Source organism: Chanodichthys erythropterus, chromosome 15 (assembly GCF_024489055.1).
Source record: "Chanodichthys erythropterus isolate Z2021 chromosome 15, ASM2448905v1, whole genome shotgun sequence".
NCBI classification, from domain to species: Eukaryota; Metazoa; Chordata; class Actinopteri; order Cypriniformes; family Xenocyprididae; genus Chanodichthys; species Chanodichthys erythropterus.
In genome coordinates, this window is record NC_090235.1 from 5,481,684 (window position 1) to 5,625,862 (window position 144,179).

General features: G+C 38.3%; 1 protein-coding gene across 1 annotated transcript; it reads right to left on the reverse strand.

The window, feature by feature from the left end:
- Positions 1-9,634: 9,634 nt before the first annotated feature.
- On the reverse strand, positions 9,635-113,228 carry efna3a (ephrin-A3a). The gene is made up of 5 exons (XM_067361441.1): positions 113,119-113,228; positions 19,743-20,044; positions 15,021-15,086; positions 13,800-13,871; positions 9,635-9,753 (listed from the first exon to the last, which is right to left on the reverse strand). Exons 1-5 carry the CDS (start codon positions 113,226-113,228, stop codon positions 9,635-9,637), a joined length of 669 nt encoding a protein of 222 aa, XP_067217542.1.
- Between the last annotated feature and the right edge of the window lie 30,951 nt (positions 113,229-144,179).

A 144,179-nucleotide genomic window follows, 5' to 3' on the forward strand; every position in this document is an offset into this window, starting at 1 on the left:
ACTGGACCTTATTCCAATGTCTAAATGAACAACAGGATCCCTGTTAGTGGCCATTGGTAGTTGCACCATCTGTTTGAGTAATACAGTCTGGACCAAGCGATACAATAGTGACATCGTGTCAGACATAATTAGTATTATTGTTGTTAATGGTACAAGATAATTGGGAGTGGGAGCCCACAGATGAACCTGACACCCTCCGGTGGTGCACCACAGGCTAATGAACCTCTCCGTGCCCGGGAAAAATGCCAGGGCAAAGACTGAGATCATCAGCTCATTCACGGCCGCTGATTACACAACCAGACCTTTAGTTTCACGAGTGAAGTTTTCAAGGGCTTTGAAATGCATTATTGAAAGTTAATGGAAAACCAACTGAATGGGTCAACATAATGAAAATTCTGACTCACCATCATCCAAAACCCACATGCACTGACACAGTTCTTTTCCAATCATGTCGGCCAAGCTCCAAAAAGTGGACTACAAAAATGGTGTGCTGACAAATTTTGATGCCAAATGCCTTGCTTCTCTCATATCTCCATGTGCATCTAATGGCAGCAATACTTGATTCGATGGCTACAGCAGATGCAATTATTTTCCATGGATGCCGACTTAAAGGAACACTCCACTTTTTTTGAAAATAGGCTCATTTTCCAACTCCCCTAGAGTTAAACAGTTGAGTTTTACCGTTTTCGAATCCATTCAGCCGATCTCCGGTTCTGGCGGTACCACTTTTAGCATAGCTTAGCATAGTTCATTGAATCTGATTAGACCGTTAGCATCGCGCTTAAAAATGACCAAAGAGTTTTGATATTTTTCCTATTTAAAACTTGACTCTTCTGTAGTTAAATCGTGTACTAAGACCGACGGAAAATAAAAAGTTGTGATTTTCTAGGCTGATATGGCTAGGAACTATACTCTCATTCCGGCGTAATAATCAAGGAACTTTGCTGCCGTATCATGGCTGCAGCAGGCGCAATGATATTACGCAGCGTCTCTCACAAATGTCTCCATGGTTGCAAGGCACGTTCCCTGTGAAAGCAGGGGCTCACGGGCGCTGCGTAATATCATTGCACTGCTGCAGCCATGGAACGGCAGCAAAGTTCCTTGATTATTACGCCTGAATGAGAGTATAGTTCCTAGCCATATCAGCCTAGAAAATCACAACTTTTTATTTTCCGTCGGTCTTAGTACACGATTTAACCACAGAAGAGTCAAGTTTTAAATAGGAAAAATATCAAAACTCTTTGGTCATTTTTAAGCGCGATGCTAACGGTCTAATCAGATTCAATGAACTATGCTAAGCTATGCTAAAAGTGGTACCGCCAGAACCGGAGAAAACTCAACTGTTTAACTCTAGGGGAGTTGGAAAATGAGCCTATTTTCAAAAAAAGTGGAGTGTTCCTTTAAATTCTAACCTGTTCCTCACATATACATATCATATGACTTCAGAAAACTTTGAATACAAAGTATGGAAGTTTTATAATGGTCCATTTTAGAGGTCAACATTTCCAAATCTTATTCACTTTCATTAAATCTGGTCAGGATATGCTACAAAATTAATTCTGATCACTGAAAATATTTCCCTGCAATTTATAACTCAGACAAAGATCTCTCAATGACCGAGATGCCACCACAATCTGGGAGGTCGAGGAGCAGCATATTTGTCGCCTGGAGGAAGTCAGCTGTGAGCTCCTTCACACAAGTTGCTTAAAGGCAGATCCACACTGATTGCGAATACTCGACGTTCTACATCCCTTCCTTTTGTGTTTTTCAGTTAAAAGTTACTTTGACTTATAAATAATAATACCATACTATTTGCTTCGTTTAACCCATTTTACCACAATTTCCCCTCAGCATCAGCAAAGAATAATGCTATTACACAGATTCTGTCTGGTCTGGTTTATTGCCATTAGAATAGCCAACTCATCACCATTAGAACAGTTGCTGTGATGGACAAATGCACAGCCAATAATGGTTTTTGAGATGTGTAATGATATTAGTTAGAATGGCTAATTACTCAATAGTATGCAGCTGAGTTGGATCAAAATGGTATGTTTGATCTGACATTTAATCTTGCTTCCCCTTGATCACCCTTGAATCCCAAATGTCTTGATTATCTTCACTTGTACGTGGAGTGTCCTTGGAATTGAAAAACATTTAATAGCAGAGATGGAGAAAGAATGGGGAAAAAAGACAGTGACAGATGTGCACAAACATGTTTTGCTTGAAGGCATTTTCTCCTTAAATGGAAGGGCCGAAATTGAGAAGAACAACTGCATCTTCCCAGGACTGTCAGTGCGGGGTGTTTTATGTTGTGTTTGTGAGTGTGTGTGTTCTCTAATGATGGGCACCTTGAAGGTTTTGATTTGTGTAGTAAGAGAAGCGGCATATAGGTGCAAGAGTTTCTGAGTTCAGATTCTCATCACTGCAGGAACCTTTTACCTGAGGAGACAGACGTGTGTTTGGTCTAGCTGAATGTGAATGAGTATGTCTGGGTATGAAACAGAGCAGATAAAATAACAGACAGGGACAAAGTGCAGAACACAGATGGAGAGATAAATAATGAGACAGATGTACCTTCAAGAAACATACTCCGTTGTGAAGACTAAATTCTAATTAAACTAAAAGCTTTTACAAGAAACATTACATAACTGCCATACCAATGGGTTACATTGTCTCTTTTAGAAGAGCTTTTTTAACCCTGGAAATACTTTAGAAAAACATGCATGCAATAATTCTGTCATCTGACATTGTCAAAATTGAGTTATGACTATAATTGTTGATGTAACATGGTTTTGGGTTTTGTTTCTTGTTTATAATTTCATGTATTTATTTTGTAGTTTGATTCATGCTGCTTGTTTGTTATGTGGTTCCCTTGCCCTCATGTTTCATGCCATGTGTTCCCTTTGTGAATGTGTCATGTTCTGATTGGTTCATTGTCTTGTCATGTGGTTATGACTTCTGGTTGTTCATTGGTTGTCTTAGGATAGGAACGGATTAAAACAGATGCCAAATAACCAGCTCTGATAAAAGCAACTGTGTTGTCGCCTCGCGGCGCTTGCACGTGAACACACCAAGAGAACTACGGCCGACTGTCAGCCAGCACACGCGTTCTGCACCTGCATGTAAGGAGACCACTGTCTATTTTTTTCATATATATTCGTCTATATTTGTAATTTTAGAAAGGGAGACCGGCACTGCAGGCTGCAAATACACAACTTGTAAACAAAGCAGTGTGTGCTTAACATTTTTAATATCATTCGTGCTGATCACTTTCTATATTCCACTTGGCTCACGCTAATATTAAACATTTGCCTAGGAACACTCAGGTACATGCTCATGGTCAAGTCTGCTCCTGTTTGAGTCAAGTCTATGTTTTGTATTTATTCACGTTGGATTTAATAAACTGCACATGGGTTCTTAACTCTCTCGCCTACAGTGGACTTAGTCACAGAATACATGACCGTAACAATTAACACAATCATGCCATAGAGAATTATGTAGAAGATTTTTGTGGACTTACTTGGTGGACTTTATTGTGACGCTCAAAGACATTTTTCGAGTGGGTTTGAATGGTTCCCAGATGCTTGGAGGGAAAACACATTTTTTCCTAGCGGGATATATTGACATTGTATTATTACTGAGTGGATCCTCTTTTACTGTGGGGACAATGGAAGAGGAACCCTGCAATTCCCAAGTATCTACCAAGCCAGAGCCCTCAGCCATCATGTCTGCCATGCTAAAGACTTGTCACATCAGATGCCTGTTCACGTCATGCCTGCCAAGCCAGAGCCTGTTCACCTCATGTCTGCTAAACCCGAGCCTGTTCACATCATACCTGCCAAGCCAGAGCCTGTTCACGTCAAGCCTGTCATGCCAGGGCCTGTTCACATCATGCTTGCCATCGCCCAGATGGCCGCTGAGCCAGAGTCGTCGGCCAAGATGGCCACCACCGCCTTGTCATGCCAAGATAGCCACCATGCTGGACCCTCATCACGCCACAGCGTCGACGCCAGAGCCTCGTCATGTCGGAGCCCCTTCACATCGGCCACCACTTCAGAGACTCTTCACATCATGCCTGCCACACCAAAGTCTCCAGCAATTATTATCGCCTTACCAGAGCCCCTTCACATCATGTCTGCCCAAGTTTCCCCTGGAGTTTTTTTTTTTTGGGGGGGGGGGGGGGGGTATAGGTACCAAGCTCCAGTCCACCACCCAGGTCCACCACCGCACCACGGCTCAGGTCCTCCAGTGGCCCATGACTTTATGCTTCACAGACTAGGTCCACCACTGCTCCACGTCCCAGGTCTGCCAGTGTACCAGGACCCTCTGCTCCATGGCCCAGGTCCTCCAGGCCCACCATTGCTTCACTGCCAGGTCTGCTATTGCTCCATGGCCCTGGTCCGCCAATGCACCATGACTCACTGCTCCATGGTCTAGGCCCGTCACTGCTAGAAGCTCCAGGCCCGTCACTGTTCCACGGCCTAGGTCTGCCATGCTATTGCCCTGGTCCAGTTCCCCTTCATGGGCCTGGCCCTCCATCCTGCCCCCTGAACCTCCTCCACTGCACCACCCTCCTGGACTTTTTGTTGTTTTGGGGTTGTTGTTTTTTTTAGGTGGATTGTTGGGGCGTCAGGAGCTGCCCTTTTGAGGGAGGGTTATGTCACGTGGTTTTGTTTCATGTTCATAATTTCATGTCTTTTATTTTGTAGTTTGATTCATGCTGGTGGTTTGTTATGTGCTTCCCTTGCCCTCATGTGTCATGCTACATGTTCCCTTTGTGAATGTGTCATGTTAAGATTGGTTCATTTTCTTGTCATGTGGTTCTGAGTTCTGGTTGTTCATTGGTTGTCTTAGTCATGTGTTCCCTTAGTTCAGTTTATTTAAAGCCTCTTGTTTTCCATGTTATTTTGTTGTGTAACCCTGCTGTCGGTGAGTGGTTTGGTCAAGTCCGTTCATCCTCATGGACAAGTCTGCTCCTGTTAGAGTTAAGTCTTTGTTTTGTATTTGTTCATGTTGGATTCAATAAACTGCACATGGGTTCTTAACTCGCCTACAGTGGAATTAGTCAATACACTTTAACTGATTTGTTTATTTATGTGAAATCGTTAAAAATGCATTAAAAAATTCTGTTTCAGTAATGGCATAGTTACTATGTTTTGCCTTTGCAAGAAAGATTGGATTGCATGTTCTCACAAGACGGCCAAATACTGTCAGTAAATATTTGGAAACAGCACAGCGATTACATAAAATGTAAAGGCATTGTTCTATCTCAGTGGTCTCAAACTCAACTCCTGGAGGGCCACAGCTCTGCACAGTTTAGCTCCAACCAGCTCCAACTCACACCTGCTTGGAAGTTTCTAGTAATCCTGAAGACCTTGATTAGCTGGATCAGGTGTGCTTTATTAGGGTTGGAGCAAAACTGTGCAGAGCTGTGGCCCTCCAGGAATTGAGTTTGAGACCAATGTTCTATCTCATTGGATATATATATATACAGCTATGGAAAAAATTAAGAGACCACTTAACATTGATTTCTAAATTTGGAGTGGTCTCTTAATTTTTTCCATAGCTGTATATACACACTGCTCCAAAAAATTAAAGGAACACTTTGAAAACATCTGATCTCAATAGGGAAAAATATCATGCTGGATATCTATACTGATATGGACTGGGTAATGTGTTAGGAACGAAAGGATGCCACATCGTTTGATGGAAATGAAAATTATCAACCTACAGAGGACTGAATTCAAAGACACCCTGAAAATCAAAATGAAAAAATGATGCAGCAGGCTAGTCCATTTTGCTGAAATTTCATTGCAGCAACTCAAAATGGTATTCAGTAGTTCATATGGCCCCCACGTGCTTGTATGCATGCCTGACAATGTCAGGGCACGCTCCTAATGAGACAATGAATGGTGTCCTGGGGTATTTCCTCCCAGATCCGGTCCAGGGCATCACTGAGCTCCTGGACAGTCTGAGGTGCAACCTGGCGGGGTCAGATGGACTGAAACATATGTCCCAGAGGTGTTCTATTGGATTTAGGTCAGGTGAGCGTGGGGGCCATTCAATGGTATCAATTCCTTTATCCTCCAGGAACTGCCTGCATACTCTCACCACATGAGGCCGGGCATTGTCGTGCACAAGGAGGAACCAAGGACCTGCTGCACCAGTGTAGGGTCTGACAATGGGTCCAAGGATTTCATCCCGATAGCTAAAGGCAGTCTAGCCTGTAGAGGTCTGTGCGTTCCTCCATGGATATGCCTCCCCAGACCATCAATGACAAACCACCAAACCGGTTATGCTGAAGGATGTTACAGACAGCATAACATTCTCCACAGCTTCTCCAGACCCTTTTAGATCTGTTGCGTGCTCAGGGTGAACCTGCTCTCATCTGTGAAAAGCACAGGGCGACAGTGGTGGACATGCCAATTCTGGTTTTCAATGGCAAATGCCAATCGAGCTCCACGGGCAGTGAGCAAAGGGCCCACTAGAGGACATCAGGCCCTCAGGCCACCCTCATGAAGTCTGTTTCTGATAGTTTGGTCAGAGACATTCACACCAGTGGCCTGCTGGAGGTCATTTTGTGGGGCTCTGACAGTGCTCATCCTGTTCCTCCTTTTTCCAATTTGAAAACATTACAATTTTTTTTTAAGTTTTTGAAAGAAGTCTTTTATACTCACCAAGGCTGCGTTTATTTAATCAAAAATACAGTAAAAACACTAATATTGTGAACCATAATTACAATTTAAAATAACCATTTTTGCTGTTTAACATTTTTGTAGAAACAATGATACCATTCAAATATTTGTGTTAAGATTAAAAAAGAGAGAAATTGATACTTTATTCATCAAGGATGCATTAAATTGATCAAAAGTGACAGTCAATACATTTATAATGTACAAAAGTTTTCTATGAAATGAAGACTTTAAGTTGAATAAATAAATGTAAGAAATGCAAATAAATGCTGTTCTTTTAACTTTTTATTCATCAAAGAATCTTGAAAGTTTTCAAGATTAATAATAATAATGAGAAGAAATGTTACCTGAGCAGAAGATGGCATATTAGAATGATTTCTGAAGGATCACGTGGCACTGAAGACTGGAGTAATGATGCTGAAAATTCAGCTTTGCCATCACAGGAATATTACATTTGAAAATATAATCAAGTAGAAAACATTATTGAAAAAGTTCTTTAATTAATATTACAATATTTTCACATTATTACTGTATATTACTGTATTTTTTATTAAATAAAGCCTTGGTGAGCATAAGAGAATTCTTTCAAAAACATTAAAAAAAAACAATGTTTCCAAACTTTTGACAGGTACTGTAAAAATACATATATTAAAGAAATTGGTGTAGAATCAACTCAAAAATTTCATGTTCCCTTCAATGTGTTACTTGTCATTTCTTTGTAATTGTGAAATTTACTAGCAATTTTTAAGTACAAAGACAGCAATTTTACTTGTATTTTATTTACTTGTAAAAACTACTCCATTAACTTTTATTTACAACTTAATTTTTTATTATTTTTTTTAACAGTGTATACAGTCCCAGTGTATTTCAGTCTTGTTTATGATTAAAAGTCCCGGCATTTTGCATAACATTTTTTTTTAAAAACTCTTGTAGTTTTTGTCTGGGCTGCCCCATACTTTTAGTATTCTAATAAATTAAATAATTTTGCTTGTAAATGTCTCCTTGCATCCCTTTACCACATGAATCAGTACATTTTTATTGGACCCCTAAAGTTTTTGTGCTCCTTGGGGAAAAAAGGGCGCTGATACAAGGATGAGTCTGAGCAAACTCATTTACGCAAAACATTCTGAGAATCATGTCGTGCCGATTACGATGCTCTGAAGGCAACCTGCAGACAACAAAAATAACAGTGAGAGTGTTAAAATAAGAATGGTTTATTAATTAAGTATCATTCTGGTAATTGTCATTCATGATTCATTTACATGTTTGTAATCTTTCTACGGTAAACACGATTGGTACTGTTGTTGTCAACAATGATAAATGCTTTCGTTCTCACCTGTCTCATTCCCACCAACCAAAACTCTCACACAAGCTTGAGTATTTAAAACCTACAAATGTGTATCTAAATGCATATGAAAATGCCAAAATGCGCACACTATCACGCAACCCCCTGTAAAGTGCACACTCATAAGACACATACGCAGACACATTAACATACATTCACTCTTAACATTGTCTGCAGCATTCCGAAGAATGATTTATTTATTAAGCTCATTCCATTACTGCACTGAAGCCACGCCCTTTCAAGAAGCCCCTCCCTAATCGCCCTCCCAGCCCCACCCACCAATATAGACTACAACAATCTCACACTGTCCTGTAATAATGACTCTCCTTAGGGAGATAATGTACCTATTTCAACCGAGTGCAATGGATGAGATGAATTAGAGATGTAATTCTGTAACTAAGACTCAATTTGCTGGCACATGAACAGAAAAAAAAGTAAATAAACAAAATAATTTGGCATTAGCAAAGATGAGGAAGGATCCCTCAAGAAAGCAGACAAAACTCACAAAGTTTCAAAAAAAGGATCAAATGATCAATAAATAACTCAATAAATTAAGTATATAAAGTAATATACTCAAAGAGCAGTTAAATATGTATCATACGGTAAAAACTAAATCTGCATCGCAATTCTTCGATATAAAACAGCGAATTGCAGTTTACGACTTGACCACTCTTACAAAAATGGCCACTATGCTAATCAGTGGCGCTGGCCAGTCCAGTACCTTTCCATGATGACACGTACATACTATAGGAAATAAAAGTTTATCTATCCATCTACCGTTAGTTCGATCCATCTCGATTCCCTTTCAATATGTGCGCTGCTATGATGACCAAACTTTTTCAGTCACACACTGTACAAAAGTGATGGTCTCTGACCGATAATGTGCCTCTAGTTTCCAAGTTCAGCAATGGAACTAGGAAACTAGATGGAAAGCGCTCCCATTACAGCTCACAGATGAGTCTCCAGCTCGGCAACTAGCAGAAACAGGAGCTGTGCCTTTCTGTGACCGATTCATAAGCCTAACACCTGAACTTAGTGACTGGCAAATGAGTTTTATTGATCTCTGCTGCAGCACTATCAATGACTGACACATATTGCAGTCACACAGGTATGGGTTGTGACAGAATGTTAAGACGGGATCAAAGGTCTCCAGCACTCCTCGAGTCTCTCAGCTGAGATCCACTGACCACTATGATGCTTGTCATATCCATTTGAGTTCATGTCAATCTTAAAATGTCCATCTCAAGATTTGCCCCGGTCTGGATAGGTTCATTAGAGATGAGAACGGACGTAGCTAGAGGTACAGAGACCTCACTGTCTAACCAGATTCGTTTTCCTCCGCGGTTATGTTTGAGGAGAGTGGACGTTCCATCACAAAGGCAAATTCTGAAATTGATGCACGTCATCCTTATTCCTAAGGTCCAAAATTGTGGAGACAAAGGCCACTATTTGGGTGCGGTAGATCTACAATTAGCTCCAGTGTTTAGGGCTCAACTATTGGTTAATCTGACTGGATAATCTCCCGCACAGGTTGAATGAAAGGCGATCTTTTTTTTTTCGGAGCGCTCGGAACTGCTGGCTCAGAAATGTCAGGTTGCTAAGACACAAGGAGAGCAGCGAGGAGAAGCGTCGCCACAGTGATTAACAGTCGGTCTCCAGACGGACTGCTGCCGCTGACGCTCTTCTCCAGTTTGGGGATCTCAGGGTTAAACTCGTCTGAGAGGAAAGAAAGAAAGAAAGAAAGAAAGAGAGAAAGAGAGAAAGAAAAAGAAAGGTTAGTGAGCACGTAAAGACTTTTTATACTGATAAAAAGCCTACAAAACTATGTACACCGCCTCAGAGTATAGCACTTAAAAAAGATACATAGTTTTTAGAAAGAAATGAATGCTTTTATTCAGCAAGGACACAATAAATTGATTAAAAGTAACAGTAAAGACATTAAAAATGTTACAAAAGATTTCCATTTCAAAATAAATGCTGAAAATGCTTTTGAACTTTCGATTAAATCCAGAAAAAAAGCATCACGTTTTTACAAAAATATTAAGCAGCACAACTGTTTTCAACATAATAAGAAATCAGTCAGCATATGGCTTGTAATGGCTATTATTTCATAATATTACTGTTTTTACTGTATTTTTGATATATTTGGTGAGCATAAGAGACTTCTTTTAAAAACATTAAAAATAAAAACTTACTGTACAGTACTGTACTAAACTTCTGAATGGTACAGTATACAATGAGATTTTATCAGTTATATTATGATTTTTTATGTTTTACTGTTAGGTGGAAACCGATTCCAGATCTATTCTCTTGAAATGTGATTATTAGCAAAGCTGGATGCCCAACAATCCATCCTGTTTGATAAGACTACAGAAATATACATGACATCATCACAATATGTCCAAAAATTTTGTGATATCATTCAGATTAAAAAAATCTATCAGTTAACTGTCAATCTCTCACTGAGTAATGCTAACTTTAGCTCTTTATTTCTCTTATCAGCAGAGTATTCAAGAGACAGGGAGAAAATTATTGAAAACAGAGAGAGAGAGGGAATGAGATTGGAACATTCATTGTTGGCTGGAATCAAACCTGCATCGAGAAATGAAGGCAGCAGAGAGGAGGAGAGAAAGCAAGAAAGAATTCTTATCTATTAAATCAGAAGATATATAGAGAGAAGAATGGGAAGGATATCAGAAAGAAAAAAAAAAACAAAGAATATGTGACATTTCTTATCAGCAGCAGCCACGTTGTATGTTGATAAAGGACGCTCGGGCAGTTAGAGGTTAAACCCGCTGCTGTGATAGCAGATGTGAGTGAACAAAGACACAAGCTCAATGGACATATCAGTGGAGCGGTGTCGACACATCATGGAAATGTCTGGAATTTGTTATTGTTGACGCACGTAGGTAAAAATCCAACTGAACTAGTTCTGCTTTGCTCTTCTTTGTGTGACAAAGTAAGATGTGTTCCTGGATCAGCATCTTCAGTTGGGCCTGGAACAACATTCCTGCCAAACAAAAATAATCTTATACCCTAGTGGTTCTCAAATGGTTTTGCTTAAAGTCCCAGATTTGACGTTGGACAAGTGCTGATCCAACACCGTACCAGAATTGTTTAATGTGCAAAAGTAAAAAAGAAATAAATAAATGTAAAAAGTTCTATATTCAAAAAATGCTATATCCAAGCTGTGAATTTCATGTGAAAAATTGTAATATTGCAAAATAAATTGTTCTTTGCTTAGAGGTAAAAAGAAGTTCAAAATACTAGAGCTTCCCCTAATAGTCGACTAACTGTTAGTCGACAAGAAGATGGCTTAGTCGACCAAAATGTTATTACTCACTTAGTCACAGAAAAATAAATCCACAGGAGGTGGCAAAATCACGTAGTCTATGACGGACACACATCCAAATGCTCCCCTATCATTCATCAACCTCAAATATGGCTTATTTCAAACGTGTAAGTAGTAGCAACTTTACACGGACGTTCACTTTAAAGTTAACTTAGAAAAATGTCGGCAATTCAAGTGTTTGTATGGATTGTGAAAGCTGAATAGTAGCACGCTTACCGCATGACAGCTAACATGGAGGTGCCGGTGCGATCACTTGCATTTAAAATACTTAAAATAATTTAAGTCTCTGGTGTCCCCAGAATGTGTCTGTGAATTTTCAGCTCAAAATACCCCACAGATCATTTAATATAGCATGTCCAGTTTGCTCCTATTTGGGTGTGAGCAAAAACATGCTATTTTTGTGTGTATACCTGTTGCTCCCCGCCCCATTTTCAGAAGACGGAGCCTTTACAGCTTGCACTTCAGATACTCCCGCAACAACAAAACTGGAGAATCTCATGCAGCCAAAATATCAGAAATCGTCAATAGCGGTGTTCAGCCTTATGTTTGAACCAGAGTTGGACAAATTTTAGAATGTAACAGGACCTTTTCTGAATGGTTAGTTGATGAATTGATGTTATGATGTTAGTTGTTGTGGAGTTAACTTTATTCGACATATCGATTAGCATGTTCCATCTTGATCATCTATAAATTATTGTACAGGTGCTCATGTAGAAACTGTAGTAGGATGTTGGTATCTTTCAAAATCAACTTTTGTGCAAATCCAGCATTGAACTGACCCTCATTTGCGAAGCAGTTTGGCGTAAAATCATTTGCACAAACATATAAGACTTTACCTAATCTCTTTCACTCTACCACTTTTCCTTCATAAATGAAATTCACCCACTGTGTCCTCAGATGCCGGGAGCCTATGGAGACTCATTGGTACATTAAAAACAGAATATTTGTAATGTTTATGCGGCGCAGACAGACATCAATAGGTGCTATAGCGAGGATATAAACATGGCGGACTATGTGCAGTTCACTCAGGGACGAGATCTATGCTAATGGGCGGGGCTTGCCCCAACTGTGACATGACAGTAGAGGGAAATCTTGAACAGCGTATTTTCAGACACTGCTTCTTGATTTATGGGGATTATAAAAAAAAGGAGTAGGTGGATTTTTATCATTACAAGGTGGTTGTGTCTACACACACTGTGGACACACATCAGTGTTCAAACACCACGTAAAAGTGAATTATGCATAATAGGTTCCCTTTAACAACATAAAGATGTAATCTAATACCCTAATGTACATACATAAGTGATAAGAAAAAAATAAATAAGAAAAAACACTTATTTCAACAGCCTATCAGTCAAATAAAGAGAAAAAAAGTACAAAATATAATGTAATTTCAGCTGTAATAAGAAACATCAGGTCTCCTGGGTTTTTGGAAGTCTTTTCAGAATAGTGAATATGCATTGCTTTTTTGACATCCGTAACGCTATCTTTTCATATCTGTTTCATCGAGTATAATCCCTGACTGGAACACACTACAAAATGTGTCATATACGCACAGAACTTAAGCAGAATGAATGTTTTAATGCAGCGTCAGCACAAATCATGGTATTATGGAGCTGTTGACTGCTACACATAAGATTTTTTTTTTTCCCTATAATAGGGTGGTTGACCTGTCAGCAATGTGTTTTTTATTAGATATGGTTTGGGAACGCTAACAAGATGTTGACAGTTTTAGAAGTAGGAGGATCTGCGTACAAACAGAAGGTCATTTGGTTCATATGGTGTATTATGTGTCATTAATAGATACAAGAATCAGTTTCCATTTTAATGGCATGTGCATTAACACACATGTGCCCACACACACATATAAACACACACACAGAGAGAGAGAGAGAGAGATGTCCTACTGCTAGAGTGCTTTTAGATGCCTACGGTGGTGTAGAGTGCCAGCTATTTGTTTTGTTATGTGCTTTAGCAAGGGCATGTGGGCGTTGAGCCAAGCTGTGCATCCTGCGGTGTGTCTGGATGATCCTTACTGTGATCCTGACGCGAACTTGGGTTTCTGAGTATTCGCTGGACATTCATTTCAGATGTGCAGTCATAATGCGTCTCACTGCACATTTACAGCTCGATTTCTCAGAATAAAACCAGTAGTTAAGTAAGGGTGAGAGAGGAAAAATAGAGAGAATGAATAAATGCATTCATTTGTTTGTTTTTGGAAATCGCCTGGTCAGTGGACGTTATGGTCATCCAGAATTTTATGAGGAATTTCTGATGCTCATGAGGCAGATTAAATGGGAAATAAATAGCCATATTTGTGAGAACAGATGAACATTTGTGTGTTACTTACTTTTATAAAGCCGACGTGTGTACAGGCTCTATGTGTGTGTGTGTGTGTGTGTTCACTCACCGATGTCATGCAGTTTGGGTCTGACAGTGTAGTCAGGTGGACTCTGGTTTGAGTCGTCATCTGCATTAGAGACTGTAGCAAAGAAAAACATGATCTCAGTGTATACAGTGGCCCCAAACATCTGAGCATTAGAGAGGGAGAAAATTAAAATTCAGAGCAAAAAGTTTGCTGAAATATCTATTGTTGGACTTTAAATTCCAGACTAGAGAATGTGCGTGTTCCTGCAGAACATTTCTCTTATCTGTCAACACTGAGTTTGTGTTTTTCTTTATTATCTTTATTACTATCTTCATTTTTAATGTAGGGATTTAAATGTAGGGATTTAAAAAAGACTAAAAAGTCTTTTTGCTTTATAGCTCTTTTGCATATAACATAGATATTGATATATTCACTATATATATTTTTTTTAATGTCATTTGTTTATTTGAAGGATAGCATTGGGCAGGATGTGGAATATTGATTTTGTCAATAAAAAAATAAAAAAATAGTCTTTTTATCAGTTTAATCAATTAATCAAAGAAATAATCGGCCAACAAATCAATTATCAAAATAACCATTAGTTGCAGCCCTAAAATAAATGCTTTTTTCATAATATGGAGGACATTTTATACTATGAAACTAGGATGTTTTGATGGTACAAAGACCTATTATATGTCAAAAACATACTTAATTTATTCATGTGCTTGTATTAGTAAGCATAAATAAATATTTGTGAAATTCATATAAGGAGAATTAAGAGTTTTTCCACTTTTGTCCTGTGTAATTTATCAATATATGGTCTTAAAAATTGGCAATCTATTTATTAATTTAATATAGAGTTTACATTTTAAAATTTAAAACGCTTATACACGTCATTTGCTCAAACTTTTTTAGACAATTCCAGTATATGCAAACACAAATCCATTTCAACAAATACACACACACACACATATTACTGAGAAATATTAGTGATTAATGCAACTTGTGTTCAAGAGCTGCATGAGTTATGCTATCAAAGAAAGAAAGAGCACAAGGATGACAAGAGAAACAGAAAGAGAGAGCAGGGGATGAGAGGACCTCTCCACACATGGCTCTGATCAAAGAGGCCACGGAACGTGTTTGAGCATTAAGTTCTGAAAATAGTTTGCTCACACACAAACACACATTAAAACCACCATCGTGACCTCCACTTGCAGTTTACGTGCTGTTTTGTTTCTGTGTGTGTGTGATTATGATGCTCACCTGTAGAACAGCAGACAAACACCCGCAGTCTTAAACAGCTGTGTCCGTGGTGATGGATTGGTGTAGCTGCAACACATGACAGCACAAACATTAACCTACTGCCACCTACTGGACAATGACATGCATTGAAATCACTTCTAGGTTCAGAATGTTAAAGCTTACTATTTAATCAACAGTATGCCGCTTACTACTTTTTAAAATTATTATAAGTGAAACAGTAAATAGTAAAATAGCAAGTATTATTATGCAATAATATGCATTTCAAATATTAGTATTCTATGTTGCAGTCACATGACCTCTTCATGCAACACGTGAATGGAGTCTTGTTATCATTTTGGAAATAAATGAAATTTTTGCTTTATTATTTATTTTGTAAAAACTTATGGATGTTTATCAGTCCAATCAAATAATGAGTCAAAATATAGATGCATTATTTCCAGTTCATTAGTCACATGGAAATGTATTATCAAGCACATTGCATTGTGGCATTCTATAATGTTTTATACACAGTTAGTAAAGAGTATAGTATAGGAAGTAAACTAGTATTCTATGCATGCTAAAAATCAGCATACTTCACACAGTATCTATACGATAAACTGCTATACTGAAATGTAATGAGGTCATGTGACGTGACACTTTGGATAAAAGTGTCTGATAAATAAATAAATGTAAATATGTAAATATATCAACAAAGTAAAACACAACAGATTTAAATTTACCACTGCATTTCACACATACACACAAAAAAAACAACAACAGTATGTTACTACGCCATATCTCACATATTCATACTAGTTTTAACCTGTTACCCAAATCCTCTTCTTTAAAGTCCACTTATAATAAATTACCACTTATAGTCAATTTCTCACATCAAAAATCGCTGCAATTTAGTTTCTTGTTACCATTTTCCATCCTTACTCTGACCATTAAAGGTAGGGTAAGCAATTTTTTTATTAACACTTCTTGTTATACTGATTGAAACTCTCTTCACATCCTGATAGCAATGAATAATAGAAGTGGTCTAAATATTAAAAAATGTACATATATCTTCTGTGGAAGTCTATAGAGTGGAAGTGGAAGTACTATGGCTGTTAAAAGAGGATGAGATTTTGAAGCCCAAAAAGTGCAACCATCATAAAAGATATCCACAAGGCTCCGGGGGGTTAATAAAGGCCTTCTGAAGCGAATCAATGCATTTGTGTGAGAAAAATATCCATATTTAAAACTTTAAAAACTAAAATAACTTTCAGCTTTCAGCAGACGGCCATACGCAAGTCAACTTATGGCAAAAGAGTAACCCCTGATGCGATGTAGGAGTAGCGTAAGCTTCGATGCTTCTTGTTTATTAAACAAATACTGCTGGGCAACAAACTCAAGTTTTTCTTCTATTATATCGAAATCCTCCAACATTTCTCTTTAAAAATTCTTGTTTTAGGCTTCTAATTCATGACCGGTGGTTTGTTTTGCTCTCTCTGCGCTTCTGCGTTTGTCATTACATCATGCGTCGGGTCAGAGTTCACTCTTTCGCTATAAAGATGCGTATTGTGGATATCTTTTATGATGGATGGTTGCACTTTTTTGGGCTTCAAAATCTCATCCTCTATTTACTGTCAGAAGAGCCAGTACATTATTTAATACATCTGAGATTGTATTCATCTGAAAGAAGAAAGTCATATAGGATGGCTTGAGGGTGAGTAAATCATGGGGTAGTTTTCATTTTTGGGTGAACTATCCCTTTAACCCTGTCTCTCGTCTCGTGACACTTTGCAGACTCTGCTCTGGCCGTGCGTTTTGAAGGAGGCGTGTCTATAGAGGGCGCTCTGAAGGGAGGGTGGGATCTTATGTTTTCAAAACTAGCTTGCTATTGCTAGCCTCTCCAAAATCGCATACCCTACCTTTAAGTTAAAAAGGTTGTTTTTGCTACTGTACCTTTAAGTCTTCCATATGTAAATGCTCACAGAATAACTAACTTCTTCACATGATGAACTTTAATGAGCAGCAACCTGCTGAGAGTGCTTTAGAGTGTGTCTATGTAGTACACTGAAGTCTTTATTTCAAAAGAGCAAAGCAAATGTTATGGCCATTTTAAGGTATCTAAAGCAAAGCTCCTTCTGCTGAGATAAAACGAACACTAAATAAATAACACCGATCAAAACAGATACAGTGTACGTTTATTAAATTATCCATTTCCACAAGCTGCAGATACCATCTGTGATTGATGAATTGGCCCAAAATGAACTCCCCTGAGCTAAGACAAAGATAACGTTTCTTGTTTTCAGGTTGATAAACATATGGGCCACATTATCATAGAAATGTCTGAGTGTGGTACCATTTTTCAATACCAATGGTTGTCATACTCCTGCTAATAACCTGCCTACAGACCTTACTAATGAAGACGACTATTAGCATTAGGTGAGACATGCATCAGAAAATCATCATTAGCAATGCTCTATTAACACTCGGCTTATAGCCTGCTTGAAAAAGTTTTCAATCAAAAATGGGTGCGCTCTAATTGGTAGTGACTGACCCAAATGCCAGAAAGACTGATGACTGGTGGCCTCTCGTAACGTCCGTATCCCAATAACAAGCTCCTTTGCATGGCAAAGCTGTCACCATTTCACCAACAAGGCAGTTTTGAAAGCAAATGGACTGCTGGGAGAGATGCATTTGAGCTTGTCCTTAGCAGCTTTCTTTTATTCTCAGTTGTGATTTGGAAAAATGAATGAAACATAGTTGTTTGAAATAACCGCCTTTTTTCAAACTACTGCTTCATAGCAATAAAGCCCTTTAAAGACGATCACTGGGGTTGCAAATTGATTTCTTAACGAGTTTCTCTTGTTATCCGCATCTGTATGACTTATCTGCAACCCTGCACATAATGGTGCTCACGCAGAAAGTTCTCCCTTCTTTTATTCCCAACTCAAAAAACTCCATGACAGGAAGGGCCATGATTGGCTCAGCGGTACAATCGCCACACTATGAAAAGGAGGATCCTGCCAAGGCACTTCTGCAAACAATGTCCCCTTGAACAAAGCATTAAACCTCCATCTGCTCCCCAGTATGCCTTTCCCTGTGTAATAACCTTCTCTGTCAGTGGAGTTGAGATAAAGTATGCCTACTGCAACCTGGAACTCACCAGCAAAAGAACACTTTTAAGGATTATTATGTTAAATAAAAGTTTTATGGACAGCCTCTGTGGCACGTTGTCAATAACCACAGAAAGTCATTTCGACTCGCACCTGAGTTTGTTGACAGAAATCCACTTATAATTGTGCAACGTTTGCCCCAGATACTTCCATTGTAAGCTTGTTTTCATAAACTGAGGAACAAGTCTGAAGCATTTTCTGTGGCAACGTGCCATTAGCTTTCCATCTGCATATTCCTATGCAAATATTAGATTACAAATACTAATTTCCAGAATGTGCACATAAAACGTATACACTCGCTTGAGATGTAAAAACTTAAATTTTTATTTAGTAAGATGACAATGCTAAACTATGGCTGAAAAGCATTTACTGATTTTCCTGGATTGATGTCAAAAACAAAAATTTGACTTTGATTCAAGTCATGTTACTGAATAATTCACTCAGATTGGCAAGTAGCACCTTTTGGATTTTTTTCTGAGCTTTGGCAGGCTGTTGTTCAATACATAAATATGGAAGATTGTTTCCACCACTAAATAAAAAAGGTAATTGTGACTTTTTATCTAACAATTCTTACATTTTTTTCCTCACAATTGTGAGTTTACATTTCACAATTCTGACTTTTCTCAGAATTGCGAGATATAAACTTGCAGTTGCGAGTTAAAATTTTAGAATTGAGGAATAAACCCTCACAATTGCGAGTGGGATATAAACTAAAGTCCAATTCTAAGGGGAATAAAATACTTTTTTCAACTGCATGTTAAAAAGTCAGAATTGCGAGATATAAACAATTCTGAGAAAAATAGTCAGAATTGCGAGTTTATAGCGAGTTTAGATATAAACAATTCTGAGAAGTCAGATTTGAGAGTTTATATCAAGCAATTTTGACTTTCTAACCTGCAATTCTTTATATAACAACCCTGTCTTTGTAACTCGCAATTGCAAGTTTATATCATGCAATTCTGAGAAAAAAAGTCAGAATTGTGAGATAAAAAGTCGCAATTACCTTTTTTATTTTTTATTCAGTGGCGGAAACAAGCTTCCATACATAAAGCATCTGCAGCAGATTGCTAACAAAAATGTTATTCTTCAAAGCATGCTTTATTATATTTAATAAAAGTGGCTTGCACATTGGCTCAAACTGCCATTTACATTTCTATTCTGGGACAATTTCGCCAAAAGTAACCTTTTTTTTCTCTTGAAGACATGGAATGGAAATGCTGCAAATGATTTATATTTTAATATTTCACTTATTTGCATAAATTACTTTTTTTACTTGGATGGAAACATTTGTACCAATACTATCCATTGAGCTTAATTAGTATTTAAAGATTCACTTTCATAGACATTTTTTAGTTGGTCTTGTGATCTGGTTATATGAACATACCAGCCCCCATGTTCCATGTAAAATAAAATAGCTCATCTCACTATGATTGAAAAAAAATATTATTAAAAACTACTATTTATTTTTTTGAATTAATAAAACATAAATAAGTGCACATTAAAATTTTAGGCTTGTAACTAATGAAGCTCTGTAAATAAAACGTAACAAATTTTTACGATTACATCAAATACTCACATATATAGTAGTACTCATGACCCACGTTGAATTCATAGCCTAGTGAGAAGGCGCTGTAACGCTGGAATTTCTCAGAGAACTTAATTGGTGCATGGGGGGCGTGCGGCCGGTTGCACTCCCAGCGTTTGAAGCCCATCTGTGGGTCGCAGGTGCGGTAGCCACGGTAACTGACCATGTAGAGAACATACTGCTCGGCCACGCCGCGCTCTAGCGCCCCCCGCTGGCTCTGGTTGTAGTGTGGACAGTAGATGTCCAGGTAGTCATTAACGCTGACTTGCACGGTGTAGCCTTCTCTCCGCAAGCTGAGAGAAAGAACAAAACATTATTATATGATTACAGTATTTTTGCTATTTGAATGTCATCAATCATATATACTTTCTTATGGGCAGATAGAAAAAAGGAAGAGAAGGAGAAGATTTATCTCATTGACCTTTCTAAAATCTGTAAGTCCTGCTTGAATGAAAAAGCAGTTATGTTTCAATGCTCTGCCACAGCACATTAAATCGGATAATTTTTCATGCTTAATGTGTGCGAGGCCCTGAACAAACAACAGGGGGCAGTGTTTCATTTCACAGCGGCCCCTCTCATTTGACTCTCTTTGTCCCGCACAAGCTCGCACAGAAAAAAGCATGCTAATACACACACTTGCGCGCTTCTAGGTCAGGTCCCGCAGGAGATTATTATTCAATTACAAAACGAGGATCAGAAATGTCACCCACTCCTTCTCCGTTCCTCTTCCGCTAACCCCTTTCTCCTCGGTTTCAGTGTCTTTCTTCACACTTCCTTTTTCTTTTTTTACACACTTTCTGTACTACTACATGCAGTGCTGCATTTTTTTTTTTTTTTTGCTTTCTAAAATGCGCATTATTCACGTATCCTCTTTGTAGCTCCGTTCCTCCTCCTTTACTCACAGTTTCTGCAGTTTTCTTTCTTTTTTCCACAGCTTTTTCCCCCTCTTTTTTAATCAGTGTCTTTCTTAGCCTTTTATCAATACACAACAGATGGCAATCACATCCTTGATTAGGGCTTTCTCTCTCTCTCTCGCTCACACACACGCAGACTGAATGAAAGATTTTTGTCATGCAGTGTGTTTTGGGGAGGGATGCTTCAAAGCTGCTATATTTAGGGAGAGAGAGAGCAGGCAAGGAGAAGAAGAGAGAAAGATAAAGGGAGAAGATGAAAGAGTGAGGAAAGATGAAATGAGAGTGCAGGAAAACAAAGAATGAGATGGGTACAGAGAGGCGCAGAATTGGGACACTGATGTACTTGACACTGCTGAAGTTGATGATGTTGAGGTGTGTGTGTGTGTGTTGCTCAGATTTACCTACGATGCAGGGACCAAATTCTCCCCAAAAGGAGAGTAAAATCTAAAATGTCACATTGTGAGCACCAGCCAATTGCTCCCATGAGGAATATGGCTCAATAAACATAATAAAATCCATCTCATGAATTTAAGTGACTGAATGTTCATCATGTGCAGAGCTGAATTTTAGACAAAGAAGCAGCTCAAATACAATCGAACTTTGATTTGCTGAACTGTTTTGATCACTCCTTAAAGGATTAGTTCACTTTCAAAAAAATTGTTCCTGATAATTTACTCACCCCCATGTCATCCAAGATGTCCATGTCTTTCTTTCTTCAGTCGAAATTAAGAAATTAAGGTTTTTGATGAAAACATTCCAGGATTATTTTCTTTATAGTGAACTTCAATGGACCCCAAACGGTTGAAGGTCAAAATTACAGTTTCAATGCAGCTTCAAAAGGCTTTAAACGATACCAGCCGAGAAATAAGGGTCTTATCAAGTGAAACGATCGGTCATTTTCGAAAAGAAAAAAAATGTAAATGTATATGCTTTATAAACACAAATGATTGCCTTGCATGTGCTTCTGCAAAAACCGCACTTCTTCAAAAAGCTTATGCTTTATGTCCTACGCCTTTGCTATTCTACTTACAAAACGAACGCAGTGCCAGTTCTGTTTTTTCCATAAGTAGAATAGGGAAGGCATAGGTCATACAGCGTAAGCTTTTTGAAGACTACGAAAATGCGGTTTTGGCAGAAGCACATGCAAGGCGATCATTTGTGTTTGTGATTTTTTTTTTTTGTTGAAAATGACCGATCGTTTCGCTAGATAAGACCCTTATTCCTTGTCAGGTATCGTTTAAAGCTCTTTGAAGCTGTAATGAAACTGTAATTTTGACCTTCAACCGTTTGGAGGCCATTGAAGTCCACTATAAGGAGAATAATCCTTGAATGTTTTCATCAAAAACCTTCATTTCATTTCGACTGAAGAAAGAAAGACATGAAGATCTTGGATGACATGGGGGTGAGTAAATTATCAGGAAAATTTTATTTGAAAGTGAACTAATCCCTTAATTCCTTAATTTGTTATTTCATAGTATTGATTACTTTATTATCAGTCTAAGGTCATGATAAAGAATAAAAGTAGGTGTGCTCATACTTCGAGGACACAATGTAAGGTAGCTAAATCTGACCTAAATTAAACGTTCAATTTCAGCTCACTGAATGAGACCTCTCTCTAAAACTCCACTCTCTAAAGACAAGCCATCAAACTCAGACATATAAAAGGCAAAGTGTGTTTCTGATTGAGTAGATCTCTGACTGGCTACAAATGTTGGGCATTTCCCTCAACTCTGCCATTTCCAGAGTCTAGAACTGTTACAGAAACAAGTGTGATTTGTCAAGGACACCTGTTTATCGGATTTATGTCAGGTAATATGGACATTTATGTGTGGTACATTTAAAGATACATATAAATTGATTCATATAATAAAAATATAAAAATCAAAATGTGTATATAGAAATTATAATTTACTTTATACAAATCCAATAAGTGTGTATAGCATTTCCCCATTTAGATTAAAAGAGGTTAAAGAAATAGAACACCCAAAAACGTAAATGTAATTATTTACTTGCTTTCATGTCACATTCCAAACCTATATGACTTTCAAAACCTGTATAGTGTTCTGTATAGGGGGCTGAAGCTTTCAAAAAGACATCTAAAACAATCCATATGACTCAGTCCAGTGAGATGTTAACAGTTGTGCCCGAAGTGCTGAGTGAGAATTCACAAACTGGACCAACCAATTCATTGAAAAGAATGAATTAGAGTCACTACTTCTCTTAAAACTCACATGAACACTTACAAGAGTGCTAAGAAAGACATCAAGAGAAAGATTTCAAGAGAATAACTTAAATCTCAGTCTGTTCTTCACACAAAGCTATCATATCACTTTTATATTACTTTTGCATCCATTGACAGCTTCAGTTCCCTGTAATTACATGAGGAGCGACCAGCACAATTCCTCAATTTCTTTTGCTGCATGTGTTCCTGATCATGAACAATATGCTACAGTAGCATTGTGTCCCACATAAGAGTGTGTTTATGTTCTTCAGTGTACATGCTCTATAGGTAAAGTGTTATGCAACTATATGTCTGCCCCATGACACCCACAGACAAGAGAGAGAGAGAGAGAGAGAGATGGAGCACTCCCCAGGGATGTGCACATGTATTGAAGTGTGAAAACAGAGTAATGGTTTTCCCTCTTCCTCTCTTTTCTCACTTTCCCATTCTGCTGTCTCATCATCATTCTCTTTTCAGTGGGCAGGAAAACCTTGTTAGTTAGAAGGCAAAGCGGAAGGGAGGGAGAGAGAGAAAGCTGGTAGATGAGGAATAAAAGTGATAGATAGAAGCAACGTATCCAGCTAATAATTGTCTGAGGATACAATAAACAGCCGTCAGCATAAAACGCTTCAGGGCCAAAGTCTCCACACTATCTGCTAAAGAAAATCTTCAGTTTACATAGTTTATCCATCGAGACACATTACAGATATATTCCAGTGGTATGACTTTCTTTTTCTTTTTTTTACTTATTGTGGATTTCTTACATTTTGGTTGATGGCCTTTACTTTTCATCCATTTTTATCCTTTTTAAAACAATTTTACTTTTCTTTTATTGAGCTATTACTTCACCATCTGGTTTGTCATTGTTTACCTATATTCCTTTTCAAAACAAAACAATAAAATAAAATCTTTGGCAGACTTTTTGTCTTTTTACTGAAAAGAAAATAGGCCCTGTCCACATGAAGACGCGTTTTTGTGAATACGCACATATTTTGTATCGGATAGGCGTTTCGTCCACACGAATCCAGGCGTTTTCGGAAGGTGAAACCGCTATTTTTTGAAACCGGGTCCCATCTGAAAACGCCGCCTGCTGTCATCACCCCACGTGTCGAGCCTAGTCAGACGCCGCTTACAGCACAAAACCGCAACAACAACAACAATAGCAGACTCTAGATGCTTGTGTTCGTGCTGCAGAAGCTACTGAGCCAAAATAAAGTGTTATTTCTAAGCTTTACTATAGTTTATAAACAGCGCACAAGGTTTATGCGCATGCTCCAAGACTTATTTGCTGTTTTAGGTGCATCTCTGTGGCAGAATTACAGTGCCACATACTGGTCTGGCATGTATACTACATCGTTTTGAGTCATTTCAGTGGTTTCGTGTGGACGCAGATATTTCTTGAGATGAGGAAAAAAAAAAGATCGGATAGGGTAAGCTCCGGCTTCGTGTGGACGTAGCCTTAGAATGACAAAAAAATATTGTTGGCTGAACTCGGAACTGTGTAATCTGCATTAGCATCATGGTTTAACATGATAACCTTTGAGGACACAGAAGCATTCTTTGTTTAAATTAGCTCATACGTACCGTTAGATGTAATGTAATTACCTTGACAAACTATACATCATTAAAAAGATTTAAGACTCAAGCTTCAAAATTATAATTTTTTTTTACCTCTGTTTTACTCTCAAAATCCTACAGTGACCGTAATTTGTTAATATGTGTCAGGAGTTATGAATGTGAAAAACGGAGTTGATACTTTTGATTGAAATATGAGCGTCAGCCACATTCATTGAGATAAACACTCCTGTATAATCATCATGAAAACGCTTGACAAAACAACATCCCTCAGGGCTTTAGTTCAAAAGCATGCACATTTGGAGACATATTGATGGATTCTGCATGTTTATGTCTTATTTCTATACATAGGAGTAATATTTATTTAAATTTTTCTCCAAAAATTGCAGATCTAAGCATTATGAGCACTGGATACTCTGATGTACTGTGTTTTCAATTCATATTGGCAGCCTGAATGGCACTACTGATGAACAAGCATATCATGTGGCATTCCAGGAAATACCAGAGGCTTCCAGAAATTGCTATAACATGCAGATAGAAACTTTTATAAGGCAATCAATTTGTGTTTATCTGTGTTCTTCATGCCAGGTTGGCTATTTTCATAATAACAGATTATATTTATAATGCAATGCTAATCGACATAGCTTTTATCATTGTGTAGAATACTGTAAAGTAATATAATCTGTCTGATTTTTTGATCCAAAGCCACATAAGATCACAGAAGGGTATTTAAAACACTTGACTAGTGATATAGTAAGTTTGGAGCAAAAACATGATTTTAATTTCATAAATTGTTGTGTTTTGGTTGTGTGCTAAGCTAACATGCTAGCTAGCCCTAAGATGCACCTGCCATCTAGCTGAGCAAATGTTATTTTTTATGAATATTTTTGAATGGTAAACTCACTGAATTTTTTTTTTTTTTTTTTTTTTTTTCAAGAAGGGCAATTGATACAGTTTTAATGAAGGTGAAGTGAGAAGTTTGATCAAAGAAATTATGGATTAAACCTTGAATAGAAAGCCATCAGTAATTATAATGAAGACAAAATAAAAGAATAATTAGAGCCATAACACGCCCGGAGAGGCGTGAATGTGTGCAGGGGAGATTGAAACTGAATGGGGTAGTTTGCGCCACAAAACAATAGAAACAATACACTGAATGAATGCTTAGAAAATGGGAATAAACATCAGTTAGACTATAGAGTCTTCTCAAAATAAAATCACATGACATGATCTTGAAAAGCATTTAATAAAACTCAGAGTTTTCGACTTGTCATCTTCAGATTTGAAATATAACATGGTCAGGCATGTGGCTTTAGCTGGAGTGCATTTCTAGATTGCAACTTTAGTTTTATTTTCATAAATATATTTCATTAAAATACATTTCTAATAACTTTACAAAACTTTGAAGCTATTTATAACTTTTTTTTTTCATTATGACAAATAATAATTGACTTTGCAATAACTGTAAAATGTATGCTTTCAAATGAGACCAAACTTATGCTTTTAGTGGAAAGGCTTCATGAACTGTATCTGTTTTAGTTTGGGCATTGACATTTCTTGGGATTTTTTTCAAAAGCGGGGGTTCAGGCTAACAAGTTAAAGTAGTTTTCTGCTAACGGCTGTGCCACTGTTGATATTTATTACTCTGCTGTCTATGTCAGCTAAATTACACTGCAGTACACTTGCCTGACAAACAAGTAACACATAATATTAAATGCTATACAACTACCAATTACATACATACTTCATACAGCTGAATGATTAACACCTTGCCATGCCTTCAAATGCATTCACCACATCTAACAATCTTTCAGCTCTATAAAACTTGATAACATGCATCCCAAACTAACGATATTTCAGCTCTATAAAATTCAATAACATGCATCCCAAACTATTTCGTTTAGTCCACGCCAGGCTTCACACATCATTATATGTTTTTTTATCACACAACTGCAGCTCTGTGCACAGTTTGCTTCTGAGCTTTAAACATAGCAAAAATGGTATCTGACGCAGTCTTGGCTGGCTATTACTGTGATGGATTCCCTGTAAAAGGTTAAAGCTATAACACAGAAAATTCACTCCCGGGGGCAATCCGTGAATGATTCACATGGGTGGATAGAGAGAGCGCATGAGAGAGACAGTGAGATACAGAGAGAGACAGGAAGATTCTCAAAGTCTACCGTACATAATCTAAAGAATCCAAAAAAGACACATCTTCAATGGTAATAGAAACCTGAGAACCAGCATCTTTCTGCTAAAACACTTTGGGTATAAAGCCACACATACTGTCGAAATTGGATTTTAACCGCAGCTAAATGTGATTCTAAGTGTCAGCATTCACACTTACAGCAATTTACAGCAACAAAGTGCCCATAAGTCATTCATTTTCAATGAGGGCTGATAATTTGAGTGACAGCAGACATTGCCAATTCTGTCTGGTTGAGCAGAATCGAGCATTGTTTAACTATATGAAAAAGAAAGTTACGTTTAAATGTAACATGTTACAATATTGTATTACTCCCTTAACACACCAAAAGTGAAAGGAATTAGCAAAGTACAAGTAACAAACTAACTTGCATTACTTATTGAAAAAGTAACTCATATTTTGTTGTAAATTTAAAAGTAATGTTACTTTAATAGTTACTTGAAAAAGTATTCTGATTACATAAGTTGCATTACTTGTAATGCGTTACTGCCAACACTGCAACAACCAATGGGAGAGCAGAAGTGCTCATGTGATCATCCTCAGTAGTTGAGTATAGACAAATTGGAGGAATTAATAGTAATTCTGAGCAATTATGCTCTGATCATTGGTTTAACTGATATTTTTTCACCAGTATTTACACTTTACTATTAAATCATATCTTTAGAATCAGGTCTACCAATTAATGGCTTCTAAAGAACAGCACTCAACAATGCCATAACAGGAAATATTGATGTTCACAGGTAGTTTTGTTTGTACAATTACTAAATGTTTTAAATAGGGATTCACTCTCAATTGAGAACTGGATAACATTGCAAGCTAAACAGTAAGACAAAGCACTAAATAAATATGAAAATACATTTACGCTCGTTTAAATCACAAAACAACTTTGCATTAATAATAATAGTAATAATAAACAATTAATGGTAAAAAAAAATATCGGTCACAATCAAATGTTTAAAACATCAGTTTCAAAACTAGCATAATATATTATTAATAGTAACAATCTTTATTATAATTACTTTTTTTAGGAAAACAACAACAACAACAACCAACAACAACAACAACAACAAAAGACCATATTGATTTAACTCTGAGAAATGTCCCTGTTCAAATATGTTTTTGCACACATACAGTGAAAAGATGCCTTGAGGCATTCCGCTTGAGACTGATTCATGTTTATTTTGTTTATGATATGATACATTATGCACCATGCAAATATGTAAATAATATAGAAGTTGTGCCCTCTGAAATGTTAATTTTCAGAATTAAGACTTGTTGCCCAATAGGAAAAACATCTTGACATCTGCAAAAAGATGTAAATAAAACAAACAAACAAATAAATAATGGCAATACATCCTATTTGTGAGGACAACCAACCATTCAAATGATCAGCCCAGAACACTGTCAGGTTAAAGGACATTTCATTCTTGAATCCTTCAACATTAACAATAAGGGCTAAAGAACATCTGTGGCCACTTCATCTAAACTGTACATTATTCACACATTATTCAGAAGACCAGGCTATAGAAAACTGAAATAAAGGCTCATGCCAGTGCTCATATTGGCCACTCAACTAATAAGTGAATAAGTATAGTTCCGGATACTACCATCACCCACTCAACAGACTGAAAGTGTATGAGAGTATGTGACCTTTCATGTTTGTTTGTGTGGACGACAGCTCAGGCTTCTGATCTCAACGCGATTCATTCTAAAGAAACAGTGGCAGAGCTTTTCATAGAGGTCATGGATGGAAATAGACATCTCCACTTTTTTTCCTCTTGTCGAGATTGAAAAGATCTGTTTTCTCGAAGACTGCATTTTAATTAGATTCATTTCACTTTATATTCAGCTGATTTTGTATTCATTTTGAAATAAACATCTTATGCTAAGTGTTGATTTCTATGATCAACTGGGGAAAAAAAATCAATTAACAAGCAAAACATTTTCAAGCGCCTAATGCACACACAAATCAATATAATACCAATTCTTGTAGACTAGAGATGTCATTATGGGAACAATTACATGCTAATCAATTGTATCAAACATTTATAAGTTTCTAAATTATTGATGCTTGAGAGATGTCTCATCCCCAGCTGAGCTCTTACAGTAGCGCATTCAGACACATACACTCGTCGCTCTCCAAGAGCTTTATTTGGCAGACAAATTACAGTAGACCCACTTGTGTCTGTTCAAAGAGCATAGAGTGAGCAGCGCTGTCTTTGAAGTGAACAATGCGATGGGGAGCCGCCACTCTCTTCAGGAAGTCTGACACACGGAGGTGCTAGCTCTCACTCTCCTCCTTTAAAGTGAGACAGGAGGGGATAGAGAGAGACAAAGAGAGACTAACTGATTCAGATGTTAAAATCGAGGCGATATAATGATGCTGACCTCTGAACCCTGAACACTGTGATTGCTAGTAGGGATGCACAAATAATAAATCTTTCCCCGCCATAGACAGTAGACATAGACATAGACATAGACAATTTTTCGGCAATCCATGTTTTCACTGTTATACGGTAGGAGACACTATTACGCATATTATGAAATAGCACAGAATCTCCGGCTCAAAACACAGGCAAAGAAGCAGCAGAAACAAGCAACAGAAGCATTGTTTAAGCTAATGTAGTCATCGGACATTAAACAGCATTTAAATCAAAACTGCCAAATGTTAGAAAGAAATGTCGACCCAGGAAAAGGAATAGGAATGTGCAAGCTTTTGGGTTGTTGGTGGACGCAAACTACTCAATCTAGGTTTTGATCATCATTTTGAATCCAATCTAGACATAGTCTTGAGATCTTCTCAGCTTTTTGTTCAAAATGTTTTTTTTTTTTTAAAGAAACTTGCCCACATTCAAGTGAAAAACAAACAAACAAACAAACAAACAAAAAAAAACATAAAACAACTTTGTTGTTGTTTTTTTTAAAAGCAGAGGCTTTGTTCTTTCTTTTTATATATTGTATGTTCAGATATTCATACAACAGAATATCCTTGGGGCCATGAAAGTTTTTTGAAAATGATCAAAAACGCTGGCACTAGCTGGCAAATTAAAAACAAACAAACAAACAAAATACTTTTCATGCTATGGCCAATAACCATTAAATGGCCCATATTAAAATTATATAATATTTTGCAGAAATAAATTAAAAATAAAACACTAAAAATGACAAAATATAAAAAATATATATATATATTTTAAATGCTACATAACATTTTAATAACTATAAAAATTGGATAATAATTTCGACATTTATGTGCATTAGATGAAGGCAAAAATAATCTTAATGTAAAAACAGGAAAAATTAGCATGCATAATTAAATTAAAAATCCAGTATTGGCTGATATCCAACATACTTTTTTTTTTTTTTTTTGCCTATTTGACACACAAACAACGCGCACCAGTATCGAGTTCTCTACCGTGCTTGAACGAAACATATCACACACAAATGATGTCAAAATGTCCATTTTGTTGAGTGTCCTCATAAGACCAGTCTTAAATTAGTTAAATGAAGTCTTAAATGAACGTAAAGATTTGTGAGAAAATGGGACGGGTGTCAGATCTCTGTTATGTGTAGCAGCGGCAGATCTTAAAGTGTCATTAATGTTAATCAAAGGTAAGAGAGAGGATTACTCACTGCTCTTGACTAAAGAACTTAAACTTTCTGTTCCTTATTTATTTGGTTCCACGGTTTGATTTTCAGTTTTTTATATGAATGTGTGAATTAGCCAGTTTGTTATTTTATATTGTATTCTTATTCGTTAATAAACGTTCTAATATAAGCGAGTTTGTCATTGTACTTTTTTGTTGTTGTTTTTTTCATGGGGTGGAGGCCCCGCCCCCTGGTGACATCAGTATTACCAGTGTTGTCACATGTCGATTAACTGGTGAAAAATTTCTCACCATCATATCCCTCAAACTCTGTCAATTTTTTTTTTTTTTGCAAAGGTCCCTTTAGGGGCTCCGTAGCATTGTCATTTTTACCCCAAAAGAAAAAGAATGACAATTCCCATTTAAATAAGTAAACAAACAAACAAACAAACAAACAAACAAACAAGGGGAGGAAATGTGCTTAAATATCATTAAAATTAACTATACAATCTCTTTTTTCACCTGGATGTATTTTTGTGAGATCCACCTGTGAACAAATTGTTGCATTTCATTACAAGACCTAGTGGTCGACACCTCCTTCTGAAGTTTTAGGTCTTTGTGGTCACATGGGAGATTCAGATTCGAACCTGACCTGAATTGTGATCTGATTCTTTAACAGTCACTAAGTGGGGAAAAAGCCCAAAAAACTGCTTGAAAATTCAGCTTAATGGCGCTAGCTGTACAAAAAAATTACACACTTGACCTTTTAAGAGAGTGTTCTAAAAGTACAGATTAACATGATTTAAACTAATGCGCAGTAATTCACACATATCTAATGTGCTTATTCTTCATAAATGTCTTTGTTCATGCGCACACACACACACACACACACACACACACACACACACACACACACACACACACACACACACACACACACACACACACACACACACACACACACACACACACACACACACACACACACACACACACACACACACACACACAAACCCACTCTTCCACAAATGGGTGCGTCATTGGAAGGCGTCTATCCTCCATGAATATTTGATTGTATCATAAAAATAACCAACCTTTAAAAAAAAAAACTGTTCAAACACCCCTGAGCTAGAGCAGCCAACCAGAAAGCTTGAGTAATTATTTACACTTTGTACACAATAACACAGACGCATGCGTACATGCGCACACACGGGGTCTGATGATTCTCCGGAGCGAGTCAGACGGAGACTGAGGGTGAGTGCATCAGGGCAGGACACAGCGGCTGCCGCTGCACCAAATAAATTAAAAATTTACAACCATCTCCGACTCCCTCTCTCTCGTCACCTCCCTCTCTCTCAGCTCTGTACATCTAACTTATATAACTCCCATTACATCAAACTGTCTCCCAAAGGCATTCTGGGAATAGAGGTGGGATCTGTCTGCTGAAAAGATGGTGCTATCAGGTTCACATCAAATAAGGCCCCCATCAGAAGGTCAATGTCCTTCATCAAGTGAGTGAAGGGGGGGAGAGGCTATTTGTCTTAATGGCTCTTGAGAGGTAAGAAATGTCAGAGGGTGCAACTGTTCCTCTTAGGTTCCAGCTAAACTGGTCATGGTGCTGTAATTTAACCTAGGTTTGAAAGCTAGACACCCACAACTTGGAAATTATGGGGTGTGTTTGGCTACCTTGCAACTAGGATGGCTCAAGATGCAAGGCTTCTGAAGACAAAGTGAAATCAAATGTGAGTTTCGTAGCTTGATCTCAATGTGCAGTTAAATGTGAATCCTGCCCTATTATCACAGATTTATTTGAAGGTATTGGAAGCCATTCAGGGATACTTTATTTTACATATCCCTGAGGATTCATTTGCTCTCTCTGCATGCTAACAAAGCCCTGGCATAACTAGGTTTCATGCCAAAAGTTAACTGGTTTAGAAAACACGATGGAGAGAAAAATGTGGTACAGTATGTATGCTTTAGATTGAGCCTTGAGGATCACTTTATTTCTTGTAATTACAATAATATCTCACTCTTGCAGTTTTATATCTCATAATTCCTATAATTTCAAGTTTATATCTCACAATGTGACTATATAGAATTATATATACACTACTTTTCAAAAGTTTGGGGTCAGTAAGAGTTTTCTAAGTCTCTTCTGCTCACCAAGGCTGCTAAAATACTGTAAAAACAGTAACATTGTGAATATTATTACAATTCAAAATAAAAATGTTTTATATATTGATATATTTCAAAATGTAATGTATTCCTGTGTTGTCACAGCAGAATTGTCAGCATCATTACTCCAGTCTTCAAGATCCTTCAGAAATCATTCTAATATGCAGATTTGCTGCACAAAAAAAAAAAAAAAAAAATCTAATTATTTATGTTAAAAAGAGTTGTGCTGCTTAATATTTGTATGGAAACAATTATATATTTTTAGGGCTGCTCCCGAATAAAGATTTTTCTAGTCAAATAGTAGTCGTAAGTTTAAGCCATTAGTTGACTAATCACACGTTTATATTAATTCAATCACTTCACACACACACACACACACACACACACACACACACACACACACACACACACACACACACACACACACACACACACACACACACACACACACACACACACACACACACACACACACACACACACACACACACACACACTGCACAGGTGTCCAGCAGACAGTTGACTATAAAAGGGTGTTAAAACCCCTTCCCATTTCATGCTGTCAGCAATGGCACCACATGGAAGAGAAATGCCACAAGACCTGAGAAAGAAAATAATTTCTTTACACCAGAAAGGTGAAAACTACAAGAAGATCAGCAAAGCTTTACTACTTCAGTCAGAATACTGTAGCTGAAGTGGTACAAACATTTAAAAAAGATGGAACTGCAACCATCTCACAGAGATGTCCAGGGGTGCGTTTCCCGAACAACGATGTAACTCGCTGCTTACCTACCATATTACGATGTATCGTTGAACAAATCAACTAGCTAGTCACGACTGTTTCCCGAAACCGTATAGTTGCATACTTGTCGTTCAACCACGTTGGTGAATGATGTCACGCAGGCAGTGGAGTAATAACTTTTTAAATGAATCCGTTTGAGATTGAATTAATGCTAGAATTTCTGCTATAAATTATGGACATGGCATTAGAGGACTAATTCTCATTTTCCTCAGATATTTTGCTTTATTTCCAGATTAAATGAAATGCTTGTTCTGATGTACTAGAGCAAGTACGCACATGCGCACTCTTCAAAAATGGTGCTTTAAATATCTTGACAAACTAAAATATATAAATGATATTTGTATCTATTCGAAATAAAAGATATACATTGTACTTAATGTCAGCTTGCTTATTTTGCTCAAGATAAGGATTTATTAAGTCCACATGTCATAAAAACAGGAAACTATACTTCTAACCACAGCTCGAGAGCTGTCGTTCCAACCACACAAGTTTGCGATGCAGTTTGTTGTTTGTTTGAACTATGGTTTTGGGAAACACCAAATTGTTGAACTATGTAAGTAACGACGGAACTTGCGATGTTAGTTAACAATGCTTTTGGGAAACGCACCCCAGGTCTTCCACGGAAGTTACCACCTTGACAGGAGCATCTTCTGATGAGAAGGGTTGAAGAAAATCAGCATGCAAGTTCACTGCAGTTATCTAAAGAAGTAGAAAGCCAAATTGGGATGACTATTTCCCGTGACATAATACGACGTACACTGCAGAGGAAAGGCATGCATGGGTGCTGTCCACGAAAGAAGCCTCTCCTAAAGCCCAGGCACAAAAAAAGCCCGCCTTGAGTTTGCCAGGGCCCATGCTGACAAAAATTAAGACTACTGGGACTCTATACTTTGGAGTGATGAGACCATGAAGATAAATGTTTTTGGAACTGATGGCTTCAAAACTGTATGGCGTCGTAAAGGTGAGGAATACAAAGAAAAATGCATGGTGCCTGCAGTGAAACATGGTGGTGTAAGTGTCCTTATGTGTGGCTGCATGAGTGCTGCTGGTGTCGGGGAGCTGCATTTCATTGATGGCATCATGAATTCACAGATGTACTGCTCTATACTGGAAGAGAAGATGCTACCATCACTCTGTGCCCTCGGTCGTCGTGCACTTTTCTAACATGACAATAATCCTAAACACACATCTAAGGCCACAGTTGGATTTCTGAAGAAGAACAGGGTGAAAGTGATTCAGTGGCTCCTGATTTGAACCCTTTTGAACACCTATGGGGAATTCTGAAGAGACTGAAGAGACCGAAAAGACACTCTCCATCCAGCAACCAGTCTCTAAAAGAGGTCATTCTTGAAGAATGGAAAAGATGTTGCAAAATGTCGCCAACTTGTTAATTCCATGCCTAGAAGACTTGGTGCTGTCATTAAAAATCATGGAGGCCATACAAAGTACTAGATGTAGTAGTTTTTGTTGTGGGGTGTACTCATTTTTGCATCACCCTAATTTGAGTAAAACTGAAAAATATGTAATCTAAGTTATAACATGAAAGTAAGGTTAATAATATAAGTTAAACAGATGTTATATTAAACTTAGTTTTGTCAACATTTTGGAAATTGTTTTTGTGTTCATTGAGATATTGTTTAAAATTTTACTTTTCAAAGAGGGTGTACTCATTTATGCTGAGCACTGTGTATATACTGAGGAGAATACTAAACTAATGAGATTTTAACATATAGGTGTAATATATCTTATTTCACACACTGCAAAGCACCAGCAAATGTGCAAGAAGACATTTTAATTATTTATTACTAAACTAGTGTTTTCTGAGTCAGTGTTGGCTGCAGAGATGAAGTTGACAATACTGCCTCGCCATCTCCACAGTATAATGAACGCACCTATAGAGAGAAATGCACCTTTCATACGGATTACAAATAAAGAGATTATTTTAATTGGTTTAAAAGTAGACATTTCAAGCTTTCCATAGATAATATTTCTCATGTCTGTGAGACAAGTAGTCTAGTTTGGATTAATTTTTGTGACATGTTCCAGTTCAGCGAGATGGCATCCTGTGGGTTTTCTTTATTTTACAATAAAGTTTATACAAATAAAAGTAGTTATTAGTTGAGGTATTACTCTTTTCTGTGTGACCAAAAATGATTTGGATATGAAAAAATATGAAATATTTTAAGGTGTTTCTGCTATTATCAGGGAAAAATGCAAGCGATTGTGCCGGCGCCTCCATGTCATGCAGTAAGAGCGTTAATACTTTAGCTTCCGCACTCACTCACTCACTCACAAACACTTGGATATGCGCCTAATAATAGCGCACATTTATCTCTGTAAACATTTGTGCGAGTGGCCAAGTAAAGTTGCTACTACATGTTTCATATGATAAGCCATATTTGAGGTTGATGGATGATAGATGAATATTTGGATTTCCTGCCTGATATACTGTAATTACCACAAGGACCTGCCATTAATGATCTGTCCCTCACGGACAGTGTGACTTCCCCACTTTTTTTTTTTTTTCTGCGACTAACCAACTAATACAATTTTGGTCAACTAAGCATTTAGTCGACTATTAGGGGGCATCCCTATTTTCTTTTTTTTTTTTTGTATTCTTTGATGAATAGAAAGTTTAAAGAGATAGTTCACCCAAAAATGAAAATATAATGTTTATCTGCTTAAACCCAGGGCATCCAAGATGTAGGTGACTTTGTTTCTTCAGTAGAACACAAATGATGAGTTTTAACTCCAACCAGTCTTATAATACATGTCAATGGTAACAAAATCTATGAGAGTAAAAAAAAAAAAACATGCACAGACAAATCCAAATTAAACCCTGTGGCTCGTGACGACACATTGATGTCCTAAGACACGAAATGATCAGTTTGTGCGAGAAACCGGACAGTAACCGAACACCAATATGTCATCACGAGCCGCAGGGTTTCATTTGGATTTGTCTATACAAGTTTTTTTGACTCTTATAGACTAAGTTCCCAATGACTTGCATTATACCACTGACAGACGGCAACGGTTGGAGTTAAAAATCATCATTTGTGTTCTACTGAAGAAACAAAGTCACCTAGATCTTGGATGCCCTGGGGGTAAGCAGATAGACATCAAATTTTCATTTTTGGGTGAACTATCCCTTTAAAAGAACAGCAATTATTTGAAATATATATATTTTTTGTAACAAAGCAAAAGGTTTTACTTTCAAATTTAATCAATTTAATATGTGCTTACTGAATAAAAGTATTAATTTCATTTTAAAAAGTAGGATCTTACTGACCCCAAACTTTTGAACAGAAGAATTGAGATGTTATACCTCACAGTTGCAACTATTCCTTTTAACTGCAATTTAAACTCTAAATTTCGACTTCGTGTCTAAACAGCATGACTGCATATCTCAAAATTGAGACATCTCTTAACTTAAACTATCATAACTGTGACTTTCTCACAACTGCAACTTTACAACCACACTGTATTTCCCACTATTTAAATTTAAAAACTTACATTCAGTTGCTGCTTTATATATTTAAGTTAAATCAAATTGGATGAACAAATAATTTCAACTTAAATATATTAAACTGACTTTACAAAATCAAATTGAATCTCATAACTTTTCTTACAGTGCAATAACTTTTATCTAAATTGTGACTACATGTTTATATCTCACACAATGTGACTTTATTTCATATTTTAAACTTTATCTAAAAATTACTTCTCTCCATTTACTCTGGATGTGGAAATTGCCTTCTATAGTTACCTTTCTATTCTTTTCTTTCTTTGGCCAATAAAAAGTGGCAAGAATTTGGAATAAAATACTGATGCAAGAATTTGCATTGGATACGCAAGAATCATTTCTGCAAGAACAGAACAGAAGAAACAAAAGCAAACAGAAAACTAGCGGCATCCCTTCGAATCACATTTGGGATGATTAATGTTACATACTGCTTTCCAGTGTCAATGTGTGTGTGAGTGGGAGTTGATAGTGAATCCTTGTCTGGCGTGCTGTCATCCGCCCACACCCTAAGGGGAATCTCAGAGGCCGGAGCGTTACTTGCCAGGAGCATTAACGCTAGGATTTCGCAATGAATCAAGCTACTAAACCATAAATGGACCATAAATTCAGTGACTACCGAAAGTAAACTGTGCAGCTCGCATGGGCCGTTATATACGAGCTGCTGCTGCAATGCGCAATATGTTTGTTTGCTCGTGGCAAATGACTGCCGCCCCCTGAGCATATACGTTCACATCAAACAGCAGCCTTGACACACGCTGGCCATTTGGGCTATATTTTGATGACAATTACAGTTTGAAAAAGCATGCGTACACCTGTGTGTAAAGACATTTATATATACACACACACCCTAGAACCCTGCAAATGGGTTATTAGCTCAGGAGCCAATAGAAACCCCACAGCAATTCGAGTTCAGTTTCTGCTCAAGGGCTAATCAGCACGTAACACCAGTAGCAAAAGCCTTGTTAGAGACCCTCGAGAAGCACATGAGCGCTTCCTGCCTGTTTGTGTGAAGAACCGTGAGCCATAGCGTTATAATCACAACCCTGAACGGGTGACACTCCACACAGAAACACATGTAATCTGTTTGCTTTGTGTTTGTGTAGCTTCTTTTAAAGCACTGTATCGGACAGGAAGACATAAATCAAGGTGCTTGTGGGTTGTTCAGTTAGTGTTGTGCTGGGCTTGGTGCACTCATAAAAAAAAACCCTTCATCTGTCTGCTCAGCTTCACTGTCGGGATGTTGCTTTTTGTGTTTGTGTGAATCTAACATCATCTTCTGCTGAATTTAATAGGATATTTCACCCAAAACTGAACATTCTGTCATCATTTATTTAACATTTACCCATCTTTTACACTTACGACATTCAAAACCTGTATGACTTTTGTTAAAAATCAAAGGCAGCAGATAGGGAACAAAAACATTGCATATAAAATTGTGTGTTCTAAGAAATAAAGTCTTACTGGTTTGAAATGACAGGAAGGTAAGTAAATGATGAGAGAATATTCACTTTTGGATGAAGTATTCCTTTAAGAAATGCAGGTACATTAGGACTGTTAAATATTTAATGCTACAGCATAAACTATAAACGCACAAATAAATTGTTGGAAGATTGTTACGGATATTCAGATACATTTCACAAAACAAAAACACACAAAATTACTTCCTCTGTGTTTCTTTGTTTTCTCTGCAACAGCTGTTTCTTACACCCTTTTCACTTTCACACAAAAGAACAACTGATAATCCTCACATGTGCTACAAAAACACACACACTCACACAATGTGTGAAAGCATCGTTAGCTCATCTAATCAGTGTTAATTACTCTACTTACTGACAGTCCCACCTGTCATATGATAGTCTTGTTCTAAAATCTAATAAGCTGCCTACCTAGACAGCATCATAGTGCTCCTGACATAAAGGCTGTTCCAAATGCTTTTAAATGGCACTAAGACAATGGTACTCATCTGGTTTTAAAGTCAAGCGCTGATCTAAACAAAGTACTACTATTATTATACATAAACAAAAATGTCCTATCTGCATATTAACTGCATATGCAAGATGAATAGAGGTGTAATGATACTCAAACCTAACTGAAAAACTGAGATATACTGCCCATAGTACTTACTCTCATGGCGTACCGAACGCGCCCTGCCCCCCTGCTGCCCCGCCCAGCCCTGGCCCATTGGATCTACATGACAAATACAGTGGTGTAGCCTAACAACTAATATTCGCATTAATATTCGCTCCGTATTTTGTTACTTTCAATAACAAAAAATTCTGTCCATTTTATCTTGAAATTCGAACAAAAAAACGCAGTTTTCATGCTCTTTAATGTGGCGTGACAGATCACTGTACAGGCACCTAATTTCAAGCGGCAGCGTGGAGTGTGAGTGAACGCGATCATCCCTTCTTTTTTTAATACTAGTTACAGAATAAACATGAATGAACATCTGAAGGTATGTTGAAAGATACAGTACAACTTACTGAAAAGTATTTCATCTCATGTAATCGCTCAGTCAGTGTTTCAATGGCAGAAAGACGTCAATCAAACAGCTTGTCAACACTATGTCATGTAGCATTTACCTCAGACGAGTCCACAGCTTGTTATTTCGCCAGAGAAATTAACTCTTTCGCTAAATATATGCACAGTATTAGCCTATATATTCATTATATTTTACTTGAATTGTTAGTGATGTCTTGATTATTTTAAATAAATCTGTTATGAAAATGACAGCCACTGAAAATGATTATATTTCAACACTAACTGGAGTAAAAACATAATTTTATAATTAGATTTAGAAGTTAATGCAAAAACTGTCTTATGTGCAGTTTACAAGTTTTCATGGAATTTGTTATTTGAGTGTTGATTATTATATCTAAAAATAAATAGCAAATGAATTTAGGCTAATACTTTGGGCTCTGAACCTTTAATATTAAAGTAATGTTCAAGTAAGGGCTCCCTATATAGTTTACAGCATTAGCAGAGATCATTTTATTCTTAAGAAACTTTTAATTATAATTGAATTCATTAAAAGACAAGAGACACAATTTGATCAGTAAATTATTGTTTATTAAAAAAAAAAAAAAGAAGCAATTTTGCTTAGTTTTCTGCTGTACCGAACCAAACCGAGACTTCAAAACCGAGGTACATACCGAACTGTCAGTTTTGTGTATCATTACAGCCCTAAAGATTAACATCAAGATATAGGCTAAATAGTTGCTTTCAGGTTCAGTTAATATCCTGATCCAGTTACCCTCACTGATCACAGTTACCCAAACACATATACAATGCACTGCAATGAGTTTAATGGAAAAAAATAATTCACTAAATAATACTAAATTTCATTAAATATAAAAAACACAGCTCAGTTTAATCAAAAATAGACTATATGACTCCATATGGCTGTGTGCCATGTATTTTTATGCTTATTAGAGAATCAAGTTGTTAGCTACAGCTACTGTATAGCAGCATTTAACTAACATCAGACAATTAGGATCAGCGAAGCTTCAGATGAGAAGCGCTATTTGTGTGGTGTGCTGACTTGCTGCCTATGTAGAGCGTTCCAATTCAGTCACTTATGTATGAACAGGCCCTTATGGAATCTAAGAACACAGTACTCAGCAGAAATGGAACAGCCATTGTTTATGGAATGGAATATTTTGTATAATTATGTTATGCTTTCATGTACCAATAAGAGTGAGGCACAACTGGCTCCATTTAAAACATTTTACAATGTTAATATCCCATTATTTCCTCAAAAACAATACATAAAATGAGAAGGAAAAGTCAGATTCAATCAGGGTATGTAGTAGACAGCAAGGTAGCTCACTAGGTTTTGGAACAGAGCTAATGAGACCATAGCTAAAGAAAGAATCCTTCAGCAAGTGGTGTTGTGTTTGCCTCAGGCTATACTGATATATATATATACAGGTGTTTGTGGCAGCCAAAGCAAGTTGTGTTTTTTTCTTCCCTGAGTGTTTGTATATTTCTGTGAGTTGGCATGCAGGTTAACCTTTCCCGCTCCCTCACTTTATGTGTGTGTGCCTGCAGTTGATACTCAATCTGTGGGACCAGCAGAATGGGAAATAGTCATCTAAAAATACCCAGACTGCCCAGTGTGTACTGAGGCTACTATGGTTTGATGTGCCTAATCTCCCTTTCCTAACTCTGCTATACTGTTTCTCAAAGAGAGAGATAGAGAGAGAGGCTCTGACCCGGCCCAACACAGCCATCTCATTACACCGGGGAATACGGGACACAGCGAAGGGACAGGGTGAGAGAGAGTGACAAGCAGAGGACGAGAGAGATACAGGAACACAGGAAAACAGCAACTGGGAAAAGACAGAAGGGGGAAGATGAAGGGATTCAGGGATAAGCCCAGGGATGGATGGAAATGAGGTAAAAAAGAGCAGTGTGTGTCCAGATATGGACAAGACGAAAGGAAAGGTAAAGAAAACTGGATGAAGGGAAAAGAAGGAAAGTGAAAGATAATGGTCCTATTTAGACATGAAGACACAGCAGAGGTGCAGAAACAGGAAAGAGATTTCAGAAAAGGTTCATCCAAAAGCTTTGCAAGTCCAAAAAAAGTAAAAATGTTAAATTATTAAAATAAGAATAAGATATCAGAATAAGAAGTTATACATAATATTATGAGTAACATTGCATCACTGAAAACATTTTATAAGTATGTCTGTATAATATATTACTTACGGCTTACAGCTGTCTCATATCTTTATGGCTTTATCATATTAATATATTATATTTACTATACATTGCAGATATTACTACAAATGCTCTTTGTAAACAGCACTTACAGGATAGAATAAAACCGGATAATAAATTCAATAATGACAAATAATAAATGTTAAAATGTATTTTTTGTAAAATGTATATTTTTATTTTATCATTCAAAAGTCTAGGGTTGTAAAGTTTCATTTTAAAGGGGACATATCATGAAAATCTGACTTTTTCCATGTTTAAGGGCTATAATCGTGTCCCCGGTGCATATATCAACCCAGAAACTGTGAAAAAGGACAACCCAGAAACTTTGATTTTTGTTTCAGATTGAGCTCCCCTTGTGACGTCGGAAGGTGATCTTATTATAATATTACCGCCCCTTAATCTGTATGTTTCCACCCATGGTGGAGCCATTTTTGTTTTTGGTGTCCTGCACAGTTTAGCTACAACCATGATCAAACACATATGAATGTCTTCAGAATTACTAAAGCTACATGAAGGAAGGTGAGTTGGGTCGGAGCCTTGCACACGAGGGTCAGTAAAACAGGATTTGCACAGAAGTTGATTCTCAAAGATGGATCAATACTAATTGTTCAAGAACCAATTTCATGCATATTTCGTGATGTTTGCAAATTGTCTTTCTGGATGTGTTTCGTTAGCACGTTGCTAATGTACTAATAAAGTTACCATTGTTTCTTACTGTATCCACGAAGACCAGAGCCATTTCGTTATTTTAATTTTTAACCCGAAAAATGTTTGCAGTCTGTATAATACATAAACACCTCTTCATTCTTATTGAATCTCTCCAACAGTGTGTAGCTTTAGCCACATTAGCCGTGCAGCATGCTGTCAAACTCATTGTGAATTGAATTTTAGCAAACATCCACAAAATAAATGCCATACCTACATGATCTGATATGCTGCATCACAAACAGCTTGTAATGATCCATTTTGAGAGTTATATTTGCTGTGTGAGCTTCTCCTGTATTGTTTATGCCTCAGTGTATTGGAATCGCAAGCTTGGGGTCAGGGAGCACAAGCTCATTTGCATTTAAAGGTACACACACCAAATCAGCGCATTTTTTTCTCCCACCCAAAATAAGGCCGTTAAAACATGGTACAATAAAAAAAATGTTTTGAGCTGAAACTTCACAGACACATTGTGGGGACACCTGAGACTTATATTACATCTTATAAAAAAGGGCATAATAATGTTTAATGTTTTTGAAAGATATCTCATGCTCACAAAGACTGTATTTATATGTAAAGAAATACAGTGAAACAGTAATATTGTGAAATATTAATTTAATATAACTGTTTTCAACTTGAATATATTTTAAAATGTAATTTATTGCTGTGATGACAAAGCTGAATTTCCAGCATCATTACTCCAGTCTTCAGTGTCACATGATCCTTCAGAAATATTTTTTAATAAGCTGATTTGCTGCTCAAGTATCATTTATTATTTATTCAAGAATCTTATTTTTGTGGAAACCATCATAGTTTTTTTTTTTTTTAAATAAAAGATGATGCCCTGATTCTTTAATGAATAAAAAGTTCAAAAGAACATCATTTATTTGAAATAAAAATCTTTTATAATAATGTAAGACTTTATGGTCACTTTTGATCAGTTTAATGCATCTTAGCTGAATAAAAGTAATTTCTTAAATAATAAAAAAAATCTTACTGACACCAAACTTTTGATCGGTAGTGTATAAAACCTGGGAAAAAGTCACATGAGGGGTGGCAATGCTGCTTTCAATGGGCCAGTGCTCAATGATGTTTGGAACTGGTTCACAATGTAGCTTGGTCTAACAGATGAAATTGATCAGACTAAAAATTTAAGAGCTGAGAACCTCACTGCTTTCAACCACGAGTCAATATAAACCAAAAGCCTGTGAGGGCCAGTTTTAAGGGTGAACGACGACCACTTTGCTCATATAAAAGCTGCATCGGTACGTCAATGGTCTGACAGACTTGGTGGCATGGCAAAAAGAGAAAAGCTGAGGGTGGTTTTAAGCTAGCAGGGACAAAAAAGGCGACAAAGACTGTGCAGAAGAGTGAGGCAAGAAACGGAAAAAAAATACAAAAAGACGAAGACTGAGAGCGAGAAGGAGAATGTTAATAATGAACGTGTGTGCCATGTAATGGCCATGACCTTCAACGAGATGAGAGTCTGAGAGATCCTACCAGCACGGTGAGATCTCCACCGCTGGTGTATGGAGTGATTAGTATTACAGGGAGAGAGAAAGAAAGGAGATGGAAGGAGCGAGTCGCAAAGAAACCAGCTCTACTCCTGTATGCAGGAGGGTAAATGAAGTCTAAAGGAGACTGTCTGGGCACTGATGCATGCAGAGTCACCCCCTGTTTGAGGTTACGTGTCTTCCGTTAGATAACACCCATCCATTTTAATGCATGTATGTGAGGGAGGAAGAGTTCTGAGCTTGTAAATTGAAACATTAAAACTAAAACGCAGTGAAATGTAACACTAAATGTTGCGAGCCTGACAGCATGTAATTTCTTTCCCGTGCCACGCTGCTTTCCTGCTTACAGACTTAATTGGTCAAGATCAGCCTTATGACACTTCATATTTCAAAGTGACAAAAGTCACACTTGATGAGCCCCAAATATGAATGGAAATTGACTTTGGCAAAAAAGTAATTTCTAGGCAGTTGGAGTAACAAAATAATGGTTTAAATCTTTTTTTTTTTTCAATCGGACATTAATTTGGGCAAATGAAATAAAACGGTCTAATAAAGAAAACCTGAGGTGACTGACATTGAGTTATTGGGGCACTGTCACAAAAGGTCATCGTGTTTAAAGGTCGATACCTTCGATACCAAGTCGGTACTGAAATTTTAAAAATGTGACGCTTTGAGCGGATTCGTAAATACCTCTGAATGGCCATTGTGTTCAACAGATGCGTCTGTGATTGGCTACAATAATCAACACATAGGAGCGTTGGAATTTGAAAGCGTTTTGAAAGTGGGAGCATTTGAAAGCAGACGTCTATCAGTGGACCAGTCCTTTCAAACACTCTTGTGTGTATCTGTGTAAGCGCTCAGTGAAGAGTCTCACTAATATCAATTTAACTCAACTCAACTTTACTTATATAGCACCAATAAAAACAACAATTGTTTACCAGGGTGCTGTACAGTATAACAAACTATGACCATGTACACCATAAATTACAGCACAAAACAAAACAGACACAGCACACATCAACGACAATTAAAAGCCAGCGAAAAAAGAGTTTTGTGTTTTGTTTTAAACTCATCACGTGTAGAGACAGTTCTAATAAAAACAAGTAAACTATTTCAGAGTTTTGGTGCAACAACAGCAAAGGCCCGGTCTCCTCTTGATTTCAGTCTAGCCCGAGGAACGTTTAACTGTCTCTGGATGGAAGACCTAAGAGACCTTCCAGAATTATGAACAGATAGTAAATCAGTAATATATACTGGAGCTAGACCATTCAGAGCTTTAAAAACCAGCAACAAAACTTTAAAATCAATTCTGTAACGAATTGGGAGCCAATGCAAAGATCAGCACCGGGGTAATATAATTTACAATTTACAATATGTTTTTGAAGCATTGATTATTGTAGCCATCACAGGCATATCTGATGAGCGCGTGAACAACGGCCAATCAGAGGTGTTTACGAATCCGCTCAACAGTGCTCACATTTTCAAAATTTCAAAAGTTTTCAAAGGTTTATCGAAGTTGTCTAAATATTTATAAAAATGTACATAGGATGTCTATCATTGTATGTATTTGCATACCTGCATGCAGACATCACACATCATACATTCTGTAACGAAGTGGGACTCAGGCAGAGATCCAATTGCAAAGCTTTATTAAATGTTGAGCGTGGTCGTACAGGCAGGGTCTAAGCAGGGGCAAACAGGAACAGCAAGGGCTAAGCAGAATCGTAGTCAGATAACAGGCAGAAGTCAAAAGGCAGGCAGCGATCAATCACAGAACAGTAGAACCAGACGGGGATCAGTAACGGGAACCGGAACAAACAGAGAGACAGGAGAAACGCTTGGAAGTGTAACACAAGTGAAAACAAGACCTAGCGGTGAGGTGATGTGTGTATGAGTCCTTTATAGTCCGTGTAATGAGCTGCAGCTGGGTGTGGTGATTAACGAGGAGAGAACATGTGACTGGCAGAGAGGATCATGGGAGATGTAGTCCAGGGTGTGACAGGGCAGATGGTGATCGTGACACATTCCATGAGTCTATGTAGAGTTGTAGACAGACAGTCACAGAGCACCACAAACAGCAGCAACCACCTTTTACAGTTCCTCCTGAACCAAAATAACGAGCTTATTCTGCGTTCATGCCTTTTTGTAATAACCATAATTAAGCTCAAACATACTCAAACATCCTCTCTGCGCTTGGTTACTAGGCATTTAAACTCCTTGTTGGTTGTTTGAAATATCTGATGGATGAACTCATTTGATTTGGATTGGACTTGTTTATTTACACGCTGTCAGTTGTGACAAAACTTCCCAATGTTACGGACATTGCCATTGTTGCTGAATGCAGTTTTGAGTCCTGAAAATGTGCAGGCTCGATTTAAGCGGCACTGCCATTATTAGCCATTGGCATCTGCTCTAGAGATTTGTTTTGTTTGAAACATGACAGCCCTAATAATGATGGCTGAAATGAAACACATTTCTACCTCAAAAATGCAAATAATAAATGTGTTTATTTGAACTTTTCTCATAATTGTAACTTATTTGTATGTAAAATGCATATCTGACAATTGCAATATGTCACAATGTGACTTATTTTGAATTTTCTAACAATTACCTTTTTTCCCGCTCTAAGGTAAAAACCAGCTTCCATAGTTCAGTATCTTTTTTGTAGCCATAAAATTAAATCTGTCCTGTGTGTGACAACTTGCCCCAGTTTCCTGTACAAAGGACAATTTGAGGTTAAATGGTTCAAAAACACTTTTATATAATCAGAAAAGGCGTGATTTGGATGGATATGGTGGCGATCTGGAGTCCATGCTGAGCTGCACACATTCTTGGCCGACCTTGTTCAAACCCAGTTTTCACTTCCAAGATAGTCAGTGGAATGAGAGGATTAAAAAAAGCACTCAATCCATGAAGGGAGGTGATGGCGATTTGCATTTTCCAGGTGTGCGGACACGATTGGAAATGATTGTTTGCTAATTTAGATGAGGAAAGCAATGGTTTAACGTCTGGGGCTGTTTCTGATGGGCTGAGCGAATGGGAGCAGCTGCCCGGGCGAGCATACGACATCTGTGCCAGAGGACATGCTAACGCCAGGTTTTTAAAGAGCTTCATGACTGTGTGACTGTGAGGACAGAACATTGAAAGCTACTACAAATTTTTTTTTTACACCTTTTCAAGTGCTTTTATCCCTTTATGTCCCAAACTGGCATTCTAAGCGTTTTATATGAATAGTCCCCGACCCCAAAATGTTTTGTTGATTGGTTTGAATAGGCCTTATCAGTACCTCGTCTTCCAAACTTTCAATATATTTACTCATAAAGCAGTAGAATAGTGCACTAACACTGAAATATGCTTTCCATTTCCTAATGTACCATAATACATGTCACACATGGTGTATATTTGTTATTATTTTTCATCAACTGTGAATGGCTTTTTAATACAACAGTTTTTTTTTACACTCCAAGCCTTATTACTGAGTATTACCTCTACAGAAAAACAGGCATCACATAATTTATTAAGGTGAGTGCCCCTCTTTTCTGAAACAAATTGAGAGTAATGTAAACCAGCGCTTTATTTAATTGCTTTGTGCTGGGCGGCGGTATCTGTATCTGAGCTCCATCGACTGCAAGAAAATTACTAGAACGTTTCTATATTATTTTATTTAAAGCAATAGTTCATCTTGAAATGAAAATTCTGCCATTATTTACTCAGCCTCATGCAGAGCCATCACCAGAACATATAGAATATAGAATATAGTTTTCATAGGTGGGCACACATTTTTTATGATCTGAGAAACAAAACAATAACATCCCGTAATTAATATTACTAAACTAGACCAAGTTCTATATTAACACTAAAACAGATATAGTCCAATCTAAAACCCTTTTCTATTATGCCCATATACTTAGTAAACATGAGGCACAAAAGCTTTTGATTTCATCAAACAACACAATAATAAAATCAATACATACCAAATAACAATGAAAATATGTACGTCTGTAGCATATTGATGTGTAACAAAGACTTTCAGTGTACTCACCATTAAATCACTTCAAGGAAGCGTGTCTCAGAGTGATAGTCAGTGATTTTGTTTCAAGTTCTGTTTTGTGTAACAATGCGTTAAATATGAATTTTCTGATCATAGACGAAGGGTGCACCAACTCCAGGGAAATGGAGATGCTTCCCATTTAAAAACACATTTTATAGATTTCGTAACACTTCAGTATGGGGAACAATTTTCACTTTTAACTAGTTGCTTATTAGCTTGCATTTTGGCTGTTTATTAGTAATTATAAAGCACATATTAATGTCTTATTCTGCATGATCATATTCTACATCCCTTAATCCTACCTAAACTCAAACACTACAACAACTACCTTACTAACTATTAATAAGCAGGGTAACATTTTACAATACTAGTGCACTAATATGCATTAATTCATACTTAACTAATGTACAGATAACCATGTGTTAATGTATGACTCATGAAGAACTAAACCGTTAATTAATGATTACTGCATCAGCAACTAGTAAAGAGTCTATGGGCCCTATAATACACCTGGTGCAATGCGACACAAGGCGCAGCGCAAGTGTGTTTGCTAGTTTGTGTCCGGCGCCGTTCGCGTTTTCCCGTTCAGCGACAAGTCCTTAAATTAGTAAATGCATTTGCGCCAGTTAGTGCGCCCATGGGCGTGCTGGTCTAAAAAAGAGGTGTGTTCAGGCGCATTGCCGGCGCATTGCTATTTTAAGGAGCTGAAAAAAGACTGTGCAATAGACCAACTCAAACCTGGTCTAAAGTCTAAAGTCAATGGCGCAATATTTTTTTGTTAGAGCGCGTTGGTAGAAACTGCGCCTCTGGGCGCGTCCACAGTGCGCGTTGACTTTGCTTATTACACACAGGGATGCGCATCACACAAACATGCCAAATATTAAAAACAAAAGGATTACAGTGTAAAAGAATATTATTGTGTAGGCTACATAAATATAAAAATGTAATGATGAATAGTCATTGCGTGTATTAGAATTAGGCTACCTATTTTCAATTCAGCCTATTACTACTTATAATGATAAACAAAATTAATTGAACAATCGTGCCAATACACACACATATATATTAACTGACTCATCGCGCGGAGCTATTTGAAAGCCTGCATTTGCAAGCCCGCTTTAACTTCGTAAAGGGCAGATCAGTTTCTTCGCTTGAAAAGCGTTCAGCTTTTCCGCCAAGAAATTCCGCCATCTAAATAGCAATCTGCCATGGCGCGAGCGCATCTCGCTCTTAAAGGGAATGGGAGGTGACACTCTGATTGGTTTATTGAACGTTACGCCCATTACTCATTAAGAGAATAGGGACAACCCATTTCAAAAATGCGCCCTGGCGCACGGACCGCTTAGATAGTTAAAATAGGGCCCTATATGATTAATAGATTAAGTAATATATGAATTTTTATTAATTAAATATGTCATAAAATATGTCATAATTTTATATTAATTATAAATATAAATATTAATCTCTCCCACCCCCACTTTTGGAAAAGAGGTTCATAAAAGCTTCTCATGTTTGGAGAGATGTTTGACGCATGTTGCTTTTTTAAATGTACATTATAAGTGACTCAGACTCGCATTGCTTTCAGATGGAGCAGCATTTACTACTGATCACAGAGCCGTGCTTCATTGACAAGCTGCGCATAATAAAAATGTTCAAATTCAAATCGATTTCAAATCAGTTTAAGCGTGATTTCATGTTAATTGTGATTCATCATGCAGCCCTAGTTTGGAATGACGTGAGCAAATAATCACTAAATCTTCATTTTGGGGTGAACAATCCCTTTACACATGACACTTAAAAGACAGCAACACTCTCTCTTGCCACCTAATTCACGGGTCATTGCTGGCTCAGTGTTTGACAGCTGTCACCCTTCCCTTCAGGTGCATCATAACGCACCAGAGGACGAGAGAAAGAAAGAATGACAGGGATATGGGAAAAAGATGGATGCAGAGAGGTGTCCATGGGCAGCTGGAGGGATGAAGATAGAGGAGGAAGAGGTGGGGAGAGAGGAGAGATCCCAGGCCTCTCTGTCACTCCGTGCGGTCGTCTTTCCGCCCTCTTGTTTTCTTCATCCTTCCATCCTGTGCCAGTAACCTTCACCGGGAGGCCACAGCAGAGATGATGAATGGAATCAGAGACAGGGGAGAGGACAAAGATTAGGGTGAGAGAGACAGATGAAAAATGACAATGACTCAAGGGAGGAAAACAGAAAGAGAAAGAGCGGGAAAGAGCAGGATAAAGTTAAACATAGGGTTCAAAATGAAACAAAATTAATTATAGAATATTATTAAATATGAAAATATAAAATGTGTATATATATATATATATATATATATACATAAATATAAAATATATATATATATATATATATATATATATATACATAAATATAAAATATATGTATATAATAACTTTTATTTTAACATTTCTAGGCATATACATCATATTCTAGGCCACGTTACATCTATAAATACATTTCATTATGTATTCAATTACATTGTTATATATTGATTTGTTTTATGATTTCTTTATTGTATTTCAAAAAATATACAGTATAGTTTTCCCATTTATTTAGGTATAGGTTTTTACAGAGTTTGGTGACCGTGTGACAGAACACTGAAAGTTGCTGAAAGTGCTTACCTAGTTTATCAAACAAAATATAATAGAAATAATGTAAATTATATTTTTATAATTATACTCGCCATTGGGCAATGTGGAGAAAAAAAAGCCAATTTTGGACCCTTTCTGAACAATAAGAGAGCAGGCAAAGTTGAGAGAGCATCAGAAATAGAAAAAGGGAGACAAGAGAAGGATAGTAAAAGAGCTCAAGGTGTAATGAGAATGGAAGACAGGGTGAGAGGGCAGAGGGTGAAAGAGAAGATATATAGAGAGAGTGTGAAGGTGACTGTGAGACAGTGAAGGGTGATTCTCCATGAGTCTGGTGGACAGTGATGATGACCAACATGAGATAATAACACTCACACACACAGCATGCCCTCTGTCCTGCTTTCTCACACAGAGAGAACAATTTTGTTTTTAAAGGAATAGTTCACCTAAAAATGAAATCTCGATCCAAACCCGCATGACTTTCTTTCTTCTGTGGAACACAAAAGGAGATGTTAAGGAGAATATTCATGCAGCTTTCTTTTTGTATAATGAAAGTGAGCAGAGAGAGACAGGTACTGTCAAGCACACAAAGTGACAAAGTGACAGGAGTCCATATGACTTGTCCACTATAGTCCAAGACTTTTTTTTTTTTTTTTAAATGTGAAGAATTGTTTTTTTCACATACAGTGCATTTTTGACCCAGTTTTATGGTGCCAAACATTACGGAAGAGGATTAGGGCCAAGCAATAATAAAAAAAATAAAACCGTCTCGAGATTAAAGTTGTTAAATTTTGAGAAAAAACTTGTTAAATTTTGAGAAAAAAGTCGAAATAAAATGTTGAGAATAAAGTCATTAAATTACGAGAAAAAAGTTGTTAAATTATGAGAACAAATTTGTAATTTAACAAATTTGTTCTGGTTATTTAACAACTTTTTTTCTCATAATTTAATGAGTTTAGTCTCAACATTTTATCTCGACTTTTTTCTCGAAATGTAACGACATTTTTCTCATAATTTAACGAATTTGTTCTCGTAATTTAACAACTTTTTTCTCATAATTTAATGAGTTTATTCTCAACATTTTATCTCGACTTTTTTCTCGAAATTTAACGAGTTTTTTTCTCGTAATTTAACGAGTTTATTCTCAACATTTTATCTCAACTTTTTTCTCAAAATTGAACGAGTTTTTTCTTGAAATTTAACAACTTTAATCTCGAGATGGTTTTATCTTTTTATTATTGCTTGGCCCTAATCTTCTTCCGTAAAACATACATTTTGCCAGTCAGGATATCATTGATGTTAAACATGTCATGGTATGTTTAAAGGATTATCTCTCTTCAGAATTAAAATTTCTTGATAATTTACTCACCTCTATGTCATCCAAGAAGTTTATGTCTTTCTTTCAAAAATAAATTAATGTTTTTTTTAGGAAAACATTCCAGGATTTTCCTCCATATAGTGGACTTCAAGTGTTACTAACAGTTTGATGATCCAAACTGCAGTTTTAATGCAGCTTCAAAGGACGATCCCAGATGAGGAATAAAGGTCCCGATATACTTCAAACGAAGTTCTTTTTCGCTCTTCGTTTAGGGGTAAAACGAAGTTCGAAATACGTGACCAGCGATATACTGCAATCGAACATCTGACGCCGCCCACACTGCTGAGAGTGACGGTTAGATGAATATGTAAATATGTGCCGTGCACTTTCTTCTCAGTAACAAAATAAACACAACAAAAATGAGAAAACAGCAAGTATTTTTATAGAAAGCATAAGAAAAGCGTCTGATCATAACAACATGGGTATGTTAGCATGAGCTCTGTAAATTAGCACTCCAGTCACGTTTATTTATATAGCACTTTATTCAATAGATTGCTTAAAATCAAGCAGCTTTACAGTATCAAACATGAAAAACAGTGTCAGTGCCTCATTTCATCAGAAGCACAACTTCTTTTTGTATTATAAAGCGGCTATCCGGTGTGTTCATGTTTTCACCCGCGGAGATCTTACCTCAACATACTCACACGAAATGAGTCAGAGACTGAAGGCGGAGCCTCGGCACACACCTCCTATTACGTTATCAACAAGGACCAATGGTAGTACGATGGTGTTTTGCAGCTGGAGCGAACTTTTCCTGAAAGTGTGCTTTGGCAAACCGTTTCGAACTTCCAAAAAGAACACAAAACAAACTTCGTTTTGGCCTGATTGATCGTTTAAAAAAAAAAAACTGCTCTGCGATGCTCCATGCATGACGTAGATGTTTTCCTCAAAAATCATAATTTCTTTTCAACTGAAGAAAGAAAGACAAAAACATCTTGGATGACATGGGGGTGAGTAAATTATCAGGAAATTTTAATTCTGAAGTGAACTAATCCTTTAAGGTGCTCATTTGTGGTGCCATTTTGACAGCCTTTTTATGGTTAAAAGAGCATCTGGAAAAATAACTCCTGTGTTGCACTGAAGAAAGAAAAACATAGTCTTTAAATAATAATAATTAAAAAAAACAAAAAAACATTCATATTTAGGTTGAGCTATACTCAATACTTCACCCTTTTGTTCCACTTAATTCTTCCCTCAAGTTGACTTGTAGTGTCAGTCAAATAAAGTTCTTGAGCTAAAGTTAACAGTTTTTCATGACTATTTTCCACATTCCATTCTATTTAATCATAAACCTCTCTCTCTGTAACTCTCTCTTTACTTCTATATGTAAATGAGTCCTGTTATGATTGGATAAACTGCATGTTCTGGCATAGTTCCGATTGTTGTTCATCAGGGTCAGCCAAGTGGTTGAATACTGAATAAGTGTTGATGTGTAAATGTGGGCAGTATGTTAATGTGTTTACAGTTCTGATGCCAATACCTTGACAAATTTCTGAATGAGCTGTTTCTTTAGTCATTCATCTAGCTTATGTACGAACCCTATACACGAAAGCACATATTAAAGTGTTGTTTTGCCAGCTTTAGCTCATTATAAAGACCTTTATGCATGAGTTCTTCACAGTGCTGTCAACTTTAATCTCACACTGCACACATTTAACTTTTGTATAGTTCTTTCGCATAGTTTTATAGTAGATCTCTTGAAATTAGACAGACTGCATGCCAAAGTGGTAAAATGCATATTCCCAAATGAAATGCAAACACAAGCACAATGGCGGTTGCCAAATTCCCTCCAACATTTCCAGAAAATTGCAAGTCTAAATAATTCTGAAACCAAAGGCCCGTGCCTTCAGTTGTCCGTCCCCCTCCCTCACTCAGCACAGACGAGTGGAATGACAGACAGAGAAAGGCAGTAGGTCTCCTCCCCAGAGAGAGAGAACGCATTCATCCGTACTGATCTTAAAACAACAGCCTCCTCCTCTTTTCCCTCTCCTTTTCACCCCTCGCTCTCTTCCTCCTTCCCTTGACAACACACCCTCACCCTCTCTCTTCCATGATTGGCTCGCCCTCCATGCATTCCCTTTTTCTCCCCATCAGCCCGTGTATCACCGTGTCTTTCACCTTGTGTTCCACTCCTCGTTTCATTCTTTCTCTCCATCCATGCTGACTTGTATTCCATGTCATTTCCTCCCTCCACCAATCCTTTCCAGCTGCTTCTCTCTTTCTGCTAAGCTCTTCCTGCTGTCCTCTCACCTGTTACTTTAGTTGTTGAATTTCATGAATTCTATTAAATCATATTGCATAAATCACAATCGGGCAGCACATAACTTTACATACTACATTTTACACACAATACGGGGTCAAAACGAACTTCTTGTGATACAGTACCTTGCAAATGCTGGTGAACTGACAACACTTTCTAGCTATAAATATTTCATATTGGCCATAAAACTGTATTTGCATGCAGCACCATCTCTTTTAAACATTTTTTGTCTCAATGTCAATAAAATTGCTCAGTGAATCTTAGAAAACCTGTCGAGAACTTGTCAGGGTCATATTTCACCTCAAAGTGGTTAAAAAAAAGCCTGTTTTAGGGCCATTCAGATTCGATTTTTTTATGGAAACAGTCACTACTGCAATGCAATGCAATAAAATGCAAAAAAAAAAAAAAAAAAGGCCTGATGAAAATCACTCTTACATAAGTTATTTAAATATTGGGGAAAATATGCATACATAGCAGTTCTATATGACACTTTAAAAAAAATGACTCATTAAAAATATTTAGATAATTGTAGTCTAATTACAATCATTACTGACATTCTAATATAGTAACATCACATTTTTTATGGTGGATATGAAAATCTAACAATGCAAATCAAGCATCATAATAGAATGAAGAATTTTTAAAATGACCATTTATGCTAAACATAATTTCTTACTTGTTGACCTTGGCATGTTCTTGACAGGTTTCGTGAGATTCACCCAACAAACAGCGCACGTCATTGTCATTCAAGGCAGCATGCACTAGCTAGTCTCTCGCACCACCTGTTACAGAACATTGAAAATCATTGTTATTTTGTTCATTATGTTAGAAATGTGTCTCCAAATGGAGCTCTGGAGTTATGACATTTAAAAATGCATTTCCTAGCTACATTTATGATGGGTAAATTTTCCACTGAGGTAAAAGTCACTGCGCTTCAGTTCTTTCGTTGGAATATAAAACCTACATTATGCTGGAACCTTGTATTACTGCCAGTCAACTGGCCAGTGGCTCCATTTAATTAATTTTATAAGCAAAAAATTAATTAACATTCACCAAAAATTGGCTTTAGTAAGTGTTAATTTTGGAACCTGTTTATATATTCCACATTTCGAGTAAAATGTGAACGAGTTTCATGAACGAATGTTTTGGCTACATGAAACACAGTGTGGATTCCTATTTGATATGGTATATTCATGTACGGCAAGAGAGAAGACTTAAGTTTGCCAAGTTGTATTAAAAGTTTATAATAAACTTCTCTTTTATACCATGTCCCCTTTGTGGATTGTCTTAAAGCTTTCTCCCCTTATCTGTCTTTATAATTCATTTGAAAAAAAAAAAAAAAAAATCATGTCTATTTTTAGTGTACAAAAAAAAGGAACTAGATTAAGTGGGGCTCTTAGTAGTCTATTTTAGTAAGTCCAAAAAAAAATATTCCTGGTTTAATCACAATTTCATACATAAAAATGTGCTGATGAATATGGTGGACAGTGACATCCATGCTGAAGGCTACAAAAATGAGCCCAGATAAACTCTCAGATTCCTACAAAAAGCAATCAGTAGATAAAGAGATTGCGCCGGAGGAGGTGATGGAGGAAGCGCACATCTGCATGCTTCGGGTCTGCTGAAAATGAACAAAAGATTAGCTAATTTACATGAGCAACCCCGTGGCTTTAGAAACCACTGCGTTTGAGGTTTTCAGAACAAGTGCGCAAATTGAGCAGCTGTGAGGTTTTGCAGCCACTGTCTACATGAGAATCTGGAGGTGACACAGGCAAGACATGATTGATGTGAAAGCAGGCAGGGTTTGCACCGTTGCTCTCTCTGAATATTTAATTAAAACCCCACATACAAAAGCAGAGATGATGTCAAAGGTGTGCTTCTGTTTTCTGCCTCCTTTGAACCCCGCTTGGTTTGGCAGTTCTCTTTTTTCCTCCTTTGCTTCACTCCATAGCCTTCCCTTCTTTCTTTTGCTTTTTTCTCTACCGCTTTCCCTCCGATCAAACTCAATCAGCGGCCTGCATGCTCCTCGCCGGCTGTTATTGTAGCTCGCAGGTGCGATGGAACCCCTGCTCAGCGGGCCTGACCTCCTCCGCGTTCTCCTTCACTCTTTTAGAGCCAAATAAAGACATTTTCTTTCCTTCTCTCCTCGTCCGCTCTCATGCTTTCACTCTCTCTCTGGCCCTTCCAACACCAGACAACCATGTCACGCCACTACCATACTGCGGACAAGACCCCGGAATGATTTTGTGCCGCATTGCAAGTGTGCCATACATAAGCAGAAACTAAAATACCTCAGAAACTTGTGTCATGAATAGATGCCTCCAGCTGGGGTAAAAACAGAAATGTGAAAGCCAAAAAGAATACAGCATACAGCTGTAGCTTTTGTTCAACACAGTAAATATACAGAGAAATTCCCACAGAATTAAATGCAGCGGGGAAACAAAAAAATAAAATAATAATAAATATAGCTCTGAGCAGCAATTATCGTTGTTCAAGCATTTAAAGGCCTTTAAGCATATGCGTAAATAGGTGCAATGTTTTAATTAGCAAGCCTGTAACCATCTCGAGATGGAAAAGACCATTTACAGCCAAGACAGGCAATTTGCTATAGGAAATGCATGGTTTATAAAGCTTTTAACAGTTTAACAGTTTGAGCCAAAAACCAATGACTAGTTTGGCAAAGTTGGTTTTTGAAATAATATCCAATATTTAACTAATGATTTGACGGACAGCAGTGGTCCTATAGAGCAGTGGTTCCCAAACCTGTCCTGGAGGACCCCCTGCCGTGCACATTTTGTATGTCTCCCTATTTCTGACACACCCATTTCAGGCCTTGCTGTCTCTACGAATGAGCACATGAGTTGAATCAGGTGTGATAGATGAGGGAGACATACAAAATGTGCAGGGCTGGGGGTCCTCCAGGACAGGTTTGGGAACCACTGCTATAGAGGCAGAGTTGCTCAGAATGAGGAGTTCTACCATGTGGTATGAATGTCATGGGCGTGTGTGAAAAATCAAGTGATCCGCAATCCTTTACGCATTGAAAAACGTGAAGGCGCACCTGGTGGCCGATTTCTTTCGAATTTCTCTCAGGTCTCGAGAGTCGTATGTCAAACAGGCACAGTGGGATTTGTTCCGATCGGCCTCTGTTAACCTTGTCTGAGAGGTGCTCAAACTTCATTGGCTGATGCTGGACATGTTTTTTGGTATGCGTCAGCGTCCTCATAGACAATCATGGCACCTTGGACAAAGACACTGAATGCCAATTGTCAAGTCAATTGGACTAACAGTGAAGTAGTTCTTGCCATTTTCATATTTTTTTCATGTTTGTTATAGTGCCACCAAGTGGCCAGTCGCCATGTCCTTTTTCACGTTTCCACAGAATGAGTTCTTACATAGGTATGCTGAGTTTGGTGAAAATATCTATTTCCGCTAGTTTGCAAACGTAAGTTTTTCAAAAAATCCAAAATACTCGAAAATGTCCTCGATATAAGACACTTGAGCCTACACCTAACGGTTAAGGAGTTTTCACTGCTGTAGCACCCCCGTTAGGCTAATCAGGGCAAGCCTTGGTGACGTTGTAGGCGGTGTGAGTACTACCAGCCCTCAAAGTTTCAAGTCTCAAGTCAGTTTTGTCTGCTCGATCACTTTTTAGGGGATAGTGCTGATCGTTGGAAATTTGAACCCCTATAATAATAAAATACTATAGTGTATTCTCATGATATAATTTGCTGCTGTTATTTGTTTTCACCTCATTTTGGGGAAAACATGACTTAAATGTTGGTAAAACAAACTGTAGCATGAGGTAAATTTCCATTCAACCAAAATCAAAAACCCACCAAAAAGTCCAATGCAATACAACAAATGAGAGACATATTGCAATATTTAGTTTAAATTAAGTATTGTACTACTAAACATAAAGAACCAAAGTATTGTATCATAACCCCTTTTTCCGTATAATGTCTGATCACCAAGTCAGTTTCATCAGTTTTTTTTGTTTTGACTGCCTGTTTATTACTGTGATACAGTATATCTTGCACAACTCCACCCCTAAATGGCACATAAAAACAAAACCATAGTTAGTCGCTTTACATGTCTGTTCCTGAAGACCAGATTTTGTGTCAGTGGTCAATTGTCTTATCCATAGCACTTTCACTTCAAAGGTTTGCTCCTAATCAATTTCCAACCTTTTCCATCCATAATGCTCCATGATTTGTAAAATCTCTGCCTGATCCCTTCCAATTTTTCTACTAACAAATTTGACGCCCCATCGGCATCATTCTTTGGTGTAATACTAATATTCACATTCTTCCCTGAAGACACCGCTTCTCCAGATGCACATTGACCCTGCTGCTCTGGGGCTGGTAGGAGGGCTTGTTCCTCAGAGTCGCTCCACTGAACATGACTGACATAAACCACAAAGACTGTAGGAAGGAGACGAGTGGGAGAGAGAGAGAGAAAGAGAACAAGTGAGACCTGAGATATTAAACTCTAGTTGTGAGAGAGAGCTAGAGCGGGTGTAATTTATGATCAATAGCGTTCCTCAGATTCCATTCTAATTAGGGCTCCATTTACAGTGCTGGTGATCCTTACAGCTGTGAAATATGCCATCAACAACACGCAGGACATTAAAAGTGCACACAAATAGACATACACACACACACAGATACTAGATACCCATACAAACACTACAGACACTGAGCAAGATATATATAGAGAGAGTGAGGAAGAGAGAGACAGAACGATGAAGAAAAAATGTCAGATTGACCGATCAACTGACAGATACGACTGAACGATAGATAGAACGATAGACAGACAAACAGCTAGATAGATAGAATGCACAAGTGATAGAAAAAAAACGATAGAAAGAGCAATGGATAGATAAAAGACCAATAGACTGATATTTCAATCAACAGATACAATAGAACGATGCATGTGAGAGAGAGAGAGAGAGAGAGAGATGACGAAATCCACCTTGTCAATGCAGCAGTGTAAGTTTATTACAGTAAGATTAACGGTGGTTCAGGAGGCTAATGCCTGCTAATACATCAGAGCTGTTTTAGCACAGCCCAACACTCTCCCAGTCAATACAGAGCCTGAGAAATGGAGAGAGGGCAGCCAACCACAACCACAGACACAGGCAAAGGAAAAAGAAAAAGAAAAGGTGTGAGAGTGCTTGGTAAAAAATAATTATATAATAATAATAATAAAAAAACATATATGGCATGAAACAGCATAGCATAGATGCTGATTGTCAAGTTCCAAAAACCACAAAAAAATCATAAAAGTATGATGTGTTTCATGCTCCATCTACAGTCATATGATAGCTTTATGCATGGAGCAGACAACAGTTGACCACAATATATCTTCTGCTCCGCCATTCAAATCTAGCGCATTAATTATACATGCCAGAGCATCTTTGTTTACATAACCGAAGCACATTGATCGCGCTAAACACTATATCAGGATAGAAAGAAATTGCACACTTAAAGTACTTAAATGTTTGAATGTGAAGAAATTAAAGATTTAATAATTGGGGTAATCTCACACACATATTAATTTGATACGAACCTATATGTTAAATGATTGTGTAGTATACTATAGTATATTCAAAAGTAGCCAATTTCATTCATTCATTCCTTCAAAGTGTGTCAAAAACCAAATTGTGCTCATAAAATTGCTACAAATAAAATTTCAAGGTGAAGTTTTAAACACGGCCGTGAATCAAGTACACATTGTTGCATACTAATAAGACATTAATGGAGTTTGTTCATTTCCACAGTGCAAAGCCCGTAGAGCCCGAGCGGTGTATTGAATCCGGATAGGAAATGGGAGCCAGTTCCAGCTGGCTGGACACAGTTGAGTTCTGTATCGATTTTCAGGGGGAGTTTGAAGCCCTCAGACACCCTGCACAGTAATCCTGGCTCAGGAAAGCATCTACCATCAGTGGGCCACTGAAGTGTGTGTGTGAGTGTGTGTGCGTACGTGTGCGCACAGGGCCCGTGGGATCTCTGACCACAAACATGGGGAGCTCACTCACCATCTGCATGGGTTACTGGGAAGATTTCTCAGCTTTCTGTCAAAAATGTTCCGCACAAATTGAATAGTCCAGTTACAACATTTCCCGCTCAGCTCCCTGGATACTGGAAAGCAAGCATCAAGATTCATTCAGCCAAAAGTCCTATTGGGATGGGATTAGTTTTCCGGACACATGTCTGTGAAGTATTAACCGTGTGTGGACATCTGAAAAGTTGAATGTCATTTCAAACAGGATAAGTGTAGAAATCACAAAGATGAGTGAAACGTATATACATCACACAACGTATTTAGTTGTGCCAAGTAGTTATGCAGGAAATTCCAAATAGGAGTATACTGTATATCAAGAGGTATTGATTAGAATTTTAAGGCAAAAAGTAACTACTATTGGCATTATATCACTATATGTCACTTTAAAAGATGGAAAATCAGTTTATGTTTCGCCAGTTGCCCTATAATTTTTTTTTTAATTGCTTATTCGTTTATTGTTTCTTTTTCTTTTCTGAAAAATCTGTTCTCATTCAAAAAGGCATAAGCCGCTTTTCCACCATCAGGCCGAACAGTTCTTAGAATGGTAAGGAATGGTTTTAGTTGTGTTTCCACTTGAGCCCGGTACAGCATGACTTGATTAAAAACGGTTCTCGGCCCGGAATTCTCGGCACAGGTGTCTAACCGTACTGAATCGTGCTGGTAGAATCTGTGAAGTCACGTCGCCACTCAGGAGGATTGGTAACTTGTCTGTATCTTTACATTGCTCAAATTGAGCGCTTAGAGTTTCTCTGCAGCTGGCTAAGCACTCTATTTGAGTGACTCAAATTAATAATCAAATTAAATTAGATATTTAATCATCCTCCATAACACGGACATCGTACATCTCATATCATAAGAAAACCTTTGCGTTTCCAAGGCAACAACTGATGCTTTTGTATTACATTCCAAAGAGCAGCCGTTATCAGCCCCACAGTGGAAAAATGAAACCGTAACCACACCAGCTGGCCCGGACCAGCATGGAATGGAACGGTTGTGCAATGAGGAATGTTCGGCCCGATGGAGGAAAAGCGGCAATACTTATTTAGCTAAAACCCTTATGCCAAAGTATTTTCTGAATCTTTCACTCTGGCCCTGTTTACACCTGGTATTATGGGTTTTGCATGTTGGTTGATCCCCTTACACCTGGTGTTTTAATCCACTTTCAACCACTTCTGTCCTGATTTCTTTGAGGAAAGGGGCTATGGGTGTTTAAATGTACAGGCTCAAATCTTTTAATCTAATGGGCGAAATAAGTTCACACAATTTACATATGAATGCAAGCAGAGATGACGGACACAAATACGGAGAGAAGCAGCTTGCATTTTTGTTCTGTTCTTCATCCAATGGACCAAAATGCATCTTAATACCAGGTGTAAACAAGACCTCATTGATCTGCTATTGGTCATATGCACTAAAATCAATACAAAATCTAAATTATTTTATTTTCCTTAGTTCAACAGCTAATAAATAAACTGAAGGTCATATACCATGCATTATCTTTTCTCAAAGTGCACAAAAACATTTCTTACATGCTTACAGAAAATATGCTTCATTTCAATTCTGTCATCATTTACTCCATATCAAGTCAAAAGATATTTTGAACTGTTCTGGACCAACAATGAACAACACATTTTTTTTTGAAAATATCTTCTTTTGTGTTCCAATGACATGTTTGTAATGACGTGAGGAAAATTAAATAGTTGGGTGTACTGTCCTTTTAAGTCCATATGCAAAAGCAAGCACTATCTTTTCATTTTCTGGTGTCAATTCACATGAGACTACTATTACCTTTTACAAAGGGCCAAAAAGTCTTAAAAATCACTGACATGGTCGATCTGGACAGAAAAGCTCAGATAATTACATTACCCCACGTTCCCATATAAAACTAATCTGGTCCGAATAAGACAGACCATTTTTTTCTGCTTAAATTTAGCTTTTAGCTTAAGCTTCAAAGTGATCAATAACTGCCTGAGATGATTACAGACATGACCTGTTAAAGGATTGAGAAGAAATGAAAGAACAAATCGTAGACTTTTCTTAGCCATGATCATTCATTGCATCACTGAGTTAGCAAACAGACAGAAATGGGTCATTGTAATGTACTTTATCAAGAGGCTATGCTGCTCCAGGCAGCTCCATCTTTCCCTCTCTATTTTCTGCAGCTGATTTTAGTCCATCGGGTTTTATTTGAAAGCACAACTATTTAATAGACAATGATCATTAAGCTAAAGCAATGAGCAGCTTTAAGTGTTGCTAATATGGAGCAGCGTGGAAAGAAAAGGCCTTTTCCTCAGACAGAGTGCAGCCTAATACAATCTTGGTTTTATCTTGATGTAAAGATACGCTGTAGACCCAAAGAGCACCAAATATAATCCTTCCAAGAGGAGCCCTGTGGGGATACTTTCTCAGCATATAGTTCAAACCCATTCTTTTTTTCCCCACCCTCTCAGCGTCATAACTACACACTGCACTATTCCTGCACTAGTTTGGCTTTACTTCCCACACATAAACTTAATTTGTTTCAGGAGTCAGAGAAAAGCATTTGCAAAAATGTTGGCGTGAGTGGTGATCACACTGCACTTTTCATTCCATTGACTTCCATTCAAACATATGCGAATGCATCAGACCGGAAACGCAAGCTCACGGGAAAAGTTTCCCATTTTACTGCATTCCAAAGTCCAAGTATGGTACACTCTGACCTGCGAATTCGTATCACGTGAAGACGTGTGACCAGTACAACATCGATACGTCAAGGTGTGACCTCTTGGTTGAATTAAAAGAATGATATTTTTGCAGTAAATTCAAGTAGATTGTATATTTTGTACATTTTGAGTGTATTACTATTTTTTATATGTTGAATTCATGTTTATATATTATTTATGCTGCAGAGGATGAAATCATATCACCACCGTTGCAGTGTCCGAAGAAATTTTGCATGCTCAAAGTCTAGTATGACTGCGGGTTTAAATGTGAATGCTCCAAACAAACTTGGTGTTAGCTTCCTGCTTCATACCTGGTTAAACTGCCTCAAAGCAAAGCAAAGCAAAAACAAAACAAAACAAAACAAAACAAAACAAAACAAAACAAAACAAAACAAAACAAAACAAAACAAAACAAAACAAAACAAAACAAAACAAAACAAAACAAAACACAGGTTAAATTAAGATCAATGAATTGTACCGTTTGTCTAAAGGCATGACTCTGACCATAAGCACTCATGTGATCAGGTAAAAAAAAAAAAAAAAAAGGTCAAAAGGACAAAATGTACACACAAATAAACTAAAAATTGTGATTGATTTGATTGACATCCGCTGCTAGGCGCATTTTATGTTACTATTTATTTCTCCTTTTGCCTTCTACCTGATGAGAAAAAAATGAAGATACAACATCTAGCAGAAAGACAATTCATGTTCATGTCATCACTGCTTGCCGACTAAATAAAGAAAAACAAATCATTGCCATTATCTTTACTACTTCAAAAAACCACAAGTCTATTGTTTTTATTATTTGCATTATGATGAATTTTTGAATTATTTAAAATAATACATATGGACTAAGGCTATCTCTTCTTCACAGCATTTAGGTGTTTCTTTGTACTCTGTCTTCATTCACCCGTTGTTTCAATTTTCCACCTCTTTAGTTTAAGATCACCCCCTACACTCTAAATTAAATCTATTTCGTTTGAATCCAAATTGTTTTATTTGGCATGACAATGAATTTCTTTCTTTTCATCGGCAAGCCGTGAACGCAAACAAACAAATTGAGCAAGGAAACAACGAGTGAGAACAATAAGTGGTAATTATGAGGAATAATTACGCAGCTAATCCGATGAATAAGTGTTTGACAATTAGCGTGGGGAGATGAATGGCTGCGTTGAGTTAGCGTTGGTACGGCCCCGCTGCGAGGCAGGTCATGACAGGTGGCTGGTGAAACAGGCCTGTCATTACAGCACACCTCCATACCTCTCTCGGGAGGGGGCAGATTACTGGTAAAATCACACGACATTTGTTCACAGTGTTAAAACAGCTAGAAGGGAACAGGTTAGCTGAGCTTTGGTCTGGGAATGTGTAAAAAGCAGGTTTCCTTGCATGTTAATGACGAGGATATCCACTTTCAGCCAATAGAGCTCCACATCAATATGGATGATCCATATGGTTCCAACTATATCAACATCAACATGACATAACTTAATTTCTGGAAATAACTACTGACAACAAGGCTTATTTGATTAAAATATCAGTGTCTGTGTTTTTACTCTACAACCATGAGCCACGAAAACAAACTATTGAGGTGTGATATTCAGGAAAATATCAACATAACTACGACACAAAAGACATAAAATCTCACCGAACGCCCACTGTGTCCTGTAAACAAATGAGTGATTTTATTGCACACTCTGCCAAAGGCAAATTAAACGAAAACAAAGCTCACCATGGGAAAAGACAGTTAACTTTAGCAGACTGCTAAAATAAGCAAAACATCACAAAACAAAGGAGGCGAGCAGATGGGCAGTTTGAGTGCTACGTAATACATCAAGCTAGTTCACAGAGCAGCACTAAAATACACAATAAAAACACTCACATACTGTTCTTACCCTCAACAACCCAGTGAACTTACTAGCCTCAAGAGCCTCCAATGCAGTTTAACCACTGTTAAGCATGCTAGCACATACACGATTCTCTTAGAAATTCATTTTTGTTGTAAATGTTAAGACTGTATGGTTCCTCTTGTGTCCTGTAGGTGTTGGCCAACTGCAACCAAGAAGATAAAATGTTGTGGGCTCCCCTGCCATCCCGAGCACAAATGGCTCTATGCTTCCTTTAGTGCCTCTAAAAAGACAAGAGGCTGCGCTCCAGGTGGTTGGCAGACCTTTCTGTTGTGTCAGCCAATGAGGGTGAGATACAAAATGCTATAGGTGACAATATTTTTGCCAAAGCTAGAGGTTGCCAATTGCATGCAGACAATGATGGTGCCAACAGGGAAAACCCTGTGCCCCCTGTTGTCAGATCAATGTCGAAATTGCAGAGGAAAATATATCTAGTTAGCATTAGATTAATGTTGCCTCTTTGGAAGTTCAGAAGTGGTTTACAATATTCAAAAGACTATTAACTATCGACAATATGGCTTATTTCAAAAAAGGATTAGTTCATTTCATTAGTTGAGAATTAAAATTTCCTGATAATTTACTCACCCCATGTCATCCAAGATGTTTATGTCTTTCTTTCTTCAATCAAAAAGAAATTAAGGTTTTTGAGGAAAACATTCCAGGATTTTTCTCCATACAGTGGACTTCATAGGGGTACAATGGGTTGAAGGTCCAAATTGCAGTTTCAGTGCAGCTTCTAAGACCTCTACACGATCACAGACAAGGAATAAGGGTCTTATCTATCCAAATGATCTGTCATTTTCTAAAAAAAATAAAATAAATAAATAATAACTTACTTTTTAACCACAAATGCTCGTCTTGCACTAGCTCTGTGATGCACTATGCATTACGTAGTGGAATGTCACACGGGCTGTAGGCGAAAGTACCGATCCAGTGTCTAAAAAAGCGAACGTGCAAAGACTAATTCAAACGGCCTTTACAAAAAGGGTAAAACAACGATGTCGGACGATTTTGACAAATTTTTCGCCCTTCCACGGTACTTCCGCCTATGTCACGTATATATATATATATATATTAGGGATGTGACAGTGAGAAAATTTTCCTACCAGTTAATCGACATGTGACAACATTATGGGGCCGTTCACATATTGCGTCACTTTCTCCTTGTTTCCAAAGCGCTTGCGCTCCCGTGGCATCTGTCATTGCTATGCAACCATGAACTGCGCTCTCTGCGACGAGGAATGTTTGTGACATGAAAAATAAAAAACCCGCCCTGTAGCTACAGCTATGATCAGCTGTTCAGCTGAGCTTTCGATGTTTTCTTACGGAAAGGCCGACTTTCACTTTCAAATTGACGGCAATTGCTTGAATGGTGGGTTATTCTTACTGAAAAACACTAGACAAAACATAAAATGTTTAAAATGATCAATTGTTTCACTAAGTAAAACCCTTATTCTCGGCTGGGATCATGTACAGCCCTTTGAAGCTGCATTGAAACTGTAATTTGGACCTTTAACCCTTGGTGAAGTCCACTATATGGAGAAAAATCCTGGAATGTTTTCCTCAAAAACCTTATTTATTTTCGACTGAAGAAAGACAGACATAAACATTTTGGATGACAATTTTAATTCTGAAGTGAACTAATCCTTAAAACAACTGTATCATTATCTTTACACTTATTTATTAACTAAACCGTAGGCTATAATGCAAACAAAGTAAATTGTAGAGACAACAATCACTTATTTTGTACAATACATTATATATTCAGTTTTTAACATCAATATCAGTTAGATTCAGCCATGGTTCTTTAATTGAAAATGTAACTGTATTTCCACTGGCATTCACAGTTCTGATATGACCTGAAGAAATCCCTTTCATCCATACAAGCACATGTTCATTGGATTCTAGATCATTTCATCCTTTCCAGAGCATACACTGTGCATTAATGAGTGTAAGTAATAGTAGCAGTTAGTTTCAGTTTCCCAGGTCACCTCTAGATGGGATTAAACTTTCAAAGTTTTTGTTGGCAGTACAGATTTTTGATGGATTAATTATAAAACCTGCCTGAATTTCTTGCTTCAGTGGAAAACAAAAGACATTTTAATGAAATGTACTGACCATAAGTCTTTACAGCTTAAATTTAAGTCCATAGACATGTATTATGTTGATTATGTTGTAGAAGAAAATCAATCAAATGGGTTTGGAGTAAACAATGATAGATTTGAATATTTGAAAAATTATATATAATAAATGATCATAATGACAGACTACATACTTCATCTGTCAGTCAAAATTCTGGTTGGCTTTTGGTTAATGGCTACCGTTCTTGAGGTGAAACTGGTTTAACGTCATCCTGTCATCTTGAATATTAAGTTTTGGCCGCACAGTGCCAAAATACAATGAGCAGTAGACCCATCACTTTAACACAAACTAGCTACTTTCATGGCCGTCAATTAGATACTGTTAAAGATGCAGAGATTGCGTGGACTATTACCAGCCCATGCTTTTCAAATGTGCTATGCTATGCTCTACCAGAGAGTGTAATTAGAGGAAGCGCTTCAGTCCACAGATTTTTCTTTCCTAGATGCACAGTGAGTGGCTCAGCATGTTGTCGGTTTATTCATACAGGAATTAAGCAAGGCTGTCTTTTATACTACCCCTTGCTTTGCCTTGTTCTCTGCATGGACATGCATTACAATTCTTGCTTCTTACCTCCTCCTTCCTCTGCCGTTATGGCAGTATTTCTTTGATCATCGAATAGCACCGTGATGGGTAAATTTCACAGCTGGCCTGATTCTTAATTCTACCATAATTCTTTCAGTAATATTGTTGTTTTGGTTGTTCAACCGTCTCTGGAGTTTCTCTAATAAGCAGTCAATAGTCTGTCTTGAAATACAGATTATCTTAAACTAGCATGAAAAAGAAACTGTTCGATATGCTTAATTCAAATACCATCACGGCACAATGGCACACATTAGGTCTCATTCATGAAATGTGTGTATGCACATACTTGGGTGCAAAACGTGTGTGCAAAGTCATGATTCGTCAGTTCTGCTTAAAATATGTAGTTCAAAATGTAGGATCAAATTAAGAGCCAATTCAAACCACATGAATGCAAAAATCAGAGACATCTCGTGACATATACATTAAATAATATATTGTATATCCATTTTTTATTATTTATATATACAGTCTTGTGAAAAAGAAAGTACACCCTTTTGAATTTTATGGTTTTACATATTAGGACATAATAATAATAATAATAATAATAATAATAATAATAATAATAATAATAATAAACAAAAATCATCTCCAGGTCTTAAAATTAGGTAAATACAACCTCAGATGAACAACAACATGACACATTACATAAATAAATAAAGCTAAAATGGAGAAGCCATGTGTGACAAACTAAGTACACCCAATGATTTAATTGCTTGTAGAACCACCTTTAGCAGCAATAACTTGAAGTAATCATTTTCTGTATGACTTTATCAGTCTCTCACATTGTTGTGGAGGAATTTTGGCTTGGGTTTTCTGCAGGTTCTCTGAGCAGAGCACAGGCTAACCTAGGGGAGAATTAGCTGGGTTGTCCACTCCTGGGAAGATTTGCAACAGTTTTGAATGTTTTCCACTTGTGAATAATCTTCCTCACTGTAGAATGACGGACTTCAAATGTTTGGAAATGGCCTTGCATTTGTTCCCAGTTTGATGGCAGCAACAATTGCTTCTCTAAGGCTATGCAGCCTTAGAGAAGCAATTGTTGCTGCCATTTGCCATTTACACTGGCACAAAAAATAAAAAATTTTTCTCACATCTGACACAGATCGGAATTTATTGCACACGTGTAAACACAAAAATCCACACGCATCCGATCTGAGCCACTTCCAAATGTTTTAAATCAGATACATGTCCAATATCCTGATATGCGACCTACGTCTAAACATGCATATCCAATTATATCCAATTTCCATTGGAATTCCAAGTCACCACAAGGTGAGGGCGACACATTTGCTTACTAAAAGGGAGCTTTAATGTTGTATTATGAAGCAGATGTGCCTGTATGCACTCAATTATTGAGGTAGAAACTTTATATGTCTATCTATTTTTTCTTGCGCACACACAAACACACACACACACACACACGCAGCAGCTGAATTTCAACCTCTGCCCGGTTCATTTAAAAGAGACCACCGTGTGTTTTTTTTATTTTTTATTTTAATAAACCAAAAGCTTGTGCGCTCTCTCCTTCACTCACTCTCTTGTTATCATTCATTCAGATAGATCTAATCTTACCTGCTACTTTATTTCCCTTCAGAATTCTAGATTTAACGACTGTAGATAAAATAACAAAAGCAAATTACCTTTATTTTCAAGTCTATATTCGTTCAGTCAGAAGTCACACTGCAAAACATCCATGACACTGACAGCTGACAGAATTATAAATAATTTTAATAGCACGGCCATTCAAACCCCCAGGGTCTACCATATGTATGCAAAGCTATCAATGTCGCGTTTCAAGTGAATGTAAACACACTGGCCAAAAAAATCAGATGTGGTCAAAAGATCGGATCTGTGCATTAAGACTTGCAGTGTAAATGCAGCCTAAGATCATTGTTGATGTGTTTCCCCCTTGGCATCGTGTTAACAGACCAGCAAATTGCCAAAACTTCTGCTTTTGTAGAGTTGGTCACGCTGGCTGATGACCAGTTAATCAAAGGCATTTGATTAGCAGAACCTGACTGCTACTTGCCCTCTTAATTTCTTTTGGAAGCAGTAAGGGTGTTTGTCACACATGGCTTCTCCATTTTGGTCTAGCAACAAAGGATTCTATTTACAACATGCTTTTGTAGTGATTTCGAAGCCAATCAGACATGTTTCTTGAGCGAACAAACACAATGCCTAATCAGAGGCATTTAAACACAGTTTAGACAGTAAGAACAATTTTATGAACAGATGTATGTACACACCTCCTGCAAATGTGTCTGAATTTGGCCTGAGAACAAAAGAGTATGTATAACGGAGGCCAACTAGTAAGAGTTGTGCGAGTAAATCTCACTCCCCTGGCCTCAAGAGCCGCACTAGTGACTGACGCTAGAGGCTGTGGGTCCTTGTAAATGCACTTGCCTCCAATGCCAGAAATAGTGGTTCAAATCCCGCTCAGAGCAGTGCGAGTAGAACCGAAGGGGTTACACATGCACCCACTCATTAGTGAATGAGTGACCCAGTGGCTTTATGATTTCTTAATTTCCTCTCAAGTTTCCACTTGCAAGCAATGGAAGGTGGTATAGTATAACAATCTGGTTAAAGTTCAGCGATCAAAGGGACTGCAATAAGTGTACAGTAAGCCAATGAGTGAAATCAGACACACTGTATATAACTCTGTTTGCTATAACGAAAGAAAGTCGACCACTGTTTTTATTAAGGAAGTGAAAAGTACAGGTACATTTATAGTACAGGTATCAAGTGTGTAATGTATATATTTTGCAGTTATATCAAGACTCAAAGAAATGTGTGCAATTTCACGATTATTGGTGGCTACTGTACTATTCATGTTGTGACAACCCTAGCTACAACTAAGCATCTGGCAGCAGCTTTTACGCAAACAGTGTGCAGTTAGAAGATAAATTCTGCATACAAATTAAACCCATGACCTTGCCATCCTATGCATTTATAGGACAACTTTTATACACTTTAACATGAACTTGTAACACAGTTATAATGGTGAATATGGATGATGATATGCTCAACTGCAAATAGTTTAGATCCCCTCGGCGCACATTTCCTTTCTCTTTGAGTGCAGTCTTGGCATTTTGCATGAGCTGGAGTTGGGAAAATGAATGTAATTACAGTTAAACTGCGGCGCCCCACTATTCCAAAAGCGCCGCAAGCAGCTAAAATTATTCTAGGCGGCCTGAAGCGTCGCGGACGCTGCAGCGCGAGTTATTGTTGCCGTGTCACTCAGGCCCGCGGAACGCCGATGGGATCGCAGGGGTGAGCGTTCTTATTCAAGCGAGCTCCGTCTGCTCTCTGCTCATGTCCGCCTTTGAGTCATGAAGAAAGACCCCCGCCCCCACCTGACGTCCTCCCATCAGCAATTCCGGCCACTTTTCCTCACACAGTAAGAGCATGAGCTTTATTAGCATGGTGATGGTGCCCCTGGGCCCTGGTGCTTTTAGAGAAACGGTGGGCAGCGCTAATTCAATTCAGCTCCATTCAGCACTAATAGCTGCCACCGTTTGGAAGGAGTTGAAGAGAAAGAGAGGGATATGAGGGAGGGAGAGAGGTTATTATAGCATGGCAGATAATGCGCCTTGTACTTTCATGGCCACAGTCTCACCTTTTTGTCTGCCCTGCTTGACTGTGTCACTATTGGAAACTTTCAGCCATCACTCGCAAAACTGTAACTTTTGCCTACAGTATATACAATTAAGTGCAAAGGAGAGAAAAAAGATGGAAAAATGTCTGAATACCAATAAAACTTAATAAAACTTTCAGGCAATGAAAAAAAATAGTTATACAAGCAAACCAAGAAAATGGCCTTCTAAACTTATTTTTACATCTCACCTATCACAAGTTTATTGCTTTTCGATACTTTTCAAGTGAGCTGCTTGCTTTAGAGATAATGATCAATTTTAATAAAACCAGTCATTATCTAGTTAAGTGCAGAGTCCCTTCTACAGTGTATTTTCTGGAGGTGGATTTAGCTTTATTGTGCAAAGGCGGTGAGGCATATTACAATGTATAATATAGTGCATTTGTTATGCTAGATGCAATGTTCTTCCCTTTGTTACGAAAGAGCTCTCAAATGGCTTTCTTGTGGGCAGGGAGGCTTTTAAAACATTAATCAAAAAGCATCAAGCATAAGGTTAGGGTAAAGTCACACTGGAAGGCAGAGCAGAGTATTTCAAGTGTTACGATTAGCTTTGCAAATGTCTCGTCTGTTCCATTGAGTCCTTTAGCTCTCCTTCTCTTCCACAATCATATCTGAGTTGGGAATGGTCAATCACCAAAATGTTCCCACTCTCAATCACTAACCCTTAGCCTCTCTTTCCTAACCGTTACCCTTCTCCTTACTTCATTGTCTCTAAATGTTCTTAACCCTGTAGAGCCTGATATGAAATAATAGTTAGAAAAATCTTGTTTTTTTTAGAAAAAAAAATTTGTTTATTGAACCTTTAGACAAAATTAAATCTAGAAATAGTTAGCTTTTATATGATAATTGATGCATCAGGCTTTAATGGATAACAACTTATAATATATGAGAATATAGAGCTCATACTTGAGGAGAAAACACCTCAATTTTATTCAGAGGACCAAACTAAGCAAAAATAAGCAATTTTGTGCAGTTACTGATATTTACATGGCCAAAAAATTAAGATAAATTTGTAATGTAAATCATTATAACAGTATACTTTAACTGACTACTTAAAATGCATGTTAATATCTGTTTTCACTCTATATCTGCCAATAGTATGTCCTAGTAAGATGATATTTAAATGCTTAGCTTTATGATCAAAGCTCTGTAGTTTTAATTGTGGGAGGCAAAACATATAATGAAATGCAATTCGATAATGATTGAGAGATGTACAAAGAAATGTTCCTCAATGCATCACATTTTTCGAATTACACTAAAAGCCCCTTTACTTAATAAAAAAAGTATAGACAATTTCAACGGCTATTCGGCAAGGCTCTGTGTTAGGCCCTCTGCTATTTTCAATATATATGCTGCCACTTGGTAATATAAGAAAACATGGAGTTGGTTTCCACTGTTATGCAGATGATACTGTCACGGATGGCACAGAGACAAGAAGGTAAGATCCAAATGCAGCTTTAATAGGGCAATCCAAAGTCGTAATCCAGACAGGCAAGGGTCAAAATCCACAGAACAGTCCATACGAAACAAGGAAAAACAAAACAGAAGCCAGTGACCATAAATGAAACCTCAATAACAAAAGCAGAAACAAACAGGGTATAAATAAACAGACACTAATGATCAAACACAAAACAGCTGAGTGCAGTGATGGGATAATGAGTCCGGGAAGTGGGTTATGGGAATAGAAGTCCAAGTGAGGTGAGACAATAGTCCGTGTTGGTGTGCCCTATAGTAGCTAACTAGGGCACTCCAACTGGTGATCATGACAGATACTCAGTTATATATTTCATCACGACCAGATGAAATCTCTAACTTATCCAAGTTGACAGAGTATGTTAAATATATAAAATATTGGATGACCTGTTGGATGACCTGAGGTATTACTTTTTGGACCAAAAACCTGTACACAGAATCTCTTAGTTCAAGTTTTTCTCATTACAAGGTCTTGTCACATAAGAATGTTTTTTTTTTTCATGATGAGTGTATGAGTTTGGTCATCTTGCTGTCTGTCCTCAGACTTGTGAAAGTGTCATTGGTGGCAGCTAGCATGCGGTGTTGTTATTGCTTTCTCTTCCATCACTGTCCCCATCAACCCTCATTACCACACTACCATGATTTCTAGGACAGATGCCATGTTTACTGGAGGTTGCCAGGTGTACTCTACGTGTCATCTTTTCTCTCCTCTCCTCTCGCTGCACCTTTTTATTCTTCCTCTTTTTTGACATATCTCAAGTGTAATAAGTATAGATTATAGTTAGTTTTTAGCAGTTTAGTTCTTTAAGCTTGTTAAAGACTACAAAGGTACTAGCATATTTATGTTTCTGCAGTTAAGAAGCTTTTATTCAAGGCAGCTTACGACCTATATACAGAGTAAATGAATTATGCAATAATGCTGTTAAGATTATTTTTACCTCTCATTTGCAGCAGAAAACTCCCAGATAGGCACTGCAACTGCACAGACCAGAGAAAGTCTTTCAAGATGCAAGTGCTCTTTCTTTACATGACCTGTGCTGAGGCAAACAGCAAATGTCTAATCCAATCAATTAATTAACTAATCCTCTTAATCTTAATATTCTTATTTATGCTCTCACAGCCCATTGACTTTCCAGCAGATAAATACATGCTGCACAATTCAGCTGGGATTTAATTTACTTATTCCTCTGTTTATCAAGGAAAGTCGATCTGGCTAGTCTACAGTATAGAGTGAATCTCACAAAAAAATATGTCCAGGTCACATTTATTTTAATTAAAACAATTAAGCACATTCTTCCACCAAAAGTGCTGATGATCTGACAACACCAACAAACATTGCTGTTGGAGTTTAGCGAGGTTCAGTGTGAAGTTCTGCTTGAATGAAAGTGTTATACTGCCAGTCTGTGCTCCTTCACGGGGCCACATGTCCGATTTGATGCTACTAAATCTGCGAGCAAACCCTCCCTGTGTTGAACTGTAATAAATCTAGGACCGCCCCTAATAGTCAACTAACCATTAGTCGACGAGAAGAGGCTTGGTCAACCAAAATTGGTAGTCAGTTAGCTGCAGAAAATAAACCTCCACAGGAAGTGGTGAAATCACGCAGTCTGTGACAGACAGATCGTTAACGGCAGGAAATCAAACATTAGCCTATCTCTCAACGACGTCAAATATGACTTATCACTTTAAACATGTAAGTAGTAGCAACTTTTTAAGTCAGCTCACTCGTTAACCTAGCTATTATTTGGCGCATATCCAAGCGTTTGTATGGAGAGCGGTTACCGCATGACATGGAGGCGCCGGTGCGATCCCTTGCATTTAACTTAAAATACTGGTCATACAGATAAGAGTAATCCAACATTTGAAACAGTAAATGCTTTGCTTTTATTTCTGTAAACTCACAATAAAAACAAAAGGTTTGCTTTTGTAAAATAATAAATACTGCTGCTGCAAACTTTATGTGTGCATTTATGCGCTGATTAGGCTATGTATTATATATAGCCGATTAAAAGCTCATTATTATGATTTATATGGATTATTTTTATAAACATGCGATTAGTCGACTAATCACTTAAACAAACGACCACTAGATGACTAGAAAAATCTTTAGTCGAGGGCAGCCCTAAATAAATTGAAACATTATTCTTGACCATATTGTTTGCGATCATGGTTGGTGAATAAATGCAGTCTGTGCAACCTCTTGGAACAACTTGGAATTATTGTAATTATGGGGAATGTCATTATTACTGTAATTATTAGGAATTTCACTTTTTTAGGTTTTTACCAGTTTTCATAATATAAAGCAGTTGAAAACTACATAGCTGGCATATATATATATATATATATATATATATATATATATATATATACACACACACACACAGACTGATGCTGCATTAACTAAATTAAATATTTTTAATGTGTTTATCAGAGGAAAAAAAAATTACACCCTCTGGTTCTTGCATCATGTTTCCTTCTGTAGTATCAGTGAATGTTTGAACCTTCTGTAATACTTCTGTACTGTATGAGTCCCTCAGTTGTCCTCAGTGTGAAAAGATGGATCTCAAAATCATACAGCCACTGCAGGAAAGGGTTCAAATACACAAAAGATGCTGGAAAACAATAAGAACTTGCAGGACCTGGAGGATTGCTCCTGAAGAACATTGGGTAGTTTAACTGCTCAGGAGAAACAAGGGACTTATGAACAACCATCACAAAAAAAAATAAAAAAAAATAAAAAATGGACCATCCAGGTAACGACACACATAAGAATCAAGGGTATGTAAACTTTTGAACGGGTCATTTTTATAATTTATAATTTAGCATTGTTATTTTTTTTTTTTTGTCTTGTGGATACATAAACATCTTTTATGTAAAAAAATATCTTATTCACACAAAAAAATATGTATTTTGTATGATCCCTTTTATTGTTAAAATAATTAACATTTTGCAGATTCTGCAAGGGGTATGTAAACTTTTGAGCACAACTATATGTAAACACAGACACAAACACACACACCTACACACACACACACACACACAGATACACACACACATACACACACACAATGTGAATTGTGGGGACTTTCCATAGGCCGCAATGCATTTTATACTGTACAAACCGTACTTTCTATCCCCCTACCCTACCCCTAGCCCTAAACCTAACCATCACAGGAAACTGTGCACACCTTTATTTTCTCACAAAAACATCATTTAGTATTTTTATTAATTAATTAGCATTGTGGGGACCGGTGGCTGGTCCCCACGATGTAGGTGAACTCAGGTTTATATTACATCGTGGGGACATTCCCCAAATGTAATATAAACAAAAGCACACACACACACACACACACACACAGAGCGAAATATGATCTGGACATATATTCTTGATGTTTTTTGTGACATTCACCCATATATTTAGGAAATATTCACTGGAATTTACTCAATCTGTGTCCTTCACTTTATTATTGATGTTTAAGCAGAACCAGTTTTCCCATGTGCCTGTACTGGTGCAGGTAAGCGAAAAATAAAGAGCTCATACATTCTGAATGCCTTCTACATATATGCAAATAAATCAATAATGACAATACACCCTCTCCAAAGAGATTGAGCGATGGCCTTCACCACTCTTTGTCTACTTAACAACCTGTCCATCAAATCTCCAGCAAGGTCTCTGCTCACCCGTCCTCGAGAATATTGAGGAATATCAATCACGCTGGATCAGTACATACTCCTCTCTGGATAGTTTGCATGAAGACCAGGACAGAGCACAACCAATCAATCTGGGGACCACTGGATTGGGCCAAAATGTGACGTCCTGTGCAGATGGCACACTAAAGCGTCCTAGCCAGATGTGGCTGATTTGGGATGAGGGCCCTCCTTTGCTGCTCATCCTCCCCGTCACAGCAAAGATGGCCGCCCGTGCCTGTGCCTGACTGTAATTTGGAATTAATGGGATGGTAAAACTTTTAATTCAAAAGTGCTGCCTTGGGGACAAAAGCATTTGCATACAAATGAACACAATTTCCTGTTTGTTCCGTATGCAAATTCAGGAAAGGAGATGCTTAACGAGCATGAGAGTGTGTTTATGTATGTGTGGGGGGCGGTGCTTGGCAGCTCAAGCTGAGCGGCATGTGAACGGTGCACCAGACGCCCAACTGAGCACTTCAAAAAACAAAAAGAAAGGGAGTCTGAGCTATCAGGCCAGGGCAGGAGGTGAGCCGAGCTCATCCCTGAAGAGACGCGGTTCCTAGAGGAGAACTTTATAACGGTGACCTTTCCCTCCGCCACTCACACCTGAACACAACAGGAGGGAAGGCTGTTTGTGCTTCCATCCCATCTTGAATACAATTATAGACGCCAACTCTGGGGTGGCGCAGTGGAAGTTAATGGTGCCAACCCAAGGGTAGAGGACGTGGTGTCAAATCGTTTTATTAAAAAGAAAAAAAAGAAAGAAAAATATTTAGCAGCAACAGCATTAATATTCCTGTAACATGGGCAGTTTGGTGTTGAAAGTTTGCCCTCCACTAAGCATTTGTGGGTCTGTTCTCCTTCCAACAACCTCAGAAGACTGCACTGAAATTAATCTTCCATAGAAGTTGTGTTCTAAACAGTTAATTGATCAGTAAAAGGGCTATATGTATATTAGTTTTTAATATCAGATGCACTGCTTTAGATTTTTGTGGGAACACTATAACAACAATAAGACTTTGCTTTCACTTTTGACCTAATTAATGCATTGTTGCTGAATGAAAGAATTAATTTCTTTAAAAAAATCTTACTGACCCCATACTTTTGAATGGTAGTGCATTTATAAATAAATAAATAAATAAATATCTCAACGTATATTGTGAAATGTCTATCACTACAAAAAAGAAAAAAGAAAAAAAAAGAATAAAAAAAAAATTCAACTTTTTTTTTTTTTTTTGGTCTTGGAAGTTCTTTTTAGTATGGGTCGATGAACAGTTTCAAAACATTCATTAAAGTCTTTCTCTCTGGAAGCTATCGGATACTGCTCACTGGTTCTCTGAGAGTTCAATGACATTTAATAAAATTTCTCCAATAATTGTTTCACTTGAGGTCAAAAATTAAGCACTCTGAATGTGTTTTGTGTCATTTTCTTCAAGAGAGAGGACCTGAGGGACCATGATAACAGAGCCCATTTAAAAGACTGAACCCTTAACTTAAAAATACACCAAAGGAAACCGACTCTGAACTTAGAGTAAAATTAATGCTTGCTTTCCAACAGAAGGGCACAAACCCAATTTAGTATAAAGAGAACTAGATGCACAATGAACAAGAGCTGAAGGGTTCTCCATACTATTGCCATTTTAAAAGAGTTTCCTCAAATTCTATACAAGTTGCAAGATCATTACATATCGCTCCACAAATCATGTCATCTTTCCATTGTTTTCAGGTCTGGTTTAATCACCACAAGACTACATAAAGTCCATACTACTTCCATAAATACAGATGGCGCTAAAAGAAGAACTCTCTAAACTGCTTACACCCATATCTCAGAAACTCTAATTAAGTCCAGTGTGGTTACATTGGCCTGTCATGATTGATGATCTCACAGAATAGAGGACGAGTCGAAATATGATCACAACATTTGGCCATTTAAAGGAACAGTTCAGCCAGAAATCATTTACTCACCCTCATGTCGTTTCAGACCCGCATGGCTTACTTTCTTCAGCAGAAAACAAATGTAAAAGTTCAGCATGTTGACACTGCTCAGTAAAAAGTGAATGGTCACTCTCAAGCTTCAATCAATATTTATCTTACATTATTTTTCCAAATTAATTATTCCTGTAAAAATTATTATAACATTTTAATTTATTTTAATTTTCATTGTATGAAAAAGCGCAGCGATAGCGCACTCCCTAATAGGGATATTAAATTTTTTTAGCCTGTGAGTTGCCTGTTTTGAATGACTTATCAACAAATCAGTCTTAAGGGTGCGCTGTATAATTATGCTGGTTTCAGGGCATTACTTAGGAGGCGTTTACATTAAAAAATACTTAGAGGTCAACTGAATGGAACAAAATTATGAGGTCTTTAGACGCATATTTAAAAGTTGGATAATTTTTAAACCGACACACCCTTAATAAAACACAACGCTTAGGATAGGACACTCAAAATACAGTGACATGCGATGTGGTCTAAATGACTGTAGTGGTTTGCATTAAAGGGGACTGGTGACTGTCAACATAATTATTAATAAACTGTCAATAAAAAAAATAACTAGTTGATTAGTTGTCACTTCCCTACTGCCTAAAATCTATTTTTTGGTCTACAGAAAAAAATTCTACATTTAGAGTTTAAGTAAATTCAAAGAAACTTTTATTTTAGGGTGAAATATCCCTTTAAATCACTCAAGCTTCATCAGTGAGACATCCCATCCAGAAACCATGAAGGTGACGCTGCACTTTTAGTAGAGACAGAAAGCAAGGGAAAGATGTGTCACCAGAGAGCCATATTTCAAACAGCGATGCAGTTTCTCCTTTGAGAAGCTCACAGACCCTTCGTAACTCGCCACAACCGTTAGCAATACCTCACACGCAAACATGTCTCCTCTTTCTGTGCTCAATTACAAAGGCTTGTATTCACCGCCTGTAATGAAACATGAGCCGCTCCTTTGTCTTCTCTTGCCAGTTTGGCCGATAATTCAATCGTTTCATTATTTAAATAATCGAGTGTTTGTGTCAACATAGAATTCGTGCTCATCTCTCTCTTTTTGCATAATCACCCACTGTGTTTAGATGTGCTAACCCAGGCGAAGAGAGTCAGGCGATAACACGCTTTATCATTTTCATGCTCCTTCTCTCTACAGAATTAAAGGGTTAGCAGATTGTTTTTCTTTTTTCTTTTACTTTTTTTTTTTTCTTCTTTTTTGGAATAACAAAAGTGTGAGATTGAAGATTGCTTGTTAAGTGAATTAGGCTATTTCCAATTAGGAATTTCCACTTAGAACTAAAAAAGAAAGTAAATTACAGAGGGTCATTTTGCTGTCTACTCCTGCCATTCATATTTCAAAATACTTCTCCATCCTCCTCTCAGGCTCAGCTCTGTAACTACACTGTAAAAAATAATTTTCATGATTTATCAACAAAACATTTTTTTTTCTTTTGTCAAATTAACTTCAATAATTAATGTGGTTCATATAACATATTATTTTGAGTTTCTGTTGATTAAACCAATCGCCTTCATTGTATTAACTCAAATTTTTTATTTCAATGAACTCAAAATTTTAAGGCTACCAGGTAACTTACTTTTTTAAGTTAAACCAACTTTTTTTTTTTTACAGTGTACCTTGTTTGTTAAATAAAAAATTTTTTTTTTTTTTTTTAAATTAAAAAAAAGACTTAAGTCTTAGAGTATCCCATCTAAAATATTGATTGGTTTGGTAATTTGATTTCTTCAACAATAACAAAGAAGAGACAGAAAAGATCTAAGAAATACAATCCAACATAAAACAATATTAATTACAAAACTGACATGAAAAAAAAAAAAAACTAATTATATATTACTAAGTTGAGCAAAGAGTTGTTGGTATTTAAGTAGTTGTCCTTTGTTTGTTTAGATTGATGTTAACATGACATTGTCAGATTTATGTAATGCTAAAACACTGCTGTTTTCCCAGAAAGAATGTGAAACATATATACAGATATCATTTTCAGTTTTTAAATTTATTTAACTATAGGCTAATTTCAATTTATTTTACACACTTAAGCCATTATTGTATTGCATATTGAATATCGCATTATTTAATAAGTTATCGCATTTTTTCTTCAATATCGTCATGTACCCATTAACATCAAGAACATCCAGGTAAACAAAAACACATGAAATCCCCTAGGGGTGGACGATTAGTTATTTTTGTTATTTTAATTTATTTTTGTTATCAAAAATAATAATAAAAAAGGGGGCAAATTACAAACAGTAGGCTGACTTTCCGGTACTGAAATTTTAAAAATGTGATGCTTTGAGCACTATTGAGCGGATTCGTAAACACCTCTGATTGGCCATTGTTTTCACGTCTCGTTGGATATGTCTGTGATTGGCTTCAATAATCAATGCTGTAAAAACATTGTAAATAGTCATCAGTGACGCTTTTCACCAAGCGGTTACAGAGATACACACGGGAGCGTTTGAAAGCAGGCGTTTATCGCAGACCAGTCCCGCTTTCAAATTCAAACACTTCTGTGTTCTTTCAAGCGCTGCTATGTGTTGATCATTGTAGCCAATCACAGACATATCCGATGAGCGCGTCAACACAATAGCCAATCAGAGGTGTTTACAAATCTGCTCAGCAGCGATTAAAGTGTTACATTTTTTAAAATTTCAGTACTGATTGGTACCGAAGTCCGTACTTTTGACATCTCTAGCTTATTGCACTTTATAACTCTTTTTAACATCGAGCAAGTTAGATACAAGTAACAGTTGTGTACATACGTCATTGACAAGCTGCACATTAAAAAAAAAAAATAATAGTGCTTATTTATCGATTATAGTGCTTATAATCAAAATAGTGATTATTTCATAATCTCACTAAGAATCAAGTTTAAGTGATAATTGCGTTTAAGTTCAATGTTATTTTTCGTATTGTGCGATAAATTGTGCAGCCCTATTGTGTACCCAGTCTATTCTCTGCCATATGCGTCGACCCTAAACTTTTAAATGATTCTGATGACCTTTCTATAATATTGTGCTATATTGAGCATGTTATGTTTGAATACCATTTTTGTAGTAATTAAAAAAAACTATGACTAAAGCTGTAAAAACAAACACTGATTGAATCACACATCAAACCAGTAATCTCAGCCAGAAGAAAACTGGGAGAGTGGGCCGGAAAGCCCATGCCGAGGAGCGTGTGGTTATGGTGCGGATCACATTGCGCATTCACCTCCTGAAACACAAGGCCTGATTAAATCTATACTTAATTGGATCAAATCTAGTCGTGATGGAGCGTTCCCCCTTGCGTTTAACCTACGGTCCTCTGTCAAGAGGGGAGTGGGAGGTTGAGTAAGACTGGGGAATTAAGAGCTGGAAATGAATACCAATGATAACTAATGCTAATCACCCTACTTCGTAGGTCAGGGCCACACGTGCTAGATCAAGGTAAAAAAGAGGTGCAAGAAGAAAGAACTGCCAAGGTCCTTCTGGATTTACACCTGCTCATGCATTAGTATATTGCGAGGTACATGCACCCTTTACAATCTGCTTGCAGTATGCTATCTGCTGAGTGAAACGAATGAGCTTGCAGGTTGATGAAATACTCAAGCTATGGGTTGTAATTCTTCACCCCTGTGTTCCGCTCCAGGTGCAAAAGGCTTATGTAAAAGTGGGTCTAGACTTTTAGAGCTGTGGCCTAGAGGTTAGTGCACATGCTCACATACATTGGCAGCACCGGTTTGAGTCCGACTTGGAGGACAAGACAAGGAAACATGATTACTTTTATTTGTCTCTGCATATTACATTAGGTCATGAAAAGTATTTTAATTTTCACACACAAAACCCAAAAATTGAACGTCTGTAATTTACTCCCCCTCCCCCTCTGACATTTTAAAACAATGAATTATTTCTTTAGAGCATCTGAAATTGCACAATCAATTTAATTTAGTGTTTGTCCACTTTCAATTTCATTGACAGGGAAAGAGCAGTGTGAATATTCTGCCTTTTGTGTTCCATTGAATAAAGTAAATCAGTTTGGACCAACAGAAGGGTTTGTAAAAGATGGCAGAATTATCATTTTTGACTGGATTAAAACTTTAAATGGAAGGATTATGGTACTTTCTTATCTGTAAAACCATTTCGGCACAGTTCACCCAACCGTCACAGAAAACGTCTTTGGTAGCGGCACTAAGTGGGTGAGCGGAGGTTTGTTGGTATCGAGTCTCCCTTTCCTGACACTGATCCACTCAGCCAATCACCAGTCTATCCAGACACTCTCAACATGAGTGCAATGATTAAAGGCGTGATTGTTAACAGGGTTACCCTGTGGGTCAGTGGAAAGCTGGATAAATCATTTAGTAACCTGGTGGCTTACGGAATCCCACTATAGCTTGTTTAGAAACAGGCATCAGTGAGCCATCAGGCACCCGAGACTCAACCTCATCGGTATCTGTTGGGATTGACTATTTTCTAAATGGCACTGTTGCTCTGGGCTGTAAAATCAGAGCAGACAATGAGCTAATGCTAACTTCCCCTGTGAGGCGCGAAAGCTAAAGAGCAAACCTGCGCTGCCTGCGAAATTAACCAAAACGCCGCACTCATAAATTATCCATGAGACGACTGACTGCTGATGAGATGTCTAATGAGGGGAGAGGGTGGGGCTGCTGACAACAGTTCATTTCGTGTTGGGTTTAAAAAGTGAGACTACGCAGGCAATCTGTGCAATGGGAATGCTAATATCGCTCCATCGCTCATACTGCACTGTCATTATCCACATGCTAAATATCAGTGGAAAATAATGCAATTCTGACATTCTAAACAGGGATTTCTGCAAACTGCAGTCATTCACAAGTAATTTGGAATTTACCTACATAAATTACAGCCAAACGGGAGCCAATTAGTTAATAAAACCAGCCAATTAAAGCATAATGCCTCAGGTTATTAAATTTTAAATGGGTAATGGCTGCACCTTTGGGTAGTTAAGAGCTTTGGGCAGTAATATGGAGAATTGCAAAAATCATGTAGAGTTGACAAAAAGAAAGTTCGGATTGTCTGGGAGAGAATGGCCAGAATTATGTGGAACTGATTTAAATATGGTAAAATGTGTTCAACAGAACTGTGTAGGTGACGGAGAGCAGCACTATATTTCTCCATTCACAAACAAGATGTTGTGAGGGTGCATTCACTGTAAATTCCCACTATTCTTCTTATGCCTGAGAAAGAAAAAAAAAAAAAAAAAAACAGAAAAGCAATCACATCACTTTGTGAGAAATGTTAAAAAAAAATAGTTTGTGGATGTTTAGTGTTTTTCTTTAGCTGTCTAAAGTTTTGATGCCTTTGAATTCAATCATGTAGCTATTTTATCGCTAGGGTGTTGCCTAAAATTGACATGAATGAGAAATCCTAACATTGTAGCTAGCAGCAACTATACAAGACTTCATCATGGCTATAAAATCAAAGGCAATTGACTGAATTGAAGAATACTTCTGCTTTAAACATATTTAGGGCCCATTTTTAGAATCCTATGAAATAATTTTTTTTCAAATTCCATTTCATTTCATTTTTTTATGTTTTAAGTTGTCTCAATTCCATTTTAATGGTTTAATTACATTTTAATAATCAAAAAGCATTTCTAATTTACTGAATTCATGAATTCAAAACTGAAAATTGAAATGTTTTGCTTTTTCAGAAAATCTGTTGTGTAGTTTGTGTATTTGTATTGTGCTAGTCTTTTTGCAGTTTAATATTTACACACACTAGTCTATATATCGCGATTTGATCTAAGTGTACTGTCCTACTTTTTATTTATTCATAACAAAAAAACAAAAGACAAAGACAAATTCCATGACATTCTGCTTTATACAGTAAATTCCATTTTTATGACTGGATTCCGCAATTCTGTCCGCGTTTTCTGCATCACGGAAATCACAGCGCCCTACATATTCACAGCTAAACGGATCAGCTCTTTGAGAAGGCATAATTATGTCCCAACATATATTATAATTTATGAGATGGCACAATGCAATTTAGCAACACTTAAACACAATCTTAAACACATACTGCTTAAATCTCAAATGTAAGATTTATAAAAAGGCACGTTTTCCACAATGCCCCAGAGACTTTTGGAAATTCCTGTTGAATTCTACAGGAATACATACAATCGATGCAGGCCTACAGATTCATAGTTTGTGATAATATCAACGTTTTATTGTTGAAATTCTCTCAGTATTCTTTCCAACAGTTTTTTTTTGTTGTTGTAGTTTTGCATTTCCCATGATGTGATATCCACATCCCCCTCCTGTTCCATTATTCTATATTTGCTTTATTCCTTCTCTCCTCTATGGATATAACCTTAGCTGTCATTGTCCATTCACACAGTTACATATGAACAACAGGAGATATTCTCTCTTCTTACAATCATGAAGATCTAAAAATCTCTTTTTTTCTTACCCTCCTCCTTCTCACTCCCTCGCCTCCTATTTCTCCTGCTTGTCTTCTTTATTCTGTCTGTAAGCTGAATGTGCCCTGTGACAGGTCTTGTCAAAGATTTCACAATCCTGACATAGCGTTAACTTGGAAAGCACCTGTAAGAATGGATGTGTGCGTATGTCATAACAGAATTGTATTTGAGCAGGTTTGCATGATGGAAGCATAACAGGCTATGGACGACCATCAAGGCTTGATTACAATGATTCACAATCAGTGAAGGGCAGTTTTAGATGCTGATGAATTCAGATTGAAGACTACTGTGGTAACGATGAAACTAAAATATTCCATAATTGTGGCAGAGTATTCTGTACTGTTATGTGTGTGTGTGTGTGTGTGTGTGAGCTTGATTTATTCTAAAATGTGAATCTGGCAGGTCTGTCTCTGAATGCATGAGGATAGGTGGCCCTTGTTGTCTGAGCACCTCTCAGTGTGTGTGTGTGTGTGTGTGTGTGTGTGTGTGTGTGTGTGTGTGTTGTGGATGTCTTGAGGGAGAAATGCTTGTGGTCTATGAAGAATCTCAACTGTCTAACACAACATTAATATTCTCACTGCCTGCGTTGTCTCTTTCTCTCCCCGCTCTGTCTGTCTCTCCATCAATCTTTGTATCTCCTCTCTTATCGGAAATCCTACCACCTCCTGCCTCTCATTATTTAAAAAAATGTGTTTATAGCTCCCTTTTGTATTCTTTCTCTCATTTTTGCTTTCTTCCCTTTCTTTTATTTATTTGTTATCCTGTCTCTCTCACTCACCCTCTCTCAGGAAGTTGGTTTGAATATCTAAGTTGCTGTAAAAGCAAATCTATGCATCATAACCTTGCACCCCTGCATTTTTAAAAATAAATTTGAGTTTGGAATAGCACACTGCCTATATGCATAATGTGTATGGTGTGCAATATATCTGTATGCATGGAATACCCTGATGAATTAGTACATTCCCCAAAATGTTCAGTGTGCAACCTGAGCACATACTGCATTGCATACTGAGTTGTGGAAGGAGGTCTATAACACCTGGAGAGAACCATCTGTTTGTATTCCCATTCATCTCAATTTATAAATTCACAATATTTGTTGATTGCAAAATTCTGAAAATAAGCAGCTAATTTTGAATGGTCGTCAATGAAAGGGAAAAGTGAAAGTGACATGTGAAAGCCAAGTATGGTAAACCATACTCTAAATTTGTCCATCCAAGTCAGTGCACACACATTAGAAGTAGAAGTAGTGAGTAGTGAATACACACACACTGCAAACCCTGGATGCTTAAAGTGTGCGCACAGAAAGCCGCCTCTCTCAGACAGCATGCGATCGGAAATTCAGTTCTCTTTTGTGTCTTATTACACTTGAATGGTTAGATAGACACACAATAATGTCAAAATGTCATTGTGTGGAGTATTCGTGTAAACATAGTCAGTTATGTCTTAAATTAACGTAAACAGTTGGATGAAAGCTGGATGTGTGTCAGTAAATTGGATATGTGCATTTGGTCTTACATGGACTGCAGTATAATAAATTGCTGTCTGTCTAATTATGTCTGATTTACATGTTAAGTCAATATAAACGCGCGTCTAGACATCCTGCGGCGTGAATCAAGCATCTAGCGCGGCGCGAATCGGCCGTTGACGCGCGGTGTGAATTGAGCATTCACGCGCCTGACACGTGAATTGAAAAATCTGAACTTTGGCGAAAATTTGTGGCGCGTTAACCAATCAGGGACTCTGCTTTAGTAGTAACGTGTTTGTGACGTGATCACCGGTGGAGACCAGAACAAAGACTAATTTTAGTTCCCATTCAGTCGGTCACGTTCGACGTACGTCGGACAGACCGACGAATAGGAATCTCGCTAGAGAGGCCAATCTACTTCGAGTGTAACTAAACGAGCCAATGCACATTGGCATGCAATCATATGCATCAGCTGCTCGCCTCGCAGCGCGGGTATATAATGAGCAGCAGGTGCGTTGCATCTTCAGCTTTTCGCTTCGGAGCCGAACGGTGTTTGTTCCTGTTCTCTGCAAGCGAGTGTCTGCTAGAAGACGAGTCAAGCTTTTGGTTGAACTTCTCTTTTTTTCCGAGTGCGGGCGAACAGCACAGCAGCGGGGTCGACGTCCTCTCTTTTTCTGTTTCGTTTGCCGTTTTTGAGCAAATAGCTGTTTGACAGCGTCAGAAGGCTGTTCTCACGGCCGGTACGGTGCGCTTTTGAGCGCTGAAAAGCCGTTTACGGCTGGTAAGAGTGAGCGCCTTCAAAGAGAGAGAAAGCAATGACAGGCTGCACACAATCCCTGTCTGTGTTGCGGTGGCCGTTCCCCTGCGTGCTTCAGCACTTCTAAAAGAGTAAAGTCCCTGAAAGAGCTTACACAAGTAGATTCGCGTCTTTTTAAAGACGACATCCTACTTGTGTTTCTGGATGCGATCGTTCCTGTCCTCACTGACGGCCACGATCACCGTTTCGCATGTCTGGGCGCGTGCTGAAATGATGTTCGTGGGTGTTCATGTTTTCATATGAGAACATGATCACGTCGACACGCCGGTCGTGACTCTTCTTTCTCCGGGAAGCTTGAGTCCCCTCTGTTGTTGGCCAGCTGCCGCTTGTGTGTAAAAGCACAGCCGCGGCTCTGCCCGACACTCTGGGAGACCGCGGAGATCAGCGAGAGCAAACCTCTCGCTCCTCTGCGTGTCGTGTGCCGTCGAGCTGCCGGGCTGCAGCGCGGGTTGTCACGGCAACCCAGCGCTCGCTCGGCGCTCTAGATGCGCGGTTCCCTATGCGTAATCTCCATTGTAGCGCCCTCTCTGGTGCACCAGAAGAGGTCTACTTTGCTGATATGGCTTGGGTGACATGAGGTTGAGGGGTTCCTTCGGGGGAACCAACCCCCTAGGGCCCCTCCCTCTCTAGCGCATTGCAAGCTGTGCAGTTTCTGGATTGGATTGCTGGTCCTTTTCATAGGGGAACCTAGCATTTCATTCAGAGCTCCAGCTGAGGGACAGACGTCGATTGCAGCATCGGAGAGAGTGCTGTTATGCTCTAGAAATGAGGGTGACGCTGCCCACTGTAATGGTGTGTGCTTATGCTGACTCAGATTCAGAGTTTACAGCCATGCTTTCCTGGGTCTTCCAGATGTGCATGGAAAACTTGGCAGTATGGGGGTATATTGGTGCCATAAATATGGAATGCCAAAGGTGCCAATCTGCATAAGTTTTTCCTCTCTCACTACCCTCTTGGATGGGGTGGCTGTACACAGACCACACCCACCCTGCATGTGAGGCCAAGGCACTCTTTTTGCATGAGGGTAGTTCTGTGTTGGGGTTGAGCTGCGCTTGTTGACTAACCGTGATCAAAGTCACGGCGCAGGCCCTCAGCCAGACGATGTCCACCTCCGTGGTCCAGAAGTGCCCCTGGCTTACCTTGTGAGGTGTGAGAGGTTGTCAAGCTAAATGCTTTCTCAATGCTCCCATCTTACGAGGTGGCCTTTCGGTGACACTGTCGAGGACTGAGCCCAGCGGTTCTCCTCAGTTAGTAGCGGATAGGGGAGCTTCCCATGACAAACCATTGAGTTCCTCTTGGGCCGCCCCTCAGTCTGCTCGTCGCCAAGGGTGTCGTCCCCTGCAAGAAACTCCGGCCCAGCAGGCTCTGCTGTATCCATTGCGGGGAGATGACGCTCCGTCTCTGCAGCTGTTTAACTGGTTGGTGAGAATCACCCCTGAGACGGGCGACCCAGAGATGGGTGGGGGCTGCTCTTCCACCCTGGAGGAGGGCCAGGTGGTAAATCCTTTATTGGGTTTGTTTCTGTTCCGCCACTGACCCAAGAGGCAGCGGTACCCAAATTTTAAAGAGCAGTTCCTCCATTTCCAGGTCTGAAGAGGGTTTGGAGAGCAGTGGGAGGAGAAAAACCTCACCACTCTCATCCCCCTCTTCTGTCGCCAGCGGACAGCAGCGAGCAGCGGGCAGCCAAAGCCTCGACTGCTCCCTCTGTCCATCCGTGGAGCCAGGTAAGTGTTGCCTAGCACACTGTGACGCCGCTTCGGGCCGCCTCACAAAGAGAGCCCCCGAGCCGCGTCCCTGTGTTCCACCTCGCTGCCCTGCTGCGGGTACACCGGTGGTCCCTTTGGTCCTGCTTGTACGGTCTCTGCGAGCCGGGTTAGCGCTCCCCAGTCCGTCTCGCTGGCTCCTTCGGACCATCAGGGTCGGCTTTGCGATTCAGTTCGCTTCCGGCTCCCCCCCCAAGTTCAGGGACGTCCTCTTCACTACAGTGAAAGATGCCGATGCCCCTGTCCTGCGTGCGGAGATCGCAGTCCTACTGGCGAAGGACGCGATAGAGCCGGTCCCTCCAGCCGATTTGAGGTCGGGGTTCTACAGCCCCTACTTCATTGTACCCAGGAAAAGCGGCGGGTTACGACCGATCTTGGACCTGCGAGTTTTGAATCGGAGCCTCCACAAGCTACCATTCAAAATGCTCACGCAGAAACGCATTTTCGAGTGCATCCGTCCCCGAGATTGGTTTGCAGCGATTGACCTGAAGGACGCGTACTTCCATGTTTCAATTCTTCCGCGACACAGGCCATTCCTGAGATTCGCGTTCGAAGGTCGAGCATATCAGTACAGAGTCCTACCCTTCGGGCTGGCCCTGTCTCCCCGCGTCTTCACGAAAGTCGTGGAGGGAGCCCTTGTTCCCATGAGAGAACGGGGTGTTCGCATTCTCAACTATCTCGACGACTGGCTCATTCTAGCACAGTCCCGGGATCAGTTGTGCAAACACAGGGATTTGGTGCTCAGACACCTCAGCCAGTTGGGGCTTCAGGTCAACTGGGAAAAGAGCAAACCCGCCCCGGTGCAGAGGATCTCTTTTCTCGGTATGGAGTTGGATTCGGTCGAGCAGATAGCACGCCTCACAGAGGAACGTGCTCGGTCAGTGTTGAACTGCCTGAATACATTCAATGGCAGGACAGCGGTCCCACTGAAGTTCTTTCAGAGGCTCCTGGGGCATATGGCGGCTGCTGCGGCTGTAACACCGCTCGGTCTGCTTCATATGAGACCGCTTCAGCACTGGCTTCATGGCCGAGTCCCGAGATGGGCGTGGCAGCGCGGCACATTCCGGGTGCCAATCACTCAGGAGTGCCGCCGAACCTTCAGTCCGTGGTCGGACCCCTTGTTTCTTCGGGCAGGAGTGCCCCTAGAACAGGTGTCCCGGCATGCTGTGGTGTTCACAGATGCTTCTGCCACCGGCTGGGGTGCCACGTAATACGGGCATGCAGTCTCAGGGGTTTGGACGGGACCCCATCTGCATTGGCACATCAATTGCCTCGAGTTGCTGGCAGTACGCCTTGCTCTGAGCCGCCTCAAAGGCCTGCTTCAGGGCAAGCATGTACTGGTCCGTATGGACAACACTGCGACCGTTGCGTACATCAACCGTCAAGGTGGTCTACGCTCCCGTCGCATGTCACAACTCGCCCGCCATCTCCTCCTGTGGAGTCGGAAGCATCTGAGGTCGCTTCGCGCCATTCATGTCTCCGGTGTGCTCAACCGTGTGGCCGACGAGCTATCACGAGCTGCGCTGCCAGGAGAGTGGCGACTCCACCCCCAGGTGGTTCAGCTGATCTGGAGAGAATTCGGAAAGGCTCAGGTAGACCTGTTTGCCTCACCAGAAACCTCCCACTGCCAGTTGTTTTACTCTCTGACCGAGGGGACACTCGGGACAGATGCACTGGCTCACAGCTGGCCCCGGGGCCTGCGCAAATATGCGTTTCCCCCAGTGAGCCTACTTGCACAGACCCTGTGCAAAGTCAGAGGACGAGGAGCAGGTCTTGTTAGTTGCGCCTTACTGGCCCAACCGGACCTGGTTCCCAGAACTCTCACTCCTCGCGACAGCCCCTCCCTGGCCCATCCCTCTGAGGAAAGACCTTCTTTCTCAGAGACGGGGCACTTCTTTGGCACCCGCGTCCAGACCTCTGGAAACTCCATGTCTGGTCCCTTGGACGGGATGCGGAGGTTCTAGGTGACTTACCCCCTGAGGTACTTAACACCATCACTTCGGCACGTGCACGGTCTACGAGACGTGCTTACGCCTCCAAAGTGGAACCTGTTCGTCGAGTGGTGCTCTTCTCGCCGGGAAGACCCCCGAAGATGCTCGATCAGAGTCGTGCTTTCCTTCTTGCAGTAGGGTTGGAGCGTAGGCTGTCCCCCCTCCACCCTCAAAAGTCCATACTGCTGCTATATCCGCTTACCACGACCACTTAGATGGCAAATCTGTTGGTCAGCACGACCTGGTCATCAGGTTCCTTAGGGGGCGAGACGGTTAAATCCTTCTCGTCCCCTCTCCATACCCTCTTGGGACCTCACTCTGGTGCTGAGAGCACTTCAGATTGCTCCCTTTGAGCCTTTGCTGTCAGTAGACTTAAAGATTCTGTCTATGAAGACTTTGCTGCTGGTGGCATTGGCCTCCATCAAGAGGGTAGGGGACCTGCAGTCATTTTCGGTCGACGAATCGTGCCTGGAGTTCGGGCCGGGTGATAGCCACGTGGTACTAAGACCCCGGCCTGGCTATGTGCCCAAGGTTCCTACCAGTCCCTTCAGGGACCAGGTGGTGAGCCTGCAAGCGCTGCCCTCGGAGGAGGCAGACCCAGCCCTGGCTTTACTCTGTCCAGTCCGCGCTTTGCGACTGTACATAGACAGAACCTAAAGCCTCAGGACCTCAGACCAGCTCTTGTCTGTTATGGAGGCCAGCAGAAGGGAAAGGCTGTCTCCAAGCAGAGGATGGCCCACTGGATAGTGGATGCCATCGCCCTGGCTTACCAAGCTCAGGGTGTGCCCTGCCCGCTCAGGTTGCATGCTCACTCCACGAGAGGTGTCGCATCCTCCTGGGCGCTGGCTCGTGGCGCCTCGCTGACAGACATTTGTAGAGCTGCGGGCTGGGCGACACCTAACACGTTCGCTAGATACTATAGCCTTCGTGTCGAGCCGGTCTCCTCCCATGTTCTCGCCACAGGTCAGAGGCACGGAGAGGCCCCGGCTTAGTGTCGGCTTGCTGCGCTACATGCGCTTCTTTTCTCCAGAGAGTCCCTACAAGGCAGACCCTGTCGAGTCCTCCGATATCCCTTCGGCAGCCGACGTGGCGGAGCGTCTGGCGCCAGGCCTATACTCCGTTGTATCCTTGAGAACCGGGTTTAGGCTGGGTTCCATATGTGTGACCCTACGGGGATCCCATATGGTTGGTTCCACGGTTGCTCCTAAACGAAGCCCGTGTCTTTCCCTCTGGGAGAACCTACCCTTCATCGGGTTGGAGTCACCCCAGCTCTTCCATATGTAGCACAGCCCTACAGGGTTAGTCCATATGTACTTCTCCACATAACTCCTTCGGGGAAGGATGTGGCTTCCGCAGCGTTCCTTTCCCAGCGAAGGGTACGCTTTCCCCGCGTTATCCAATAGTCTCACTGAATGGGTTTTGGGGAACAGCAGTGATCGACTCTCTCTGTGTTAGCCCTGTCCCACCATCCTCAGGCAAGGGGTTCAGGTGGCTTGCAACAGAGCGCTGGAAGGGGGCAGCTCCTGTGGCGCTTTGGTAGGGATTCCTATTCGTCGGTCTGTCCGACGTACGTCGAACGTGACCGACTGAATGGGAACGTCTCGGTTACAAAGGTAACCCTCGTTCCCTGAAGGAGGGAACGGAGACGTACGTCCCGTCGCCACAGTCGCTGTACCCCGCTGATGCTGCCGCCTATCCGGTTCGGCTCCTCAGCGAAAACCTGAAGATGCAACGCACCTGCTGCTCATTATATACCCGCGCTGCGAGGCGAGCAGCTGATGCATATGATTGCATGCCAATGTGCATTGGCTCGTTTAGTTACACTCGAAGTAGATTGGCCTCTCTAGCGAGATTCCTATTCGTCGGTCTGTCCGACGTACGTCTCCGTTCCCTCCTTCAGGGAACGAGGGTTACCTTTGTAACCGAGACGTTGCTGTGTGTGGCCACCCTAAGCTCTATGATGTGTCATCATATGTCACCAGACGCGTACGGTGTGAACGCAGCATTAATGTAAATCAAACAACTAAAGACAAGGGCTGTTTGTCAATATGCGTTCTTAAGTGATCATGCGTCCTTGTGTTCTCGTACTATGTCACCATCAAGTTCAATTCCAATACTCAAAAACGCAAGTACAAAGAATGCATGAAAGTACCTGGATGTGTTTTTGATATTGAGGATGCATCGAATACAGACCTGAGAGAATCGAACCATTAGAAATCCTAGAAGATGCTGCAGGTGGACAATGTACAGAAGCCTATAAGCTTTAAACTTCTTGTTCTCACTTAAGAAATTCCCACTGCAAGTTCTCAAATACGTGACGGCTCATAAGAGTAAACATTTGCCTGTTTGTTTTGCTTAATTTTAAAAGGGACCTATTATGCCCTTTTTCACAAATCTGCCCTTATTTGGGTGTGAGAAAAACATGCCATTTTTGTGTGTGCAAATGAGCTGCTTTCCAGAAGAGGGGGCGGCTCATGCTTCAGAAGAGAATAGCTCATGCTTCGATTGTCAGTAACGGTGTTCAACCTTACATTGTTCAAACCTGTGTCGGACACTAATGGAGAGATTCAGGAAGAAGTTACAACTTTTACAATGCAACTGGACGTTTCTGAATGGTTAGTGGATACATTTATGTAGTTGCTGTGGAGTTGATTCAACTCATCAACTAGCATGTGCCATGTTAATCTTTTGTGCAAAACCTGTATGAACGCCCACTATAAATAGTGTACCTGCTTGCCAAACAGAGCCATACACACCAGGCTAACGTTTATGATTGCTATCAAATGCTGCGAATGGTCTAATATTTTTTCCAAAATATCACTTGGACAGAAATGCTCCTTTTTTAGCAATCAAGCTTGCCAGGGTCAACTTGCAGGCTATCCAAGTTCTGTGCTCATCTGTGCAGCCAACAACAGAACAGTTAGCATGCTTTGTTTGAAATGTTGTCATTGTGTTAGAACTGGTACACCATTGTCACTTGCGAAAACAAAATGGCGGCACTGTGGGTGGAAATGTGCAGATTAAGGGGTGGTAATATTATAATAAGATCCCCTTCCTACATCACTAGGGGAGCGAAATCTGAGCAGGTCGTTTTTTCACATGCTTGCAAAGAAACGCTTACCAAAAAAGTTACTCTTTCATGTTTTGTGGGTTAGTAGATGCACCATGGACACGATTATTGCACTTAAACAAGGAAAATATTTATTTTCATGATATGTCTCCTTTAATGAAGTGATGAAGCCTTCATTGGAATATATATATAAAAAAAAAAAAATCTTAATATTGACAAAGCATAGGTAATGTTTAACATACATACCCATTTATGATCAATAAATATAAAATGATATAAAATAATATGAAAATAAATGTCTATAATAATATAAAAAAATGTTTTAATAGGTTATGACATTTGTTTGTGATGTTATGTTGTATTTATTGTGCATTGGATATGCTGAGATGAAGTTGATTTAATTTGTGTCTTTGCTCTATTGTATGTCCTGTTTGTAATTTGCTTCTTTGTTCTTATTTTCAATAACAAAAATAAAACAAAAATAGCTATATCAAGATATATCTTTATCGTGAAACACAATTTCTCATGCCCTGAAATAAGATTCTGACAGTCTGACAACTGCAAATTTTAAAATCTACTTTAAATGAAAGGCAAAGTTAAAAAGCAAAATATCTGTATTAATTAACTGAATTAATTTGCCAAATTAAGCATGCATTGTGGTTGCAATATTTCATTTCCAGCTTTTGTATTGGTCATAAAAGCCAATTCCCCAACACACAAACAATCATAAAACACACCTCCCACATCCATGCTCTTTCCTCTGGGACTTTCCATTGACGCAGAGCTTCAGCAGGACTATTCTAAAGGGCTGCATAAACCACTTCCTGTCTCTCATACCCACACAGAATTGCTCTTTAGGTGTCCAGTATCAAGTGTGTATTTTAACTGGAAACACTCACACATATTTATCTGTGGACCAAGAGCTAAATAACTCCCTGACATTGCGTACAAACTAGCTCACCCACACAGGCTACTGTACACACTCGACTTGGTGATGCATCCACCTACTCGCACACCAACACACATCCTGCCCGAGGTACCTACACGGTCTGCGTCTCTATGTGCTTCCATAATACACAATAAGCAATAAAATAAACAATAAAACCCATGTATGCTTAATAAACAATGAAACTGCATATGCCACCTATGTGTGAAAATACACAAACACCAGTGGACAAGCACACGTTCCCTCTCGCTTGCTTTCAGGGGCGGACGAGAAGAGAGCACAGCAGGACATTGATATTCAGAACACCCACACACAGTGTGGTTAGGATCTAAGATCTGGACTCTCAGAGAGTTTCCTAGTTAACACACACACACGCGCTGCAGTCCTCCGCAGTATCATCATTAGGCAGACTCGCTCGCAATGTACACAAATTTACTCAAGCACAAAGTATTATTCCCAACCAAATTGCTTGGCACATTGTAAACACAAACAGGTTTCACTCCCCTCAGAAAAATATTGGGATAAACCCATGAGCGATGCTCTATTAATGCACTTCTTTTTCCCCCAACGTCCACATCGAGATGCGTTGCATGCATCCCAGTAAGGCATATAAGCTACATGATTGGTCACACACGTATGGAGACACAAGTCATAGGCACCATCAATGGAAATGGCAAAGATTAAAACTTGTGAATGTTTGTAATGGGTAGACAGATGATGCCTAAGCTCATGTATTAACCATAAAGAAATTTACACATCAAGGCAGCCAAATGGATTTGTGATGCAGGCCTACACGAGACAAGAGTAAATGATGAGGCTGAAACGTGCAGGGAGCATCGGCCGCAACCATCCTGAGCTGCCCGTGTCGATGTCGGGGGGGCTCGTATCGATCTCCGTTTGTGCTTTCTGGTCCAAGTTTAGCCGTGAAATGGGGCGACACTGAGAGACTCAAGGCAGCCTGGGCTTAATCAATGGAGATGAAGGTTTCGTTTCCCGTTTCACTCGCTCAAGGATGACACATTGAGGATAATTGCAGTCTTGTTTTTCAATCACCGAACAAATGTAGGGTGATCAGAGCGATGGAGTGAGCGCTGATGAAGGTTCCTTAGACCTAGAAATGAAGTAGACATTAGTTCCACCAACTTGTCTTTGAGACTTTCTACTCTGTTGCCCTTCACTAGTAACGTTGTATGTAATTTCCTATGCAATGACATCCCGTCCACACCACTTAATCTGAGCGTCTGGCGTCGAACTACATCGCGCCTCGTGCTGTAATGGAATGGATTTGCTTCGCTTGGAAGTTTCCACTGATTTTAACTTTCCTGGATGTTTGAAGTAGTCGCATTTAACTTCTGGTCGCCCCCGACTGCCACTGAAGGGAGGTCGAATTACATTTTTGCATGAGTGAATGTGCAAAACACTGGAGAGAGATTTCAATTTCCCTCTGATGTTCTCATTACTGTGCTGATGGCAGCCAAAGGGTCTGAAATCTTATAATTACTGCATCAATAGGCAAATTCTAAATTATAACAGAATAACTAATTATTACGTCCAGATTCAAAATAGCCTTTTTTTTGATGAATTGTCTGAAGTGCCTCGTATTAAACTGCACTCAAGGGAGAGTCAGAGGTGGTTGTCTCTTTATTAAAATCAAACGTTTTAGACTTCAGGAGAAAGAAAATCTCAGACATGGCACCCAGAGGTACAGTCGTTAAAGTAACGCTCTGACAATGCAAAAAGAGATTTGAGCAAATTAAAATTCTAAATTACAGATATGGCCTAAAAGTTGACGCCTCACATAGTCCTGATTATAATATATTTGAAATGATTTTGCTGATGATGTAAAATTGAGAAAAAGAGCGTATGTATGAGTGTATGACTCTAAATGTGAATTTTATTTGCCTGTCAAGTTTCCTAAAGACAACTGCCAATTTTCATTATCGCACACTGTCTTGTAACTTACAATTATTAAATCAGAGCTCTCAAGACATATGAGGGATGCACAAAATTTTACAATTCTGACTAATACCAATATGTGAATAATTATTTTAATGTAAAGGCCAGCATTACATTTCTATACTTTTGTCTAAATAAATTAAAAATAAAACACTAACAAATAAAATTAATCAGAAGTTAATTTAGGCATCACAATTATAACCAATGTACAGTATGAAAATAGACATTCAATTTCTGATTAAAGATTATAGTAATTATGTACAAATAATTATTTAATAATACTTAAATATATTTAAAGACTGACTTTGTTAGCATTAGATGAAATCAAAGGTAATTTAAGTGCAAAAACGGAATTGAGCATGTAAAAAAAAACAAAAAACAAAAAAACGAACAAATAGACATATACATATCGTACATTGCGAAAACTTTGGAGATTTTGCTATGCTTACATAAAAACAGAATAAAACAATGAATATACATAGATAATATATATATTAAAATATGTATCATATTGTGTCTTCCTCAAGTAAACCTAACCGATTAGACTCCATGGATTGGTGACTGCCATCACACTGCAATATGTGAACATTTGCATCTTGAGAACAAAAGCAATTTATCTAGCCAGTGAAAATAATAGGTACCTCTTCAGTGTCACAGACATACTGTACAATAAAACAATGGGACTTGAAGTTGGGGTGGCTCTCCACTACAGCATTTGCATTCAAATCATTGAGTCTGGAATTGGCTTTACCTGTCAGGAGTGGGAAACCCATCTCTACAGGATTTGGAGCTTCAGTTAAGTGAACACTCCATAACCTTGGAGCTGATGGAATACTAATGGCTTGTGATGGTGATTGAAGTCAAATGTGCACTCACGTGCACTCTCGCTCGCCTTGTTCTAGAGAGACATTCCATTGCTATTCTTCCACCAGACTTGTAAGTATAGTGGAATACAGTGCCTTTACAGTTGTCAGATGACTAAGAAATGAAAAAAAAAAAATGTGTATGGCTCTTTGTTATTTTGTGGTCATCACGGCAACTGCATACAGAATACCTGACCTTGTGACAAGTGTGATGATTAGGTCACAGTGCTGACAGTGACTCTCCAGGGAGGCAATCAGAGGGACTCAAGGGAGTGATGTCACACACACAGGTACCTTTCATACAATAAACAGAGTCCACTGGAACATGTTTTTCTCTTTCACATGACACTCCTGGAGTGAAGCAAAGACATGGCTCAAAACAACCCTTAAAAATAGTGCAGGTTGTATTTGGATACAAACGAAAACAAGACTTTGAGAGAATGAAGTACAGTCTATTCCAAGGGTCTTCAAACTGGGTTGGAAAAATGTTTGTTCATAAATGTATTGTTCCTGTAACTAATACTAGCAAGTGTGACTAGCAATACTAAGTAACAGCATGATCGTTTACAGCTGTAAAGTAAAAAAATAAAAAAATAAAAAATAAAATAAAAAGTTATGACAAAATAAATGTTAAAAAATTGTTAATAAAAAATGTTGAAAAAATCACTTTGAAATACAGGTAACATTTTAGTTTAGGGTCTGATTCTCACTATTAACCAGCTTCTTATTAGCATACATATTACTAGGATATTGGCTGTTTATTAGTACTTATAAAGCACACATTAGTGCCTTATTCACCATGACCATATTCTACATAATCTTAAGATCTTCTACCAATCTCTACATAATCCATATTCCCATAATCTTACCCAATACCTAAACTTAACAACCTTACTAACTATTAATAAGCAGTAATAAGGAGTTTGAGGCAAAAGTCATAGTTAATAGTTAGTTGATAGTGAGAAATGGACCCTAATCTAAAATATGACCTAAATACATCATCCCAAATTCCTGTTTGAATAGGAAATGTGCCAATTGTAAGAAAGCTGAACTTGCCAAGCAAATTCACAGTATTTAAGACATTAACTTAAGAGATTATTTATTGTAAAACAGACAGAAAGAAAAAGAAAGACAGAAAGAATATTTATCTTAGACAGACAGGAAGAAAAGGAAAGACATTTGCAATGGTGTGTTAAAACATCAACATAATGCACTTCTATCCCTCACAGCCTTGTTTCTGTTCACATAAAATTAAGTACTTAATCCACCTCAGGACCATAATACAGTGGTAAGAAGGTATACAGATATTGGGGCCATGAGCCTCAACATAAATACAGAAATTGCAGACAATAAAATGCTGGCTATAAGCTCATATTCTATCCTGAACAAACTTCACTAGGCTTTATTTGTGTTTGTAGCAATATAAAGTGGATAGCTACAATGATTATTAAATGGAGTTGTACAACTACCCGACAGAAGCACTTGAAGTGCTCTGAGGCCAATGCATTTTCCATGCAATGTCCATTTAAGTATTACATTAATCTAAAGGCACTATTTAAAGATCTACAAAATGAGTTTTAATATGATCACTAGAGTTTTTCCCAACACTTATAGTGCACAAGTTAGGTCAATCTTCAACCTTCTACTCCCTAGGAAAAAATAAAATAAAAAAATAACTAGGGCTGTGTGATTAATCGAAATCAAATCAAAATCGCGATTTGGCTTAGTGCAATTATGACATCGCAAAGGCTAAGATTTTTTTTTCCTCGATTTTTAATTATATAAATATGTACACAGTGTGTTAGAGAAGAGCTGCTCTGTGATCAGTAGTAAATGACTCTCCATCTGAGAGCACTGTATTAGAAAAAGCAACACGTCAAACATACAAACATGAAAAGCATTTATGAACGTCTTGTCCAACTAAGGACAACATTTAATATTGTGTTTTTTCTACAAACTCACTTCATAACGTCAGTCGAGTGTTTGAAATAGCATTTTGATTAGCATTGCATTAAAAATACATAGATAAACCATGTATTGTTATAGTCTTCTGTTCATTATATTCGTTTAATCAATCAAAGCATTTCAATTTTCTTTTTTTTTAAATTTAATCTCATCGATAGTATGATGCCCATTAGAGTTGTCAAAAGTACCGACTTTGGTACCAATCGTTACTGAAATTTTAAAAATGTGATGCATTGAGCACTGTTGAGCGGATTCAACATCTCAGCATCCTTCTGTGAGATGATGTGGCTTCTTACACAGAATGAGGAAGTCGTGTGTTTATTAGTCATGTTTAATCAAAGCGTTTAAATCTTCTGTTTATTCAGCTACAGCGATATGATGATTGTTATCTTCTTATGAGGCAGGGTATATATTGAATTTCTGTGCAGGGCGCCCTCTGGCTTTCAGATGGAGAAGCATTTACTACTGATCACAGCTCTGACAAGCAGCCTTTGCCAAATCGCGTGCGATTTAATCGCGATAAATCATGCAGCCCTATTTTCAACACAATAAATGTCAGATCACTTAGGAACATGTTCATAGCACCATTGCAGGACAAGTTATACACTGAGTTTACTGTAATACTTAAGGTTAAGGACTTAAGGTTAAATGCGGCCCTCATAAGATCTTATACTTCCATTGACCCATGATGACCAAATGCTCCACCCATCATTTTCAGCTTTCCATCTCTCATGCATTCTCACTTTTTGTGCCTTAAAGGGGGTGACCTCAGGGTAGAGTGTTTGAGAGAAGCAAGCTTTATACTCTCCTCTCTCAAATTCAAATCAATTCCTCCTCTCTTCCCACTCCGCTCTCAATTCTAATTGGTATTTCTCACACACTGTCACATTCAAGCAAAAATGAATTTGCGCATTGATTATCACAAGGCCCAAAATCGACCGGTCTTCAGGCACCAAATGCCTCATATTTAATGGTTATATATTTATTTGGAGGCTAGAGGCCCTTCCTCCATTCAGCTCGGATCGATCACCTTCCCTTTCCTCAATCTGACTTTCCCAAGGGAACGCCGAGAAATTACGCAGCAAGCCATTGGTTTTACTTGGCAAAGGCTGTAGGTATGAGTCACACTGTGGCAGGGAATTCACTGAGGTCCTTACGAACTGTCATCCTCCATGCCGAAAATAAAGAGAAGGAACAGGTCGGACACATACATCCACCTATCCGCTCTGAGTATGCTCCTTCAGACAGCAGAGGCAGTCTTTCTCTTTATGTATGCAGTAGGCACAGGACCAGGGGGATGTTAGGCACAGATGTGTCATTTCTACAGGAGTGATCCAGCCTTGTTGGGAGCAATGAGAAAACAGGTTATCATGCTTCTAGCAATTAAAAGATTCAGTCAAGTACATCACACATCGATTAGCATTCCGATTGATTGGGCTTTTTAGGAGTCAAGAGAAACCAAAAGAAAACATGATTTGTATGCATACAATTTTAGGCATTTCCTACTTCCTCTGTGTCCGTAGTAATTCATTGGCAATGAATGACTGAATACTGAATGCTGGAATAAGGTACATTTGATATGCAGAATCAGAGAGACTTTGCCATCATGCCAAGCCAGATGGACAGCCTTGCATGTAATCAGCTGGCAAATCCACTTGTCTTTCTTTTCTAGAGAGCGTAGCCACCACATAACGGCGACAGACTAGCACAACACATGCTCGCTTGCCTCAATGCATCAATCCACATGACTAAAACCATGTGGTTTAATAACTATCCTCAATTTAACATTCTTTTTCAGGAGAAAAATACCTTTAAACTTCACATTCTATAGCCCCCATTTCCAATTAATTTTCTAATCTTTGCTGTTGCTCCTAATTTCTCTGTGTTAATTAATTTGCCAGTCTCTGTTTCTTTTAACATCTTCTGTATAATTCCCTGCTCCAGTAATATCTTTATTCCTTGTTCCGTTTCATCGATAACTGACTTTCCTCTTGTTCTTGGGCAAAAAAAAAAAATGCTCAAAGACTGAAATAGATTTTATCTACCTGCACAAATTAAGTCCCTTGGCATGAGGACTGACTTGAGGAGCCAGGGTTTGAATTCATTACATTTTTTTTAACATCCAAGTAAGACATTCGGGGGCATAACAGTACACATCCTTTTTTGACATTGCATATGTTAAATCAAAGTTACATCATTCAAATCACAGTATTCAACAAAAGCAATCCTTAAACATAAACATAATAGATAAGCACTAGGCATGCTCCGATTGATCAGCCACAGATTGGTATTGGCCAATCTATGACTCGATTGGGACTCACTCACCAACTGATCGCAAATTGATAATGTCAGACTTGAGCGCCGCAGTCATGTCATCACCAGTGTGGAGTTATTACACAGTTTCAAGAAACAATGCATTTTTTTGCCTTGCGAACAAGTGAATTGAAACTGCTCACGCGCAGTAAGCTACGAAACAGTGCTCATTCGATATGTGCGTGTGCTGTCTGAAAGACGGGTTCTCAGCGCACACAGCTAGAACGCACGCACATAAAGCTGCTGCTCATACAGCGTGTGAGTACTCATCTTATTGGGTTTAATTGGCAAATACACACACTTATGTGTCAAAATGCCCGTCTTTGCGAGTATTTTCATAAACACAGTCGTTTTAAGTGAATGTAAACAATGCATTCCGTGTTAATGTAGGCTATAGCAGGCTAATAAAGCTGCTGCCGTGCCATTCATGTTAATCCAACACCCTCTCATTGCGCTTAACTAAATCACTTTTGTGAAGATTGTTTTTGTACATTTGATTACCTTATACAATTTATGTTGTATTTCTATTTCTAGTGCTTGAAGTGTAGTGCTTGAGTGTTGATGGTAAGTGACTATTCAGTACAGCCACATATGTTTTGGATGAAAAGAGTAATAGACTATCTTCCCAAAATGCAGAAAAGCTCTAATTTATAAAGAGAATACTGCCTTACCTACCTAAGTGGCTCGTAGGAAGGAAGCACACAAATACTCAGCACTTGCTGAATAATATTCCTGATCATTTTTGTATCACACTGCTCATTTTGTTCATTTAGGAGTTGTAGTGTTTCTGTTTGTTTTTGTCCTCAGTCACATATTGGAAAATGTTTAATTACCCCTTATGGGTTGTAATTATGTTTAGTTTGACATTAAGTCTTGTAGGCTCTTTAATAAGCCAGTGTATCCTAATATGGATAGTGTTTTGCATAAGCCCTGTTTTTAAAGGCCTATTAAAATGTTCACTTTAAAATTAGTATTTGATTCTATTTATTTGATTCTCATTTAAAACAATCTATAGCATTACTGTAAATAACATCTGTGGCATTACTTATCTGGAAAAAAAAACCCACTGACATTTAACAGAGACCATATGTATTACTTATATAAAGCTTGTATGATCAGGATCTTTATCAGCCAATCACGATGGCAAAAAAAAAAAAAAGAAAAGAAAAGTTAATCGGTATCAGCTGCAAAAATCCTGATCGGAGCATCCCTAATAAGCACCCACATATTTGGAAGTGGCATCAATGATAAACCATAAAAATAATAATCGAAAAACTTAGATTAGAAAATTAATTGGAAATGGGGGCTATTGAATGTGAAGTTTAAAGGTATTTTTCTCCTGGAAAAGAAGGTTTAAATTGAGCTATATGCTCCAAGTAGCACTGTACACAGGCAAAAAAAAAAAAAAATGGTTATTTTTCTGTGGCCACGAAAAATATCCCTTTCTGAGACTTGTGTAGCAAATTAGCTCAAAATAAATATGAATAATTAATCATAACTAGTTATAATTAATTATTAATATTTTAATCAGTCAATAAAATTAACTTAATGTAATAAAATTAATATTACAATCAATTAACCTGTTGTTCAATGAACACACAGTGTTAATGGTTTATTAATTCTAAGAAATGTTCATTTCCAGGTTATGGGAAATAACAATCTTATTCTACTAAAAGCCTGTAGTCAGGACCGACATGAATAGGGACTCCCGTATATGAGCGCAAAACACGGACAACCTTACGTGTGGCATGAACAAGACTTTATTAACTAGACTAAACACTTAAACTACTCTAATATTCACACACATACATGCATACAGTTTACCAAGAGAGAGAGAGAGCTAGAGCAGAGTACAGGAAGCAAGAGGCTACATCATTGTTGGACATTTCAGCAGATCAACAGCCTTGAGCAAACCATCAGTTTAGTTTTAACAGGCCCTTCTTTAAAAGGGGTAAGGATACTCAATGTATCCGATAATGAGACTAAGTTTGATACTTGCATGTCTCTCCAAGTTGAATTAAAACTGTCCTGATGCAATTTGTGGAGGCTCCTGTTGAATCTTTGCTGATATTTTCTTGACGAAAGAGAACCGGCTGGATTCAGAGGATCTTTGGTGAATGGAAGGTCTAGGCCGAGGCCTGGCACAAGCTTGGGGTTCCTTAGAAGCTTCTAGCTTCTTAAAGCATCATCTTGACGTCAGCATTCATCAGTAAAAGAGAAGAAGAGGAGGAAGAGCAGGAAGAGCAGAGTTTGATCTTGTGTTCAGTGAATATAAGAGGTGAAGAGGTCACACCCTCTTAAGGTGTCTGAGCCAATAAGGAGTTTCCCCCTCGGAGGGAAGTTTTACGAGTCTTTGTTCTATAGCAAGATATTAGCATAAGACACTGGATTGGATGAATGAGAAAAGAACCCTCTAAATTCTTATAATACTAATGTGTCACAGAGTTAGTAACATGTAACATAAATTACCAAATAGGAAATTAAAGTTGGAGTCCGTAGATACCAAACATGCTGCCAATGTGATCTCAGTCAACTATACATTTGCAACTATGGAACATTAATACCAAAATAGTTCAAAAGAGAGAATTAATACATAGAATAAAGCCTATAAAAGGAAAGTCGTGATATGGGAAAATTGGATACATGTTTATACATTTCCCAAGTGGTTATATAGAGAATACATAGGATTAAGAGAGTTTATTTGTCCCTCTCAGAAAGAATGAGTCACTGGTCTCTGCAAAATTGTTCCTGATCGTAAAAGGTCCAAGTATCTGTAACAGGACACCTAGTTCTTCCTGTAGTTTAGCTAGTTTGGGATGCTAGTTGCAGTTTTAGGGGGATGAGTTCAGAGAACTTTGATAGTGAGAGTGAGTTTATGGGTAATTCATTGAATACCATGAATAATTGTGTGGCTGATTGGTCCAGACGCTACACTTGATAGATGATTAATACTGTGTTCGTTGGATGAATAGGTTAAATGATTGAATATTAATTCTGCTACATCAAGTTAATAAAATTAACTGATCCAAATATTTATAATTATTTAAATTGAGTTATGATTAAATATTCATATTTCCTTTGAGCTAGTTTTCTACAAATGATAAACTTTCATGACAATGCAGCACTGGCCCGATCGGGCTAGTGACAGTTCCGTCAACTATTCCAAGCATCGTTCGTGCTGGCCCCTTATTGTCGAGCCCTGGATTGATTATGTTGGCATTTTGTGTGGCACCCTGCAGTTTAACTGGTTAGAGTTCGAACAGTTTCAGTAGATCAACACTCTACATAGTGGCTTTCAGTCTGGGATGGGCATAGCACTAAAGACTCAATTTGGACAGAGATGTGACAACAGCTAAATAGTTAATGAAGCACAACTGATGAAATGGATGGCATGCAGGAATCTTGAGACTTGCTTTTAAAATTGAACTATTTTAATTGAACACAGTGTCTTCAATAGGCAACATCTGCTGTAAGAAAATAACCATGCATTCTAACTCAAATTTACCAACTATATACAACAGCACAGAAAGAGCTTTTTCAATCTCCCAATGTCTCACTGCAGCTACAATATCTGTCCAGAACTCAAGCAGTCAAAATTACAAAAATGAGCTACCTTTTGTACTTTTGCCTGAGCTACACTGAACCCATTCTTGACCTGTATCTGAGAGTATTATAAAGAAGGAAACCAAATTGGCATCTCAAAATAATGTTAAAATATTAAAATGTTTCAAATTATTCAAGAAACTTGAAAGCCATGATTAGAATAACAGAAGCGCTTATATGCATTGCTTACCAGAGCGGACATTTCTTGTTGTCAGCAACTGCTCTCTGCATGTGACCTTGTTTTTCTGTGTGAGTTTTGTCTGTTTTTGTTTTTTTTCATTAATAGGATATATGTGACTGTAATGAGCTGCAGGAGGAAGCCTCCTGCTCGGCTGGTCATTGATCACTCTACCCAATGCCTCCATTTCCCAGGAAAGCCATTTGTCAAGATGATAATTTGCTCTGTAGCACAGAAGATTGTGCACTAAATAAAAACTTTCCTAGTCTTTCCCACTTGTTTTTCCCACCCACTGTTTCATCTACTTGAAAAGAATACATTTGGTCAGGTCTAATACAAAAGAAACAATCCATAATGGTAGCATCATCACAGTGTCAACTCAAAAAAAAAAAGCTTTGTCGCAAATTATACAACAATTACATAAAATTGAGAGCACTGTGGCTGCTCAAATACATCCACTGCCAAAAATGTGTATTAGTGGCAATATTTTAACACTTCCAAGTTAACTACCTCAGTATGTTTTTGTGGTCCACCAATCACTTACTTTCAAGTGAATAATCCAAAAATCAATAATGAAATTAGCACAATTGTTTAGCACAATGGTGCTCAACAGTTCTGGGGACCCACAACACTACATATTTTGTATTTCTCCTTCATTTACACACTTGATTTAAATCACCAGCTCATTTGCAGAGAGCTGCATGGACTGAACTTGGTCTGTCAGATAAGGGAGACATAAAATGTGCTGTGGGTTCCCAGGACTGGAAATCAGAACCGCTGGCGAGTTCACACTGCACGATTTTCAAAATCGTCAGATCACTGTTCTTTTCATACTGCATGACTATTAGGGGTAGCGTTCAGTCTCTGCTGTGTGCACACTGCACAATGGATCAGCGACAGGGGGTTTCACATTGCATGACTTTACAATAGGAAGAATTGCTGACACCTCTGTCTGGTCCGCAAACTACTTTTCACAACCAAACACACGCGAGAAGTGATAAGGAAATAACGCAAGGTCACATGTGAGACTGGAATTGTTATTAAAAATGTTAGCCCGCAAGAAACTTGCTATCCAATTGTGTGTGTGCTAATTTGCAGCAAAAAGGAGAAAAAGAAAAAAAAGATTATGGAGGAGGAAATGGTTGGGAAGATGCTGGTCTATAACTTTCGGACATTTGTCTGCACAAAATCTGTGGGCGAGTGAAAATCGGGCCTAAAATCACGCAGTGTGAATTCGCCATTAGCAGATGTTTATCTGATGCAACTTATAAATAAGGAACACAACAATGTGATTCATCCTAAGGAGGCATGAGAAGTGCTGTAATTCATACATATACACACATGCATATACATGCATGTTGATACATCAACAGAATAAGTCAGTCAAATCTTGCACATACTGGAGGAGAGATGTGCACTAGACATAAAACCTGAAAAAGAGAACCAAAAGATTAAAACAGATTACAATTACCCATTTTAAAAATAGTTATAGTATGCTTTTTAGGGTTCAAACTAGGGCTAGAACTAGAGTTGTCAAAACAAGCACTGACTTCGGTACCAAGTCGGTACTGAAATTTTAGTTTTAGTGTAGAATGTTGAGTGGATTGGTAAACACCTCTGATTAGCCATTGTGTTCATGCGCTCATCGGATATGTCTGTGATTGGCTTCAATGATCAACGCTTCAAAAACATGTTGTAAATAGTCATCAATGGCACTCTTTACAGAGCGCTTACACAGATACATATGGGAGCATTTGAGAGCAGCCATCTAACGCGGACCAGTACGCTGATAGATGCATGCTTTTCAAACTCTCCTGCTCTCAATTTCCCCAAACTCCCGTGCATTGGTCATTTTTGCTAATCACAGACATATCTGAAGAGTGTGTGAACACAATGGCCAATCAGAGGTGTTTACCAATCCGCTCAACAGCGCTCAAAGCGTCACATTATTAAAATTTCAGTACGGAATTGGTACCAAACTCGGTACTTTTGGCAACTCTAGCTGAAACTAACGATTAAAATTGATAGATTAATAGATTTTTTTAAATCTATGAATCTATCGATTTGATTGTTTTTCCTCCCCAGAGTAACAGAATATAACAATTATTTCTCTTCAAACATGTTTTAGCATCGCAATCACAGGTGTCATTCATCACATTAACTATAAACAAGTTGAACAAATGTAATGACAACATTAAAGTATCCAAATATTTGTCTTCATTTTGTTTTAATATTTTAAAACAAACTTGTAAACTTTGTTAACTATTTTGCTTTAAATAAAAAAAAGGTGTGCTATCAAATGCAACTTGGTTTGACATGTCACAGTATATTGATATTTATTAATTTTTAAGTATGACCTTACTCTCCAAATACTTTTCAGGGCCACTCAATTAATTTCTTATTTTATGTTCGAAAATATAATTAGACTTTTAGTAAATCAGGGCCTTAGCTGAACAATCAAGTCATCAGGTCTCATAGCTACTTCAGGGGTAAACAATTACAGTAACAAAAATTGAATTCAGCAACACACCACAAGTGAGAATAAATTCACTAAAAGCAAGTTTCAAATTCATTTGACCCAGCTCTTAAAGGTCGCAGTGTTGCAGCCTGTATGTTCGTTCTTTCTCAGCACATATTACATTTCATTTTGTCTTTCTTCTTAGGTAAATCTCCCTTTACATAAGCCCTTCACCGTTGCCTAGCCTAGAGCTGAGAGCAGGGCTCTCGTTTGTTATCATCATGTTGACAGAGGCTGACCAATTAAAGGCCCCTGCTCTGATACTGGGCCTTGACACCAACCTGGTGCTGGGTGCAAGAGGCCATGCCGCCACAGGAAATGTACCCTACGGCCACCTTGCTCAGCTACACATGTTCCACATCAAACTTTGCTAATTAGCTGAGAACCTGGGAGCAGCAATGATTTAATGTGTGTGTCTGTGTGTGTGTGTGTGTGTGTGTGTGTATAAAGGTTGGATTTTTCCTGTCACTCGTGTGCATGAATGTTCTTCTCATTCAGCTTACAAGTCAGTTTGATCCGCATAAAGTACATTAGTATGCATACTTGTTTGCAAGGGACTTTGCGTGTGCGTTGGACAGAACGCAACTAAATGACTTTGTGTGTGAGTGTGTGTTCCATTAGCTGGGACAGCTGTAATGAGCTTGGGTTGCAGTGCCAGTGCCAGCAAAAGCTGAGAGCGTTGCCTCCTAATGGGGCCGTGCAGATGCAATCAAAGCCCAGCCGTGTGCTACTGACTCATCCTCACCATCCGAATCAACACCCTTTACACAGGGGTGTGCGATATCGCGATTTTTAATCGTGGACAATTAAAATGTCTCCACGATCTGCTTTTTAAGAAATATTGTAGTATCGTGCTACAGTGCAAGTTCTGGCGCCTTTGTCCCAACATACTGTATGATGCGACGTACATTTACATCACGTTAACGCAGAGGTGGAGTTAGACTCACATGACATTGCAGTTATTCACAATCATGAAAATTGATTTGCGTTTTAAAGCCTTGTCGGTTAAACAGTTTATTCGCACACTGTTCTGACATGCGTTTTTTACTAAAACCTTTCAAACAGCGTGTGAGTACTGAACTACGTTATCTTTCCCGTCTTATTGCGCTGAAACTGTCAAATACACACAAGACTTAAATAAACACAGTTTATTATCTCTTAAGTGAACGTTAACTGTATATTAGATCCGTGCATGGTCTTAAAGTGACAGCAGCCTAGTTAATTTGCTGCTGCTTGTCATTAATGTCAATCAAAGAACAAAAAAACCAAGAGAAGATCACTTACTGCTCTTCACTGAATAACTTCAGTATCTTTAATAGGAATCAGTGTATATAATTTATTCAGTGAAGTCTAGTATTTTGTTTTTACATTTTTTTATTCAATTTCTTGAATACTACTGTTATTACACCTACTGAAAAAATAAAGCACAATATCATTTGTATATTATATTGTATTTGTAATGTGCATCTTTGTTTTTGTGTTGTTATTTGTAATAACAAATATAAACCAATAAAATAAATATTTTTATCTTCGTTCACCCCTACTTAGGCCTAAAAGGTCTGTCATTCTTTTTCTTTTATATTTTGTTACCTTGTTAGGCAGTTTGGCTGTCCTGTTCAGTCACTTACGAAATAGTGAAACAAACATGAAAAAATCGTAATAAAATCGCAATTTTTTTTTTTATCATGCTGTGATATTTTTGCCATATCGCCCACATCTACCTATAAATGTTTGTTTCAGTTGTTTACACATATCTGAAGAACTCCATGCGAATTTCTGTCATATTACACCAGCAGTCGCATTCTTTCTGACTTCTTCCAGAAGTGGCATTTTCCCCAGACGCATCATCTCACATGATTGATGATCCTCTATTCACTTGACTTTACAGTGAAATTTCAAACAGACTCCATGAGCAAGGTTTTCTCGCCGCATCCATGAAAGCGCTTTTATCAGTCTGCTCTTTTATCTGTCTCGGCGATGTGAGTACCAGGATGCGAAGTGAGAGTGATCCTGGTTACGTTAGCCCACATAAAGTGCTCTACCGGCTCCACTGCTAACTCGTCTACCTCAGCTAGACCAAGCGTTAGGCTCACTGCAAAAGGAGGGTCTCACCTAGAACTGTGACAACCCACTGGGCCATAAACACTCTCATGCCCTTGAGGGGCTCATGGGAACCGGTTGGTTGGGAGATTGTTGCTCCAGTTTGTACCAAGCCTGCATGCGCTTTCTGAGTAGTGTGTGGCCCGAAGCTTTAAGCCTCTCAGGACTGATCTGGGATCAGTATTCATGCTGTAAGGCCTCAGAGAGTTCCTCGGCTACCTGCAATCTGGGTCAGTTTACGCATTATTTTACAGATCTTCTCCCAGTGTGGGAGTAGAAATAGACTCTGTACTAACAGAGACATGTAGGTACAAACACCCTGACACTGAGTTCTGAACACGAAACATTAATACCAACAATAACCGCTAAAACATTACTAATTCTCATAAATAGCTATATTTCAGAAAGACATGCACCTGCCAAGACTCAAAGAACCTCAAAGTATATTTCACTTTTTTTCTTTCGTATCTAACATACACAAACCTTTCACTATTCTCTACTGCATATATCACAATTTAAAGGGGACCTATAATGCCCCTTTTACAATATTTAATAAGTCTCTGGTGTCCCCAGAATGTGTCTGAAGTTTCAAGCTCAAAATACCCCACAGATAATTTATTATAGCTTGACAAATTTTCCCCCTATTTGGGTGTGAGCAAAAACACGCCGTTTTTGTGTGTGCGTCCCTTTAAATGCAAATGAGCTGCTGCTCCCGGCCCCCTTTCCAGAAGAGGGTGGAGCTTTAACAGCTCATGCTTTGGTTGCTCAACAAAAACAAAGCTGGAGAATCTCACGCAGTCAAAATGTAACAGTGTTCAACATTACATTGTTCAAACCAAAGTCGGACACTGATGGAGAGACTCAGGAAGAAGTTAAAACTTTTAGAATGCAACTGTATGTTTCTGAATGGTTAGTGGATCCATTTATGTAGTTGCTGTGGAGTTGATTCAGCTCACCGACTAGCATGTGCCATCATGTTAATTTTTTGTGCAAATCCAATGTTCAATTGACCCTCGTTTGTGAAGCATGTCCGGTGTAAAATGTCGGCATGGCAACAACACTCTACTACAACAACTCTTCCTCTTCTCTAAAGCAGCCCAACAAGGCCTCGCCTCCTTTGTTGCATGTTTTTAGGGACAGGGTTTGTGTAAATTTTGGGATATGTGATGTCACCAACCCAGGAAGAAGCTTGTTGTAGTCTCTATCAGCCAATTGTTGTAGTCCTTAAAAAGCAATTTCTGTAAAAGAAAATATCTCCTTTGCATTGAACTTTGAGCGTTGTAACTTTGCAGATGTTGTTTATAATCAAACAGCAACATTACACACTAACTAAAAAAGTGAAATCATAATCAACCACCCCTTTAGAAATAATTAATACTACCGATGCAACAAAATGAATGAAATTATTCTATACAGCCCACTTTATACCTAGCTGTATAAATAAAGATAAGCAGACATCTGTAGACATCTAACCAAAACTTGCGTTCAAACAAAAAGGATAATTAAAGGTAATAGATAACAGTATCAACAGAATGTGACACACAGGGAAACGTGTGACTGCTGTGCACTTTGAAGATGCTGCGGTTAAGATAATGAGGACCTGGGTATTAATGAGGCTCTTCTCATCTTTTCTACACACAAATACACACACTTACACACTTAATTTCTGCTGCAGCTGGTGCTTGTTGGGTCCATAGTTTGCTCTAGAGGTTTTTGAGTAATGCTGTGACCATGTTTAGAGTGCAATGCTCGCTGACATTCATGCCATATACTCTGACCCCCAGTTTGAATATGAGAAATATTTCCATGCTATTTCCATCACATATAGTGATGCATATCAATACTGAGATGAAAGAGGGGAATACAGCAAAAAAAAGACCACTGAAAGTGATACAGAAGACGAGAAGAGAGCGGGTAAGCAGAATATAGCTAGGAGATAAGTGGATGAGATGAATACAAATAGACGTGAGGTGGGGGGAGGAGGGAGGAGCTGCTCGCCCTCCCTTTTATCAGAGGAGAGATAAATGTGATTAATCTTAAGATAATAACACTAAAGGCACAAGACTTCTCATTCATCACCACTACAGTTCTTGTAATTACAGACAAAAGAAATTAAACTGAAGAAAGGCTACAGTATAGAAGCTCTTCTAGAGAACAGGGCAGCAAGGGAGAAGAAGAAGATCTGAGGCGAGATTTAAAAAAAAAAAAAAAAAAAGGTGAAGAAAAAAGGCACCATACTGATTTTCCTCTCGGATTATTTAGCTATCCAGTATCGGCTGTCAGGTAATGTGAATTATCAACTGTCAGCACACAATCCACACAATCAAAACCTGTGATAGTAAAAGAAATAAATCAGTCTGGAGGCTGAAGAAAACACGTCTCAATCAGGAGCCACTTCATCAACTTCCTCAGCGCACAAGTCGAAATGTACAGCACGTGACCAGACAGTTGTCCCCTAAATCAAAACTCTCAGATAAATCTCACGAAACCTGTCAAGAAAATGTTCGGGTTATGCGTCACCCCAAAATAATTATAAATAAATCAATTGGTTTATATATATATATATATATATATATATATATATATATATATATATATATATATATATATATAGGCTATACATTTTGAAAAATATAAGCCTACAAGAATGGTCTGACAAATATAATTCCGGTCAAATTACGCATTAATTCAAATCTGGCATGAAAATGTGCTTAATTGGCATTAAAAGTCATATTAAACAAAATCTCAATTGTGCTTTGAGGGGGAAATTCTAGTTCTGTTCTTGTGATTCTCTGGTGTAAATATGTCCCGGACATGTATTCGTGAGATTCTCCTATCTTTTCTCCCTCGATCTCTACGTGTTAACCGTCGTACGGGACCTAAATCTCCGCACATCCGACGTAGAAAACTTATGAACCCACTTACTGGATGTTTGAGCTGTTCCAGTAAACGGCGTGGCGGTTGTTCCCGTGGACCGGGCGCAAGTTCGTCCAGGCAAGCGCGAGAAGGTAGAGGGAAACCGCCGCGAGAGCCATTATAATATTCCTGCGTTCACGTGCACCTGCTGTGGTCTCTTCGCCTTCTTCGACTCTCAGTCCCCCAGTCCAACGCAAAACTAGCGGTTTTTACAACATTCCTGCGACTCAGCAAGTGGTCAGACAGTAGCAAAGCGTTTATTTTGCGAAGCCGTGCCGCAGTACGGCTAGTTTGTTCAGTCAGAGAGCTTCGCGCTTTCCCGAATGCAACTCCATGGCAGAGAGACGCTCATCCAAGGCATCCTGAGCAGGTCTGTTGGAATTTACTGGAACAAGTAACTGAATAATTCCTTTCTGAGACAAAATCCTCCACAAGAGAAGAAAACTGGTACGATAAACTGTCGGTTGAGATTACAAGGAGAAAGTAGCCTACGTCTTCAGCGGCAGGTGTCTCTTTGGTTAGGTGACAGGCGTCGAAGAAAAAAAATAAAAATAACCCACTCAATAAGTGTAAAAAAAAAAAAAAAAAAACGATTCTGTCAACTCATACAGTCATATTTTGCGGTCACTGAACTTCTGTGAGCTTTTGTTAGATCCCTCTAAGCGTTTACTGTGGGTTTTGTCCAAACGCACACACGATGCCAGTAACAGGAAAAGTAAGGCAATCATAGCCTAGGCATCCTCACTGACACTCGTTTTTTGCTCCCGCCACAGTATATGATTGACAGGTTGCGGTTGCCTGAGTTATGGCCACGCCCCTACCGCCCACTCATCTAATAAGACCTGTGTATTTTTAATGATTTGGTAAACGTAAATAATTCTGGTTTGTTTAAATGTTTGTCGAGCTGTTTCTATTGATTTTGTCCTTAAAAAAAAAAAAAAAAAAAAAAGCTGTAGTGGGGGAGAACTTTTCTAGTCACAGTTTGCAGTTGATATGTGGGTCATTGTTAAATAATGAGATCTGAGATGATAAAAAGAGTAAATCTTTGAAAAGTCTGGTGTAAAGTGTGTCAGTTTCTAAGAAATGTAGTATCCATGCCAGTTTAATACATTTGAGAAAATTACCATTATTTTTCAAATATAACCAATATTTCAAAACAAAATTGCTTTACTTATCTTTTTAAAGAATTAATGCTATTGCTAATCATTTTCTAAAAAATAATTTTAGTCTTTACATTTTTTATTATTATTATTTTATAATCTCTGCAGTTAGAACATTTTTTATTATTATTTTAAATCCCTCAAAAAATGTCAAAATTACATTTAATTGAGAACGTTCTACGCATTGTAGAAGATCAGGGGCACGGGGGACAGGGGGGTCAGGACCCCCGCGGTTTTGAAAATATAGAAGTCGACCCCCGCACTTTTGATAAGGGCTGCTTCAGTCACACTATATCACCTTTAAGCTTAGGATATTTTCTTTCAAATGAAACCATTTTCACGTTTCTGTGAGCTTTCGTTCGTAAATAATCAGCTGTTTTGTCGCGGATGTGAACAGGAAATGCGCTCTCAAATGGAGAAACACACGATCTCCAAACCATCGATCAAAGCGTGCTAACGTTTTAGGACAGGTCGATGGTATCAAGCCAAACCGTCCATTCAGAAACCGAGAAATTTGACACTTTAAGGTAAGGAGGCTGATCTCTCAGGTTGACGCGCGAGCTGGCTTGACTGACGTTTTCATGAGGATTTATAGTTTATGGACTGTTTTGATTTCGGTAATTACATCTTGAAAGGCAAAAGCATTGATGGCATCCATAAAAGAGATATCTGAAATAGATATCTACATTTCCCCTACATTTCCCCCGGAACGCAGTTTGGTCCCCCTCACTTTGAAAATGTCTCCTGCGTCCCTGTAGAAGATGTACTCAAGTCTACTAAAGCTGGGTGCACACTGTGACTTTAGCCACGATTTGGACATGTCTGAGACAAAATATTGTAAATCCTAAAAGATTCCTCTGATCCTAGACCAAAATCTGTAATCTTTGATCGTAGTTTGACATGTTCACAGACAGCAGATTAATGACTATTGCAGTCAAGTTTCACTTCACTGCACAACTGTCACAAGTTTTGAGGCACTGTCTTGCAGTGTGGACTCTCCTATGACAACCATCAAATCAAACCTGATGACACAGTGTGACAACAACAAACCACCATTTGCTCTTCACACATAATCTTTGTTCTTCTTCTTTTCAAGAGTAGCCACGATCAAACTGAACTCTAGAGATCTAGCCACCATTTCTATCCTGCATGTAAATTCAGCTCAAGTCACCGAACATGTCACAGACAAATGAACTCTGGATGAGTCTTCTTGTGTGAGTCCATTTTTAATGAATGTTGACTGTCGTACAGTCTGACATTAAAGGAAACGGAGATCCCACGGTGTGACATGGCTTTCAGCGGGGATCATGTTGGTACAGTCTGACGAGCAACAATTGTAAAAGACTTTTATATATTGTACAGAATTAAGACAGAATGTACCTGTGTTGGTTAGAAGATTAAAATTGTTCTGTTAGGAAGATCACAAGAAGAAAACTGGATAACAATTTACAATAAGGTTTCCTTAGTTAACTATTTTGGTTAACATGAACTAAGAATTAACAATACTTCTAATCTTATTTCATGTTAATACCGATACATTACGGAAATCAAATGTTGTATTTGTTAACATTAGTTAATGCACTGTGAACTAACATGAACAAACAATAAACAGCGGGATTTTTATTAACTAACTTTAACAAAGATTAATAAATACTGTAACAAACCTATTGCTTGTTAGTTAATGTTAGTTAATACATTAAATAATGTTAACAAATGAGACCTTATTGTAAAGTGTTAGCAAAAGAATTGTTATACATTTCATTTTTTAACTTATATTTCAGTTTCTACTGAGACATAGTACTCTTTAAATATTTGCTTAGTTCTTGTTACATCTCATTTGAATTTGCAGTTGGATCATTACACATGATGATACAGTGTAATGCTTTGGAAGTCTGTATGCTGTTCACACTGCATGGGTTATTATCATAAACGCTGTTCTGTTGGCATGAAATGGATATGTTTTTTAAATGCATGTTATTATTGTCACTGTGAATGATTCATCCAGTTATGTGCTTCCTTTGTTTAGTTTTTGACCTTCCAATTTTTAATCAAAATGTCATAACTCGATATTCTGGTAATCAGTGCTGGGTAGATTACTTACAAATTGTAGTCGATTACTGATTCCAAATTACATGACAAAAATTCTAGTTAGTACTGTAATCTAGATTACTCATTTTAGGTAATGTATTCTTTGGTTACTTTTAGATTACTTTTGGCCTAACTTGTGTATCACATTGATTTGAATAGGATAATCTTGTACAATACTGATATAAAGAGAAAGAAAATATATTATCTTCTTTGTTATCAACAAACTTAAGTGCGTTAAATATTATATTACATCAGGGTTTCCTGACTAATAACATGTAATCAATAGAAAAGTAACTGTAGTGTGATTACGAGTATTTAAAAATGTAATATCTAATTACAAATACTTACTTTTTGTAATCTGATTACGTAATCAAGATTACAAGTAATCAGTTACTACCCAGCACTGCCAAAAAAGCCCAAAGTATAGTTCATTTTTTACGCATATACGCGCAACACGAATTTCATCATCAGAAGAGTACACGCATACTGTACGTGCACCACCGGATTTTTGTAACCGTATGCGACCTATGCATCCACGTGGTTACAAAAATCTGGTGGTGCGCGTACAGTATGCGTACGCATTTCATTTTTTGCAATAATTGGTTTATCCACAATGTGGCATCTGTGCCCTGGGGGTGTCAATTCACAAGGTAGTCAAAGAAGAACTGCATAAACAGAACAGACCGGAACACATGCAAGTTACAGGCCTATATAGACGAGAGATTGTGTGAAGAGGTTAGAAAGTATCCTCATTTGTACAACTCTAGAATGAAAGAATACAAATATATTTACATGGGTTGTAACTCGTGGCGAGAGATTGCTCAAAATCAAATGAAGTATGCTTTGCAAGGCTGTGCAATCGACTGTGCATGTACACTAGCATATGCATAAAACTAAGTATACCCAGCACTTAATATGAATTCTCTCTGGTGAACATGCTGGACTTCTCCAATCATATCATCTGCATAAACCCTAAGCGACGAGAATATTTTTTGTGTGCATAAAACCATTTCTTATTTTCCATGTCAGTCTCCTATGCTGCTGACGTTTCTACGGCTCAGTATTGGCCAAAGCTGTTCAAGTGAGCAGCATGACGTATGCGTGCGATGCTGACGCAGGAACCGGCCAATACTGAGACTGCGTTCTGACGTAGAACACAGAAGCACTACACTGTATTTACTATGTCAACAGCATAGGAGATTGACAGGGAAAACAAGAAATTGTTGAATAAAGTCATTATTTTTGTTTGTGTTTTGTTTTTGCGCACAAAAAGTATTCTCGTCACTTCATAACATTAAGGTTGAACCACTGTAGCCACATGGCCTATTTTAACGATGTCTTACCTTTCTGGGCCTTGAAATTGGTTATGACATTCATGTCTATAGGGAGGTCAGAAACCTATCGGATTTCATCAAAACTATCTTAGTGTGTTCCGAAGATGAAGGAAGATCTTACCGGTTTGGAACGACATAAGGGTGAGTAATTAATGACAGAATTTTAATTTTTGGGTGAACTATCCCTTTAAAGCTGTGACTGTTAAGTGCATGAGGTGTCCAACATTACACTTCGTTTTTTTTTTTTTTAATATATATATATATATATATATATATATATATATATATATATATATATATATATATAGCTAAATAACTGCATCATTTGGGTATTTGAAGTACACTTCTTATTGTTGAAATTTTCAGTGTGTACTCAAACTATTTATACTACAAAATGAAATATAATAGTGCATACACTGTAAAAAATGACCGTGATTTTAACAGTAAAAGACTGTAAAAAGGCTGCGGTGAAAAACTGTTGATTGGTTTACAGAAAGTTTCCGTACTATATACAGTGAATAACTGTAATAGATCTAATGGTACATTTAATGTAATTTTACGGTAAAATACCATTAAATTCACAGTTTTTGGAAGTGAAAAATAACAATTCATTGTAAAATTTACAGTGAAAAACCGTATATTGACATTCCCACAATTCCCTGCGTGATACTTCACATTTGATATATTTTCGTTGAAATAACTCTGTTTCTTCTTAGTTTTTCTCATTTTTTTTCTAATCAGTTATGTACATTATTGTTAAATTAATGTTTATTGCATTTTTAAAATTTCATGCATGTTACCATGATGGTGTTTAGTGTGTGTGTGAATGACACTGTGTGCACCTTCTATATGTTAGTGTTGTCCTCCTCAGCTTGTGGAAAAGCTGCTTGTGATGAACTTTGATTCATCATGTGACTCTCATCACCACTGTGTTTGGTGACTGTCAGTGTATTATAAAGGTACAAAACAGATATTAGTACTTCATTAGGTTGGTAAATTAACATTATATCAGTTAATGAAATACGTTATTTTACTGTAAATTTAACAGATTTAAAATGTAAAATTCACATGTAACTCCGTAAGTATGTTTACGGTTTGATGTCATTTTTACAGTATTGTTCTGGTAACCACAGCTGCCGGTATTTTTCCATAGTTCAAGTTCAAGTTCAAGTTCGGTTTATTTCTAGAGCACATTTAAAAACGGCCAAAGGCCGACCAAAGTGCTGTACAACAATTAGAAGAGGAGTGTACATAAAGTATGAAAGAAACAGTTAAAAGACAAAGAAACAGAAGGCAGAGAAATATAGACACTATATACACACATATCTACATATACACATATATATACACATCCATATATATATACACATACATACACACCTACGTATATATACAGATATATGCACGTACACACACATGTATGACATACATGATATATACATACGCATACATACACATGCATAAATACACATTATATACACATATATAGACATACACATACATGCATAAACATATACACATACATAAATACACTCAAATACCTACATATTATATACCAAATGCGAGAGAGAAAAGATGAGTTTTAAGGCATACAAACAACGGGATTTTTTTTACAGTGTATGTATGCAAATTGGGATGCACCTACTGCCTCTGACTTTGACAGAGGCCACATGACTACCACTCATATAGACTGAAAAGTTATTGCCATCATATGTAAATTAAATTTCTGTGCAATTCATGCAGTGTCTTCACACCTCTAGGTTACATTTGAAATGGACCAATGAGGTGTGACTAATTGATCTGTCCTCTTTCCCTCATTTTGCATGTTGCCCTATTGTCATTCCCAGCATCACTCATTCATTCTCTGCCTTTCTTTCTTTCCTGTGTTCTCCCTCTTTCGATCCCTGCTCCCTTTCTCTGTTGTTTTTGTCAGGGATGCTGCCTCTCTTGTGTCCCCTCCAGGCATGTTGCTGTAGTGACAGCAGTAAAGTGAATGAGAGAGAGGGAGAACTATCACTTCTTTAACTTGCTGCATCTACCGTCCTTGCACTTGTCTGTGCATAGTATGCCATGTCAATTGCTTCTGTTGTCAATCACATTCTTTTTTTCTCCCTCCAGAGTTCATTTCTCATCCAGTATTAAACTGTTTCACTTGCTGTAGCCCATATCTTTATATCTCAAGACTCTCACGTTATCTTCTTTTCCCAAAATCAAAGTTTCTCTGAAACTCTCAAAGACTTGTGTGTTTGAGGAACATATACTCTGGCCCTTCAAACAGATTTGTGTCTGTTGATAATAAGCAAGCTGTCCTTTTATATGCCATCAGCATTGTGTTTGTGTTGTGCATGTCTTTTATTAGTCTTCTATGTTCAGATACGTTTGGCTCGGGTTGTGTGTGATGGCGATGTGCTGATGTGCACATTGTGGCTCAGGCGTTGCTAGGCAGCCAGAGACATTAGTAAAACTAGGCTGTTTCTGTTTGCTTTCGCGTGTTGGTTGTGATTAATTCATGAGTAGCCCTGCTATGGGCACATTGATTATCCAGATAATCCATTATCATCAATGTGACTTGCTGCAGTCATGTATCCTTGTTTGGTGTTTAATTGCTTTTCCTAAGGTTTTTATTCACGGGGCATGCGAGATCACACAGAGACGGGTGCGTTCTGTTCTCTGTTCTCCTCCCCCTCCGTTACCCGCCCCTCATCCATCTCGTTCTCCATGTCGACTAATTCATTCATCCTTCAATATTCTCTCCGTCTGCTGTCACACCATTTATCTGAATGTTTCAATCTCAGTCGCAACTTTTGTTTGCGTCTTCTTATTATTGCAATGATTTATTTATTGTTTGTATATGCAACAGACTCAAATGACAAAAAAGCAAAAATACTTTCTGTCAGTGCAAGAGATAGTGCCTAAAATAGCTCTTTATTCTTCTGTGTTTGCTATGAAGATCTGTCTGTACACACAAAACCAACATTTTCACATGAATATTCTTTGACAGTAGATTAAACACTACTTGTGTGTTGATGTTTCATCAGATGATAATGATGCTCGCAGAGATTTTTTTTTTTTTAAACATTTTTAAAAAGAAAATTCCAATTGTGGAATATTAATTTCCTGTTAAAGTTTGGAGGCACTATAGGCGAAGTTAGGTTTTGGGTTGTATTTTAGCATAAAAACCTGATATAATGACAAATCTTAATTTTGCACTGGCATGATAAAAGACAACACAAACTATAAAAACATTTTATTAAAAAAGTTTGTCAGTTAAAGTCAAGTCTAGTCTGTCTTTTCGAGAGTGTCTCACCTGTTTTCCTGTCCAGTGTCCTGCTGCCTGCGTGTTACTGTCGGGACACTGACCGAGGTGCTTTGTGTCTCAGCTGGGGCTGTCTGCTCACTATTTTCTGCCTTTGGACAGCAGACTGTCTGAGTTAATTTTTGAACTGAGTAAACCTTATTTCCTGTACTTTTGCATTTGGGTCCTCTGTCCGCTACCTGACAACTTTGCCCAGAGTGTTTCCAAATTTTCGGAGGGCATGAATGTCTAGAGACTGAGTTTTCAGTCTTTTGAATTGAAATTGTGCAGCCGTAACAGACAGCAGAAGTGTGTCATAATACAAGATTCATTGTGTTAGTCTTTTCTGAGCTGGTTTAGAGAGCTGTCCATGGTCCTGAAGTTTCATTTATTTTCCATGGTGCTGAAATTGTTGGCTTTTGAAGGATGCTTTTTTAGAAAGCAGAGATACTAAGATAGCTATACAATCCAACTGAAATGCTATAGACAAAATGCTGTGTTTTTTTCTCTCTCTCTCCTTCTCTCTATCATGTTCAGGGTTACATAAGTGTATTAAACTGAACTGACAGTGCTACCTCACCAGCTCGCATTAATTTCACTTTCTCTCTCTTTCTGCTGTGACCATTCTTTAACCACTTTCTCACCCAACCCGGTCTGATATGAATTAGCAAATGTCTGCTTGTGTGGATATCTAAGCGTGTAAACTCACCCATTTAGTGCAAGTGTGTGAGTATGTGTACTTTTGAGTGAGTCAGGCAGGCCTGAACTCCAGGTGGGCCTCTATTGTTTGTACCCTTGAGCAGCTACTTAACCTGATTCGCTCCAGTGCCTCCCCAGCTGTACTAATGGCTAATGTGATTGTAGAAACAGAGGCCTTGGATAAAGGCATCTGCCAGGCAAATCGCTGGCAATATTGTGCAGTGTCACGACTTAAAGGCTGATTCAGAGCGTGGAACGAAGGATGAAGAAAAGAGACTGAGAAAAAGAGAGATGTAGCGGCACATTAAAAATTGAATTACAAAGATCGATGTAAAAGGAGAGTAAAAGGAGAGGTGAAGGAATAGACTGCATCTATAAGATAAAGAAGAATAAGAAAAGAAACCAAAATGAAAGTCAATCTTTGGCAGGCTGCTTAGATTATTCAGTATGAGATGACTGAGGCAGGTTTGAAAAAAACGCTGACTCAAAGTGGATGATGCAGTGCAATGGGATATATTTTTTCAACGGTCAGAAGGTTCCAGTGCATAAGATGACAAGGCCAAGAATAAATACACTTTCAAAGACTTGATATTGAAGATTTCAGTGAAAGCAAAGAGATAAAGTTGTGCATGGTCGGTGTTGTCTGTGAAGAGGTGTGGAGTGTTTTTATAGCTTTCCAGAGAATCTGAAGGACAAAGTTGACATGAGTACAGCCTCATTAATTGAAGAGTTCTTAAATACTTTTAACGAGTACTGCATGTATGAATGCTATAATATTGCTTCCTCTACTAAATTTACCACAGTCAAACTTGCATACAATATTTTCCAGAAACAAGTTGCACCTGTTGAAATAACTTGTAACTCTTTCTAATTTTGATTGACTGCAATTCAGTTGAGAATGGTCATGAGTAGGCTATGATATCAAAACTGTCTAGAAAGCAATGTTAGAAATTAGTTTGTTTATTTTGGAAGGGATCAACATTAAAGTCATACTTTAGTCAGCCTTTTCTATGGAATGTTGCCGTGTTTATTATAAATGATTTATCCACACTCAACCATCTCTAAGGTTTACAGCCCAAAAAAAGAGAAAATATTCAGTGAGTGGCAGTTCTTTGGGCAAAAATGCCTTGTTGGTGCCAGAGGTCAGAAGAGAATTTATTATATTTTAATCATTGATTTTCCTTACAATCTACAGCACTTTGGAGCTACAGAGTAGCCTGGAAAGTGCTTTATAAATAAATAAATACAAATACAAATGGCCAGACTGGTTCAAGCTGATAGAAAGGCAACAGTAACTCAATAACCGTTGTTACAACCGAAGTCTGCAGAAGAGCTTCTCTGAATGCACAACATTGAAGCAGATGGGCTAAAGTGGCAGAAGACCATGCCAGGTGCCACACCTGTGAGCTAAGAACAGGAAACTGAGGCTACAACTCACACTGGCTCACCAAAAATTGGACAATAGAAGATTGGAAAAATGTTGTCTGGTCTGATGGATTTCTATGGTGACACTCAAATGGTAGGGTCAGAACTTTGTGTAAACAACATGAAAGCATGGATCCATCCTGCCTTGTATCAATGGTTCAGGCTGCTGGTGGTGTAATGGTGTGATGGGATATTTTCACACTTTGGGTCCAATTGAGCATCGTTTAAATGCCACAGCCTACCTGAGTATTGTTGCTGACCATGTCCATCCCTTTATGATCCCAGTGTACCCATCTTCTGATAGCTACTTCCAGCAGGATAACGAGTCATGTCAAAAATATCAAATCATCTCAAACTGGTTTGACTTTACTCAACTCAAGTGACCTCCACAGTCACCAAATCTCAATCCAATAGAGCAACTTTGGCATATGGTAGAACGGGAGATTCACATCAATCTGTAGCAACTGTGTGATGCTTTCATGTCAATATGGACCTGAATCTCGGAGGAATGTTTCCAGAACCGGTACTAACAAGGTGTACATTATAAAGTGGTTGAATATGTCACAATAGGGAAGAAAAGACGATCGCAACTTCCATTTCATTTCATTAAATTCATTGATCTTGTGCATCCATTTTTAACACTTTTCACAATCCAAACTGTTTTAAAGCAGAATTACAAAAAACATTGCAATAATAATTCTAAATCCTCTTTTAACAGCACATATAAAAATACATTGCTAAACAAAAGATCTTTCTTTTGTCCTGAGGCCAGTGAAAATGTTGGCAGTGCAAGTAAAGCTTAGAACTTTACTGAGACTCAAAATGGTAGGAAATCTATTATATTCCTATGAATTTGTCTTAATTGACTGAATTTGTCACAATATAATTTTACTTTCAACAATTTCCTAACTGCCCCACCTTATCTGTTTTGTATTTCTTTGAAATAGTTCATTGTTTATTGGTGTCTTATAGTTCCCTTTTCCTTCTCTGCACTGATAGTTGCCACATGTTGCTTGTTTAGCCAATTAGTGCATATAATACTATTGTTTGCCCCAGTATTTTGACAGGTCTTTAAAGTGTCACCTATAGAGTCTGGTGTTAGACACATGGGTAATGGAGAACCTGATTTCGCTAAGTACAACATGTTCCTGGATCAACATCTTTGTTGATCCTGGAACAGCATTCAGATTTGAGGGACAAGTTTACAGTTAATGTCAAGTTTAGGCTTACAGTCAAGGTTAGGTGTTTCTACATCAGTGTTATTCACCTATAATTTCCCTACGATTTTAGGGATAACTTATGGATAGTGTCAGGTTTAGGTTTAGGACTAAATTTTCAGACAGGAACACGTCTACCTCTGCAAAATCAGGACATGCCTGGGTAACACTTGGCAGATATTAACTATGACCAGTCAGGAACTAATTGATGGTAGTTATTATTTTGTGACACTTTTGCTGTATTTCATTGAATTCCTAAGACTATTGTTACAGACCCCAAGTAAGAAACACTTCAAATCTGCTTTATTATGGAGTTCACTTGGGGCCGTGTCTTTTCCCCAGCTTCTCTCTTAAGCCAGAAGGTTTCGTTGTGTACAGCAAAGCAAAATCAACATACAGGTCAATAAATGGCCACGTACCAGCCGTCTCTACTGACCAAGCAGCAACGGGCCCGATCGATTAAGGAAGTAATTAAGTAAAACCCCCCAAAGAATCCATGGGTGGTCATCCCTTGTTTTGTTGTTCCTGGGATGTCTTTGTCTTTCTCCTCACCTTTTTCATTATCTTTTACACTGAGTTTGCTCCTTTGCCTGCTCTGATAAGATAAGCAGAGTAGTCCTAAAGGATTTAAAGACATTTGAGGCCTTGTCTCAGACACTAGCCCGGTATGACTTTTGCTGAGCTTGGTTCCGTGTTTAGTCTGACATGAGTTTGAGGGTGACTGATGACTCGAGCTGATTGATAAGGTCACGCTAATGTTCGACAATGCACTAATGTTGATTTGTCTGCTCAGGGAGAGGTAAAAACTTGAAGGAAAATGTCCTCAGCGGATATTGGACCAAAAATAGTTCTGCCAACTTGACAGAATTACACTACAACGATGTACAAAACCCTAAGTTTTTCTTTTGCATTTTTCACATACAGACAAACACGTCAAAACAATCACTGTTCACACGGAACAGTGAAAATGCCTAAAAATGTTGTATTATGCATGCCAGACCAGTAGTTGGTGTTGTTACTTTGTAAAGAAACACTACGGACCTAAAAGCCCAAAGTAAATGCGAATTTCGTCATCAGAAGAGTACACGCAGACTGTACGCTCACTGCCAGATTTTTGTAACTGTGCAGTTCGTACATGCGCATTTTATTCTTATGCAGTATTTTGTTTATCCACAAGGTGGCGACCATGCCCTGGGGGCGTTGATTCACAAGGTAGTTGAAGAAAACCTGCATAAACAGAACAGACGGATGCAAGTTACAGCAACAATGGAGCCCTGTAAAGACGACAGATTGTGCGAAGAGGTTAGAAAGTACTCTCATTTGTACCACTCAAGCATGAAAGAATATAAATATATTTACATGGGATGTAATTCATGGCGAGAGATTGCTGAAAACGGCGCATGTGTTGAATGCCTGTGTATGAGCCAAGTGAAGTATACTTTGCAAGGCTGTGCGTTCGTATGGTTCAAAAAAAAACAAAGTATACCCAGGGCTATAGACTGAACATGTTATACTTGTGCGCACAACATCACCATTTACACAAATTTATGTTTTTGTAGTTTACATGGTGACGATAATGGTATCGTTTTGCATTTTGAAACCTGTTTTCAAAAGTTTGCATTTTCAGGCACCCAAAATGCTGTTGTTGTGTAAGTGAACGGCCAAAACGCATAAAGAGTTTTCCGTTTATGTTTGAAAATGGTCTTGTCTGATTTTTAAGTGGAAATTTATAACAATTTTAAAGGCAGCACAATGATTAAAGTTGTTATTAAACTGCTTTCTGTTTACTATATCTTCTGTATATGACCTTGGGCCCTCAATTTTTTATTTCTCTACACTTTTAAAAATACTTTTAGTGTGTATGTGATTTTATTTGGGTGAACCATTTTTAATGAACATATAAAACTGAACCAATCTTTGAACAAATGATACATCTGTCATAATAAATTGATTATTAATAATAGTTAATAGTAAAATAATGATTAATAAAGTAATAATAATCCAAAAATTCATAAACATACTCATAAACATGGAAAATGATGCAAAATATTACTGATTGCTTTGATGTTTTCAACACATTCTTACTGATGCTTTCGGGACTACAAGTCATTTGTGCAAATCTGACAACCTCATCTAGGTTAGCCAGCAAAAACATTATCTTGGTGCCAAATCAGCAGAATTTCCAACAACAATGTAGAATGCATCACAAAAAAACAAACATATGTGTGGATGATTTTCTTTTACAACTCTCTCACTCTGGACCCAGGCCAGCAGATCATCCTTTATGAACTCTGATTATGTTATACTGACAACATCTAATCATATAAGCTTATTTTGGTATTTCATTTTCAATGAAGTCTTTAAAAACAATTATAAAATTTCCAATAATATTCAATTTCCAGACAGCACAGTGGGCTTTTGAACTCTTTAGCTTAGGCTTCAAAGCTTCAGTTGACCTTAACCAATAGTGCTCTCTTATTGTTTGCCCCTCCTTCATATTTCACTTTGGTGGATATTTTTTGCCTTCAGAATAAATGTTATGCCAAAGGTTCAGGATAAAATAATGGTGCGGTTGACCTTTTTTCCCTGGTTTGGATGGATGGAGGGAGAAGGGAGGGAGATAAAGACTCCTGCGTAAGAGGCAGAGGTAACACAACGGATCAACAGAACCCTAAGGGAGAATAGATGAAATGTCACATGGGCTATCAGAGAAAGGGCTCACTTTATGGGGAAGATGTGTTCCCTTAGACACAATACTTTTCTCTTTTTGTTTTCATAAGTCTGAGTGATGATATTGGTGTCTGAGTTTTGGTGAACTAGAAACCTCATTTATTCGGTTGGTGCGCGTGGTCATCTGGGTGTGTTTTCAAGAATTACATTGTTACACCAACACATTGTGCGGAGGGCAACTCATCCGCCCTTACTGAAAGGAGAAGGGGAATTCAATAGGTGCTGATTGAGGTGGGCATACCAGGTTGCCCCCTACTGACTCAATCAGTGTGGGTGTATGTGTGTGTGCTTGTACTGCGTACTGCAGGGTCACCAGTCTATTTTATTCCGTATATTTATGTAACACCTCATTATCAGCAAGCTACGGCAGCCTTTTGGGCCTATTGTAGTTTGAAGCCAACATGATATGGCATTCACAACCTGTTTTGCTTCTGTCAATCTGCAAATAAGTATTATTACTTATATTTATAGTGAGTTCTCAAAAATTGATTCCAAGATGCATAGATTTGAGTACATTTCAAATGTATAAATGAAGTAAAATCTACTTAACTTTCTACTTAAAGGGTTAGGTCACCCAAAAATTAAAATTCTGTCATTTATTACTCACCCTCATGCCGTTCCACACCTGTAAGACCTTCGTTAATCTTCGGAACACAAATTAAGATATTTCAGTTGAAATCCGATGGCTCAGTGAGGCCTCCATATGGAGCAATGACACTTTCTCTCTCCATAAAGGTACTAAAAACATATTTAAATCGGTTCATGTGAGTACAATGGTTCAATATTAATTTTATAAAGCGACGAGAATATTTTTGGAGCGGCAAAAAAAATAACGACTTTATTTATTTAGTGATGGCCGATATCAAAACACTGCTTCAGGAAGATTCAGAGCACAAATAAATCAGTGTATCGAATCATGATTCAGATTGCGTGTCAAACTGCCAACGGCTGAAATCACGTGACTTTGGCGCTCCGAACAGCAGATTCAATACACTGATTCATTTGTGATCCGATGCTTCATGAAGCAGTGTTTTGAAATCGGCCATCACTAAATAAGTCATTATTTTGGGTTTTTTGGCGCTCCAAAAATATTCTCGTCACTTTATAATATTAATATTGAACCACTGTACTCACATGAACTGATTTAAATATGTTTTTAGTACCTTTATGGATCTTGAGAGAGGAAATGTCATTGCTCCCTATGGAGGCCTCACGGAGCCATCAGATTTCAACTAAAATATCTTAATTTGTGTTCTGAAGATTAATGAAGGTCTTACAGGTGTGGAACGGCATGAGGGTAAGTAATAAATGACACAATTTTCATTTTTGGGTGAACTAACCCTTTAAGTAGAAAGGTAAGTAGATTTTACTTCATTTATACATTTGAAATGTACTCAAATCTATGCATCTTGGAATCAATATTTGAGAACTCACTATACATATAAATAATAATACTTTTCTTACGGGTGTGGAACGGCATGAGGGTAAGTAATAAATGAAAGAATTTTCATTTTTGGGTGAACTAACCCTTTAATGCAGCTGCTCCCAGCATGTACCGGGACATGAATAATTAATAAGGGTTGCACATTTCACTGTTTGCTAGTTTTATTTGCACTGTTGCTATTGTTAATGTTGCTGTCAAGTTTTGTAACTATTGTTTTTTTTTAATTGAAATTATCCATTTTGTTTTGTGCACAAAGTATAGGTTTCCTGAACTTAGCCTATATTACAAGGTCATGTTGTTGCACAGATGGAACAACATGCATTTAACTCTCCACATAATTGGGGTGTATAAAATGTGTCTTTATGAAAATACAGCCCCGGTATGTCAATATGAAGGAATTTTCTCTTTTTTCACAGATGTTTCTTTGGAATGCGCATTGCATTGTGCTTTAGGGTTGAAGAAAATGTGCGTAAATGGAAAAGATACTGGTAATTTTCTTATTATTCTTCCGCTCTAGAAGTCTATGGCAGCCCATAGAATCTTATGGTAAAAAAGTTGTGAAATTTGTGCAAAGTTTCACTTATGTTTATGCTAATAACTTTTGAATATGGGCTAGAAACAAAATTCTGATTTCTTGGCTCAAGTCGAATCGATTGCACCCTAAGACGTCATTTTCCGTCATGAAAATTTTTACGCCACTTTGAATTTTCTGAAAAACCTACTTTTTTGAACTCCGCCTAGACGTGCGAACCAAAGTGGACGCGAGGCTATATCTCTGCAATGCTTTTATGTATTCAGACCAAATCTGGAACACGTCATCACAAGCATGACCAGAAGCTACATGAAGCGTTTCCGCACAGTGCCACCTACTGGACATGAGATATGAAAAAATGCCTATTTTTGCTTATAACTTCTGAATGGTTTGCCCAAAAATTATAACCGTGGGCCCTATCTTGCACCCAGCGCAATTGACTTTGTACACCGACGCATGTGTCATTCCTATTTCCCACCCGCGCAAAGCGCGCTTTTCCCTCCACAGAAGCACGTCGCTAAACTAGTGAATGAACTTGCGCTCCCTGGGCGGTTCAGCGCAAAAAAAGAGGCGTGTTCCGGCGCAAACAATCCCTGGTGCTATTTTGCGGTTCCATTAAACAATTGCGCCACTGACCAGAAACAATCTAGTCTAAAGTCAGTGGCGCGTTGCACGTTGTTCATTATGCTATTTTAAGGGCGCATGCTTGACCATAATGTATAGCGTGCACAACGCGCATACACTTTGCTAATGTAATCTACACAGATGCAACAGTTATTTTTGCAAATCATATGTTACACTAAAAAAATATTAACACATGAGATGACGGAAATCATTGTGGTGTGCCATGAAGATGTGAAAAAACCTGTTCAACCGACGCTATTTTGGGTGGGTTTCTCCCATCCCCATACAACACAACTTCTCTGTCTTTCACTGCTCTTACAAGAACATCAGTCTCCTCGGCTGTGAACCGCTCCTGGCGTGCGCCTGGTAAATACGCCATAATAATAGCAATCCATAATGGAACTTGCGCACCTGCTTTTAAAGGGAATGTTGGATGACGCTCTGATTAGTTTATTTCACGTTATGCCCAAACCACACCTATGAATAATGAAGCTACTTCAGACCAACCCATTTTAGATTTGCGCCGGGCGCAAGAGCCATTTATCCCGCCGGGAAAATAGCAACAGCGCCGAGACCCGCCCACAAAGTTATTTGCGCTTCACGCTTTGACACTTGCGTTTCAGATCGTTAAAATAGGGCCCCATATCTGATAATAGTGCCACCGGTCAAAATTGATAAACAAGTTACAGGATTAGTTCACTTTCAAATGAAAATTTCCTCAAGCTTTACTCACCCTCAAGCCATCCTAGGTTGAACTATATGACTTTCTTCTTTCTGATGAACACCATCGGAGATATATTAGTAAATATCTGATGTATCTGAGCTTTATAATGGCAGTGAGCGTTACCAACTAGTATGAGCTGAAGAAAGTGCCTCCAACCACATCTATCCATCATAAATTTACTCCACATGGCACCCTCTGAAGCGAAGCAATGCGTTTGTGTAAAAAAAAAAAAAAAATTCCATATTTAACAAGTTATGAAGTAAAATATCTAGCTTCCGCCAGACCACCTTCCGTATTCGGTTTACGAAGAAAGTGTACAACTATTGCAGTCCAAAAATCTTATGCTACGTCCTACACCTTCCCTATTCAACTTACGGAAAAAGACTGACACAACACCAGTTTACACTTTCTTCGTAAGTTGAATACAGAAGGCGGTCTGATGGAAGCTAGATATTTTACTTCATAATTTGTTAAATAGGGATATTTCTTTAATCAAATGCATCGCGTCACTTCAAAAGTACTTTTATTAACCCCCCGGAGCCATGTGAGGTCAAATGTGAAGATGGATGGATGTAGACAGAAGCACTTTTTTCAGCTAAAACTCGTTGGTATCTGCCATTATAAAGCTTGTATGCGTTAGGATTTTTATGGGAAATTTTAATAAATCTTTTTTTTTTTTCTTCTTTTTTTTCCTTCAGAAAGACCAGGAACAGGAATTAAGGTCAGTTTTGATTGTTATGTTGACTTTAAAGCTCCTCAAGCTTTAAGAATTATTGATCTAGCACATACCAAATATTTAACTGCACTTTATGAGAATTAGATCTCACTCCACAGTTCCAGAAGGTTCCTTAAGCTTCCTGGTATTTATAGCAAACTCTAGAGACTGGTGACCACCTCAGGAGTTTTCTGTGGCTGGCACATCTACAAGTGAGGTAAGTATAGTGGACCAATCATGGATTCTGTTGTTGAGCTTTGGGGCAGAAGGGTCAGTGGGTCAGTCAGTTGCGTCTCATACCTCTGCACTGTCTGGGCCTAAAGGAGGAGAATGGCCTAATTAGCTGTCTGAATAATTGCCTGAAAGTCTGCATGAGGTCTAGTGGGGTCAGTTATGTGTGTAGATGTGTGTGTGTGTCTAGATAAAGTCTGAAAGAAGTTTATCTCTCTTATCATTTGGTACGGTCATCATAAAACCACGGAGGATACTGTGTGAATATGATGCAGCCTTAGAATTTGACCAAAAGTGCAGTTCCCTTAAAAACGATATAGGCAGCTCACTAGGTTTTGGAAAAGAGCCATGATATCCACCTCCATTTATATCTCTTTTTAGCCTGGTAGACAGCTGTGTTTGAGCAGCAGGAGCTATCAACTGTCCAGGCCTAAGGAAGCATTTCAGAGAAGTGAGATGCTACACATAAGCCAAAGTCACATTTTTTAACCCGATTTCAGTGCAAAAACAAACATCGGCTTCAGACTGTGTGGCTGATCCAATTCTGCCATTGTGGAACAGCATAGATTTTATGGTGTATTACCCCACAGCTTCATTCTTAAAACTGCTCAGCTATTGCATCAGAAAAGTTAGTCTACAGTCCACCTGTTGAGATTGTCCAGCTTCCCGAGCCGTGCCTCTCAAGGGAGTTTTGCTGAAATTTTAGAATAGGATTGTGACTTCAGGCTGTGTTGCAAAACCTAGCATGTATTGCTTACCTAAACACAATTTTTGAGCATTAGGCATGCTTTTGAGAGACCTTAGTTTGGCCAAGGCAGGATTGCATATTTATATATTGTTTGTAGACAAAAAAAAACGAAACAAAAAAAACCATCCATTATTCAATACTAAACAATATTGAAAAGAAATTCAATGGCAAGTGTAATGATTTGCCCAAAATTTACTGTATGTGTATATACACTCTCTGCTTATCGAGTAGCTAGGGGAAAATCCTCATTATGAAATAAATGTTTTTCTCTAATACACATAGCTCACAATTAATCATACCCTTTTATTCAATATTTTTTGCAATCTCCTTTTGCCAAGATAACAGCTCTGAGTCTTCTCATATAATGCCTGATGAGTTTGGAGAACACCTGACAAGATATCAGAGACCATTCCTTCATAAAGAATCTCTACAGATCCTTCAGTTTCCCAGCTCCATGTTGGTGCTTCATGTCTTCGGTTCATCCCACTCTATAGGGTTCTATAGGTTAATTTAGGCTTTCACAGTACTCGCAAAAACAATCAGGTTCGGTTGAACTTCTGCTTATGTTCGCATAATTTTTAGGTATGTCGTTGTCTATGGAGGGAGGGAAATCTCTCAGATTTCATCAAAAAGATCTTGTGTTCTGAAGATGAACTAAAGTCTTACAGGTTTGAGGGTGAGTAATTAATGACTGAATTTTCTGTTTTTTTTTGTGTGTGTTTTTTGTTTTTGTTTTTTATATAAACTGCATACACATTTCCTGTATTTTCTGGTTATATTCTAATAAAGAGACTGATAAATAAATATATATGGTCATTAATGGTGCACTAATGGTGGCCTAAGACTTTTGCACAGTACTGTATATATCACTGTTTTTTTTTTTAGTAATAATATATCACAGTGTTTAACAGCCAGTGAGCATCCTGCATTTGCTTTGTATGCACTGTAAAACCCAATACGTTCAGAATACTCAAAACATTTGAGGAAACGTATTACCTCAAAAAAATTAAGTAAACTAACTCATTTTTTAAAGTTGGTAGAACTTACAATTTTTGTGACAAGTGGGGCGGGGCTGAGAGCCATGGAAGCGGATCAAGGCCAGTGTGGTGCACAGATGTCTCTCACTAACAATCCCATCACCAGCATCCCTTTCCCAACTCATCATAATGTTAATTACATACAGTTAATTTACATAAACATCACATTCAGATCTTGGTTAAATGTTACATAGCAAATAACACATGCTATTATAACTATCAGAGAGACTGTCATTACATACTTGCATGTATGTAATCAAACAACACATGTGGTCTTAAATGTTTTGCAGCTCATCCTCAATCTAACCACAGGCTCTACTCTTACCACAGTGGTAACCCTACAAAACTAACATAACAGAACCCCCCTGAATCCCAATATAACACAACATTAAACAGTAACTTATATCTCCATATGTTAATCTTTTGCAAAAACACACAAAATAACACTTAATTTCAACAGTTATTTATATGGTCTGATGCAAGGCATGCTGGGAATTAGAAATCTGCTGCAGCTCAACTCCATAAATATATACACTAGATGTCGCCTTGGCTACGGCAGTTCATTGGTACGAATGCGTCAATAGAGCCGGCATCTTGGAACAGGGGAGCCTTCCTCTTTAATGCATCAGCGTCAATGTAGGCAAGGGTCTAACGGAAATAAAATCACCATAAATCGTCATGAATGTGATTTTCTTTTTGGGGGGTTTGTTCCAACGGTCAGACATGTATTTATCATTGAATCCAGAGAAAATTTAAGATTTTGACCGCAGACAGGTCACGGGGCAGGCGGGTATAGCCGTGGCAGGTCGACTGACAGGCGCGTTTATCCGTGGCAGGTCGCGGGGCAGGCGGGTATAGCCGTGGCAGGTCGAGTGGCAGCAGTGACAGGTCGCGGGGCAGGCGCATATAACGGTGACAGGTCGAGTGGCAGCTGCCACTAGCGGTGACGGGTTGAGTGACAGGTCTCAGTGGCAGCTGCCCCTGCCACGCAAACTGTCAAAAACTAATGGGTAACTAGCATGGATTAGCTGCGGTTGTTAACCAAGGACTGAAACAAACCAACGTAACCAGAAATATAATTTCGTAACATTCAATATCATAAAACACATTCTCACTTGTGAAATGTAATCCTTTGCTGTCTGGTTTTTATATTTCTTTCGTTTGAACATCCATACACAGCACAAAAGTCCAGCATCGTCCATGAATTCAAAGTACAGGCGGACATAGCAGCGTTACCTAGCTACTTCCTATGACAAGACCCCTGTTCCAAGATGGCGGCGGTTTTGACGCATGCTTAGAACCCCAAGGCGACATCTAGTGTATATATCTATGGCTCAACTCAATCATATTAAGTTCAGCTTACTACAATGAAATTTTGAGTTCATGCAACTTTTTTCTATTAAGTACAATGAACTTTCATTATTATTTGAGTGAAACAAACTCATTTAATTTAATTAATTTCACTGTTCAGTTTTGCAGTGTGGAAAAGAGCAGTTTTGAGAGTTTGACATCCACTACATATGAAGTGCATAGAAGTTTGGAGCAACATGAGGGTGAGCAGATGATAATTTTTTCATTTTAAAGCAAATTATCTGTGGAACTTGATGGGACTGATCAGATTTAGATGTGAAAAGGTGATTTCAAAGTTAAGAACTTATGTTTTCAATTTAGAAGTGATAAATAGAAAAAACATGTTTTTTAAACTGAATTTTGGAAGACAAAATCCACTTGGCTCATAAATCTGAGGGGGCGCGTTTGAATGGGCATGATTCTTGTGGTGGTGAGAAAAGCAGCAATTTGGTTTGTGTAATGTTTTGACATTAGACTAAATATCAGATTAGTTTCATAACAGAGCTTGTGTGTTTTCCTGAGTGAATTACTGACATTTGCACACTTGTTAGTGCCTCAGGAATGTTGCAATGTAATGAATTTTTGCTACCTCATGAGTATTCATCCAGAAATACACTTTTTGTAATGGATAGCTTAATTTAGTGATGTGTCATGTCAATCAAAGGTTGTTATAATAGTATACCCTTTAATTTTTCACATATTAAAAGACCTAGCTGTTTAAATAAATCTTTACTCAAGCCTATGAGAGGTTGAGCCAGTGTATTTTTCCCTTGCCACTTGACCGCATGACTTTGTGATCCATCAAATTGATCATATTGGTTTGAGATGTGAAAATCTGTCTCTCTTTAATTATAAAGCCACATTCAGTATCCATCCTGAAGCCACAAACTGTCAATTTCAAGCTACTTACAGCTTTAACGCTTCCAGTGCTGAGATTGTGTGGCTTTATCAGTGCCTTCATTGCACTTCCTCTATTGCTTACGCTGCTTATTAGCAAAGCTCTGATCTGTAGGAGTGTCACTTTAGCCTTATGGGAAATCAATGACTAATCAGAATGAGGGTCATCCAAATCTACTAGTGATTCTGCCACGGCGGCTCTGGAGCCAAATGAAAATGCAAAGTAAAGACATAAGGGCTCGGACCTTAATCACATAAACAGTCAGGGATAAACAGTTCTGCTTAGCAAAGAAGTAATGCGTGAGAAACCCGGTGCAGCAGAGAAACCTAGAACAATTCCATTGAGGATTCTGTGTTTGTTTGGGTTTAATGAGTTTTTGAGTGTGTTGTGACACAGGGAAAATGCTTCTGTTGAGACTGCTTATCTCGATTTCATCTTAGAGATAAAGGGATGGAGAAAAAGCAGCAGAGAGGTGAACGAGTGGAGAGGGTCACTAGTAACACATACGGCTGTGCACTTGGAAAATACCGAACCAGTTCGATTGTTTGATCAAATGGGTTAGACACTCATCGTTGTCATAGAGAGACGCTAAGAAAATAAATCTGTTTAATTTAACCGAGTGGGTTATGCTGCGCTTTCAAAAGCCTCACAACGGCTGCTTATTACTACAAGGAGCGCTCGATGACACAGAGGAGGACGATGTTTTCCAGCGAGCCAAGTCGTACCATGCTATTGATTGGCCTGTGAAGAGGTCCTTGTGCGACGAGAGCTGGTGCTCAGTCCTCCATTACATATAATTGCGCTGTGTATCACATCTGTCGCATCAGCCCCGGCATAAGCGATGAATAAACAGTGACGGTAATGTCTCTCCTTTGTTTAAAACTGTCTTCTGTCCTTTTTTAATGCTGATGATGGTGCACTGCAAAAGGGTGCAGCAGGCCTGATGGTGCCCTCGGGGCAAACATAAACAGAATTCATTAGAGGATAAAGATGCAAATGTTTCATCAGAAACTCCTTTTTAAAAAACAACGAAATACTGTTTCGTTTGCACATTTGGATTAAAAAAAAGTTCACCTAGAAAATAGATTTCCATCCATATTTACTCGCCCTCATGTTGTGCTACATGTATGCTGTTATTCTATTAGAGAAACACAACAAGCACAGTTGACAATGGAAGGTGAGAAGACCTACGTACTTTATGTTGAAGAGTTGATTTATCTTCGTTTTAATATGCTCCTGTTCATAGAGATTTTTAGATAGACGCCAAAGCTTTTGTTTGCTGGCATCCATGGCTGCATTAAGCTGTGTTTTCCGCTGGCAACCCGGTGTGTCGAAATACTATTGGGTAAATTGGTAGTAAGCGGGATCACACAGACCAAAATAAAAAAAAAACATTCTGACACAGAACATACAATTCAAAGTAGAATAACTGGCTGTTGCTTGGTTTTCAGAGAAACAAGTATGCAAGCTTAGCATGTTTCCTAAATATACAAACATATTATGGTATTTTTACATTTAGTCATTTACATTTACATTTAGTCATTTAGCAGACGCTTTTATCCAAAGCGACTTACAAATGAGAGTAGTAGAATCAATTAAATCAACATGAGAACAACAGTATGTAAGTGCTGAGTGAAGTCACAGTTATGTCAGTAAAGTGCTCATAGCGATTTTTTTTTTTTTTAAATAAATAAATACACAGATAGGAGAAATTTTTATGCTTTTTTATGCACAGATTTTTATGCTTTAGTACAGTCAAAAAATTACATGGGCCTACTGCACCTTTAATGCATTATTGCTGAATAAAAGTAATAAAAGAATGCTGGCAAAAAGAGAATGCAACAGAGCTTGTAATAAAACAAGAATCAACATTGGTTTGGCTTTTCTGAGATGGCAAGAACGTAGGAATTTGAAGGACCCTATTTTAACGATCAAAGCGCATGGTTTAATGCACACGGCGCAAGTGCACTTAGGCCATGTGCGAATCCACTTTTGCTAGTTTGCTTTTCCACTGCAGTGTAGTATCGTTTCAAAGTTGGTGGGATTATACACTGATCATATAGTTGCACCGCCTCTCCACTCCTTGTCTACTAACGAGTCTGCACCTCATCTACTGACTACAATACAGCCATTTCTTTTTTCAAATTGTGTGCGACAGTTGTTTAAAGCAAGTCATTTCACAAACAAATGATACTCCAATGCTGTTTTGGTATCTCTGAGGTTGACATGCCATTTTTAAGCTTTGCTAGCTTAAATATATCCCTGTGATTTTCCCAACCCTATAATTTAGCACTTTGTACTTGTACTGTTTGTGATTTTGACTTTGGCATTGCTCAATAATAATGATACAGTAAATATTTTCTCAATAATATCATTTTGATTATATGTGATTGTCTGGAATGCAGTACAAACACCTATTTCTTTGACCTTTTAACTGACCTATTTTGAAGATGAAAAGAGTTTTTAGGACTATCAAATTTCAGATATTATAAATGAAACTTATTTGTTCCTTATTTCAAAAATACTTTGGATTAAACTATTTTGCATTTGATTTTCACAAACCGTTTCAAACCAAAAGGTCACAGATTGCTGTAAATATCATGCAAATAAGGCCAGAGCTACACAAACACTCTGACAAATGCATACAATTGCACAACATTTCACACTGAAGACCAATCAGACAGCCGACCTCACTTGCCACTGGGGCTTTGCTCCTGCCTCTGTTTGACATGCTGGGCCCATCCCACAGGAACCTGCTTTTATAAGGCAAACGTTTGGAATTAGCATTTTTACAAAAGGGCAGCAAAGTCCTCTTGTCAGGAACGAGGAAAGGTCACCAGGTTTCTTGCTGAATCGAGACTCCCCGAATGCTGTGATATCACTCCTCTCTCACAGTCAGGGAGGGCACCAGAAATTGAGAGATGACTCTGTCTCTATCTCCAGTGACATTACGAGGGTCATTTAGCACTCAAGATTGAAAGCCATAATTGGTTATGAGGGTCCGACACTGAAATATGGCCAGTGTCGCCGAAACCATGAAGCATGGACTACATCCACCCAGAAACAGTCAGGCAGTCACTCTAGATCTTGGCTGGAAGAAAATCCGAGAGGACGGGCGCTGAGGCATGCCGGCTCAACTTCACTGTGTCTGCCTGCCATCCTGGTGGGGCTGGTAGAGCGTGGCATGGATGTCTCTCTGAGAACCAGCTAGACGAGGCCTCCTCAGAGATCACCTCCGGGTTGGGTAGGAGGTGTGTATCTCTGTGCTTGTGTCGAGGGGGGAGGTGGGTGGCGTTTGATGGGCTACATGCTTACACGGATGAGTTAGCTAAGCCGAGAGATAACAGAGACATGGAGTGGCTTTAAGAACGAGGCAAGGGTTCAGTGGAGGAGATCTCCGACTATTGTGAGTGTAATCATTGATAGAGAGGGCAAAGTCATACTTCAGAAAGGCTTCCAGGCTTAACTTCAATTCCAGCTTGTGTTTCTTTTTTTTTTTTTTACTTTTTTTTTTTTTTTAACAGAATGGAGACCTTGCCCTACTGGATGTGTTTTACTTCTGACAACGGACTGAATATGGAGCTGAAATGAATCATTTCAAATCATTTGGAGAAGATTTTTTTTTTTTTTTTTTTTTTTATACACCTTTGTGCCATCACAAGAAACAAAAATGAACATTTGGATAAAAATGATAATACACTACAGTTTAAAAGTAAGATGTGAGTCAGTACATTTTTTAAAGAATGTCTCTTAAGAATGTTTGTTTAAGAAAGACTCTTATGCTTTCCAAGGCAATTTATTTGATTAAAAAAACAAACAAACAAAAAAAACATTAAAAACAAAAATATTAATATGAGTTAAAACATTTTTTTTCTATTTTAATATATTCAAAATGCAATTTAATTGCAAAGCTGTTTTTTTTTTTTTTTTTTTTTTTTTTTCAGTTTTGTAAAGGCAATTTTCTGCATCATTACTCCAGTCTTCAAAGTCACATGATCCTTCAGAAATCCTTTTAATATGCTGATTTGCTGCTCAAGAAACATTTAGCCTATTATTATTAACAATGTTCTTAATATATATATATATATATATATATATATATATATATATATATATATATATATATATATATATATATATATATATATATTTTTTTTTTTATTTATTTTTTTTTTTTTAAACCGTGATACAATTATTAATTACAATTATGTCTTTTCTCTCACTTTTGGTTAATTTAATGCATCTTTGCTGAATAAAAGTATAATCTTACTGACCCCAAACTTTTGAACAGCAGTGTATATTATATTGCATAGCTGTACTAACAAACTAAAATGCTATTTTATTAATTATGGGTCATACTTATAATGAATTATTCTATAAATGTGCAAATGTACTATATCTCTTTGGCTTCTTTTTAGCTTCTAAACAAAGTTATTTTTTTTATGATTTAGTGTGCAAACTCTTTTTTTGCTGTTGTTAGGGTGGGGCAGAGGCCCTATTGATTTCCTAAGGTTTTATTTATTTATTTATTTTCTTTAATATATCAAACACACTTGCATGTATATGAATGAAACTCGGTACACATACAGACCTGATCAAGCCAAACAACTCATAGTCATAAGCTCCGCCCAACATGAAGTCAGCTATTTCGGGATGTTTGAAAATGCATGCTCTGGAATTTTATACACTTCTCCTTAGCAATTCATCCAATCACCACCAAACTTGGTCAGCATAAAGCCAACACATTAAAAATTGCAGATGTATTTTTGATATCTTGTATGGTTCGAAAAAAGGGAAATGTATGGCGACAAAAGGGAAACAGGAAATGTGTTATAACTTCAGCATACATGGACTGATTTGGATGAAACTTCAGCTGTGTGTTTGTTGCAGGAGGCCAATCACATGGATATGACTATTGTGAGTCAAAGTGTTAGCACCACAAACTGGCAGCAGTTTGCTTTGAAATCACCCTCTTATTTTTATCTGATTCACTTTAAACTTCATCAGTATAATGTCCAAACACGGCAGACGTAGACCTGTGAAAGGATTCTTGATGTCTTAAATACTGTTGCCATGGCAACACATCAAACTTTAATAAAATTCTTGGGGGTTTTTGCGGCTCTTAGTTTGCTTCAAATTACATGAAACTCGACACACACATCAGAGTGGTCAGCCAGTAGACATGGGCAAAGCCTTAGAAACAGGTGTGAAGAGGGAGCTCTGTAGCACCACCTTTGTACAAAGTGGGGGTTAGTTTTACCTACAGTCACCAAACTTGATACATATATTGTACTTAATGTGCCGGACAACTTTCTAATTTTGAGTAATTAGCTCTGATGAATAGGAAGGCAGATATTTAGGTTTGAATGTGATTTTTTTTTTTTATAATCAGACTCTTAATTTTTAACTACTCCTACAGGATTCATACAATTCACATTTTCCGAACATGTTGACATAAGTAAGACACAGACACAAATTGTGAACGGATATTGGATTTCTCAAATGGCGTTGCCATGGTGATTAAAGTGATTAAAGTAATGACAAAAAGGGAAACAGGAAGAGTCTCATATCTAGACTTTTAATTATTTTACATTTAATGACTTTAAATGCATATCACCCATTGTGCACAGTTGCCCTGAAGCCACTGGGGTGGCAGTACCACCAGGGCTTGGGCCCGTCATCGCCGCTTGCAGCTATATTTGTTTCTTGAGCTCACACACCTAATATTTTGATTTGTGTTCAGTACTGACATTCTTTTGGGAGTTTTATCATGCATAAATCATGAGTGACTGGTGCATGCTTTGAGTGATTTTACCAAACTGCTTTGTTTAAATAATAAATAAAATACAGATTTAACTGTAAAATAGTATGCTTGTAATTTTATAAATATCTGTTGACACTGGGCAGTCAAACTGCGCAGGTTCTTAATAAATTATAAGCCAGTAGAGTGCATCCTGATGTATTCCTACTCTATTATAGCTATACCTGAACATATTGTGTATCACTACGATGTAGATGTCTCACATCACTTGCAAATGTGTCAAATCTCTAATCCACAGTGTGAGCTACAAGCGCAGCCCAGCATGGAGCTTCAACACATTAAGTGTATTAGATTTCAATCTGACATCTGGTCATTATCATCTCCTCTCTTGCTCGCTTTTTCTCTCCCTCTCTCTGTCTTTCACATACTCCATCTCCATAAACAATTCCATTTGAAAACCTTCGCTGCTGCTGTCAGCTTCTTACATTTTCCAACATCCCCTCTCCTCTCTCCTCTCACACCCTCCCTCCTCCTGTTCATCCTGTAGTTTGTGCGGCATACATCGGAGCAGGTGAGTAAATCACAGAGATGCTGAGTGTGAGATAACGAGACAATGGGGGATTCTCGCTGTTGCAGATGCATCGCCCAAGGCTGAATGGAAGGGGTGGAGCAAACCGGCACCAGCACAGCTGTTCACATGATGCGCCATGATGGGGTCATGGATACCAATGAAGACCCTTGGAGTCTTGGACCTTTTTAAAGGTAAAATGTGAAATGTGGAAATGACTTTTTGAAGCTGGTTTCCCAAAACACTCCCTGTCTACTTTTGGTCATCAAACAGGTAGTCCTCTGATAGTCTCAGCAATGTTGGAACTGCTGGGATTCTCAAACTGAATGCTCAAGGTTTGCCTGTTTAGACAGATCACACCTGTAATCTATCAGCTATAGTGTGTGTACATTTGTGTCAGTGCATATTTACATTTTACAGTGTTTTTGTTATCTAAAGCAACTTATGGGGGTGTGTTTTATTAGAATGTATTCCTGGGAATTTAACCCATGACCTTGGCGCTGCTAGCACTATTGCTCTTCGAGCTGAGATACAGGAACCTGGTTGCATCACAACTCTGACTGAACTGAAAAGTTCTTTATTGGCATCGAAGTTTCCTTGAAGAACCTTTAACATCCATGGAACCTTTCCATTGCACAAAAGTTCTTTACAAGATTTTTTAGATTATCAAAAGTTCTTTACCCTAAGAATAAAATGTTTTTTTAGGAACTGTTCACTGAAAGGTTTTTTGAGGAACCAAAAATGGTTCTTCTATGGCATCAGTTTACATGGTATGGTGAGATCAAGACCCAGATTTAAACATGCCTGCTTTTCATAATGTATATCCAAAGAAAAATGTTTGTTTCCTGAAATATCATAGTACTTGCCTGATACTTGCTCTTAAAGTCTCAAACGTTAAGATAAGATAAGCATCTGAAGCCCTTTTATTGTTTCAGATTCCCAAGACATTTGCTCAGTCAGTAAATTATTGGCTGACCAAATATAAGAGTTTAAGAATAAGCCTTTAAACAAGGGCCATATTCAGAGAGTCCTAGTGGGAATGTTACATCCAAAAGGCCAAAGATATGCTGCTATATGTTTTACTGTTTTGATTTTTATTGATGTTTCAGTATTATTACAGGTTCTTAAAGCAGGGTTATTATAGTTAACTGAAACTAAAACTAAATCTATTGAAAAAACTCTGAATTAGTTTTGCTACAAAATATCTCCAATAAATGGATCAACATTTGGTCTATGTAGCAAAACTGCATTCTAAAATCCACATTCACATACGTGAATTCATAAACTTACAACAAAAGGTATAACTTGAGCCTATAAAATGAGCCTTTGCCAAATGCATAAATGCTTCTATACAGTGTGTTATATGATAGATTTCAATGTGCAGTCAATAGATACATCCTATATTTCTAAATGCCCAAAACATAATGTCAGTTTATAATGCCACTTTTGAACCTAGCCATAATAAAACCATGCAAACCATATTTAAAGTCAAGTCAAGTCAAATTTAATTATATCGCGCTTTTACAATTGGTAATTGTTTCAAAGCAGCTTTACATATTAGAAGCACAGAAAAAAAGGGAAGTGGTTAAAAATAAGCTGTACAAACAAGTGTGGTAATATGTAACATATACAAGATGGTGCTACATTAAGCCAATGTCGGCTGACTCAGGGGTGGAAAAAAAACCCTAGGAGAAAAACCCAGCGTGCTAGCACTGGGAAAAAAGTCCTAGGAGGGAAAAAACCCCTTGGAAGATATATATAATATATGTAAATGGATATGGAGATCAAAATCTGAATTATACATTTTTATTATAGAGATTAAAAATAGATTATATATAAATATATGTAAGCGGATACAGGGATTAAAATCTGAATTAAACATATAATGATGTGATTTATGCTGTGAATCCTGCAGAAACTCCAGCAGTATCAGCAGATTTTGAGAGATGTCACTGACTTCACCTCTCAACGATTGCCTGTAAAGTGAGTATTTATAACATTTTTGTTGCTTTAACCGCTTCCACCTCTACAAATCTCTCAGTCCCCTTCACAAGTCTGCTGCTCAGCTCCATAGAGAATGAACCGCTCACATTGCCCCATGTTTGGGCAAACTAAGGAACTGAAATAAAGTTTTAATAAAGCTTGTTTGAAGGACTCAATGTGGGGACCAAAGACACTGAAAGACACAGCTACACTTTGAACTTGTAATTACTCCACCATGGAAAATGACAGATTAGAATCATCAACCAATAGAAAATGGCTGTTTCCCTGTAATTACAAAACAGACAGAGACCAAAGGAAACAAAGGACATAAAGCATCACAATACACATCCTGTCACCACAGACACTAATGAGAAACAGATAGAGAGAGTGTGGGGACGGGAATGATAATGGTAAATCTCAAGTCTGTTCATTTAGAAAAGCGCTAAAGACGTAAAAATGATTATCAGCGTTCGTTATAAAACTCTTCATAATTGGTGTCAGAGTCCA

Bases quoted from the DNA above. Each gene is read 5' to 3' on its own strand.
- efna3a (XM_067361441.1), bottom strand. From the start codon at position 113,228: ATGGCTCTCGCGGCGGTTTCCCTCTACCTTCTCGCGCTTGCCTGGACG. The intron at 15,087-19,742 runs GTGAGTATTTGA...CATGTGTTGCAG, and splicing joins TCATGAGTACTACTATATAT to CTACACCAATCCATCACCAC. The intron at 9,754-13,799 runs GTGAGTGAACAC...CTTTCCTCTCAG, and splicing joins ACCCAAACTGCATGACATCG to ACGAGTTTAACCCTGAGATC.